The following is a 138,100-nucleotide window of genomic DNA, read 5'->3' on the forward strand; positions in this document are numbered from 1 at the left end:
AGAGCCCACCCGAAACCACTACTACCCTGTCTTAACTTGACCCCATCTCCAAATAGGTCACATTCACAGGCTCAAGGCAGACATGCTTTTGGGGGGGCGCTATTCAAGTCAGCGCAGGCGGGAGGCGGGGTGTGCCTGGAGGGTCCAGCGTGGAAAGCAGGCTGCTCCCCGCCCCCTGCCCCTCAGCGAGGACCTTTGCGTCCAGAGACTTTGCTGACTTTCTCCTTCTCCTGGTTGTCCCCTTTCTTCCTTCTGCTTCAGAGACCACCTAGTCCACATCTCCTATTAAAATGGGGAGGGGGTTCTCTTGTGGTGCAGTGGAAACGAGTCTGACTAGTATCCATGAGGACTCAGGTTCAATCCCTGGTCCTGCTCAGTGGGTTAAGGATCTGGCATTGCCGTGAGCTGTGGTGTAGGTCACAGATGCGGCTCGGATCCTGGGTTGTGGTGGCTGTGGAGTAGGCCAGCAGGTGCAGCTCTGATTCCACCCCTAGCCTGGAAACTTCCATATGCCATAGGTGTGGTCCTAATGAATAAAATAAAATAAAATAAAATAAAATAAAATAAAATAAAATAAAATAAAATAAAATAAAATAAAATAAAATAGGGAGGGAGTTCTCTTGAGGTGCAGTGGGTTGGGGATCTGGCGTTGACACGGCAGCAGCTCTGGTCACTGCTCTGGTGTGGGTTCGATCTCTGGCCTGGTAACTTCCACATGCCACAGCGAGGCCAAAAAAAAAAAAAAAGAGATGGGGAGACGGAGGTTCAGAAAGGGGCACAGCTGGCCCCTAGTCATTGGGCCAGTTAGGGGAGAGCTGGCACCAGACCCTGACCACTGACACCTGCCCCACCCCGTACCCCAGCTTTGCTTCTTTGGGAGGGACTGGAAAACCTTCTTGAGTGGTAAGCTCTTTGTCTATCAGGGAGAGGCTGAAGGAGAATTTGAATCCTGTGTGTCTGGTGATCCAGCTGTTACATGAAGCACTGAGCAGAGGGATTAGGCCTCCTGCCCCTGAGCCCCACTTTCTCTAAGGGAGAAGATTTCCCCCCCCCAGGGGGCATTTGGCCACATCTGGCTAAATTTTGGGTTGTCACAGCTTGGGGGGAGGGTGCAATTGGCATACAGTGGAAAGAGATCAGAGATGGCGCTCAACCTCCTACGACACACAGGACAGTCCCGCAACATGGGACTATCCAGCCCAAATGTCAGGGGCACCCAAGCCTGGAAACCCCAGCTCTGAGGCATCACAGGGTCTGACACGACATTATGCTCCACTCTCCTGGGTGAAGCATGGCTGTATATACACATATATTGCTTTTTAGAGCTGCACCCTCGGCCTATGGAGGTTCCCAGTTGAGGGGTTGAATCAGAACTACAGCTGCCGGCCCGCACCACAGCCACAGCAACTTGGGATCCGAGCTGCGTCTGTGACCTACACCACAGCCCATGACAATGCCAGATCCTTAACCCACTGAGCAAGGCCAGGGATCGAACCCGCAACCTCATGGTTCCTAGTCGGATTTGCTTCTGTTGGGCCACAACGGGAACTCTGTCTTGTTATATTTTTTTTATTTCATTATATATTTTTGGCCACATCCACAGCATGTGGACGTCCCCAGGCCAGGGATTGAACCTGCGCCAGAGCAGTGACCCGAGCCACAGCAGTGGCAATGCCAGATACCCAACTGCTGGGCCACCAAGGAACTCCCTAGGGCTGCTTTTTATTTTTTCTACATTTTTAAATTATGTATTCATTTCTTACTCCTCTTATTATTAATAATATTTTTCTTTTTTGGCCCCCCTGTGGCATATGGAGTTCCCGGGCCAGGGATCAGAACTGAGCCATAGTTTCCACCCGCGCCTCAGCCGCCTCAACGCCGGATCCCAGGCCAACCTTTTAAAAGACACCGCCTCCTGGAGAACCTGTGTTTGAACTGGCTGATCGCTTCCCTCTTGCTTCGTCATGGAAAGAGGTGCTGCCAGCAGAGGAATATCGATCCTGCCCCCACAGATACTGCCCTTGACTTTGGCAAAGCACCTCGGTCCCAGGAATTGGTTCAGGGCTTCCCAGGTGTGCTCCTTCCAAAAAAAAAAAAACAAACAGGGAAGAGAAACTGCACAGTGTAAGTGCATTCTCCCGTAAAGCTCTAAGTCTGCCTCCTGTGTGGCCCAACCTCACACCCTCCAGTTGTGGATGTGAAAATTGGTCATTTTCTTGGGCTTGGGGAATGAGCTTTGAAAACCCAGCTTCAAGAGCCTCCCTTTCAATCATCGTGAAGTTGTGGGCACTCCTGCTGTGTAGAACTTCAGGCGCTGCCGAGATCCTATGGAAAAATAGGAGGCAGAAGATTACTGTAAAAACAATAAGTCAGCATAATGACGACAGCGCCTCGATTTCCTTTTAGTCTGTGCCAAGCCTTATTCAGGGGCGCGCTCGTCCTCCCAACCAGCCCAAAGTGGGTACTGTTAACCTCAGGACACCCAACAGCATTAGTGGGCACTTGAAATAAATCAAATTAGCCCATTTAATAGATGTGGAAAATGAGGTTAGGAGAGGGACTTTTTTTTTTTTTTTTTTGGCTGCGCCCAAGGCACACGGAACTTCCCAGGCCAGGGATTGAACCTGCGCCACAAGAGCGACCTGAGCTGCAGCAGTAACAAGGGCAGGTCCTCAACCTGCTGAGCCACCAGGGAATTCCTAGAGGGACTTTGATGGACATGTTCAGACATGTAACTCATGGAGTTTTATGGATGCTCGGTTTGGGATGGGCCAGGACCTGTCTGAGCTACAGTCATTTTCTGTGCCTGGTGCGCTTCTGTTTGTGCAAGAACTAGGCACACCCTTGTTTGGGGGATCCTGCTGTGGACAGCGTGCCTCATCACATGAACACATTTGTGAACAGCGAGGTCAGCAATCACTCTACCCATTTCATAGATGGGCAGACTGAGGTTCCTCAGCTGGAATGTCTAGATCCAGCTGTTCTAGTCAGTCTGGGGTGGATGAGAGCGAAGGCGTATGGGCAAGAGGGGGCTCTGGGCTCTTTCCCTGCCCAGCTCAGTGCCCTCATGAGGGCAGAGGGAGGGTGAGGCCTGTGGCCGGGTGGGGATGGGGTGATGCTGGTGAGTGGGCTTCACTAGCAGCAGCGCACTGGGCGCATGTGTGACCAATTTGTATGGGATGTGATTTTTGCCGGATGTTTCTCTGTTGGCACAGGGGAAAGTTGAGATTATGAACATGGACATGAAGGTGGGGAAAACCCTGAAGATCAAGGGCAAGATCGATGATGACGCTGATGGGTGAGCCAGCGGGAGGGCAGGCGGGGCGGGAGGCCAGGAGGACTGCCCCCAGACCTGGGATGGGCTGGGAAGGTGGGGACGGCCAGGGCAGCCTTGCGAAATGGTCGGACCCTGAGAGCGACCTCAGGCCAGGGGGCCTTCTGGACATTCTTGCTCGCTTTCACGTCCCTCCCGCACCTCTGCTGGCCCCTCTCCTGTTAGGGCCTGTCTTCACATCGAGGCTGGGTTTGGGGAGCTTCAGCATTCATAAAGGACGCCGTATGCTCCATTCCCCGGCCCGACAGACACTGAAGCAGCAGGTGGATATGTCCAAGACATCGTGCCCAGTCCTCTGTGGATCAGGTGTCTCTACTGAAGGTCCAAACCCTCAGGGACACCCCTCTCATGACCCAGCTGAAGGGCCAGAGGCCAGCCTTTCACACACATTAAACCAGGGACAGCCACCAGGGGGCGCCAAGTGGTCTCGTCTGCTTCCTCTCCCTTTGAATCAGGTGCAGCTCTCCTCCCCAGCCTTGGACCCTCCTGTATGCAGAACAAAGTCAGCATTCCTGGGGAGGGATCTTCACCCACGTTTGGTGGGAGAGGGGCAGGAAGCTGCTTGGCTTCTCACGGCAGAAGCCAAGAGAAAAGTCACCCTTTTCTCCTACTTGGGTCCCTCAAGGTTGCAGAAATGTGGGATACCTCTGGTCTGAGACCTCCCAAGGAAGGCGCCCCATGATTCAGAATGTCCCACTAAGGGACTCTGAAGGGCTAACCCAGGCTCTGGTAGTGATCCTGCCAAGAGAGCACAAAACTCCTGATTGCATACTTCTAATGACAAGGGAGCTCACCACTTCAGGTGTATGACTTTTTTTGGGGTCTTTTTTGTCTTTTTAGAGCCACACCGGGCATATGGTGGTCCCCAGGCTAGGTGTCAAATTGGAGCTGTAGCCGCGGGCCTACACCACAGCCACAGCAACGCGGGATCTGAGCCGCATCTGCAACCTACACCACAGTTCAAGGCAGCGCTGGATCCTTAACCCACTGAGCAAGGCCAGGGATCGAACCTGCATCCTCATGGATACCAGTCGGGTTTGTTAACGGCTGAGCCACGATGGGAACTCCCGTATGACTTTTTTTTTTTTTTTTTTTTGGCTGCACCTGAAGCATGTGGAAGTTTCTGGGCCAGGAATCAAACCCGTGCAGCAACCGGAGCCACTATAGTGACAATGCCAGATCCCTTAGCCTGCCGCATTACAAGGGAAACCCCTGGTGTATGACCATTTATGGCCGGACTTAATAGGTCTTCAGATAGCTAAGCGATTCTTTCCTCCAGGATAGACACCTTCAGTTCCTGAATGTCACTATTACCCTCCTGTCCAAAGCCTCGGTCTGTGCTCTCCATGGAATGTGATCCTCCAGTGCCAAGTCTGATCAAGTTGTCGCCTCCCTTGTTTTAAGGCACAGACCTCAATTAACACAACCTTGGTGATTCTTCCAGCTTGTGGTCAACCAAGATCCTGTGACCCAAGTTGCTTTACCGAGGGCTGGCCCCTTAGTCTCACCTGTTCCTCCCTTCCCTGCAGCTTTGTCATCAACCTGGGCCAGGGGACAGACAAACTGGCCCTGCACTTCAACCCACGTTTCAGTGAATCCACCATCGTCTGCAACTCACGGGATGGCAACAGCTGGGGGGAGGAGCAACGAGACAGTCACATGTGCTTCAGCCCAGGGTCAGAGGTCAAGGTGAGGTCAAAGGGAAAGGGGCCAGAGGAAGATATCAAGGGGGAGGGAGCCCAGATGGTAGGGCACCCTAGCCTAGACATGTGCCAGGACAGTTTGAGCCACCAGGCACTGCCTGGGCCCCTTTTCAGGGCGTCCCCTGCTCTCCCTGATGCCCTCCCTCCCACCGCAGCTCATCGTGACCTTCGAGGAGGATGGATTCAAGGTGAAGCTGCCAGACGGGCACCAGCTGACCTTTCCCAATAGGCTGGGCCACAGCCACCTGAGCTACCTGAGCGTGCAGGGCGGGTTCAGCATTATCTCCTTCAAGCTAGACTGAGGGCCGTGCCGGGCCAGATTGCAAGTTCCCAGAGCGGATGCCTGAGCCCAAGCCGCCTCCAGCCACGGGGGCCCAGCCACCCTCGGTCCTGGGTTCCTTCCTGCTGTTCCTGAGCCTCCGCCTTCATTCCCCTCCCCCAAGGCCAAGAACCAAAAAAAGAACCCGCCTTTCGAGTCTTTCTGGTGATAGGAACTGTGATGTTTCCACTATTTTAATGCTCCCAGCATCCTTAGGAAACAGACAAGAAAACGGGGGCACCAGGTCCCAGGACTGCCACGTGGGGGTTGTGCACGTAAACACCTTGAAGCCACCACTCCTGGCTGCCTGTCCCCTTTTGTCACCAGGGCAAGTGCCAAGCTGCCCTGTGGGATTCTGGTTCCAGGCACCTGGGTCAGGGGCTGTTCCCGGAACTGCAGATAAGGGCTCCCACCTGGCCTCTTATCGCAGGGACATTCATTCCAGCCTGGTTACTCAATTACCCCCCGCCTCAGCCCCTCCTCTCATTGGGGGCCCTGTGTGTGGGGGTGGGAGGGGGTGTGGGTTGGGGGCGGTCCTTGGCTTTCCAATCCCTGGACTGAGGGTATTCGAGCAGGTGGAGCTGACACTATGCTCTGAGCTCCTCAAGCATCTTGAAGGACAACTTTTTATCAAAAAAGCCTTTTTTTTAATCGGGTCCCAGAGGCAGGTCTGGGTGCACACAGGAAGGTGGCGTTTCACCTGCTCTGAAGTCACACCTGATTTTCTTCTCTGAGGCTTCTGGGACAAGTAGGGGCGGCGGTGGGAATATTGGGGTGGCAGCCTGAGCGAGGGCTGCGGCTCTCAGGCAGGCGATGGCGACCCTGCTGGGGGCAACTCCAGGATGAGCTGGGGCACACGGTCCCTTTGGGAGAGGAGACAAAGGCTCTGTGTGGTGTGCTCCCCAGCCCCCAACCGTGGAGGGCAGCTTTCTCAGCACAAAGGCTGCCCTGTGAGGCTGGCCCTCCAGCTGGTGGGGGTGGCATGGGGTGGAGGTGGCCCCAGGGAATGGCTACTGGGTCCAGAGTGGCAGTGGGGCGAGGGTTGGGCGGGGGGGAGGAGGTGGGGAGGCAGGTCAGCCCAGCAGGACCCAGGGGAACACCGGGGGCCTGGAACGAGCTTGGTCTCCTCTGGCCTCCCTCCCATGTCTGGCCTGCAGAGGTGAGGAGGGATCTAGGACCCGCCTGGCAGGTGAGGGGCTGGCTCTGCCCCTGGGCTGTCCATAGGCAGTGCCCGGAGCCCGTGCCCAGCGGCTCACACCTTGACCTCGTCATCCTCCTCAGCATCAGCGAACTCGAAGGTGTTGGCTTGCACCGTGCTGGGCACGGGGGCCCTGCTGCCTGCCTGGGCTGCCCCCCACTCGTCGTCCAGGCTCTCCCAAGAGGACTGGGCCTGGGACAGCATCCCCGCTGGCTCCCGCCGAGCATCCACCTCAGGGTAGTGGCGGCTGCTTTGGCTGCCACCCCAGCCTGCTCCCCAGCGCCGGCCAGGGGCCATGTCAGCAGGTGCTGGGGGATGCTGTCCTACTGGACCGGCCCTGGCCTCAGCCACTGAGCCCAACCTAGCAGTTACCCCATTGGGGCAGTGTCCACGGGGTGGGGGGCTGGAGGCAGGGCCTGAGGGCTTTCCCAGAGGGGACAGGGGGGTTGCAGCTGGGGCTGGGGGATTTGCAGCTGGGGCTGGGGAATTTGCAGCAGGGGCTGGGGCTGGGGTCTCAGCCGCAGAGGCTTCTGAGAGGCTCATGACCCCCAGCATCTCACTGAGGAGAGAGGGGCCAAGGTCGAGGTCCAGGCGGAAGGACAGGAGGGAGTCAGAGCGGCGAAGCTCAGGCTCAGAGGGGAAGGAGTTCTCACGGTCTCGGTCACGAGGCTTTTCTGGACGAGGCAGGCGGGAGATGGTGCAGAATCCAGAGTCCAGGCCTGGAAGAGAAATAGGGACCAGGGTCACAGCTAGGGTCCCTAACCAGGAATTGGGAAGGGGAGAGCCAGGACCCACCCCAACTTGCTATGTGGCCTTTGGCAAACTACCCCCCCATCTGGCCTCCCATCTTTCCAAGACAGTGAAGCCGGAATTCCTCGTGTGGTCTTCCTGACAGTCTTGGAAATCTTCATTCTCATTTTGCATATGAAGAAAGTGAGGCTCAGTCTGGGACGAGGGGAAGGGCTTGCCCAGAGCCAGAGTCTGATGGGCTGGAACCAAACCTGGAGCTCAAATCTCCCGATTCTCAGCCCCCACCGTGAACTTGCATAACCCCTGGTCCCCTGCCATGACAATGGCCCACGGCTGCGGGTAAACCCACAGCACACGGGCTGGTTTGTGGGCACAGGGACGGAACCAGCAGCCAGAGTCTGACTGCATAGAGATCAAGACCCCAAGGGCAGGCAAATGGGCTCCAAAAGTTCTCTGTCCCAGCCCCAGGCTCCAGGATCATCAGGCCTGAGACACAGTGGGGGCGGGGACTGGGGACCAGCCCTCAGTGGGATTCCCTTGCCCTTGGTGCTGGGGAGACGTGCAGGGCAGGGAATGGCCACCAGGTGGCAGCAGGGGCCCCCGTTCCCAGGCGCGCTTTCCAGAGGCGCCAAGGGAGCCCTGCTACTCTCGACCTTGCAAAAGGGCCTCTCTCTGGCTTCTGTCCACGTGAGTGGTTTTCCAAATTTGTGGAGTTACAGGAACCTCTGTTCAAATAACAATACAGCAACTGCTCCCGTGTCCTGAGCACCCAAAATGCGCCAGGTTCTGGGCCATACCAGAGGTGTGTGTCATCTCACTGAGTCTTAGCAATGACCCCAAGGGACCCACTCATGCCACAGGCCAGGACTTGACTTTCCAGTGGTCAACCGGCTCCCTGGAAATCAGGCGGGACCGGCATCTGAATCTAGAGCCCTGGCTCTTGGTCTCCCCACTACATCATCTGACGCCAGGCGGCTGCTTGCACGGAAGGGGGCTGGAGGGGGTGGGCTGTCCTAGCTGAGGGACCCGGAGAGGGAGAGGCAAGTTAGGGACAGGAAGAGCTCAAACCCCATCTTCCCACGCCTCTGCCTCAGTGTGTTTAGGGGAGTGGGCTGGTCCCCATGCTGTGACCCCTTCCTCGCCATCCAGGATCTGGGGTTTGCACCTGACCTTCCTGAAGACCAAGCTACTGCAGAGAAAAGAGCCCACTTGGGGCTTGGCTGAACCCAAGAACCCCCGGGTTTCAGCCTTGAAAAAACGGGTGGATGGCGGCCCAGGCCCTCACCGTAACTGGAGTGGCCGTCCGTGGAGGTGGCGGGGCTGCGGTCAAAGCTGAGCTTGCCCACCACGAGGCTGTCGTAGGCGGCCTGGTTGAGCTGAGGCAGGGAGATGGCGTTCTTGATGATGGGGGAGACGGCGGGCGGAGCCGGCGACGGCGCGGGCGGGGAAGCCATTCGCCGCGGCGGTGCCCCCACCCTTCGCATCAGCTGCAGCTTCTTGGCCAGGAAGTTGCGGGGCGAGCGGTGGGTGCCCCGGGAGCTGCCACCGTGGTTGCTGAGGAAGGAGGTGTCGCCGAAGACGTCCCCGCCGCGGCCCACGTGCATGGTGTGGCGGAAGTCCCCGAGGGGAGGGCTGATCATGTCCGCTGTCAGCCGTCTCTTCCCCTGAGAGCTGGACACCCAGCCCACGGGCGAGAGCTTGCCCAGGCTCATGGCCGGGGTTCCTCCGGCCCCCTGGGGACCCGGCATCAGCTCTGGCAGTTCACCACTGCTGGTCCATGCCCTCCTGGGGCCTGGGGAGGGCAGTGGGCTGGGCTAAGGGTCCAGTTCTTGGCTCCCTCCTTCTAGGTGGAAGGGGGTGGATGGAGGTGGCCCCTCTGCTCTCCTAAGGCGCTGACCCCAAATGCTGAGGCTATGGGGGGTCCATGGCTCGTCTCTCCCTGAGGCTTGGCTCCCAGCCCCGTCGAAGCAGCTGTAGCTGTTCTGTCCAAGAACAGAGAAGGCGCCCAATGTGCCTCGAACTGGGACAGCCCCCCTCCTGCCCAGGGTGGAGACCTAAAAGAAAGAGAGAAAAGTGGTGGGAGGCCTGGAGACAGCCGGGGTCCAAATAAAAACAGCTAAAGAGACCAAATGATGGAGACAAAATGCTGCGCCGACCCACGAGGAGGACACTTGCTGCCTGGTTCCAGGTATAGGAAATTTCAGAGCAGGCGAAACAAAACAAGAGTGATCAAGGAGTTCCCGTTGTGGCTCCGTGGGTTAAGACCCTGACTAGGATCCATGAGGACGTGGGTTTGATCCATGACTGTGTTCAGTGGGTTAAGGATCCAGTGTTGCTGTGAGCTGTGGTGTAGGTCGCAGACGTGGCTCGGATCCCTCATTGCTGTGGCTGTGGTATAGGCCAGCGGCTACAGTTTGGATTAGATCTATAGCCTGGGAACCTCCATGTGCCGTGGGTGTGGCCCTAAAAAGACAGGAAAAAAAAAAAGGTGATGGAGATTGGAATTGTGGTTGCCTTTGAACAGGTATAGACTGGGAGAGGCCACGAATGAAGTGCCAATAGCTTATCATCATGCATTTAGCCCAGCCAACAGCCTCGGGGGCGGAGGGAGACCCCATAGAGGAGAAAGAGGCTCAAAGAAGCCAGGGGACTTGCCCAAGGCTACACAGCAGACAATGTGGAAGCAGAGCCCCTGACCTTGAGCCCTTAGCTACACTGCCTCCTGCTGGCGGGTTGAGTAGTATGTCACCTCCCTTCTCTGTGGGTTAAATTGTTTTCCACTCAAGAGAGATCCGGAGGGAGGAGGTGCCTGGCATAAGCTTTATGAACCGCTGTGTAAACAGCCAGTGCAGAGGTTCCTCAGACCCTTTGCCTCCAAGGTACTTCCTGGAAAAAGGATTCTGTGGTCAAAAGTGGTTTTTCCAGCTGCCTACTACATGCCTGAGCGTATTCAAGGCTCTGAAAAGGCCCGCAGGAAAGAACATGATTTTAGTTTTTCGAATTGATGTAAAGTCTTGTTACCAGCGACCGAGTTTGGGAAAGAGCTCGGCTGGTGCCAGATGCTCTTCCTTGCCTCCTGCGGCCCCCCCTCCCAATCCCTTCCCCTCCCTCCTCCCCAATCCCAGGCTTCGGCCTGCTCTCACCCCTTCTAGCATCATAGAAAGTATCTGCTGGAGGACACCTATGAGCCTGGAATCCCTCATCCTGTTTTTCTGTGTCCTCGGAGAGGCCAAGCTTGCTTAAGGTTACATCAAGAGAGCCAGGAGAGACATCAGCTCAGAGCTTCTGACTCATGTCGCCTTAACTGGCCCGTGGAGCCCCGTCTTGCCTCCCCGGATCAGCCACACACTCGGAAGATGGGGCCACTGCCTGAAGTTCCCAGCCTCCCTCCCTCTCAGCGCTCAGCAAGGGCCAGGTCCCGATCCGTTTAATCACAGGAGTTCTTTGTGATACCTTCATGCCGAAGGCGTGACCTCGCCACCTTCATGTGAAGGTGGATGGAGGATTCGGTGGCCTTCCAGTGTGACCTTGGGCAAGTCACTTACTGCCACAGACCTGAGACCTGAGCTGATAAAAGCTGATAAGGATCCTTAACAAGAACACCTTGTCAACTTCAAAAAAAAAATTTTTTTTTTTTTGCTTCCACCTCCAAGCCTAAAAATCGCTATACTGCCCTTCAAATGTGATTTGAAATTCAAAAGAGGTTAAATAACAAGATAAAAACAAAGAAGGCAATAAAACAAAGCTTGCTTTGTTTTCGGGTTACATTCCCTTCCCACCAGCTCCTCCCCCAACCCCGACTCCTCCCCCTGGGGGGGGGCTCTGAATCATCCCTCTCCCTGGCATCCTGGGCACCAAGCAGCCCCCACCAAGCAGCCCTCTTGGAATGTTTGCTGAAGTTACGAAGCGCTCTGCCGTCGGCCAACCACTACATGATGTCACCCGATTCCCCGACAGCCCCGAAAAGCTGGAGGGTTAGCCCATTTTATAGGAAGAGTCAAGGCCCGGAGAGAAGGAACTTGGCCAAGGTCACGTGGCAGTTACCTGGCACGGGCCAGGTTTCCTTGCTCTGCAGAGAAGAGGACTGAATCTCGGGGTGGGGGGGAGTTGAGAAGGGGGGAGGTATCCTGAAATGCCATGGGGTGGGGGGGACGGACATTGTGTCTGTTATGTGGCCATAGCTACCTCTCCCCGGCCCCCATCAGCTGTTTCTAGAAGCAGCCCCTCCTTCTGCAGAAGGGGCTCTGGCCCTCAACCAACCCCCGTGGCCACTGTGACTTGGACGACCAGTTTCTGCCCCAATGTTGCGATGATCTCAGATGCCTCTGGGCAGCTCCTAAAGACCCCCACCCCATCCACCCCTGAGACCTGCAGCGTTGTGGGGCCGAGGGCAGGGCACTGCTACTGGGGGTCTGTTTTTCCACGTGGAGAGCAAGAACAGCGTCAAAGGCAAGTCCTCTCCCAGGGGAACTGTAAGAGTGGGAGATGCCGGAATAAAACCCTCGGATCCCGAAGCGAGGCAGCCCTGTGTTCAAATCCAACATCTTACACTAGAACCTGGGGACCCCTGATGGCAGACTATTTGGCATGTGACCCTGATGGCAGAGTGCTGCTGGTGATCAGGTGTGCCGTACACAACACCCTCTCCCCAGGCCCTGGAGTAAAGCAGGGCTCTGGTTGTCCCAGAACATGGCCTATCTCCCCTACCCAGCCCAGGAATGCTACTTGCTAATGCTCACAAACACCTATTTCACAGATGTGAAAAACGAGGCACAGAAAGGGAACTGACTTGCTCCAGGTCAGAGCGCAAAGAAAGTGGCGTGGATGGGAACCTGGCCAGGGTTCCACCAGTGCGGGGTATGGGGGGTAGGGGTGAGAGGTGAAGGCCACAGGGGCTTGGGGAAGAGCTGTTGGAGGCAGTGGCAGACGCCCAACTGCCAAGCTCAGAAGGGCAGGTCTGGGAGGCGGGGCACTCAGCTCTGCAGAGTCCGTGTCTGTGACTTGAGCTCGAGTGGCCGCCGTGTGGCCTCAGGGTCCCAGGAGTCCTCATGTTTACCCTCCAGAGGATGGTCAGGCCTGGGTACTCGGTAGGAGCTTACTCAATAGCGCTGATGGCCCCAAGGACAAGGTTTGGGGCGGAAGCAGAGACCGCACTGCCAGAGGCCCATAGGGGTCGCTGTGGAGGCGCATGTGGTTGGAACAGGCCACAGCTGTCGGAGGGAGGAGGGGGAAGGGGGCAGAGGCTAGGCTGTGGCCGCGTGGGGGAGGCTGCACCCTAGCCCTCACCTAGGGGTCACCGATTAGCAGCACCAGCTCTCATCCTGGAGGCCACTCGCTGCCCAGAGCCCCGTTCCGCAAGCGTCCGGCTGGGTTTTAACACCACCCCTACCGCTGGACAGAGGGACCATGTCTCGGTTAGGACCGCTCTGGCCTCTTTTTAGGGGTTCACTCCCTGGGGGCTGCCTTCTCATGCCCTTCGAGTCCAGCCCCTTCGAGATGGGAACACGGAGGCCAGAAAGGGTAGCAAGCTGTCTGCAGTGGCAGCAGAGACCCGGTTCTCAGGACTTCAAGGGGGAGAGTGGGAGGGAGCGCCGCGGGCCACAGGGGAGAAACGGGGAGGCGGGGGGAGATGCTTTTTGCCTCAACACCTCGAGTTGGAGCCAAATCAAGCCTCTGACTCTGCGAGGCTGACTTGGCTTCGGCTGAGTCTCCCCCAGGCCTGGGTTCCAGTCCCTGCACCGCGTCCCTCCATGCCCCCTCCCCTCGCTGTGGTGTCCCGGCCAGTCCCTTGGCCCCTCTGAGCCTCAGTGTCCCGATCCAGAAAATGGGCTTAAACTTCTTGACTCTCTCGTGGCTCCGCAAGACGAGAACAAGCTCGAGGGCCGTCGGGACTGGAAATCCGAGAGACTAGCTCGGAAACACTCCCTCTGGGAGGTACGGGGTTAGAATGTGGAGGGTCGCTCCGCGGGGAAGGGGGCAGCCGGCTGCCTTGGCCGGAGGGGAACTGGACGGGATGACCTCATCCGCCGCTCCGGCCTGGAATGCTGCGGCTGGGGAGGGGGCTGGGTGCCTGGTCCATCTCCCCAGCGGTTTCCCCAACTTCCCGCTCTCCGCGCCGGCCTCGCCAAGGGGCCCGACATTCCGACGACACCGAGCCCCCTCCTCGTTCCTTCCCTTCCTTTCCCAGGGCAGGAAGGAGCGCAGACGGCCCTCGGCTCGCCCCCTCCTCCCGCGCTCCGCTTTACCTCCTAATTCTCTGCCCCCCTCCGCCCGCCTGGGACATTGCAAAACAACCCGAAAATTTGGAGCGTCCCCGCGCCGCTCCGGGCCGGCCTGTTGGCACCCCGGGCGCCTTTGGCAGGCTGGCCCCTCTTCCCTGCCCAGGCCCGGAGAGCCTAGAGGGGTGCCAAGTCCTGGCGGGCGTCCACGCCCACTTCGGGTTCGACGACCCGGGGGGCAGCTCGCGGTTACCTTCTCGAACCCCGGGAGCGGGGGCTGAAGGGCGGACGCGGCGGCGGCGGCGGCGGTGGCGGTGGCGGTGGCGCGTCCCGGCGCGCAGCCCTGGCGAGTGGCTGGGCCGGTCTGCGCCGCCCTGGCCGCGGGCTCCGCGGGCTGCCTCCCGGGGCGGGGGCGGGGTGTGGGCGCGCTCCCTCCTCCCGCCTCTCTCCTCCCGCCTGCGGGCGGGGCCGGGCCCCCGTCCCGGGCACCGATCACGCCGCCCGAGTGGCGGTGGCAAGAGCTGGAGGGGGAGCGGCGGGGGCGCCAGGTCCGGCTCTTGCCCGCTGCCCGGGGCAGGGGGAGCTAGAGAACGTGCGGGTCGCCAGGACGAGTTGACTCGGGTCCCCGTCTCCCAAGCCCTCTCCCTGCGTGGCCTTGCGGCGTCCTGACCTGCTAACCCTCGCTGCTGGGCACTCCAGGCGCTCCCTGCGGGACGTTGAGGAACCCGGAAGCCGGATCTCCGAGGCCGTGCATGGTAGAGACCGCCTTAGACCTTGAGTTCTACAAATTGGATGCCCACTCCGTTTCTCCCAACCCCCATTCCTTTCACTCCAGCACAGGTCCTTCGGGGGCCAGGACGCAGACTTAAGTCATACTGGGGCGCAAGCCACTGGTGGAGTGGTGTGGTGTCGTGCTCAGGGCTGTGGACCTTAGACCCTAACAGCCCTGCTTCCTATCCTGTCCCGATTGCTACTTATCCTTTCTGCACCTCTGTTTTCCCATCTGTACAATGGGATAATGACAGTAGGCATCGGATGCTATGTTGTTAAGTGTTCTCTGCTGTGTCAGCACCTAGGAGGCTTGTTGAGCTAGTCCATGAGGTCACAGCTCAGGTGGATGGGTTCCGAAAGCTTTGCTGAACACCCCTCAACCCCACCCATGAGGGGCAGGGAATCGGCCAGGCGCAGGACCCTGCACCATCCTCGTGGAGAGCAGATTGATCTCTCATCTCTGCCTCATGCTGTTCTGACCTCCTCTGATGCTCCCCTTGGACTTGGGGCCCCTGAAGGACAGGCAGGAAGACCAGTGGGGGGTTGGGGGGTGACCTTCAACAGAGAGACCCCTAACACAGCCTGCAGGGGAGGGATGGAGCTCAGCGAGATGTCCTAGAAGAGGCGAGTTGAGTTGTAAAGGTCACCTAGGCAAGGGGCGGGCAGTGGAAATGCACACACACCAGGCCAGAGAGAGCCCCAGCCGAGCCTTGGCGCTAAGGAGTGCAGGGAGGAGCCATATTTACACACACGTGGAAGAGGGAGGTTTTGCTGTTCACAGGGTGCTGCACCTCTTGCAGTGGCTCCCGGGGTCCTCATGTTGGCCACCGAGGGGGTTACTCCCCCAGATGGACAGATGGCGAAACTGAAGCATGAGGAATCCCAGCACTGGAGTTCCCGCTGCGGGATCAGCGGCGTCTCTGGAGCGCTGGGACACGGGTTCGATCCCCTGCCCGGCACAGTAGGTTAAGGATCCATAGGTGCCACAGCTTTGGCATAGGTCGTAACTGTGGCTCACATCCGCTCCCTGGCCCAGAAACTCCACGTGCTGCGGGGCAGCCAAGAAAGAATTCCAGCACCTGCCCAAGTGGCACAGCAGTAGCACCACGACTCCAGTCAAAACTCGAGTCAGTCAGAACTCTTTCCCTGGGGTCAGGCTTGGAAGGGCTTTGCCCCCGGGGCTGGCGGGGGCAGGGAGGGAGAATTAGGAACATGCTAGAGGCTTGCTGAAGAGCATGGGGAGAGGGGGGCTGCCCCTGAGAGGCCCAGATGGGGGGCACCGTCAAGGGCTGAGAGGGGGCTGGGCCAGGTGTCGGGGCTTAACCTTGAGCCACATGTCCCGCGTCACCAAGCCAGCAAGCAGTGTGATCAGGTGTGCTGTGAGCCAAGAACGGCTGGGAAGGAAGCGATGGAGGGGGGATTAGTACTGCATGGTTGTTATCATTAATAGCAGTAGTAATAACCAGCATTTATTGAGCGCCTAATGCACACCCAGTCCTGTAGCCCCGCACAGGCAGCATCAGAGTTAATCCTCCTGCTATCCCTGTAGGGACGGTACTGCCATCATGTCCATTTTGCAGAGAAGCAAAGTGATTTTCCCAAAGCCTCCAACTGTGGCAGGATGGCCAGACTTCCCAGTTTGCCCAGGATAGTCCCAAATGACGCCTACTGTCCCACCATAATTATTATTTTTTTCTTTTTAAGGCAGCAATGGAAGTTCCCAGGCTAGGGACCAAATAATAGCTGCAGCCACCGGCCTACACCACAGCCACAGCCACAGCCACGCTGGATCCTATGCCACAGCTCACGGCAACGCTGGATCCCTAATCCACTGAAGGAGGCCAGGGATTGAACCTGCAACCTCACGGACTTCTTCTTCTTTTTTTTTTTTTTTTGGCTTTTTACCATTTCTTGGGCCACTCTCACTGCACATGGAGGTTCCCAGGCTAGGGGTCGAATCAGAGCTGTAGCCACCGGCCTACGCCAGAGCCACGGCAACGCGGGATCCGAGCCGCGTCTGCAACCTACACCACAGCTCACGGCAACGCCGGATCGTTAACCCACTGAGCAAGGGCAGGGATCGAACCCGCAACCATCTGGTTCCTAGTCGGATTCGTTAACCACTGCGCCACGACGGGAACTCCTATGTTGGCTTCTTAACCTGCTGAGTCACAATGGGAACTCCTCCCACAGTAATTTTTATTTTTTGGCTTTTTGTCTTTTGAGGGCTGCCCCCAAGGCATATGGAGGTTCCCAGGCTAGGGATCTAATCGGAGCTGTAGCTGCCGGCCTACACCACAGCCGCGGCAACTCAGAATCTGAGCTGTGTCTGCGACCTACACCACAACTCAGGGCAATGCTGGATCCTTAACCCACTGAGCGAGGCTGGGGATTGAACCCGTATCCTCATGGATCCCAGTCAGGTTCGTTAACCTGCTATTATTATTATTTTTTTTAACTTTTTTTTTGTCTTTTTTTTTTGCCATTTCTTGGGCCGCTCCCACGGCATATGGAGGTTCCCAGGCTAGGGGTCTAATTGGAGCTGTAGCTGCCAGCCTGCACCACAGCCACAGCAACGAGGGATCCAAGCTGCGTCTGCGACCTACACCACAGCTCACAGCAACACGGGATCGTTAACCCACTGAGCAAGGGCAGGGATCGAACCCGCAGCCTCATGGTTCCTAGTCAGATTCATTAACCACTGCGCCACGACAGGAACTCCCTAACCTGCTATTATTAATAACACTTCCTTTTACTCTCAAAAGTTACCGGGTGAGACAATAAATTATACATCACTCTAGCCAGAGGGTCCCCAGAGTAGCTGGCTAAGGAAGGAGTTTGGTATGACCTCAGAGGCCCTGAACTGGAATCTTGACTCCTTGGCTTCCTGGCCTTTGTGTGACCACAGGCAAGGCACTTGGCCTCTTTGAGCCTCAGGTTTCTTGTCTGTAAAATGGATATATAATACCAGCGCAGGAATTTGCTGCTTTCAGGTACTTACTATTTGCTGCGAGCCCCAGAGAGAGGCCTGAGAAGGTTACAACCTGTCATACCTACCCTCCATCTTCTTCTTCTTCTTTTTTTTTTTTTTCTTTTTAAGGCCGCACCTGTGGCATATGGCGGTTCCCAGGCTAGGGGTTGAAATCGGAGCTACAGCTGCCGGCCTATGCCACAGCCACAGCAATGCCTTAACCTTAACCCACTGAGTGAGGCCAGGGATCGAACCCTGGGCTAGTCCTCATGGATACTAGTCGGGTTTGTTACTGCTGAGACACCACAGGAACTCCAGGAATCCTTTGCTTCAGTTCATAGATGGGTAAACGGAGGCTGAGAGGCACTCTGCCCTCATCTGAAGCCTCTCCAGAGAGAAGTTCTTCTTTAAGGGCTGCATTCCCATGCCTGGCTCCCCTCCCGATTTAAGGATCCAAGTCCGTTTTTTTTCCTTCTGGAAAATGGGAGCAAGGGAGGGTCTGGGCATCCTTGTGAAAGATGTAGGGATGGGCAGTCCCCATGTCCCATGGGTTTCTCCTCTCCTAGTTTCCTGTGTTCCCATTTCTTCCTTTGTCAAGAAGCTGTCGAGTTCCTGCTGTGACTCGGTGAAAATGAACCTGACTAGTATCCACGAGGATGCGGCTTCGATCCCTGGCCTCACTCAGTGGGTTAAGGATCCCGTGTTGCTGTGGCTGTGGTGCAGGCTAGCAGCTGCAGCTCCAATTCGACCCCTGGGAACTTCCATATGCCTCCGGGGTGGCCCTAAAAAAACATAAACCAAACCAAAACCAAAAGAAGCTGCGCCCAGGAGCGCAGGGGTTAACCCTGGCAGAGCTGTAATCACCGTGCAGAATGCAGAACAAATGCCTCCCAGCTGGGGACTAGGCTCTGCTAGGTGGGACTGGCTGCTTGGAGTTCAGGAGGCCCCCTCTCCTCTCCTGCTCTGAGGAACCCCGGCCCCCTGCGTCAAAATCGCAGCTCAGCTGCTCCTTCGACTCACCCTGCAGCCTAGGCAGGCCTGGGGCCTGTGGGAAGAGGCAGTTTCTGGACAGGGAGTCCTCTTCGGAGGTAGGGAGGAAGGGGCAGGGCGTGGCGAGAGGGGGACACTTCCCCGATGGGGATGCAGGAATGCCAGTGGCTGCCCACCAGTCTCCAGTGAGGTTTTGGAGTGGGATTCTTGAGCCCAGGGAGTTGGCTTGGTTGCATCTGTGGGCTCCCATCCCAGCTCCTCCCTTGGAAAGATCCATCCTTTCCATCCCAAAGTCTGGCTCAGCTTTTGGTCAGTGTGTGCATCTGCTCACTGACCCATTGACTGGTCTTCTCAGGCCTCTGTCTCTTGAGTGTCCGCTGGTCTATCCACCCTCCCACCACCCACACTCCTATCCCTCCATCTACCCTTCCCATTTTCTTTTTTTTTTTTGTCTTTTTGCCTTTTCTAGGGCCGCTTCTGCAGCATAGGGAAGTTCCCATGCTAGGGGTCTAATCAGAGTTACAGCTGCTGGCCTACACCACAACCATAGCAATGCCGGATCCGAGCCGCATCCACGACCTACACCATAGGATCCTTATCCCACTGAGCGAGGCCAGGGATCAAACCCACAACCTCATGGTTCCTAGTCAGATTCGTTTCCACTGAGCCGCGACGGGAACTCCATCTCTCCTTCCTTCCACCCCCCATTTATCCATCTGTTGACCTGCTGTGCACACTTATCCAATCACCTAACTGCTCACTCACCCTTCAGTCTGCTTATACCCCATCCATTATCCATCTACCCCCCCATTCATCCATCTACCCACCCAATGCCTGCCTCTTCCCATCTGTTCCATTTACCCACCCATGTATCTACCCCCACTCTATCCACCCAGCATCCCCTGACCCACCGCACACCTGCACCTGTCTACACTTCCACCTGCCCCTCCACGCACTCACCCAATCATTTTCCTGTCCATCCTGTGATGACCTTACATCAACCCACCCCTGGCCTCCGCTGACCAGTGTGAGTTCCTGAGCGTGTCCTCATCTTTCTCACAGGCACACAAAGGGTTGCTCTTGGGCAAAACATCTTTGAAGGCTTCTTTGCCATGCCACCCGCTCCTGGAGGCCCTCCTTCGGGGTGAACCTCTCCCCTGCCCCTGGCCCATGTTCCCTTTCGGCATCACCTCCACTGTGAGCCAGCTTGCTCTCCAATGAGATGGTGATGCCTGAGCTCCCAGCCCACTTGGGGAATGAATGGTCACGGCCAGTGTTGGAAAAGGAGTCTTGTCACCCCAACGGAACGGCGAGCACCGTGAGAGCAGGGACCTTCCTCCTGGGACCGGCTCCAGGAACACCCTCCATGGGGTGGAGCCCTGGCAAGAGCTCAGACACACCTAGGTATTGCAAAGAGGGGGGCAGCATTGGGTTTTTTTTGTTCTTTTTTTTAGCCATGCCCTCGGCATGTGGAATTTCCCTGGGCCAGAGAAGGAACTCAAGCCACAGCAGTGACCTGAGCTGCAGCAGTGACAATGCTGGATCCTTAACCTGCTGGGCCGCAAGGGAACTCCAGTGTTGGTTTGTGCTTCAGACTAGTTTCCCAGCTTTGGGAGACTGGCAGCGGGCTACCTCCATGTTCTCGCTTCTATGACCCAGCATGCATTTCCAAGTCAAACAAACCCAAGTTCAAATCCTGGCTTTGCCTCCCTCTAGCAGAGTGACCTCGGACAAGCCCTTTCCTCACCTGGGCCTCATTTGTGATAAGCTATAAAGTTCCCTACTTAGGAGTTCCCACTGTGGCTCAGTGGTAACAAATCCGACTAGTATCCATGAGGAGGCAGGTTCGATCCCTGGCCTTGCTCAGTGGGTTAAAGATCTGATGTTGCCGTGAGCTGTGGTGTAGGTCACAGACGAGGCTTGGATCCTGTGTTGCTGTGGCTGTGGTGTTGGCCAGCAGCTACAGTTCCAATTCAACCCCTAGCCTGGGAACCTCCGTATGCCATGGGCCCCCCAAAGCCAAAATAAATAAATAAATGAAGTTCACCACCTGACCCGTAGTTAATGGCCAGTGAAAAGGGGCTATGATTATTACTGTCATTAGAATTTTTCTTGTCCCAGGAGATGATTTCATCTAACACACATTAAGTAAGTGCCCGCTGTGGGCCAGGCCCTGGGCTGGGCACCTTGCGAGGGGGCAGTGGTAAGGAAGGCAGTCCCCGCTCTCAGAGACATGTCTGGTCTGGTGGGGAAGACAGAGGCTAGAAATTGGTGGGGCTAAAGGGCCAAGACAGTGGTTGATGGGGCCAGGGAAGCAGAGGACTGACAGAGGAAGTCCAGGAAGGCTTCCTGGAAGAGGCTGCATTTGAGCTGGCCCTCGTGTCTTGGGGTGAGATTGCCCATGGTTGGAGCTGGGGAGAGAGCTGGTCTCGAGAGGGTAGGGGATAAGCTGGGAGCATCTCCTGGGCTTGAGGCGTGGGAGGTCCCTCTGCGGCATGGCTGAGGCTGGGCCCCTGTCCCTTCCCCGGCAATGGCTGCCCTCCGGTGTCACAGCCCTTGGGGTGCCTAGGGATCTTGTTGGGGTTTCTCACTGGCAGAGACCTACAGTAACTTGGCCCTAAGTTTTTTTTTTTTTTCTTCTGGCTGAACTTGAGGACAGAAACGTGCTCTGAGAGGAGTCAGGGGCTGGAGACCCTTCTGGAAGGGACCTTTAGCCTTTCCTTCCTAGTTCCTGCCCCCTCCTCAGAGCCCCAAGAGCCAGTACTTGGTGGGGAGGTTCAGGGCCTCAGCAGGCTTCTGAGAACACTGAGGCCCAGAGAGGGTAAGACTTGCCGGGGCTGCAGAGCGAGTCAGCAGTGGAGCTGGAGTCCTCGGTGGCTGGAGTCCATGGCTGCCTTCTGTGTGGGTGAGCATCTGCTGAGTACCTTCTGTGTACCACTGCCAGCCTAACAGGACAAAGCAGACAGACTCACAGAGTTAAGGCTCAGGCAGAGCACAGACTTAGCCGGGCTTCCAGGAAGGCTTCCTGGAGGAGGTGGGATGAATTTCTGCAAAGGCATGTGAAGCTGCACAAACCAGTAAGTGCGAGAGCTGGCCTGGGTACGCTAAGTGTCTGTGTCTGTGTGGGTGGGGGTGGGTAGGTGGCATGGGTGTGTGTGGCATGGGGTGTCAGCTGGAGTGATGACGGTGTTGCCAGGGCATCAGGTCCCGGCCTGGGGCTGGCGAGTGGCTTGGGGGCTGGGTGATGACAGATTTGTCCCGGGCTGTCCCCGCTTGGTCATTTCTCGAGGTGATGCCGGGGTGTCAGTGGGTTCTTGGGTGCCGCAAGGTCAGGATGAGGGTTAATCCCAAGGGTATTTTAGAGGGCGTGACTGTGAGGCCCGTAGGGAGAGCACGGCTCCCAGAGGCCAGGCAGCTGTCAGGGCCGGAAACGCCTCTGGAATTCCAGGCTCTGGGAAAAGGGCCGGCCGCGTGGAAGAGTTTTCTCAGCCGGAGCCTTCCAGGCCAACTCAGCTCTGGTTCCTTGTTCATTGCTCCGCAGGGAAATGGGGGAGGGGAGGCTCCCTCCCCCCACTCCCCCCCCCCCAGCCCCCGCCCCCAGGCTCCCTTTCTCCTGGAGAACAGGACAAGAAGTTGGACGGGGGCTGAGGAAGGATGTGGGGTCAGTTCCTCCCCCACCCCTGAGGAAGACAGTCAGATGGATGGATGGAGGGGGGAGTGGGGGTCGGAGGTCCCCGTAGCTGCAGGGGGTGGGGAGGGCGGGCCAAAGGGTCAGGCGACCCTGTCATCCCAGAGGAGATGGGGCTGGCTTCTTCAGAGCTGGGCTAGGTGGCCAGGGACTGGGATGGAAGGGCCGTGCTGGGGAGGTGGTCCTTCAGGACATCTTTGTAAGGAGGGGTGGGTATGGAGAGAGGAGGGGCGGGGGGGGGGGACAGGAAAAGTGTTTGAGGAGAAACAATGGCCTATTCTCTGCTGTCCAGCCTGGCCTGGGAGATAGGCCGGTGGGCTGGAGGCCAGCCCTGCCTTGCCCTGGTCATCTCCAGCCTCCCCTCCTCCAGCAGAGCCCCGCCCTTGGGGCTTCGCGTGGCCCTGCCTGGGTGGGGTGGGGGCCCCTTCCTCACCCCCACAACCACGGGCGCACGCCTGGATGCATGGGTCTGTTTTCTTCGAACAAAAGCCACTTTGGTGGATGCAGGGCTTTTACGTACACCATCTCCTTTGTGCGGTGGACGCGGCAACGGTGGAGCCAAAAGCACTTCCCACAGCCCGCGGCCCTGGCCTCTGGTCTGTAGCGCTGGGCGTCGAACCCGGCGCTCCTGGCTCTGAGTCCTGGGTTCATCACATGGCCCCTCTTCCCTGCTTCTTAGCTCCTGGTTTCCTCCTCCCTTTCCTGAAGGATGATAAAAGGAGGATGCTCAGGAGTGAGGCGAGCCGTAATTAAGCGCCTCCTAAGGGCTAGACTCCGGCACTTGAACTTGAGCTCTGGGCTTGCTGCTTTACCGTCTCTAATCTTTTCTCTCTCTTTTTTTTTTTTTTTTGGTCTTTTTAGGGCCACACATGTGGCACATGGAAATCTGAGTTCGATTTTCTGCATGCTGTGGGCATGGCCAAAAAATAAACAAAATAATGATAATAATAATAATAATTTCTTCCCGAGATGGAGCAGAAATCAACTCCCTATAACCGCTGCTAAGGGCTCCTCCTTCCACCTCCTAGGACTGCCCCCAAGGTCCCTCTTCCAGATGTCTGCCCAGGAGTCAGAAGACCCGGCTTCACTGAGTCCCAGCTGTAGATGTTGGGTAAGGTCCTTAGCGTCCCTGTGCCTCAGTTTTCTCATCTGTAAAATGGGAGTAATAACGCCGGTGATCAAAGAAGATGGCTGGGAAAGAGGTTTTATAAACACAGGTTGGGGGTGTGAGTCATACTCATCGCAGATGTTTGGGCTCCTGGTACTTTTCTGAGCTGTTTCAGGAACTGAACCATCGCATCACAGCACACGCACGAAGCACCACCTTGCCACCTGGCAGCGGGGCACAGCCATTGCCTCTGGACCCAGGAATGCGTCCCCCAGCTTGCAGAGGGGAGTCCCAATGGCCTGCACAGTTTCTGTGCAGAGTAAGCTTTAGTAATTCATAGACCCTCCGATGACATCCTCATGGGTAGAGTGGAGGGTCTCACCCAGAGAGGTGAAGTCACCTACCTGAGACCCCACAGCACCTCTCTGCAGGGTGATTGACCAATTGATTGTCACCAGGCCATTCCCCGGTCAGGCCCTGCAGGGGTTAACTGGGCTGGGGGCCACTCAGACAAGCAGGAGGGAGGGGCTCATGGGGAGGCAGAGGTGGGGAGTGGGTGGCCCGCCCCCTCTAGGCCTCTGACTCCACCTCGGTGGGCAGCTTGAGCTCCCTCCAGCCTCTTGTTGACTCAGCGGGCCTCTCTCCTGCCAAGGCCTGCTGGCCGGAGCTCCCACGGGGAGGGTCAGGCTGCATTCTTCTCGGGCTGGAGCCTGAGGGGTGGCTGGCACCTCCTGGTGGAGTCTGTGTGCTGGTTTGCGGGTGCTGGGCCAGATGCTGGGGTGAGGCAGGGGGATGGAGCAAGCCTGGGTACCGGGCTACTTGGGCACGTGGCTCAGTTTGCCATGCCTGAGCTAGGTAATGATCTCAGCAGACTACTGCCACCATCCTGTGGCCACCCCTGCCTCAGTTTCCCCATCCATGGAATGGATGCCATGATAATAAGCCTGACCAGCCCTGTTTCCTAGCTGTTGGGAGGATCAAGAAGAAAACGAGTTTGGCCGGAGTGAACGCCCTTTGTAGTTCAAGGACCCAGGCACGTTGGCTGGCCAGCCAGCTGGGCATTCTTAGGTGGAGTAAGCTGCAGGCATACAGGGGCGGCTCTTAGCTGTGGCAGGAGTCTGCCTGACGTCTCTGTCCCCTCCCTGTGCCTGACTCTAGTAGCAATAACTCCTCCTTCCAAGTGCACAGCTCCAGAGAATTCACTAGGATCTCAGGCCACGCCCACTCCCCTGCCTCAGGGCCTTTGCATCACCATTGCTGCCATTGCTTCTGCCCAGGACACTCTTCCCCCAGGTGAGTGACAGGACGCTTCCTCAGAAGCCCACCAGACCACCCATCTAAATTAACTCGCCCCCAACCCCTCATCCCATCAGCAGCCTCCCTTCCCCTCTGTGTCCTTCAAGACTGACATGACCTTGTTCAGACTGAGGCCCGGGATCATCTTCCCCCAAGAGGTCGGGCTCCGTGAGGGCAGGGACCATGACTACCTCGTCCATCTCCTCGTCTGGAGATGGAGCACAGCTCTCCACAGCAGCTATTATTATTATATCATTATTATTATTTTGGCCACGCCCACAGCATGCAGAAATTCCCAGGCCAGGGAACCCAGATCACAGTAATGACCCGAGTGATAACACTGGATCCTTAACCTGCTGAGCCACTAGGGAACTCCCAGGGTAGTCATTATTGTCCCGACTTACAGGGGAGAAGCCTGGGGCTCAGAGAGGCCAAATGAATTGCCTAAGGTCACACAGCCTGGAAGGAGCCATTCGGGGGCTCTTTCCGGAACGGCCTGTATCCTCTGCAGGCCCCATTTCTCACCCCCATGAGCTCCAGCCCATGCCCCCTTCTTCTTCTTCTTTTTTTTTTTTAATGGAAGTTCCCAGGCTAGGGGTCGAATCAGAGCTGCAGCTGCTGGTCTACACCATAGCCACCGGATCCGCGCCTGCGACCCCAAGCAGGAACTCCCCAACACTCCTTCTTTGCATAGTAAGTGCTGTTCACCTATCCTTTCTGTGAGATGTAGGGAAAGAGTCTGAAGATTCTTTTGCAGAAAGACTTCACCTCGGAATTCCTGTTGTGGCACAGTGGAAATGAATCCGACTAGGAACCATGAGGTTGCGGATTCGATCCCTGGCTCCGCTCAGTGGGTTAAGGATCTGGTGTTGCCGTGAGCCGTGGTATAGTTCTCAGACATGGCTCGGATCCTGTGTTGCTGTGGCTGTGGTGTAGGCCGGCAGCTGTAGCTCTGATATTGCCCTTAGCCTGAGAACCTCCATATGCCGTGGGCGTGGCCCTAAAAAAAGAAAAGAAAGATTTCACCTTTGGAAAGATTTATTTTACAAAAGAAAATCCACGGGATTTGACATACAGATCCAGTTGCTGCCAAAGCTGGCCGCTGGGCTAAGACCTTGGGCCCAGTGTAGGGGCATAACTCACCCTGCTCAGGCAGGCCCGAAGGCAGAGACGCCCTCCCAGAATTGCATCTAGAAGCCCTCCCAGAATTGCATCGGCAGCTGTGGGGTGGCCGGATGCCCCACCCCCGGGGCCTCTGGGCCCGGCGCCCAGGCCGCAGGCGGATCTGTGGCTGGCACTGCTCTTTCGGTTTGGGGTGGGAACACCACAGGGATTTTAAAAATAAAGGGCCTTGAGACAGTGGCCTGGCCCGGGCGGCCGTGGGGCGGGATGGGGGCCAGACAGGGACAATAGGATGAGGATTCTTGGGGGCTGTCCACTCACAGGAAGCAGCCAGGCCAGGGGAGCCCCCTTTTCCCTGCCCCCCAACAGGGCTGCTCTCCCAGGAACGCTCCCTCCCTCAAATATTTACTGAGCACCTACTATGTGCTAGGCCTCGGTGACAGCGGGGTGGGACCTCCAGCCTCTCTTTCTTCTGACTAGGCTGCTCTCCCCAGAGCAGCCCCCTCCCCCTTGCTCGACCACAGGCAGGATTATGTACTGAGCACCTACTATGTGCCAAGCTTGTTCTGGCTTCTTTCCTTGCAGCCTCTCTGCGCTTCCCTGCGCTCACACTCCCTCGGGCCTCTCCCGCAGGTCGGGGCCATTTCTGTCCGCCTCCCTCTCCTCTGGCCCAGCTAACAGGAAGCAGCCGGAGAGGTCAAGGGACCCTGGGCCTCCAGAGTCCAGCGTCTGCATACACAGGGGCCCGTCTACAGGGAGGGGGGAGATTTCCTGTTTATGAGAAGCACAAGGACCCCCAGGGCGGTGCCTTGGACAGGCCTCCCGGGCAGCCCCTCTAGTCTGAACCTTAGTCCCGCCCTGGAGAGGCCCCCCAGCAGCCAGCTCCGACCCAGGCACTGCCCCCGCCCCAGGCAGGGGAGGGCCAGGAGGGAGGAGGAATGAGTCTTTGGAATGGCCTGGAATGTGGGAGTCCAGTGTCCGCAGGAAGCATCCCTGGCTCCAGAGCCCAGCCTCCCCCCCACCAACCGGGTCTGGGCGCCCCGCCCCCTTCTCCTCCCCTGACCCCGGAGCCCTCCCCAGCTTTGATGGTGGAGGGCCTGAGGGAACGGGGAGGAGGCAGCCAGATGCCATCCTGCCCTCCCCCCCCCCCGCCAGGGGCGGGGGGGGCGGCACAAGGATTCAGCTCTGGCTTGACCAGGCTCTGGCGGCCTCATCTCTCATCTCTGGGTGGCGGTAACTCTTGTCAGCCTCAGCTTGCACCCACTGGGTCTTCCCCTGAGGCCTCCATGGCAGGAGGATGGGGCAGGGCTGCCAGGAGGCTTGGGGTCAGCTGGAGAAAACTGGAAGCAGGGAGTCCCCACTGTGGCTCAGCAGAATCAAACCCAGCTAGTATCCATGAGGACGCAGGTTCCATCCCTGCCCTTGCGCAGTGGGTTAAGGATCTGGTATTGCCACGAGCTGTGGTGTAGGTCGCAGACGCGGCTCAGATCCAGCATAACTGTGGCTGTGGCGTAGGCTGGCAGCTGCAGCTCCAATTCAACCCCTAGCCTGGGAACGTCCACCTGCTGCACCTGCGGCCCTAAGAAGAAATAAAAGAAGAAAAAGAAAACTGGAACCAAGATGTCACTTTATACCTTGAAGATGTGTCCTTCAGGTCCCAGGAGCTTGGTGGGGGCTGGAAGGAGGGTGGAGCTGGTGCCTAGGGGGCCTGGGGAAGCAAACAGCCCTGCCCTTCTCACCTCCAGGCAGCCCCAGCCAATCCGGCCTGTAGTTGCCCAACAGGAGATACTGATCAAGGGCCCGAGGGTCATGGCCAGTGGAAGAGGCCGGGCAGAGGGAGACCTGTCCTTTTCCTCCTCCCCCACCTAACCCAGAAGGAGGTCAGCGACACCTGTCCCCAGCTCCCCTCCCCCACCCCACCTCCCAGCTCAGAGTACCTGGAGATTGGGCTGCAGGACACTATGTCATTAGTGCTTGAGGCAGTTGTCCCCTAGAGGGCAGTAGGGGCACCGAGGAGCCAGCTAACCCAGAGGAGGCTATCAAGGAGGGCTTCCTGGAGGAGGCCACTCTCAACATGGAAGCCTAAAATCAGAGATGGAGGGCCTGGCCTGGGAAATGTCTTCATCAAAGGCATTGTATTTCCAGAGAAATGCTAGCGACAGGATGAGCCTGGAAAAAGGTGCGGATGAAGGATGGAGGGGAGGTATGGGGGAATGGACGGGAGGGGTGGGATGGGGGTGGGGGTGGGATCTTTTGTCTGGGCTTCAAAGCCTGGGCTTTCCTTGGCTCTGGAGCGCCCTCTTTTGCCCCAGGCCAGGAGGCAGAGGGGAGTTGGATGAAGGATGCACTGAGGCTGAGATTCGGGGTCTCTCTGTGGACACGTGAGGGCAAGGGCCTCTCGCTCTGTGAAGCTGCCAGGAAAAGATTGCAGGCTTTCTGACTCCTGAGAGGCCTGGTCTGGGCGGGAGCCTCTAGGCACTTCCCCAAGGCGCTGGGATGGCTTACGGAGGCCCTCCTGGGTGGTGAGGACAGTCCTGGCTCTGCCAAGTTCCAGCTCTGTGACCTTGGGCTAGTCATTAACTCCCCTGGCCTCAGTTTCCACCTCTATGAAATGGGGTTAAGGAGAGGACCTGCCTCAGAGGGCTGTTGGTGGATGGAATTAAATCACTGGAGCATCTGGCACTAGTGAGCCTTTAACACCGGCTAAATATTATTACTAACTGGGAAAAAGAGAAAGTTGGCTTTCTTCCCAAGGACATGTTGACAAGTGGGTGGGTGGAAGGTGTTTTACCAGAAGAGGCTTCAAAACAGACATGATACTCAGCCTCTGGGAATGCCAGGCTTGCCTGATCCAAGAAACCCCCAGGGGCTCCCGGTAAAAATACCAGCTTCCCACCTCCAGACTCTGACCTGGCAGGTCTGGGGTGGGACAGGCCCTGGGATTTGTTAGGAGGCCCCAGGCTTGAACCTTCTACAAGGCAGGTGTGGGGACCATTCCTCTCGGATGACAACAAGGGTTCACTCCAAATGCTTTCTCCTCCGGGAAACAATTCCTTCAAAATACCCTTTAAAAAAAAAAATTGCTGTCGGAGTTCCCTGGTGACTCAGTGGGTTAAGGATCTGGCATTGCACTGCTGAGGCTCGGGTTGCTGCTGCGGCTCTGTTTTGATCCCTGGTCCGGGAACTTCTGCAGGCCGTGGGCGTGGCCCCCAAAATGGCTCTTTATTGGGTATTCGCTGCTGGTTCTAAATCCTTTCTGTATGGACTCAGACCATCTTCACAAAAATCCCGTGATGCTTAGGTACTCAGAGTTGCTCCCATCTTACTGACAGGGAAACTGAGACCTATGGGAGCTAAGAAACCTGTCCAAGGTCACAGGGAAGCCTGAGACTTATTAGGAGTCACCATGGGACGGGAACCTGGATGTGAACCCTTAACCATCGGGTGGGAGTTTTCCATCTGCCCTAAACCCCTGGACGCTTCTTAAGGTTCCTCTCGGTGTCTCCGGGCAGAGCTGGGTAGCTACACTTTTTGCTTCTTTGTCCTCTTAAGGGTGTGACTTGTTTTTCTTCTTTTTAGGGCCACACCTGTGGCATATGGAAGTTCCCAGGCAAAGGGTCGAATCAGAGCTGCAGCTGCCGGCCTATACCACAGCGAAAGCAATGCCAGATCCGAGCCACATCTGCAACCTACACCACAGCTCAGGGCAACACCAGACCTTTAACCCACTGAGCGGGGCGAGGGATCGAACCCACATACATACTCAAGAATACCAGTCTGGTTCATTACTGCTGTGCTACAATGGAAACTCCTAAGGGTGTGACTCTTGAATCAAGAGATGGCCAGGAGTTCCCGTCGTAGCACAATGGAAACGAATCCGACTAGAAACTATGAGGTTGCCGGTTGGATCCCTGGCCTCGCTTAGTGGGTTAAGGATCCAGCATTGCCGAGAGCTGTGGTGTAGGTCACAGATGTGGCCCGGATCTGGTGTTGCTGTGGCTGTGGCTGTGGCATAGGCTGGCAGCTACAGCTCCGATTCAACCCCTAGCCTGGGAGCCTCCGCATGCCACAGGTGCGACCCTAAAAAGCAAAAAAAAAAAAAAAAAAAAAAAAGGAGATGGCCAGTCCTTGGAGTTCCCACTGTGGTGCAGTGGGTTAAGAATCCGACTGTAGTGGCTGGGTTGGTTGTGGAGGCATGGGTTTGATCCCCGGCCCTGTGCGGTGGGTTGAAGGATCTGGTGTTGCCCCAACTGCAGCGTAGGTCACAGCTGAGGATCCGATTCGATCCCTGGCCTGGGAACTTCCATAAGCAGATGCAACCATTAAAAAAAAAGAAGGCTGGTCCTGCTTCAAACCCCCTTGGGAGGCATAAAACTGAGATTCAACTTCCTGTGCCCTGCTTATTTCCTGGGGGTGGTCTCTGGTAGTTCCATCTCCCAGAGCGGGTTTCCCTGACCTCTAAATGTGAATGCAGCACCTCCCTGGGTATCATCAATGAGTTGCCAGACTGAGGATGGGAAGGGAATTTGCCACCTGTTGGGGCTGTGGGTTCTTTGGGACCTGGGAGTGGCAGAGGTGGTGGTAGGCTTAGGAGTGCGGACAGCCTAGGAGTTGCGCAGACTCACCCGCACCCAGGGCTCATCCTTCTCCAGATAGCGCCACCCGGACTCCAGAGGCTGGGTGGCCGTACATGGATGGGAAGGAGATTAATGGGGAGCCTGGTTTCTCTTTTCCCGCCTGACACCCCAACATGCCTTGGCTGGCAGGGGCTCGTGATTCACCAGCTTTGAGCCCTAGTTTCATCAGTAATCAGGAAACACACCACTAGAGAGCCTGGGGCGTTTTCTGGAGAGACTGATGCCCTCCCAGAAACTGGGGTGGGGGGGGCTAGGAGGAGGGAGCGTGGGGTGGGGGGAGAGAAGGGAAAAGGCCCCAGAGAATTTGCATAATGTATTCTTTTCTTTGAAAAGGGTGAGAAATCCCCAGGACCTGACATCCTTGGAAACTATTCACTCATTCATTCCAGTTGATTGAACCCCTTACCCTGTGCCAGTCACCCTGGCCTTAGAGAAGTAGAGTGGATTCCTGGTGGGGACGCTCCTGTGTCATTAGCTGATTCCTGCCCAGTGCAGTGAGAGGCGGGTTTACAAATTCAGAACCCACGGAGCCATTAATTTGGGGTTTTGGCAACAATCCGGGAGGTTCTAGCAGTTCTGAGGCGCCTACAGGAGGAATGACAGTGTGGCCTGGGGTCAGGTCCTTCTGCTGCTTCTGAATGGTTCCACTCCCATCCGGGCCTCAGTTTTCTCTCCTGTGAACAGGGCACAGCAACAGAGCCTTTCTCCTGGGGTTGTTGGGAGAATTTAAAGGGTTCACACACGTAACACATACTGCATAACGCATTTAGATCAGCCCATTGGTAGGACAGGGCGTGCCTGGCAGATGGGGACAGGATTTGCAGGAGAAGGACAAGGCCTGTGCAAAGGCCCAGGGGTGTGCAGCATATGAGCGTGTGGGACACCAGTTCAGTAGGGCGACAGGAGGGGCGGGACATGTGAAGTACTGTCGTTCCCTGTGGACACTCTCCTTAGGGCAGTGGGGAGCTATGGAAGGCTTCTTTTCTTTTTTGGCACATGGAGTTCCTGGGCCAGGGATCAGATCTGAGCCACACTTGTGATCCAGGCCACAGCTGTGGCAACACTGGATCCTTTAACCCACTGCGCTGGGCGGCAGATCAAACCTGCGTCCTGGCGCTGCAGAGACACTGCAGATCCGCAGATCCCATAGCACCACAGTGGGAACTCTGCTATGGAAGGCTTTTAAAATTTTATTTTAATTAAAGTATAGATGATTTGCCATGGGAGACTTTTTTGGGGGGTCTTTTTTAGGGCTGCACCTGAGGCATATGGAAGTTCTCAGCCTAAGGGTCGAATCAGAGCTGTAGCTGCTGGCCTACATCACAGCAGCTTGGGATCTGAGCCACATCTGTAACTACACCCTCCCTCACAGTAATGCCAGATCCTTAACCCACAGAGCAATGCCAGGGATCGAACCTGAGTCCTCATGCTAGTCGGGTTCATTACAGTTGAGCCATGACGGGAACTCCCTACATTTGGGAAGGCTTCTGAGCAGAAGAGTGACGTGGTGGATCTGGGCACCAAGGCTAGAGTGGTGATGGGCTGGAGGGCCAGACCCGGGCAGGGGGACCAGCGAGGAGGTGGCCAAGGGTCTTGGTGAGACATGGGGAGGCCTGAATTAGGGCAGTAGCCATGGGGCAGTAGCCGTGGGGACGGAGAGTCCTGGGGATGAGGACCAGCTGGGCGGATACATGGCTGAACTGACGCTGATGACAGATGAGTGAGTAGGCACAGTGGGCTGAAGGGAATGGAGGAGTCCGGGGTGCTGGGGGCCACTGATTCTGAATCTACTAACCTACTTAGGAGTGGGTGTTTAAGGAGGGCCTTGAAGGGTGTATAGGAGTCATCCAGGGGACCCCTAGGGAAGGCTGCCCAGACAGAGGGCATCAAAGCAGAAGTGTGTAGAGGTGTGACAGCAGTGGGTTTGGTGAAGTTTGGGTTCACAGAGGAAACAGTGGGGTTAGGATTTGGGGGGTCTTGGTCCCACGCGTAAGTTATATGGGAGGAGGTGGAAAGTCAGCTGGCTGAGCAGCTGGAGAATTTAAACACCTCTTTCCTGGGGAGTTCCCCACAGGGCTCAGAGGTTAATGAACCCCACGAGTATCCATGAGGATGCGTGATCCATCCCTGGCCTCCCTCAGTGGGCTAAGGATGCGGCGTTGCCGTGAGCTGTGGTGTAGGTCACAGACTCGGCTCAGATCTGGCATTGCTGTGGGTGTGGTGCGGGCCGGTGGCCACAGCTCCGATTGGATCCCTAGCCTGAGAACCTCCATATGCTGCAGGGGTGGCCTTAAAAAGACTAAATAAATAAATAAATATCTCTATTGGTTTCCTGTGGCTACTGTAACAAATGACTACACACTGGGTGCCTTTTGGTGTGTGTGTGTGCGTGTGTGTAGCTGTGGGTCAACACATTACAAGATCCTAAACTGGAATCCCAGTGCACCGGCTCAGATGGAGAGACTTTCCCCTTTGCTCTTTCTGGGCTCCCAGACCCTCCAGGCCTGCCTCCTCCGGCAGGGATGGGGCTACGCAGTTCACAGTTCCACCCTTCCACGCCCAGAGCCCAGAAGTGTAAGTACACGTGTGCAAAAGAAGCTGCCTCCCTCCACTCCCTCCTTCCAGAAGCCAACGCCCTCAGAGGCGGGGACCTCGCTGGACCTGTGGAGGGTGAGCGCCACCTTGTGCCCGTTTGGGAGCAGCGCATGTGGAGGCTCCAGCCGGGTCCATGCGGTGCAGACGAGTGGTGTGAGGCGTCCACCTACGGAGCTGTCGGCCAGCCGCTCAGCACGCTCGGTTTTTTGCTGGTCTCAGTGTGAAATCGGGGTTATCGATCCCATTTTCCAGACCAGGAGACTCTGGCTCAGAGAGGCTCTGGCTCGCCAAGGTCACACAGACTTTCTTGCTCACCCTCTGACTCCAAAGCCACACTGCAAAAACCAGCCAGGTGCAGGAGGCTGGGGGCAGGACCTGTCCACGCGGGCGGCCGCGCGACTTTTCAGGGTCTTCGTTTGGGCAGCTGTAAGAGGGGCGGGGGCGCACGCGGCCCGCCGCCCCCCAGTCCTGGCCCCTTGCAGGGAAACCGAAGAACCCAGCCTTGCGTGGAGGGAGCCTTTGGACTTCGCTGCTTCTCCATGCTTTTCAAACACCGGTCTTTAAAAATAATGTAGGTTTTTATTGTTTTTCCCTAAACATTTTTTTTTTGGGTCTTTTTGCTATTTCTTGGGCCGCTCCCGCGGCATATGGAGTTTCCCAGGCTAGGGGTCTAATCGGAGCTGTAGCTGCCAGCCTATGCCAGAGCCACAGCAACTCGGGATCCGAGCCGCGTCTGCAACCTACACCACAGCTCACGGCAACGCCGGATCGTTAACCCACTGAGCAAGGGCAGGGATCGAACCCGCAACCTCACGGTTCCTAGTCGGATTCGTTAACCACTGCGCCAAGACGGGAACTCCCTCTAAACATTTTTATATGTGTGAACTATTTAATAGTTTTAAAAATATGCTTACTGGGGAGTTCCCCTTGTGGTCCAGTGGAAACGAAGGATGCCGGTTGGATCCCTGACTTTGCTCAGTGGGTTTAGGAGCCAGCATTGCAGTGAGCTGCAGTGTAGGTCGAAGATTCGGCTCTGATCCAGCGTTGCTGTGGCTGTGGCTGTGATGTAGGTGGGCAGCTGCAGCTCCCATTCGACCCCTAGCCTGGGAACCTTCATATGTCATGGGTGCGGCCCTAAAAAGCAAAAATCAATAAAATTAAAAAAAATGATTATTTGATAAAAATTTTTATGCAGGCTTCCCGTTCCCCCTGAAAGGCAGTAAGCTGATGTTAGTTTCTTCCGTTTGTATATTTTTTCTTTTCATTCCACCCGGTGGCATGCTGAAGTTCCCAGGGTAGGGATGGAACCAGTGCCACAGCAGCGATCCAAACTGCTGCAGTGACAACACTGGATCCTTAACCCCGCTGAGTCACAAGAGAACCCCTCAAGCAGAACTTTTTTGCTGTATGTATGTGTTGCAAATATCCCCTCCCACTTTGCGGGTTGTCTTTTCACTCTTCTAAATGTGGTTTTTCTTAAAAATAGTCTGAATTTTAATATAGTCCATTAAAAATGATTAGGTCTTTTATTTATGGTTTAAGAAAACTCTGCCTATTTCAAGATCATGAAGATGTTTTCTTATGCTTTCTTCTAAGTCTTTGCTTTTTTTTTTTTTTTTGGTCTTTTTACGGTTGCACCTGTGGCATGCAGCAATGCTGGATCCTTAACCCGCTGAGCGAGGCCAGGGATCAAACCTGCATCCTTATGGATACTAGTCAGGTTCTTTTTTTTTTTTTGTCTTTTGTCTTTTTTTAGGGCCGCGCCTGCGCCATATGGAGATTCCCAGGCTAGGGGTTTAATCAGAGATGTAGCCATGGGCCTATGCCACAGCCACAGCAATGCCAGATCTGAGCCGAGTCTGAGACCTACACCACAGCTCATGGCAACACCGGATCCTTAACCCACTGAGCGAGGCCGGGGATGGAACCCAAAACCTCATGGTTCCTAGTCAGATTTGTTAACCACTGAGCCACGAAGGGAACTCCACTAGTCAGGTTCTGAACCTGCTGAGCCACAGTGGGAACTCCCTAAGTCTTTACTCCTTTATTCTTTCACATTCAGGTCTGGGATTTACTTGTATTTATTGTGCGGGCTGGGGTTATGTTAGGCTGAGAAATGGGAGCGTACCGCTTACTCCCTGAAACCTCTTACTTTACATGGCAGAGTGTTTGCAAATGTGATTAAGTTGACGTCCTGAGATAGAAAGATTATCCTGGATTATCTATTTGGGCCCTAAATACAAGCACATAAGTCTTAAAAGAGGAAGGCAGAGGGAGATTACACACACACACACACACACACACACACACACACACACACGCCCTTATGAAGAAGGAACAAAGAGATTCTCCCCTCACACCCCCACCGAGAATATTTTATCTCGACCCAGCACGGTTTACTGAAAAGATCGCCGCCCTGCAGTGTCATATGTGTGGGATTGTTTCTGGACTCCATGCTGTTCCATGAGTCTGTTTGTCTATTCTTTTTTGGTTTTTGTTTTTGTCCTTTAGGGCCACACCTTTGGCATATGAAGGTTCCCAGGCTAGGGGTTTAATTGGAGCTGCAGCCGCAGGCCCCCGCCAGAGCCACAGCAACTTGGGATCCGAGCTGAGTCTGCAACCTACACCACAGCTCATGGCAACGCCAGATCCTCAACCTGCTGAGCAAGGCCAGGGTTTGAACCTGCAGCCTCATGGTTCCTAGTTGGATTCGTTAACCACTGAGCCATGACGGGAGCTGAGCCATTGTACCAATGCCACACAGTTTAAATTCCTGTCCTCCCAATAGTTCTTCATGTCTGGTATAGTAAGTTCTCTGGTTTTGTCCTTTATTGTGTTTTATAGAAATGGTGTTTCCTTTATATCTCCATATGTATTTTATTTTATTTTTTTGGCCACACTTGTGGCATGTGTAAGTTCCAGGGCCAGGGATTGAATCTGTGTGCCACAGCAGTGACAATGTCAGATCCTTAATTTGCTGAGCCACCAGGAAATTGCATATGCATTTTAGAATCAGCTTGTTGGAGTTCCCACCATGCACAGCTGGTTAAGGATCCGGTATTGCTGTGGCTGTGGCATAGGTCATAGCTACAGCTCAGATTCGATCCCTGGCACAGGAATTTCCATGTGCTGTGAATACAGCAAAAAAAAAAAAAAGAATAAGATTGTTAATTTCAGAGAAAAAAATCAGATTAAATCTCTTTGAGATTGCACTGAATATGTAATTTGAGAAGAGTCAATATGTTTATAATCTTGAGGCTTCTAGTCCATGAAAATGGCGTATCCTTAGTTTATTTAAATCTTATTAATTTCATGCTATGTTGTTATTTAAAAATTGAGATATAATTCACAAACCATAAAATTTGCCCATCTAAAATGTGCAATTTGGGAGTTCCCATTGTGGCTCAGTGGTAACGAACCTAACTAATATCCATGAGGATTTGGGTTCAGTCCCTGGCCCCACTCAGTGGGTTAAGGATTCAGCATTGGCATGAGCTGTGGTATAGGTTGCAGATGTAGCTTGGATCCTGAGTTACTGGGGCTGTGGCATAGGTCGGCAGCCCCAGTTTGACTCCTAGCCTGGTAACTCCCATATGCTGTGGGTTCAACCCTAAAAAGAAAAAAAAAAAGCACAATTTAGTGGGGGTTTTTGGTATACTTACAAAGTTGTACAATCGTCACCACTATCTAATTCCAGAATATTTTTATCACTCCCCAAAGAAACTCCATACCCATTAGCAGTCACACTCTATGAGCCCTCCCCCTAGACCTTGGCAACCACTAGTTACTTTTTGTCTCTATGGATTTACCTATTCTGGACTTTTAACATGAATAGGATCATAAAAAATGTGTTTCAATTCACTTAGCATCATGTTTTCAAAGTTCATCACATTGGAGGATGCATCAGCACTTCATTCCTTTTTTATAGCTGAATAATATTCCACTGTCTGGATATGCACCTTTTGCTCATCCACTCATCAATTGATGGGCACTTGGGTTGTTTTCCTTTTGAGGCTGTTGTGAATAATGCTGCTGGATTTCCTGTCATCGCTCAGAGAAAACGAATCTGACTAGTATCCGTGAGGACGCAGGTTCGATCCCTGACCTCACTCAGTGGGTTAAGGATCCGGTGTTACGGTGAGCTGTGGTGTAGGTCGAAGATGTGGCTCGGATCTGGCGTTGCGGCGACTGTGGTATAGGCCAGCGGCTGTAGCTCTGATTGGACTCCTAACCTGGGAATCTTCATAGGCTGCAAGCGTGGCTCTTAAAGAAAAAATAAGAAAGAAAGAAAGAAAGAAAAGAATTCATGTTTACAGATGCTGCTGTGACCATCATGTGTACGTTTTGTGTGGGCATATGTTTCCAGTTCTCATGGGTATTTTATACCTAGGAGTGAAATGGCTGGGTCATGTGCTAACTCTCATTTAACTATTTCAGGAACCGCTAAACTGTTTTCCACAGCAGCTGCCCCATTGTTACGTTCCTACCAGCCACGTGAAAGGGTTCTGATTTCTCCGCAGCCTGGCCAACACTTGTTATTTTTTGTCATTTTCATGACATCCAACCTAGTCGGTGTGAAATGGGCTCTCCCTGTGGCTCCTATTTCAGTTTCCTAATGACTAACGCACAATAATATTTTACAATTTTCAGTGACGAGGGCTTCCACCACTCTTGTTTGCTTTCTTCCTAGGAAGTTGTTTTTGACGCTCCTATAGATGGCTTCGTTTTTTATTTTATTTTGATTTTTAAATTTTTTATTACTCAATGAATTTATTACATTTATAGGTGTACAGTGACCATCCCAATCCAATTTTATAGGATTTCCATCCCACACCCTCAGCGCATCCCCGCACCCCCCGAACTGCCTCCTTCGGAAACCGTAAGTTTTTCAAAGTCCGTGAGTCAGTATCTGTTCTGCAAAGATGTTCATTGCGTCTTTTTTTCAGAGTCCACGTGTCAGTGAAAGCATTTGATGTTGCCGTCTCATTGTATGACTGACTTGACTTAGCACGATAATTTCTAGGTCCTTCCATGTTGCTAAAAATGCCATTATTCCGTTCCTTTTAATGGCCGAGTCATATTCCACTGTGTATATGTACCACATCTTCTTGATCCACTCCTCTGTCAATGGACATTTAGGTTGTTTCGATGTCTTGGCTATTGGAAATAGTGCTGCAATGAACAGTGGAGTACATGTGTCTTTTTGAGTCATGGTTTTCTCTGGATAGATGCCCAGGAGTGCGGATTGCTGGATGAAATCGTAGTTCTATTTTTAGTTTTCTGCGGAATCTCCATACTGTTTTCCACAGTGGTTGCACCAGTTTACAATCCCACCAACAGTGTCATAGGGCTTCATTTTTTAAAAAATAGATTTTATTTTTTTTCCAGCAGTTTTAAGGTCACAGCAAAATTGAGTGGAAGTACTGAGACTTCTCCCATATCCCCTGTCCTCACACGAACAGCTCACCCTATATCAGCACCCCACTGGGGCTGGCTTTTGTTTGGTTTTTGTCTTTTCTTTTTGCGCATCCCCGCAGCACCTGGGCGTTCCCAGGCCAGGGATCAAACCCCTGCCATAGAAGTGACTGGAACCGGAGTTCCCCATCATGGCTCGGTGGTTAACGAATCTGACTAGGAACCATGAGGTTGCAGGTTCGATCCCTGGCCTTGCTCAGCGGGTTAAGGATCTGGAGTTGCCGTGAGCTGCAGTGTATGTTGCAGACGCGGCTCAGATCCCGAGTTGCTGTGGCTCTGGTGTAGGCCAGCAGCTACAGCTCTGGGAACCTCCATATGCCACGGGAGTGATCCTAGAAAAGGCAAAAAGACAAAAAAAAAAAAACAAAGAAGTGACTGGAACCAAAGCAGGGACAACACCAGTTCCTTAACTTGCTGAACTACCAGGGAACTCCAACACCCCATTGTTTTAATCAGTGAAACTACAATGACATATTATCACTCTATGGGTTTTGACAAATGTCCAGTGACATAATCCAGCATTATTGTACTGCACAGAGTGATCTCATTGCCCTGAAAATCCTCTGTGCTCTGCCTGGCCATCCCTCCTCCCCTCCAACCATTGATCATTTTGCTTTCTCTATAGTGTTTTTTCATTTGTTTGTTTTGGGGTTTTTTTTGCCTTTTAGGGCTGAACTTGCAGCATATGGAAGTTCCCAGACTAGGGGTTGAATCAGAGCTGTAGCTGCCAACCTACGGCCCCAGCCACATGGATTCCAGATTCGAGATGAGTCTGTGACCTACACCACAGCTCATGGCCATGCCAGATTCTTAACCCACTGAGCGAGACCAGGGATGGAAGCCACATCCTCATGGATACTAGTTGGGTTCATTATGGCTGAGCTACAACGGGAACTCCCAGTCTCCGTAGTTTTGCCTTTTCCAGAATGTCACATAGTTAGAATCATACAGTGTGTAACCTTTCCAGATCATCTCCTTTCCCTTAGTGGGATGCATTTAAGTTCCTTCCTTGTCTTTCCATGACTCGATAGCTCATTTCTTTGGGGCGCCGAATAATATTCCATTGTCTGGAGGCACCACGGTTTATTTATCTGTTCGCCTACTGAAGGACATGGTGGGTGCTTCGAAGTGTTGGAAATTATAAATACAGCTACGTAAATATCCACGTGCCGGTGTTTGTGTGGACTTGAGTTTTCAACACCTTTGGATAAACATGAAGGAGTGAGTGGTTGCTGGATCATTAAGTAAGCTTAATTTGGTAAGAAACTGCCAAACTGGGAGTACCTGTCGTGGTGCAGCAGAAACGAGTCTGACTAGGAAAGGAACCATGAGGTTGGGGTTTGATCCCTGGCCTCGCTCGGTGGGTTAAGGATCCGGTGTGGCCATGGGCTGTGGTGTAGGTCGCAGATGCGGCTCTGCTCCAGCATTGCTGTGGCTGTGGCGTAGGCCGGCCGCTGCAGCTCCGATTGGACCCCTAGCCTGGGAACCTCCATGTGCCACAGGTGTGGCCCTAAAAGGACAAAAGACAAAAAAAAAAAAAAGAAGAGAGAAAGAAACTGCCAACCTGTCTCCCAGAGTGGCTGTACCCGTTTCATCCCCAAGGGCAATGAGTGACAGTTCCTGTGGCTTCATGTCCTCGGCAGCATTTGGTGTCATCAGTGTTTGGATTTTGGCCATTTTAATAGGTTCTTGGTAGCCTTTCATTGTTGTTTTAATTTGCAATTCCCTGTGACACAGGATGTTGGGCATCCTTTCATGTGCTTATTTACCACCTGTACATTTTCCTTAAAGGTGTGTTCAGATATTTTGCTCCTTTTTTAGTCAAGGTTGTTCTTTTTTCTTCTTTCTTTTATTTGTTTTTTTCTTTTTCAGGCTCGGGATCCGAGCCGTGTCTTCGAACTACACCACAACTCATGGCAACCCCGGATCCTTAACCCACTGAGAAAGGCCAGGGATCGAACCTGCAACCCCACGGATCCCAGTCAAATTCGTTAACCACCGCGCCACGATGGGAACGCCTATCAGATGTGACTTTTAAATATTTTCTCCCAGTCTCTGGTTATCTTCTCATGCTCTTGACAGTGTCTTTTGCAGAACACAAGTTTTTGTTGTTGTTGCTATCCTCTTTTTTGTCTGCCCCATGGGATATGGAGTTTCCCAGCCAGGAATCAGATCTTCGCCACAATTGCGACCTGTACTGCAGTTGTGGCAACACTGGATCCGCACTGTGCCAGGCTGGGGATTGAACCTGCTTCCTAGGATGGCAGAGAGGCTGCTGATCCTGTTGTGCCACAGCAGGAACACCACAAGTTTTTGATTTTAACCAACTCCAGCTTTTCAATTATTCTTTTGTGAATTGTGCCTTTGGTGTCGTATGGAAAAAGTCATCACCAAACCCAAGGTCGCCTACATTTTCTCTTATGTTATCTTCTATGACTTTAATGCTTTTGGTTTCAAAATGTTGTTTTAGGAGTTCCTGTCACGGCTCACGAACCCGACTAGTATCCACAAGGATGCTGGTTTGATCCCTGGCCTTGCCCGGTGGGTTAAGGATCCAGTGTTGCCATGAGCCGTGGTGTACGTCTCAGACACCACTCAGATCCCCCATTGCTGCGGCTGTGGTGTAGGCTGGCAGCTCCACCTCCGATTCGACCCCTGGCTTGGGAACATCCCTATGCTGCCAGTGCAGCCCTAAAAAGACAAAAAAAAAAAAAGTTGTTTTATAGGTGTAGCCAGTGGAGAGAAATAGAGCTAATTTTGTATAACGACACCAATTTCTAGTGACTTTGCCACCTCCTGGGTGTGAATCCAACAGAAATGCATACGCACGTTTATCAGGAGACGGGCATGTGAATATTTGCAGCAGCGGTATTTGCAACAGCACCCAAACAGGCACTACCCAGATGCCCATTAAACAGCATATTCACCCAACAAAATACTGTTCAGTAATGTGACTGGATGGTCTACACATACACAGCCATCTACAAAGACACGTACCTCTATGGAAGAATCTCACTGACGTGGTGCATGAAAGACTCCAGAGACAAGAGCAGGTGCTGGATGATTCCATTTCTGTGAAGAACAGAAATAGGCAAAACAGATGGTGACAGAGGGCAGAAGAGCCCTGGAAACGGTCTGTGTCTTGATCGGGGTGATGGCCACCTGTTTGGTCAAAATCCATTGAGCTCCCTCTTAAGATCTGGGCACCTTATTGTGCTTCATACCAAAGTAGGTTTTTTTTTTTTTCTTTTTCTTTTTAGGGCCACATTTGGGGCATATGGAGGTTCCCAGGCTAGGGGTCACATCGGAGCTGTAGCCTCCAGCCTACACCACAGCCACAGCAATGTGCGATTTGAGCCAAGTCTGTGACCTGCACCACAGCTCACGGCAACGCTGGATCCTCAACCCACTGAGCGAGGTCAGAGATCGAACCTCCGTCCTCATGGTTACTTGTTGGATTCGTTTCTGCTGAGCCAAGACGGGAACTCCCCGAAGTAAGTTTTTTTTTTTTTTTGGTCTTTTTGCCATTTCTTGGGCCACTGCCATTCCAGAGCCACAGCAACACGGGATCCGAGCTGCGTCTGCAACCTACACCACAGCTCACGGCAACGCTGGATCGTCAACCCACTGAGCAAGGGCAGGGACCGAACCCGCAACCTCATGATTCCTAGTCGGATTCATTAACCACTGTGCCACGACGGGAACTCCCCCTGAAGTAAGTTTTTAAAAAAGCTTTTTAAAAAGGTCCAGGCAGGGAGTGCCCATTGTGGCTCAGCAATAACAAACCTGACCAGTATCCATGAGGACGCAGGTTCAATCCCCGTCCTCACTCAGTGGGTTAAGGATCCAGTGTTGCCGTGAGCTGTGGTGTAGGTTGCAGACCTGACTCAGATCTGGCATTGCTGTGGCTGTGGCGTAGGCCAGCGGCTATACCTCTGATTCAACCCCTAGCCTGGGAATCTCCATATGCTGGGGGTGCGGACCTAATAAGACATTAAAAAAAAAAATCAAACATACTGTCACTCAAATCAGGACACCTTGGTCCAGCTGCAGTCACCGCTGTGACAGAATACATTTTTGAGAATGTCTGGCACAGTGTTTTTCACTCCACAATGCTCTTCCAAAACTTTGCCACCCCTCCATCGAGAGGGACAGTTCATTCTCCTCTGCCATCTCCAATCTGGGTGAGCCTGTGACTGCTTTGAGCAGTAGCGTGTGACAGAAGTGACTCTGGCTGACTTCCAAGGCCAGGTCATAAAGGGCCATAGATTCCTCTGGCTCTCTTTGAACGTGCCAGGTGGGATGCTGGCAGCCCCAATGCCATGATGCTTGGAGACCATGCAGGGAGAGCAAGGTGCCTGAGGAGCCCAGCTGCCCAGCCTCTAGCTGCCCTTTGATCCCAAGTGGTGCGGAGTGAGCAGAGATGAGCCACCCAACAGCAGTTTCATGAGCTACATACATAAATGGGGGTTGTCACTACATCCAATAGGTGACTGGAACATCTGGTGACTTTATTCCCCAGGGCTTTCTCCAGGCCCTCTCTCTGCTGCTCACCTAACTGCACCTGCATACCCTCAGTTCCCTACAGCAAGAGCAAGCTCCCGGTCTGTGACCCGGGCATTTGCTCCACTCTTCCAGACCCAGCTTCTGCCCTGCCTCTTCCAGGAAGCCTTCCTGTTTGCATATGTCGGGCAGCATTTGTAGGCCAGCTGACAGTGGGGGATGGTGACAATAAGGGACAATGACTGTGCAGGGGCAGAGGGGAAATGGGAAATGTCTGTACCTTCTGCTCAGTTTTGCCCTTCCTTCCTCCCTCCCTCCCTTCCTTCCTTCCTTCCTTCCTTCCTTCCTTCCTTCCTTCCTTCCCTCCTCCCTTCCTTCATTTTTGTTTTCAAGGCTGCACCCGAGGCATGTGGAGGTTCCCAGGCTAGGGGTCAAATCGGAGCCATAGCCGCCAGCCTGTGCCAGAGCCCCAGCAACCTCAGATGGGAGCAGCATGTGCAACCTACATGGCAGCTCACGGCAACACTGGATCCTTAACCCACTGATCAAATCCATGTCCTCATGGATACTAGTCGGATTCTTTTTTTTTTGTCTTTTTGTTGTTGTTGTTGTTTGTTGTTGCTATTTCTTGGGCCACTCCTGCGGCATATGGAAGTTCCCAGGCTAGGGGTCGAATCGGAGCTGTAGCCACCGGCCTACGCCAGAGCCACAGCAACGTGGGATCCGAGCCGCGTCTGCAACCTACACCACAGCTCACGGCAACGCCGGATCGTTAACCCACTGAGCAAGGGCAGGGACCGAACCCGCAACCTCATGGTTCCTAGTCGGATTCGTTAACCACTGTGCCACGACGGGAACTCCAACTAGTCGGATTCTTAACCCTCTGAGCCACAACAGGAACTCCTGGAAGTCCCCCTTTCTACAGGGTGGACAGAGAAACCTCGAAGAGGAGGGCAGGTGAGCAGGAATGGAAGGACATGGAGGAGTCAGTTACAAGAAAAAGGAAAGGGAGCTCCCGTTGTGGCTCAGAGGAAGTGAATCTGACCAGTACCCATGAGGACGCAGGTTTGATCCCTGGCCTCGCTCAGTGGGTTAAGGATCCAGCATTGCCGTGAGCTGTGGTGTTGGCCACAGATGTGGCTCAGATCCCAAGTTGCTGTGGCTGTGGTGTTGGCTGGAGGCCACAGCTCCGATTGGACCCCTAGCCCGGGAACCTCCATATGCTGTGGGTGTGGTCCTAAAAAGACAAGGAAAAAAAAGAAAGAAAGAAAGAAAAGGGAAAGGAAAAGCATTCCTGCTAGAGGGGGTGGGACCAGCGCAGAGGTTTCCATGGAGTCCAAATCTGGGAGCGGGGCAGGATGTTCTGGGGAGACAGAGCTCTTGTGAAAGGCAACAGCCATCACTGTGCTGAGCACCTACTAGAGGTGAAACTGACCAGGGTCCTGTGAGTTTCCTGGGCCCGCAAGCCTTTCAAAGTCCCCCATTTCTTGTTTTGGGGGAATAAACTTCAGCCTCCACGACCTTCCCTGAGTTCCAAAAGGCAGGTTCAAACAGTTGCTAATCAGGGAAGGGGGGTGGGGGTGGGGGGATGAGAGACCAGAGAGGAGCAGTCAAGAAACAATAGTGCAGGAGTTCCTGTCGTCGTCACCGTGGTGCAGCGGAAAACAAATCCGACTAGGAGCCATGAGATCGCGAGTTCGATCCCTGCCTCCCTCAGTGGAGTAAAAATCTGGTGTTGCCCTGAGTTGTGGTGTAGGTCGCAGAGGTGGCTTGGATCTGGCGTGGCTGTGGCCGGCAGCTACAGCTTGGATGGGACCCCTAGCCTGGGAACTTCCATACGCTGAGAGTGTGGACCAAAAAAAAAAAGAAAGAAAAGAAAAAAGAAACAATAGCGCAGCTTTGGGGCAGGGTCCTGGTGCCTCCTCAAGGAATGTAGAGACAATCACAATATCTTTGGGGTCTTTCACAGACGTAAACCCCCAACAAACGGAAGATGTTAATGAAGCATTCTTTATTCTGGAAAGAAGACCCCCAGACCACTGAACACCAGCTTCGAAAACAATGCAAGCTTGCCTCTACCCTGATCCTTATCTGGGGCCCTATTTTTTACTCCCAACACCGTAAAAGCATCTCCCAGTCTCTCCTAAGGGGGGGGCACAGTCTTTAAGGCATGAGCCTGCTGTGACCCCTCCTCCCCCCTTTGCCTGGCAAAGCAATAAAGCTATTTTTTTCTCCTTCCCCAAAACTCTGTCTCTGAGTTTCTATTTGGCCCCCGTGAGCAGAGGCCGAGTTCTGGCAACACAGGCAGGAGACTTTATGTGTATTAACTTATTTCATCCTCAGAATAGCCTGATTCCTTTGGTACTGTTCTTCTGTCCAACCCATTTTACAGATAAGGAGACTGAGGCACCGTGAGGGGGTTTGAATGGCTGCTGCGGGTCTGTTTCATCAGGCCACCCCTCCTGCACGGGTGGGGAAAGGGAGGCCACGAAAGGAGCTTCTGGCTCTCCAAGGTCCAGTAAAAAATGAGAGGCCGAGTTGGATTTAAACCTGGTTTTCTGGTCCACACCGAGGCTGTTCATTCTCCCAAGAGCGAGTGGAATTCAAAAGGTTCCTGGTTGGGCCAGTGGCCTTATCTGAGCCTTGGCTTCCTCACCAGGCCTGGGAGAGTCACAGGCCTCCCCCTCACCCCCTGGCTTGCGTGACTCGGAGGCATTTGGGGCCCTGCTTGGATCTGAGCTCTTTCTGTGATACACAGGTCTGAGCTTTCTCTGTGAACACTGAACGCCAGTGGGGTGATTATTCACCAGCCTTCCCGGCAGAACCACCCCCGCAACTCACCTCCTCCCTTGGGCTGGGGTCTGAGTCACAGGGACAACTACGGTGAGTGGTGAGCAGGACTGGTGGCACGGAACCATGCAAGTCCCAGCAGGTGAGGGGAATGAGGGGCCCTTTGGGAACAGAAGGTGAGATTTCCTGCCCCCGGACCTTGGCACTAGCTGTTCCTTCCGCCTGCACTACCCTTTCTTCTCTGGCGTCTTCCTCAGCTTTAGTTTTTGTTTTGGGTTTTTGTTTTTGGTGTTTTTTTTTTCTTTTTCAGACACCCCTGTAGCATATGGAAGTTCCAGGGCCAGGGATGGAATCCAAGCCGAAGCTGTGAACTACGCCACAGCTGCAGCAATGCTGGATCCTTAACCCACCGTGCCAGGACAGGGATTGAACTGGTGCCTCTACAGAGACAAGCCAGATCATTAACCCACTGTGCTACAGTGGGAACTCCTCGGCTTTTGTTTTTAGTGCCCCTGAGCAGAGGATGCCTCTCTTTCTGCTTCAAGCAACTTACCCAAAGTGACTGGCCCAGGGCTCCAAAGAGGACTGAGCACCAGACTGGGCAGATACCTGTGCTGGCAGGCTGGCCCAGGGGGCAGGGAAGGAGGGTCACGGGACATGGCAGACATCCCTCCCACCCCCCGGGCCCACTATGTTTCCACATGTTTGTTCAGACTTTTAAGGAGCTAATTTTGGAAAAACCTTCGTACAAAACATGTCCCCTACACAATAAGGGTTCAAACGTGTTTGCTATTGTTGTCATTGAGTACCAATTTTGTGCCAAGCTCATTACCTAAAGTCATTCTTTTCATGCCTACAACTGTTATTGTCTCCACTGCCTGGGGTCATGACCTCACTGAAGTGGCAGGGCTGGAATTTGAACCCGGGTCTGCAGGATCCTGCCTTTGGTCCAGGCAGGAGGCAGAGGAAGGCATGCTAGCCAGCGGGGCCCCAGTGACTCACAGCTGGCAGGTCCCCCGGCCCGCCCTTTCCTACTGACTCAGCCCAGGCGATTCCACAGGTCTTTCTCTGGAATTTGGGGCCCGAGGCAGCCAGTGAGTGATCTGAGCAGCTATCTCCTTGGGGATGCGCCCCCTGCTAAGTTGGCAGGCGGCTCCGGTTCCCACGGCAGCCCTCTGCCTTGTCCTGCAGCCCCCTCGGGGCCTCCACCTTCTCTCAGGAGGAGGGCCGGCAACTTGCCAGGATGGATCTCTCCCCTCTGGTTATCTTGTGGTGCAGGGGGGCAACTCGAGGCAGAGAGGATGGATGATGTGGCTGGTGGTACTGCCGCAAGGGGAGGAGGGCTGGGCTGGAGAAGCCAAGCTTCAATTTCTGGCTGCTTCCTCTGTCTTTTTCCAGTCCAGCCCTGGACCTCCTGAATGGGGCCCCTTTGCCGCCAGCCCGGCTCCCAACCCCAGGGACCCCAAGGTCAGGCAGGCACAAATCTCTCTGTAATTGCCCTGAGTTGGGATGAGGGTGAGTGGCCTTTCTCCTCGGCTGCTGCCAAGGCCTCTGAATGTAGTCATGGGGGGAAGAGAAGGTGGGGACCCAGCCACCCCTTCTCCCTCTGGCCCCTGTGGAGGCTCCAGCTCCATCACGTGGCTCTTGCTGGTCTCTGCCTTGGGGGGGCTCTGCCTTGGGGAATCTGGGGCTCACCCAGGCCACTGAAGCCTCAGGCTCAGTTCCTCCAGTTTCTGTAAAATGATCATCTTCCTCCAACCCCAGTTTTTTAAAGATGTAATTGACAGACAACATTGTATTTTTTTGTTGTTGTTGTTGTCTTTTTTTGCCATTTCTTGGGCCGCTCTCGCGGCATCTGGAGGTTCCCAGGCTAGGGGTCTAGTCAGAGCTGTAGCCACCGGCCTACACCACAGCCACAGCAACGCCAGGTCCGAGCCACGTCTGCAACCTACCCCACAGCTCACGGCAACGCCAGATCCTTAACTCCCTGAGTGAGGCCAGGGATCGAACCTGCAACCTTGTGGCTCCTCGGTAGGTTCATTAACCACTGAGCCACGACAGGAACTCCAGCCCCAGCACTTCTTTATCTTGTACCTGGAAGTTTGTACATTGACTTCCTTCGTCTGTTTCCCCATCCCCACCAGCCTCCCCCAACTCCTCCCCAGGCAGTCACCAATTTGTCCTGTTTTCCCTAAATTCTTTTTTTGGGGGGGGGGGGAGTCCGCATATAAGTGAGATCAGACAGTACTTGTCTTTTTCTGTCTGACTTATTTCTCTTAGTGTCATGTGCTCCAGGTTGCCATGTTGTTGCAAATGGCAGGATTTCCTTCTTCTTCTTTTCTTTTTTTTTTTTAATTTTAATTTTAATTTTTTTTTGTCTTTCTGCCTTTTCTAGGGCTGCTCCCTTGACATATGGATGTTCCCAGGCTAGGGGTCTAGCCAGAGCTGTAGATGCCGGCCTACGCCACAGCCACAGCAACGCTGGATCCGAGCCGTGTCTGTGACCTACACCACAGCTCATGGCAAGGCTGGATCCTTAACCCATTGAGCAAGGCCAGGGACCGAACCCGCAACCCCAAGGTTCCTAGTTGGATTCATTAACCACCGCGCCACGACGGACACTCCATCTTCTTTTCCTTTTAGGGCTGCACCTGCAGCGCATGGAAGTTCCCAGGCTAGGGGTCGAATCAGAGCTGTAGCTTCTGGCCTACACCACAGCCACAGCAATGCCAGACCTGAGCTGTGCCTACAGCCTATGACATAGCTTGTGGCAACACCAGACCCTTGACCACTGAGTGAGGCCAGGGGTCAAAGCCAAAACCTCATGAATTTTGGTTTTTTTTTTTTTGGTCTTTTTAGGGCCATCCCTGCAACACATGGAAGTTCCCAGGCTAGGGGTCAAGTCTGAGCTACAGCTGCCAGCCTATACCACAGCCATAGCAACATGGGATCCAAGCCATGTCTGTGATCTACAACACAGCTCACAGCAACACTTCATCCTTAACCCACTGAGCGAGGCCAGGGATCGAACCTGTGTTCATATGGATGCTAGTTGGTTTCGTTAACTGCCGAGCCACGATGGAACGCCTATGTTGGATTCCTAACCCACTGAGCCACAGCAGGAACTCCCCCTTCTTTTTTACAGCTCATGAAAGGTGAGAGTCTGAAAGATCCTTCTGGCCCAGACTCCTGTGATTGGCCACAAAAGACTCCCCAGCCTCCCATTCCTTCCCCTTCCCCACAGACTCAGTCCTGGGGAAATGGGTACCCCTGGCCTACAGCACAGAGCTGCCCTAGGGGCACGCTGGGCAGTGGGAGGGAAAGAGACAATTGAGCCTGTGCATTTAGCAGGACTCTGTACCCAGGCTGTGCTAGGCCCTCAGATGAAGGGTAGAGAAAAGTTAAATAGTGACTTGCCCAGGATGACAGGTGAGTGTTGTCTTGGGATTTGAACCCCGGGCAATCTGGCTCTGGTGTCATTCAGCCCACTAAAAAGGATTGTCCCCAGAGCCAGGTCCATTCACCAATCTCTTACTGAACACGGAGCTGCGAGCCAGGTCCTGTGCCGGGACCTGTGCTGGGTGCTGTCAGGTCCTGTGCCGGGATCGGTGCTGGGTGCTGTCAGGTCCTGTGCTGGGCACTGCAGCATACCCACCGATGTGACCCAGACCCTGCTCTTGGCCAAGAGATGGCCAGCCAAGGTGACATGGGTCTGGGGGCTGGGGTGGGGGAGCCCCCACATTCCCAGTCTAGTAGGAGAGAGCTCAAGGCTCCAGTTCCTGGGATGCAGAGGCTGCTGAAGAGGAACAGAGAAGGTGCCGGGGGCACAGGCCTCCCTGAAGGAGTGAAAGAGCAAGTGGATGCCTGCCTCTGAGGGTTCTGAGGCTGGTTTCAGGGAGACAATAATAATCCAGGACGGTTGACCCTTGAACGATGTGGAGGTGGGGGCGCTGAACCCCGGGCAGTTGAAAAAAATCTACTTAAAACTTTACAGTCGACCTTCTGTACCCCAAGTCCTGCATCTTTGGATTTGACCAATCAAGGATCATATGGCACATATTTATACGAAAAAAAATCTACATGTAAATGGACCATGCAGCTCAAACCCATGTTGTTCAAGGGCCCATTGTATTACTGCTGATGAAAGGGAAAGCCTTGACCGTGACCTGGATGCCTTCTGCTCTGATTCCTTCCCCTGCCCCCATGCCTTCTCCAGTCTCCTGTCCTCCTCCATTCTTCATCCGCCCTGTTCTGGAACATCCCCGCCCACTCCTGCTGACCAGGACATTTCTGTTTTGGAACCGGAGCAGGCGACAAACAGGGATTGGTTTGTGATTCGGGGACTTGCTTTGCTATGAAGCTGGAAGAGGCCTGACTGCCCAGTGACCACTTGACAAAGGACGGAACCGTAGCTCTGAGGCAGTCTCTGCCCAAGGGGATCATTACACCCATTTTACAGATGTAGAAATCCAGAGGGGAAGGAATGTGTCCAGAGACCCAAGTAAAGTCAAATGCAGGCCCTAAGGCACTTTCTCTGCTCCTAGACAGTCTTCCTCCAGGTGTGGCTGGAATGACTCACCCCCTGCCTTTTGCAGACAAGGCAATTGAAGCTTAGAAGAAGAGCATTCGTGCCAGTGAGCCTGGGTGAAGACCCGGGGCCCCTGAGGTCTAGCCCCTCTCTCCCTGCTGCAGTTCCTGCCTGGCATGACTGTAGAGAGAGGATGAATGTAGCAGAACCCGCAAAAGGACACTCATGCAGGTGATGCTTTATTGCCCATGTCTGCTCTGGGTGCCACGGATGCCCAGGGACAGGAGATGAACCAGGGGCTCTGCTTTGCGGGGAGGTGGGTGTATCCCCACTTGTCTCCCACCTGGCTGGACGCCCACTGTGGGTGAGTGTGTGTGTGTGTGTGTGTGTGTGTGTGTGTAACTGCATGTGACTAGGTGAGCCTGCCCCCCAGCGAGACTTCTCTGTCTACTTACTGCCGGCCGCTTGCTGTCTGCGCCTTATCTCCAGGCCCAGCTTTGGCTTCTCGATGAGAAAATAATTAACCATAGGAGCATTTTCTGTGGCCTTCATCTCATTCTCCTGGCCAAGTTCAAAGTATTCACAATGAATAGATCTGCTGGTGGGAGGAGCACAGGAGGCCAAGGGCAACCGGGGCTGTTGGGAGGTAGGCCTGCCATGTGCCTGGGCTCAGAGTCTGGGTGAGGAGAAAGACGGGCCAGGTGCTGGGCCCTGGCCTGGTCCCACTGCTTCCTCGTTGTGCAAATTAGGGCAAGTTCCTTGCCCTATTGGGCCTCTGGTTCCCCCTCTGTGAACTGAGGAATTTGCACCAGAATTCAGTACTTCCAAAGCATTTCCCCCGATGATCTCCAAAACAAAACAAACGCACAAGAAATGGTTAATTCAGTTTGGGAAAGGGCACTACGATATATAAAGTTAAACCAGCTTCTCTACTGCAGGGCTTTTCAGGGACTTCCTTGGTTGAAAACTTTTCTTTCTTTGGATACGTAACACGAATGCACATGGCATGTAATTCAGACAGTGCAGAAGGAGTTTGGGGAGCTCATACCTCCCTGTTTCCTGTGCCAGCTCTGCCCCTCTGCTCTTCACTTGCAGCAGGGCCCCACTGGCAGTTTCTACTGCATGGAGAGATGGTATCATATGTGCCAGCAGATATGTGTGTCCGCTTTATAGTGGTCAGTGACCACAAGTTTCCCAAGGCGGGAGGGTGGAGCATGGATGCAGCATTTCTCACACTTGGACCACAGAACCACTCCCAGGCATTTCTGGGTCCAGTGTTTAGAGGAACAACCTTTGGAACATGGATTCCTGGTCTTCATGTTCTAAAATGAGACTTTATACAGGAGGGGAGCTGGCGGTGGTGCCCTGAGAGATCAGACTCTCATCTCGGAGAAGGCAGCCATAACCTCTGTCTTTTTCTGCCCAGCCGGAGGCTGCTCTTTAGCTTTGGGAAAGGGGCCAGAGCTGGTAGCCCATTTGGGGACACTGAGGCAGAGAGGGCAAGCTTCCCCCCACCCCCCAGGTCTGGAGCAGGTCAGAGGCCCTCTGGGATCAGGATCTCCTGCTCCCAGGCAGTGCTCTCACATCAAGGGCCTCAATAGGCCCACAGCTTGGCTGGGCCCCCTAGAAGGGCTCTGGTCCCTGAGGATTGTTCTCGAAAGCGTGGGAGCCCTGTCCCACACTGCATGGTCACTTCCTGAGAGACCTAGCAGGTAGGATTGTGATCGGGTGTGCGGCACCTGCACAGGGTTGGTGTGCTGTGTAAGTTGTGTGGGACCTTTGAACAATGAGTACCGTGTGCTGGTGTGATGTGTGTGCCGGTGCGACGTGTGTGCTGCCTGGTGTGACACTGTGTGCCAGTGTGATCAGTGTGCCGCGCCCGTGCTGATGTTTTGTGTGCGTCTTGTGGCCGCCGGCCAGCTGCAGGCCAAGGTCGGCGCCAGGTGCCATGTGCCAGCAGCCGGCCAGGCACCGAGTGCGCGTTGGGGGCCCGGGGGCCAATGCCGCGTGCCCGGTGCGCGCGCGCGTGCGCGAGCGGGAAAAGGTGTGCGGCGGCGCGCGGGAGGCTGTGAGCGTGCGTGGCCCCGCAGCTCCGCCCCGTCCCGAGGCCGGGCAGGTGTGGGCGGGCCGCCTGGACCCCGCCGAGTCCCGGCAGGGAGAGCCGGCGGGAAACAGGAAGCAGGGGGAGGCGCGCGGCGGCCGGACGGCAGGGAGCCTGGCGTGCGGGCGGACGAGCGGGTGGCTGCGCGGCCGGACGCTGGCCCGGCCGGGGCGGCGATGTCCGGAGGCCCGGGCAGTCCCGGCGGCCACGGGGCCGGGGGCGGGGCCGGGGGCGCCGCGGACCCCGCCCTGCTGCGCCGGCGGAGCCGCCGCCCGAGCGCCGAGCCGGGAGTCCGAGGCGGCGGCGGAGTGCGGGGTGAGTCCCGGGGCTGCGGGGGGCCGGGCAGCCGCCCCGGCGGACGGGGCGCAGGAGGGGGGTTCCGGCGGCGCCGGGCAGCTCGTCCTGCAGGCGACGCCCGGAGCTGTGATCGGCCCGCGCACCCCGCCCCGGGCGCCGGCGCTGACCCCCGCGCGCCTCTGGCCCGCAGACCCCGAGGACGCGGCCATGCCAGGAGGGGCCGAGGCGGGGGAGGCCGAAGAGGAGGCCGGGGGCGGCTCAGGGTCCGAGGCGGAGGAGGACGCGCTGTGGGAGCGGATCGAGGGCGTCCGGCACCGGCTGACGCGCGCCCTCAACCCGGCCAAGCTCACGCCGTATCTGCGCCAGTGCCGGGTCATCGACGAGCAGGACGAGGAAGAGGTGCTGAGCACCTACCGCTTCCCGTGCCGCGTCAACCGCACCGGTGAGCCGTGCGGGGCGCGCGGGGTCGGGCCTGAGCGGGCGGGGCCCCACCTTCCCTGGGGCCTTGATCAGAGCGGACCGGCCGGGTGAGGAGTTTGGTGTGCCCACCATCCTAGCTCCAGAACCACCGTTATGACCCAGCGTGTCCGCGGTGCCCGCACCACGTCTGGAGTTTTCTGCCACTTCCTGGGCCCACCTTAGAGCAACGGATTGGCTGTAGTTGCCAGTGCAGGCTGGGCTTGGGTCCTCACGGTCACAGCTGGTGGACTTGGCATCTATCCTGTGTCCTTTGATCTCTTGTGTTCTCTCTGCGCCCCCCGCCCCCACCTTCTGTGTGCCAGACACTCCTTAGAGAGTTATTTTTCTTCAAGGGCTCAAAACTCATGTCAGCCTTTTGAGGGTGTCCTCTCCCAGAGGTTGTGCCTTTAAACCAGAGCTGGCAAAGGAATGAGGGTCTAATGGTGGAATTTCAGGCATTGGCCAGCGAGGGAAGTATTCGACTTTGTGTTTCTAGGAGGGGCTGCTGTTGAAGAGCTGGGCTCTTTGCTGGCTCTGTGTCTTTGTGTCCATGGGGGGGGGGGCAAGCGGGGGCTGCAGAAGTTGTTGAAGCACAGGTGCCACTGGGGCTGGGGTGGGTCCTGCCTGACTCTCCTGGCTGTGGCAGAGGGCTCTCCCCTGATGTGTTGAGACAGGCCCCTGTATGTGTCACTGGTTCAAAAATCTGGGGAACGTGGGCCCTGGAATATTGGGGGATGGAGAGGGAAGAAAGCTAGGCATTGGGGGGAGCCCTCATCTTAACCTTTGGGGACAACCCCCCCCCTACTCCCCAGGGCGCCTAATGGACATCTTGCGCTGCCGCGGGAAGAGGGGCTACGAGGCCTTCCTGGAAGCCCTGGAGTTCTACTACCCCGAGCACTTCACACTGCTCACGGGCCAAGAGCCTGCCCAGCGCTGCTCCATGATCCTTGGTAAGTGGGTCCCCAGTGGGTGCCAGAGTCTCGGACGCCCCTGCAGAGGTTCCTTACCCTGTCCCTGTCAGGGAGGCTCTCCCGTTATCCCCGATGAACAGATGGGGAGACTGAGGCACAGAGAGAACCGAAAGGGTTTGCTCAAGGCTGAATATGGGATTGGGAATCTAATGCAGCTATAGTTCGAATCCAGAGCCCACACGCTTAATGTGGCTCTTGCCCCCTGACATTGTTCTCAGACACGCACGCACGTGTCAGGCATATCCCAGTGAACAGTTTCGTCTGTGAAAAATTCAGACGCGCCAGGAGACCTTAGAATGAATAGGAAAGATATTTGCTTCTCCCTTCAGCCCTGCTCTGCTTGTAACAGTTCGGCAAGTCTCCTTTCTCTTTGTACTTAGGCGTGCGCACGCACACACCCCCACCCACACATACACACCCACAGGAGATCATCTTACATGTCTTGCACTGTATCTTGCTTTTTCTCAGAACAACTGATTTTTGTGATTCTTCCACACCTGTTAGACTGGTTTTCAATGACTTCTTGGTGTTCTTCAGTGATGCGCCACAGTCAGTTCACCTGGCTCCTGTTGATGGACGGCTAAGCTGGTTCTAGTTTGCACCATTACAGTGTCGGGACCGTCTTTCTGGGTGCATCTTTGTGCAAATGTGTGTCTCAGGAGGAGAGGTTCTGAGACGTCCGATTTCTTAGAGAACGTGTGTTTTAAAAGTTGAGTCACCGTGCGTTCCTCCAGCAGTGTAGGAGTGCCCATTTTACCTTGGGGACACTGAAAAAGCATTTTTGCCATCAGAATTGTCAAGAATAATATGCTGTTGTTTTAATTGTGTACTTTGTTGAGAGCTATTCATAGCTTACTAGTGAGTAAACCTTAGACAAATGGCTTGACATTTCTGTGCCTCAGTTTTTGTGTCTCTAAAATGGGTGCAATAGGAGTTCCCGTCGTGGCTCAGCGGTTAACGAATCCGACTAGGAACCATGAGGTTGCGGGTTCGATCCCTTGCCTTGCTCAGTGGGTTAAGGATCTGGTGTGCTGTGAGCTGTGGTGTAGGTTGCAGATGCGGCTCAGATCCCGCGTTGTTGTGGCTGTGGTGTAGGCTGGCAGCTACAGCTCCAATTAGACCCCTAACCTGGGAACCTCCATATGCCATGGAAGCGGCCCTAGAGATGGCAAAAAGACGAACATAAATAAATAAATAAATAAATAAATAAATAAATGGGTGCAATAAATAGTACCTTACCTGTTATTGTGAAGATAAAATGAATTAGCATATGTATCTAGACCAAAGAACAAAGTCAAATGTTAGTGTACTTTTATAGTTGTTGTTATTGCTAGTGAGTTGGAATGTATTTTCCTATGTTTATTTACCAGCCATTTTTGTTTTGGGATTTGCCTGTGGATGGTTTTTGCCCATATTTTCATTTGGTCATTTGCTTATTTATTTGTAGAATCTCTTTATATATTGTGGCTCTGCATCCTTTGTTGTATTTTCTTCCACTCTGTTGCTGGTTTTTTGTTGCTGTTGATTGTTTTTTGACTTTGTTACACCTCTAATCGTTCAGAAATCTCGTACAGCTCTTGCATTTTGTGCCTTGTTCAGGGAGGCCTTCCTCATCCCCAAATCATAAAAGTAAATTCCAGTATGTCCTTCTCGTGTTAATTCTGGTTTGGGATTTTCCGTGCAGTCTGCTGTCCCCTAGGGTTTCATCTGCCTGACCTGACTTTTCTCTCTCCCACCCCTGGCAGATGAGGAGGGGCCTGAGGGCCTGACCCAGTTCCTGATGACGGAGGTGCGGCGGCTGCGGGAGGCTCGCAAGAGCCAGCTGCAGCGGGAGCAGCAGCTGCAGGCCCGGGGCCGGGCGCTGGAGGAGGAGCGGGCAGGGCTGGAGCAGCGGTTGCGGGAGCAACAGCAGGCGCAGGAGCGCTGCCAGCGGCTGCGGGAGGACTGGGAGGCGGGGAGCCTGGAGCTGCTGCGGCTTAAGGACGAGAACTACATGATCGCTATGCGCCTGGCACAGCTCAGCGAGGAGAAGAACTCGGCCGTGCTGCGAAGCCGGGACTTGCAGTTGGCGGTAAGCTCTGGGGAGGCAGGCGGGTGCTGTGGGGAAAGGGCAGCTTTGCAAAACATGATGGTACCTGGTAGCCAGTGGGTGTTTCAGAGCCACCATCTGCCGGCTCTTGGACCATGGGCAAGTCCCTTCTCCACGCTGGGCCTCAGTTTTCTCATCTGTAACATGGGGATGTTGATGGCATTTTGTTGAGTGATGACTGCGCTGTCTCAACTGGGAGTGATTTTCCTCCCCCAGGACCGGAAACATATTTTTGGTTGTCACAACCAAGAGGGTACCATGACCGGAAACATATTTTTGGTTGTCACAACCAAGAGGGTACCATTGGCATCTAGTGGGTAGAGGCCAGGGATGCTGCTGCACATCCTAATTGCACAGGACAGCCCCACAACCAAGAATTGTCTTGTCCCAAATGTCAGCAAGTGCCGCGGCAGAGAAACCTGGGTTACGAGGATTCCTCGAGTTGATGATACAGAATTTGGAGGACCCTTTGTGGTTTAGCAGGTTGCAAACCTGACTAATATCCATGAGGATATTTGATCCCTGGCCTCGCCCAGTGGGTTAAGGATCTGGTGTAGTTGTGACATGTGGTGTAGGTCGCCAACACGGCTCGGATCTGATGTTGCTGTGGCTGTGGGGGAGGCCGGCAGCTGCAGCTCTCATATGACCCCTAGCCTGGGAACCTCCATATGTCGCAGGTGCAGCCCTAAAAAGAAAAGGAAAAAAAAAAACCAAAAAACAAAACAAAGAATTTAAGCCATGTCCAGTGCCTGGGATAGAGTTAGTGCTCAAAATCTGTATTGTCATTAGCCATCTTTGTGGGTATTATTATTATCAAGGGCTGCCCTGTGGCACACAGGTGACACACCTCATGCCATGTAATCTCACTAAGGCACCGTGCACCAGCTTCTCATTTTGAAATACAGACACAGGCTTCGAGCATAAAGGGAGTTGCTCAAGGTCGCAAGTGGGAAGTGGCACAGCCTGGATTCGAACCATGATGCTGTCCTGCTTGCTGCCGTCCAGGTGACATCTCACCCCATTCGTTCCATCCGCGAGTGAGGCTGGGCCTCTTACAGGCTGAGAAACGGAGCCTCTTTCTGTTGGTTTCTTACTGGGACTCACAGGGGGATCGGATAAAGCTGGCATTTCACTGCCACGGAGCCTTGTCCCAGGGCTTTCACAGGGACCCGGGCACACAGCAGCCTCTCCCCAGCAACACTGTGTGACGTTCCACAGGGGGATTCTGACTGTGGGATTTGAAGCCCCTGACCCCATAGCCTCAGCTGTGGCTGGGCCACTGTAAGGGGTGACAGATGCCTGTGGGCAGTGGGTGGGGGCTCACTGGTGGGCTGGAGTCTGTGACTGGCGTGCTAGGGGGTTGAGGTCTGGGGACGTAGGTCCTGATTGGGGGATGCTGAGGCCACAGGTTGATGGGCCCAGGCTGCCAGGTCTGCTCGGTTTCCTCAACCTTGAAGCAGGTGGTCATGGATGCAGATGACATCACAGCCTTACAGCACCTTCTGTGCCTCAGGCACGGTCCTCCCTCACTCCTTTAATTTCCCTGCAACTCCGCTGGGGTAGGGGTTGGGGGGCTGTTATTATCCCCATTTACGGATGAGGAAACTGAGGTGCAGAGAGGTTGGTTGGAGCACTTTCCAAGAGTTCTAAGATTGAGCATTTCTTTTTTTGGGCCTTCCTTCTTTTTTTTTTTTTTTTCCTATTTTTGGCTTTTTACGGCCACACCTGCGACATATGGAGGTTCCCAGGCCAGGGGTCCAATCAGAGCTACAGCTGCCGGCCACAGCCACAGCCACAGCCTCGCCAGATCTGAGCTGTATCTGCGACCTACACCACAGCTCACAGGAGCTCAACCCACTGAGCAAGGCCGGGGATCAAACCTGCATCCTCATGCATCCTAGTGAAATTTGTTTCTGCTGCACCACAACAGGAACTCTGTGCATTAAAAGAAAATTTTTTTTTTTATGAAATTGTAGTTGGTTTGCAATGTTCTGTCAATTTCTGCAGTACAGCATAGTGACCCAGTCATACATATATGTAGATCGAGCATTTCTGAGTTTGCTCTGGGCACTGTAGGGTGGGGTGGGTGGCTGGTGGGGAGAGCCTGCTCAGAGAGGACAGCGTAATGGCCCCTGCACCCTGGGTGTTGGCGGGGACTGTGGCTGGCACAGTTTGGCTCACCTTGGGGCTTGGTGTGATGGTGAGTTGGGTCCCCTGAAGTGGCAGATGCGTGCCTGTGACTGGGGGGACGTCCTGCGTGTGTGCAGCTGTCTGGGGTCTCCTGGGGCTGGTGAGGGGGACAAAGAAGAGGCAGAGGTGCCTCTGTGTGTCTGCACATCAGCTGAAGGTGCCCATACTATGCCTCTGTGGGTACCACAGCCTGCCAGTCAGCAGACAATGGCTGCTTTTTCCCACTTTAGAAGGTAGAGAGGAATTCCTGTCGTGGCTCAGTGGTTAACGAATCCGACTAGGAACCATGAGGTTGAGGGTTTGATCCCTGGCCTCACTTAGTGGGTTAAGGATCCGGCATTGCCGTGAGCTGTGGTGTAGGTCGCAGATGCGGCTCGGATCCTGCATTGCTGTGGCTCTGGCGTAGGCCGGTGGCTACAGCTCCGATTAGACCTCTAGCCTGGGAACCTCCATATGCTGCAGAAGCGGCCCTAGAAAAGGCAAAAAGACAAAAAAAAAAAAAAGAAGGTAGAGGGTAAGGGAGGACATGCAATTAATAGATAGGATTTTCTTTAAACGTAGCTACTGTAAACTTGCCTTAACTCATGGGAGTTTTTCTGCCACAAATTAACAAAGGCTTTGCAGATGGAAACGAACAGAGCCGCCGATGGCGCTTTTCTTGGCAGCTTGGGTCCCCGCCCCCCAGGGACAGGTGTGTGGTAGCTGTGATTTAATACTGTGTTTTATAAGGTGCAAATTTAATGAGCTGGTATTTCCAAGCAACATAAACTTAAAGGAACGAACGCTATAATTTTGCGCTAAGTGGGTTTGTACGCGAGGATTAAACGCATCTGTTTCCTGGCGTTTGGCGGAGACTCCCAGGTGCCCTGTTCCCCGAGCGCATCGTGGGGGGAGCCTGCTGGCCACGGGTCTGGCGGGAGGCCGTGGTCTGTGGCTGCGCTTTGCTGCAGAGGGTGCGACTGCATATGCCCTTGTGACAGGCTGTCTCTCTCTGACGGTTCACAAAGCATGTTTTGTGAGGGGAAAGGAATGCGAGACTCATGAATTTCTTGCTTCGTCCTTTGCGGAGGAGGAATGGGCTATTAATTCATGGAACTGCCCGTCCAGCCTCCAGACCCGTGTGTGTGTGTGTGTGTGTGTGGGGGGGCTGTGCCATGCTAGGCCCTGGGGAGATGGGGGGGCTGCAGGGCCTTTCTGTGGGAGTCCAGGGCACTCCCAGGGCACCAGACATCGGCCTGCCTGGATGTCGCTCCAGAGGTCACCGTGCCCTTTTTCCAACAATGACTTCATTTTGCTGCCTGTCACCTGCTGCCCCTCTTGTCACTGTCCACCAGCCATCTCAGACCCCGCATGAGTTTAGAAAATCACTCTGGCTGAGTATGCTCATAATCCAGCAAACCGGCTGTGCCGATCTGCTCTCTGCCAGGTGGCCCCCATCCAGCCGCCTACCCAAAACCCCTGGCCAGCTTCTGGCTGCCCACACTGAACCAGCAAGTGGTTGGGGTCCTGGGATTTTATGTAAAGCTGGAAAGATAGGAGTTCCTGGTGTGGCTCAGCGGGTTAAGAACCCAACACAGCAGCTCTGAGGATGCGGGTTTGATTCCTGGCTTTGCTCCGTGGGTTAAGGACCTGGCGTTGCCGCGAGCTGCGGCAGAGGGCACAGATGCGGCTTGGATCCCAAGTTGCCAGGGAACTTCCATACGCTGCAGCCCTAAAAAGAGGAAAAAAAAGGAAAAAAGAAAGAAAACAATAAAGCTGTAAAGACAGCCACTGTCACACCCCCAGCATCTCTGCCGTTTAAAGGCCTCTGCCCACCTGCTGTCTTGTTTGCCTCTTTCAATGATTTGGGGAGGCAGGTGGTGGAGCGGGGGGATTGAAGGAACCCATTTTACTGATGGGGACACTGAGGCCCGGAGGGTAGGTGACTCTGCTCAGGTCGACAGAGGGTGAAGTGGTATAATCTTCCCAAGTGGAGGCCCTGGCAGGAATATCTTTAAGAGAGGGTCGGACTCACATCTTACGTTGAGTGGGGAGGCTGGGTGTGAGGGGGGCCACACTGGCTCTTGGGTTGGGGGGGACCCTCAAAACCATCCACCTCCTTCTTCATCGGGAGGTGAGGAGTGGGGTGCCGACTTGCCCAAGGCCACCCTCAGTTAGAGGCAGTGCTGGGCCTGGCCCCTGGGGCCTCCCGTGCTTGGTGCAGCCTCGCCACCTCAGTGGTGCTGCTCCTGGGCTCGGCTGCCTGTGCTCGGTGTCAGAATTGCCGAACAGACGCGTGTGTTGTGACGCAGCCCATCCACCGCCGAGTCCCTGAGGCAGATTCCCCTGGGTGGCTGGCTTGGCTTTGCTGCCTCCCTTCTGCTTTGTAGTTGTCTTCACACATGTCCGGGGGTGTGGGTAGAGAGGATGCCTCCTCCGGCCCCTCTGGGAATCAGGGGGAGGCCCCCAGGGGTGAGGGAGCAGGGCCTCTCCCCTCTGGCCTGGCGGATGCTCCCTCCCGGGGCTGACCTCTGTCCTGGGCCCCAGGTGGATCAGCTCAAGCTCAAGGTGAGCCAGCTGGAGGAAGAGTGCCTGCTGCTGCGAAGGGCCAGGGGGCCACTCCCTGGGGCGGAGGAGAAGGAGAAGGAGCCCGATAGCACCGACCTCGTCTCCGAGCTGCGTGCCGAGAACCAGCGGCTGGCGGCGTCGCTGCAGGAGCTGCAGGAGGGCCTGCAGCAGGTATGGGGACAGTGCGGGGGTGGAGGCTGGGCATGGGGGAGTCAGACCTCCTTCTACTCACTCGTCCTCTGGAGGCCTGGAGAGTGAGGGGGCACATCCCGAATCTGAGATGGGGACGGAATCCTGGCTGGTTTCTGGTCTTAAGCTCTGAGCAGAGGGCCCTCTGTGCTCACTCAGCTCGCCTTGGGTGTTCCGTTTAGGGTCTGCAGGTGGCCCCAGGAAGCCTCTGAACTCCCTGAAACTGTGCATCCGATTTTTTATGTGAGCATTTTTCTGGGGAGAGGGCTCCCAGCTTTTCTTGGGTTTGTAGAGAAGTCTGACCCTGGAAAGGTTGAGACTTCTGAGGTCTGGGTGGCCCCAGGGCTGGCTTGGTGTCCTGTGGCAGGTCAGTGGCAGTGTGGGCCCGCCCCCTGGCCATTGTGCCTCCCAGGAGGTCAGGGAGGGAGCCAGGGCTCTGGAGGAGTTCATAGGCTTGGGGGTGCCTGGTTGGGGTGCAGGTCTGGGGGCCGGCTCTAGGGCTCATGGTCCACCTGCCTGGGCCAGGCTCAGCCCCTGCGAAGACCCTGTGTCAGGGTCGGGGGAAGTGGCCTTGGGAATGGAGCCCCTCTGCCATCCTGAGCAGCCGGTAGCGGCCAGAGCGAGAGAGAACAGGCCTGGTTCTTGCCGAGGAGTCAGATCCCGGTCCAGCTTGTCCGAGCACGTCCTCATCCCCTTACCTCATTTGTACCCCACATGCTCCCCGGAGGGTGGGCAGGGCTGCTGGGGCCACACCCAGTCTGCAGAAGGGGAAGTCACAGGCCAGAGAGGCCAAGGCCCTTGGCCGAGGTGGCAGAGCTGAGAGGGGTGGGGCTGAGGGTTGTGAATTCCCCTTACGCCCACCATCCTCAGGGTGGGTCCTGAGCCGGCGACCAAAGCAGCCCTGAACTCTGACCCCCCCTCCAGGAGGTGAGCCGGCCGGGGGCCCCCGGCTCAGAGCGCATCCTCCTGGACATCCTGGAGCACGACTGGCGGGAGGCGCAGGACAGCAGGCAGGAGCTGTGCCAGAAGCTCCACGCCGTGCAGGGGGAGCTGCAGTGGGCCGAGGAGCTGCGGGACAAGGTGATGGCTCTGTGTTCCCCCTCCCCCACAGTGTGCCTTCTCGCTGACAGCCTGGGGAGGATCTTGGGGACGGGACGGGGGTGGGCATCCCCCCCCCCGCCACAGCCAGCCTTAGCTGAGCATCTGCTGTGTGTCAGGTCCCGTTCTAAGGACGGCGCATCCGTTCGTTCTCAGATGTATTTTGAGATCCATGGGTGAGCAGAACAAGGGGAGGGTGACCCCTAGCAGGGGAGACAAACAGGACGCCGCACGCATAACCCTCAATCTGTTGCAGGGGGATAAGTGCTTTGTAAGAGGCAGAGCAGGGTAAGGGGGGAGATTGCAGCGCAGGTGGGGAGGCCAGGCTTGGCCGGGATGGGGTCATTATCCCCATTTCACAGATGGGGCAGCTGAGACCCAGTGAGGTGATGTCAGTCAGTGGCCCAAGCTGCCCAGCTGGGGAGGCAGACGCTCGTTACTGGGGCTCAGGCCTCTCTTCCTGGACCTGCTGGGCACCTGCTGGTTAGCTGCCTCTGGCCCCCAGCCCTGGCGTCTGACCCAGGCATGTCCCTCCCCTGGCCCCCCACCCCCGTGCCTCCCCACAGTACCTGCAGGAGATGGAAGACCTGGGGCTAAAGCACCGAACGCTGCAGAAGGACTGTGACCTGTATAAGCACCGCATGGCCACCGTCCTGGCCCAGCTGGAGGAGATCGAGAAGGAGCGGGACCAGGTGAGCCGGGCCTGCGGGGTACCCGGCCTTGGTTCTCATCCAGGGGACGATGCAGAGAGGCAGGCGGGACTGGAATTTTAGATACGAACAGTGCACTTGTCTTTTTAGGATGGGGTAAGAAGGCCAGAGTTCCTACAGTGGCTCAGCGGGTTTAGGTCTCAGTGTAGTCTCTGTGAGGGTGTGGGTTCGATCCCTGGCCTCGCTCTGGGTTAAGGATCCAGTGTTAAGGATCCGGCGTTGTGGTGTAGGTCGAAGAAGCGGCTTGGATCCAGTATTGCTGTGGCTGTGGTGTAGGCTGGCGGCTGCAGCTCCCATCAGCCCCCTGGCCCGGAAACTTCCATATGCTGCAAGTGCGGCCTGAGAAAGAAAAAAGAAACAGACATGGGACCTGAGCGCTCGAGATATGCCAGCCCTGTCCCCTGAGCACACCCACCTCGCTGGGCTCCTGGGACAGTTACAGAAGTTGGTCCTGGCGGCTTCATATCTGAATCCCTTGTTCTCCCCCATGTCAAGGGCAAGGCCTACGCAGGGGAGGTGCTTACAAATATTTGCTGATGAAATTCTCACAGGTTCTGGCTCCTTGGCCCTGGGTACCATGGTCCTTATCGCCTGAGGCCATGGAGTGGGCTGAGGACGCTGGGCCACTTCCTCCAGGCCCCCAACCTCTTTGTGTGAGTCTCCCCATGCAGTGCGGTGCGCAGGGGGTTTTGCCCTTGGACCGTGTTTGAATCCCACTAGAGGCCTTGAAATCTGCACATGAGAATGGGCCTCGTGCAAATGCAGATCTGAGGCTCCACCCCCAGCCATTCGGGGCGGGGGGGGGGGGGGGTTGTCTGGGGGGCAGGGGGGATGTGCACCTCACCCGGCTGCTCCCAGCCCGTGGGTCTCTGGCCCAAGCCCTCTCTGAGGCAATGGGTGGCAGGTCCCTGCCTTGGACCCAGCTCGCAGGGATCCTGGGTTCCCCTGTAGAGAAAAGTGCTTTGGTTGAAATGGACTGCGTTTGAACCCTGGAGGCCAGGAATAAAGCCCCCTGCATGCAGTAGGTCCCACGGAAAGGTTTTAAGTTGTTTTGGGGAAATGGGACGAGTCTGCAGCGCAGTCCCTGCTGGCTCGATGTCACCGTCTGTAAAGTGATGGTCACAAGAGAATCTCCAACTCGGAGTGTTAGTGCGAAGATTAAATGAGCTGCTGGTTAGCGCAGGGCCCAGCATGCAAGAAGTGCTTAATAAACACTGGCTGCTGTTCCTGTTGCTACCCCCTCATCTGAGAAGTCAGAGGCCAGGAGAGCCACATGGTTCCTTCGGCTGCCGGCCCCAGCACCCTCTCGGCCCGCTCTCACCAGGCCATCCAGAGCCGAGACCGGATCCAGCTGCAGTACTCCCAGAGCCTCATTGAGAAGGACCAGTACCGGAAGCAGGTCCGGGGCCTGGAGGCCGAGCGGGATGAGCTGTTGACCACGCTCACCAGCCTGGAGGGGGCCAAGGCCCTGCTGGAGGTGCAGCTGCAGCGGGTCCAGGGCGGCCCCTACCTCAAGGTGAGCAAGGTCAGGAGTACAAGCCGGAGCGCTTGGTCAGAGTTGGGAACATGGAAGACCTGGTAAGAGACCTCAGCAGGGGACGGGGACATGGGGGACCCCTTGGGAGTCCTCAGCTGGGCTTGGGAGGTGCAGGCTCTAGGAGGAAATAATATGTGGGTCCTGGTTGGAGCCCTTACCCTCAGTCAAGGTCATGCCGGTCTTGGAGGGACCACTGATACAGCTCGGGTGGGTGTGGCTTGGTGCATCGGGAAACAGGACAAGAACGTGGGCGTCTTTGAGTTTCTGGGGTGGCACCTGGGGCAGAAGAGTAGCTTGAATGAAGCCTGTCTTAGCATACACTCGGAGAAGCTTCTCAAGAGCCTGCAAGCATCTTAGAATGTGAAACATGGACCGTCGAAGTCCCTTAGAGACCGGCTAGCCCAGTTCTTTCATCACATAGGGCCCAGAGAGCATCGGAGGCCTGCCCAAGATCGCACAGCCGGCCAGCAGTGGAAATGAGCTCCCAGACCCCTTATAAACCAGACGCTAGCTCTTGGCCCTCTGCTGGGAGCCCTGCCTTTTCCTATCCTGGGTTTGCTTAAAGATGACCAATCAGGCAGGAGTTTAATGCCTGGAGAAAGAACAAAGGAAGGATGAATCTGTGCTTTCTGACTTTTTAAAACCCTCAGTGGCTTTCTGGATATAAGCCAAAGCCCCTTACCATGCCCTAGAAGCCCTTTGGGGTGATCCTCCCACCCCCCCCCCCACCTCCAGCCTGGGTTTGTTTAATCTCAGCCTTTTAATTCCAGGAATGCACCACAGTCCTGCCCCAGGGCCTTTGCGTGTACTGTTCCATCTGCGTAGACGATCCCCTGACCCCAACTTTATTTAACACCTACTTACCCTAGGGTTCTCAGTTCCAGCCACACTTTCTGTGGAAACTACTCTGATGCCCCTGGCTCGGTGGGGCCTTTGGGTGCCTTCCCCACCCTGGGTACCTTCCTTCCCGGCGCTGTTGGCAGCTGGGCCTTATTTCCTCCATCTGTCTGCTTGTTTACAGTTTGTCCCCTCCGCTAGGCTGTGAGCTGCATGAGGACAGGGCTCCAGCCCCCTCCTTCCCCTCTGCGTCCCTGGCATGCAGTGGGCGTTGGGAGAATGGCTGGGCCTGGCCCCGGCCCAGCGCTGCTGACCTCTCCCCGCCCTCTTCCTCTCGCAGGCCTGTGCCTCGTCCCATTCCCTGTGCTCCAACCTCAGCAGCACCTGGAGCCTGAGCGAGTTCCCCTCCCCTCTGGGAGGCCCAGAAGCAGCTGGGGAGGTGGCTGCCGTGGGGGGATCTGAGCCTCACGCCTCGGTAAGACACCTGCCCTAGCCCAGGTATGGGGGGTAGGAATGGCCGTGGTATCGTTCCTGATGTGTAGAGTGCTTTCCAGTTGGCTGATGGTTCTGTTTCACGTGAGAGGAAATCGAGGCCCATGAAGGCCAAATGCCCTATCTATTTTATTTATTTATTTATTTATTTTTAGGGCCGCACCCATGACATATGGAAGTTCCCAGGCTAGGGCTTGATGGGAGCTATAGCTGCCGGTCTACACCACAGCCACAGCAACTTGGGATCTGAGCTGAGTCTGCAACCTACACCATAGCACATGGCAACGCCAGATCTTAAACCCCCTGAGTGAGGCCAGGGATCGAACGCGTGTCCTCAACCCCCTGAGTGAGGCCAGGGATCGAACGCGTGTCCTCAAGACATAGTCAAATTCGTTTCTGCTGCACCATAGGGGTAACTCCCAAGGGCCCTATTTAAACTCAAGCAGAGTCAGCTCAGTGCTGGGCCTGGGCCTGGGCACTAGGAGACCCGGGCGGCGGGGGGGGGACCCACTCACACATCGTCGCCTCGCTGAGCGCACTCCCCCACCCTGGACCTGAGTTTCCATCTGTGTAATGGGCACAAACCAGGTACATCGGGTTGTGGCTCTGCACTGTGGGGGTGACCAGGTCCCGCTGTGGCCTTGCAGGAGGAGGCCACGGACAGCGAGAAGGAGATCAACCGGCTCTCCATCCTGCCCTTCCCCCCCAGCGCCGGCTCCATCCTCCGCCGGCAGCGAGAGGAGGACCCTGCACCCCCTAAGAGGTAACAGGCTGGGGACAGCGCAGCAGGGCCCAGGGAGGTGGCGCCATCTCCCCAAACAGCCCCCTCCCTCCCAGGATCCCGATGCCAGAGCCAGGTTCAGGTTGTCACCTCCCTTTACTGCCCTGACATGGCCGGAGCGCTGGACATTCAGGTCTCAGCAGTCATAGGCGTGACCAAGGTCAGGAGTTAAGGTCAAAGGGCAGAGTGGGCTCAGTCCCTGCTGGGCACCCCGATATGAGAGTCCCTGGAGGTCAAGCCTCAAAGATCCTCAATCCAGGGGGAATCCTCGGTGGCTCAGGACTAGGAGACACAGAGAAAGTTCCAGGGCCAAGGACCTCAGGCCAGAAAGTCAGGCTGCAGGTTGCAGCAGCAGAAAATGGGGGCTGAGAAATGGGGGTCACTGGTGGCAAGTCCAAGGGCAGGGGACCTCCCATCTCCTGGTGGGCGCCCCCTGGCACAGTCTTGATTGGATGAATGAGCCCCCCGGGACGGGTGTGCGATGGGGTGGCCACGGTCTAGTGTGGGAGGCAGATCGCAGAGCCATGAACAGCAGAGGTGGAAAGTGGGGCTGAGAGGAGGGGGTGAGACGTCAGGGCAGGCTTCTGGGAGGAGGTGGCATTAAAGGACAGGCCCAGGCATTCTAGGGGGAAGGACATGGGGCAGAGGTCAGGATGGTGGCTTCTTGTCCTGTAAGTTTCGGGGACTGGATGGTGCGAGTGCCCTGGGTCTAGCCTGCATGTGTTTGGGGGTCGAGGGCCTTTTGGTGGCCCCAGGGCGGTGGGCAGGAGCAGGGGTGGGGCCAAATGCCCACTGGGCTCAGCGCGGGCACCGCCTGCCCTCTCTCTGCCAGGTCCTTCAGCAGCATGTCTGACATCACAGGTAAAGGCGGGGACCCCGTGGGGAGGGCTTATCTGGGGGCGACCCGAGACCTGTGCGGCCTGCTCTGCTCTCGGCCTGTGTCCCCCTCCCTGAGGCTTTGCTGTCCCCTCGCCTGACAGGGGGGCTGTGCTCAGGAGGCCCCTGGGGGAGTTGGTTCACACTGAGCCTGCCCCAGTCCTTTCTCCCGGTCCTAGCTGGGCCATATGGGGCTCTTCAACTCCAGCCCACCCTCCACCCTCTTCCAGGAAACCCAAGGGTCATTCTTGGCCCCGGCCCAGCTCTGAGCCCAGTGGGTCTACTGTGTTCCTGGGGCCTCTGGGCCCTGGGCCTTCGCTGGGCTTGGGGGGCTCAACCCTTCCTTGTGGACCCCGGCTCCTCCCCACTGCTCAGCCTGGCACCCCTGAACCTTGCTGCTCTCCCCAGGGAGTGTGACGCTGAAGCCCTGGTCCCCAGGCCTCTCCTCTTCCTCATCCTCCGATAGCGTGTGGCCTTTGGGAAAGCCAGATGGCCTTCTGGCCCGAGGCTGCGGCCTGGATCTTCTCAACAGGTACCACAGCCCCCTGGGGCGGGTGGAGCCGGGGGTGCTGGTTCAGAAGGGCGAGCGGGGCGAGGTGGGGGAGGGGAGCTGCTAGCAGCAAAGCCTTTGCCTCACGCAGCTGTCAGACCCCGAAGGTCTTTGGACCGAGGCAGACGTGGGATTCCTATACTGTCCCCAGGGTTCATGTTCTTGGGCTGGTCACCTCACCTCCCTGGGCCTCAGTTTCCTCATCGGCCCAAGGGGCACAGGGATGGCTTCTGCAGGTGGCGTTTGGAGGTTTAGGACCTGTGGCAGTGAGGCGGGTGCCAGGCAGATGAGAGCTGTTACTGGTACTGGCGCTCTGCTTGCCTGGCCGCCTGGCTTGGAGCGCCCAGCAAGGCTGAGCCTCCTGGCAAAGCTTCCCCCTGAGGCTGGGCTGGGCCCCCCCCGGCAGCTGGGCTGGCCCCAGGCCCACAGCTGGAGTCACGAACCGCACTGGCTCAGAGCGCGCTGCAGGCCATGTGCTCTGTCCATTCTGGTGCCTGTGTGGCCTCCTTGGTCAAGCCCGTGAGTGATCTCAGGGGGGTGGGCGATGGAGGAGGCCAGTCTGCGAATGTGGCCTTTGAACTCGGCCAGGGAGAGAGCAAGCAGGGTGAGCCGCTGGGTGACGTGGAGAGAGCAGGGGCTGTCCCCGGAAGGGCCTGGAGTCTGGTGGTGACTGGATCGCGACGGTGGGGGAGGGGGAAAGCCGAACGTGGAGGTCAGGGCAGGCCTTGTGAGTCAGAGTGGGCAAGTGTGGACTTTGGCTGATGCACCCTGGGAAGCCTGGGTTGGGGGGGCAGTGGGCGGGGGCGCGGGGGCTTAGCTTTTGCTCTCTGCAAGGCCGGCTGCTGGCTGCCTATCGCATTCCCTCTGTCCTGGGAGGCAGGCGTTATTAGGATCACCTCTGTTTTATAGAGGAAGAAACCGAAGCTCAGAGAGGTTAAGTGACTTGCCCAGGGTCACACAGCTGTGATGTGCCAAGGCCCAGGTCCAGGGTGACCTGATCAGATTTGGGCTTTGGAGAGGGCATAGGAAGCCCGGCTGTCAGAGCCGGAATGTGGGGGTGCTGGTGACAGAGGCTAGCTCACACAAGAAATCAGGGCAGAGAAGAACCAGGGGCCGCCTGCCTTCTGGAAGCGGCTTGGCCAGGCCCCTGCCCCCACTCTCAACCTCCGGCACAGGGCCCAGTGCGACATTGTTTCTCGCTGTACAGGACGTGCTTCTGGGGGAAGGGGCGGAGGTGCCTCCCTTCCTGCCTGCCTCGGCCCTTCCTCCCTTCCTCCCCTCCGGCCTGCAGCAGGGGTCCTGGCCACTGTCCAGGGGGGCACCGGGATGCAGCAGAGGGAGCTGGAGGTTCTATGGCCCAGGCTCCACCTGGGCCCCAGGATCACATGGAGCCACCGCTGCTGCAGTTCCTGGGAGGAGGGAGAGGGGGAGAAAAACATGGATTGGGGTGGGGCAGGGGTGGAGAGAGAGCAGGGTGGAGCGATGGGAGGTCAGGGTCGTGAGGGACCCACTGGGCTGGGGAGCGCTGTTCGCGTGTGTGCTCAGAGCCCTGGTGGTGGGGGCAGGGTTACAGCTCAGAGCACGGCGGGGAAGAGCAGAGCCAGCTGAAGTCCCAGCTCTGTCACTGGCTACTCTGGGGCCTTGGGCAAGCCACTGAATTTCCCAGTGCCTCAGTTTCCTGCTCTGTAAAATGGGTCATAGTGGCACCTGTCCCCCGGGGCCCTTGCGGGCAGCTGGTGTTCTAATTAGAGGGCTTAGGACAGTGCCTGGCTTGCAGAGAGGGGGAAATTAGCTATCGTTACTGTTCCTGTTGTGGCTTAATCTTCACAGTAGGTCCTGCAAGCTTCCTATTTTTAGCCCCATTATACAGATGAGGAAACTGAGGCCCAGAGCATCAGGAATTTGTCCCATGGCCACTTGGCGGTAGAGCTGGGGACTTCATGGTCCCTTCCTCCCACCGAAGCTCCTTGAAGCTACTTTACCCTCTCTGTCATGTTGAGCGCTTGCTGCGTGCTGGGCATTTCAGCCCTATGCCTGGCCCTGCCCCTCTTGGCTTCCTGGGCCTTGGGGCAGGGCTGGGTGAGGGACATGGGCGTGCTGGGGCAGGCTGGAGGATAGACAGGAAGGTGGCAAAGCGCTGAGTGGTGGTGGGGGCCACTGGGAGAATATTAGGGTGCTGCCACCCGGGCAGCACTGGTCATATAGACTCAGGATCTCTGGCACAAGGGTCCCTGCACAGGGCGGGTCTGGATAGATCATTGCAGGTCTCTACCACCCACCAGCTGTGTAACCCTCGTCAAGTTATAACATCCCCGGGCCTCAGTTTTCTTCTCTAACATGCGAGGAGTAACAGATGGTTTCCATAGCATTGGGAAGATTCAGTGAGATAATCTGTATGAGGTGCTCAACTTGCAGCTTCATAGGTTCCTACCTGCCTAGGAATGTTCCCACAGTGCCCTGGGGTGGAGCAACATTCATCCAGGTCCTTGCAGCCTTGCCCACCCTGGGTTGGCAGCAGGGGGTGGTATGGCCGTGTGGCTGTCGCTCCCAGGGTGGGTTGGGAGGCGAGAGATTGCCCAGGTTCTGCCTCGGCCCCCTCTCCAGCCGGGGCACACCTGCTGACCTTGGCCTCTCCCCTTCCCCAGGACCACAGTCTCACTTGTCTCAGTCTCACTATTTCTTTTTTTTTCTTTCCTTTTCTTATCTTTCTGCCTTTTCTAGGGCCACTTGCGTGGCATATGGAGATCCCCAGGCTAGGGGTCGAATCGGAGCTGTGGCCATTGGCCCACACCAGAGCCACAGCAATGCGGGATCCGAGCCGTGTCTGCGACCGACACCACAGCTCATGGCAATGCTGGATCCTTAACCCACTGAGCAAGGGCAGGGATCGAACCCGCAACCTCATGGTTCCTTGTCGGTTTTGTTAACCACTGCACCACGACGGGAACTCCTCAGTCTCACTATTTCTCATCCAGGGGCAGGGAGAGCCCTGCCGTGATGGGGATGTGGTGACTCTGCCTTAACTGATTCTCACTGCCCACAAGAGGAAGGCAAGGCACAGGCTTCATTCTGTGCCTTCACATGCTGGCTCCATCTTACCGTTTCTGGGAGCTGTTTCCCAGGATGTCTAATTAGTTAGGGCAAAGAGCTTAGCATGGTATCGGGCACATAGGAAGCAGCCAGTAAGTATTTGTCGCTCTTTGTATTGCTGGTATTGCTATTGCTGTTGTTAAATTCTTCCACACTGTATCCTATATCCTGTCTTCCACTCTTTCCGCCATGCCAGCCCTTCAGACTGGACCCCTGTCCTCTCTGTCGATTCCCAAAGTGCTTCTATCCTTCACCGCGATGTCACCCCGCGGCTGCTTCCCCTGGGAAGCCCCTCCCCTTTGTGCTCCCTCTCTGATCCCCCCTCCCCAGACCGTGAGCATCACAAGTTTTTATTAGTCATCTGCTATGTGCCAGACGCTGTGTTTGGGGTAGGATCTGGAGCTGCACAGGATAGCTGGCTGATACTCTTTCTGAGGGAGGAAGCAAATGGGAAAATACAAAAGCCCTGAGCTCCGGCAGGAAGCTCTGCCTCACAGAGTGTGGGAGTCGGGGAGGGAGAGGTCGCTTTGGACCTGAGCGCTGTCACATGAGCAGAATTTGCCAGGCAGAGGAGGGGAAGCTCATTCCAGCAGGTGGTCTGGGTGGGATGCATGGCGTCCTCGGGGCAATCACTGTGGTTCTCCAAGAATGTTGAACTGAGTCAAAATACGGACTGAACACTCATTCCCATCTCCTTTCTCTCTTCTCAGATCTCTGGCTATTCGAGTGTCTGGCTGGAGCCCCCCGGGGGGACCCGAGCCCCAGGACAAGGGCCCAGATGGCCTGTCATTCCTCGGGGACAGCTGGTCTGGCGCCGTGGTGCGGAGGGTGCTCTCTGGGCCAGGGTCTGCGGGGGTGGAACCGAGAGAGGTGAGGTCCGCCTCTCTGAGCGGGGGGCGGAGTCAGTGCCTTCTCTGGGGCTGGACGCCGTTTGATTGGTGGATCTAGGTCACTGGGCGGAGTTTCTGGGCATGGGCCAAAACCGAGGGGCGGGCCCAATGACTGGGGGCTGGAAGCCCCGCCTTATCCAGTAAATGAAATCTGATTGGACAGGAGCTGGGCGATGGGGAGGGCTGCCTGCACCTGGACCGACCCTCATCCTTACACGTGGGAAAGACCTGGCTGAGCCAGGCTGGGTGGGCCGGCCTGTTGCTGGAGACAGGGTCTGACCGGGCACGCACCTTGTGAGGTGGGGGCATGTGAATTTTGAGACGTGGTCACCCCCACGCCCCGTGTTCTCCATTCCCCGGCTTTCTCGGGAAGTGGTGGGAAGCTCATTTCCCTCCCTGCCTGGTTTTCTCCAGACAAGGGCAGAGGCTGCTGGCCTGGAGGGGGCAGGCCTGGAGGGCGAGGCCCAGCAGAGAACCTTGCGGTGGAACCAGACGTCCACACCCCCGCTCCTGATGGACTTCAAGGGTAAGCCTGGCCTGGGACGAGGGACTGAGGACTCGGATGTCCTACAAGGTCAGAACTGAGGGCCCAAGAGGGGGCTCACCCAGCCTGTGGTGGGGGTGGGACCGTCGAGGCTCTAGAGGGCTCGCTCGGTCTCCTGACTGCTAGCAGTGCCCTTCACTCCTGCGCTGCTTCCTCCTGGCTGGTCATCTGTTCTTGTGCCCTTCTTCTGTCTTGTCCTCTGTAAACAGCTTACAGCGACAGGGAGCACTGGATAGGAGTCCAGAGACCTGGGTTCAGGTCCCGGTTCTGTCCCTAGTGAGCTTGGGGGTCCTCTCTGGATCTCATACTCTCATTTTAAGAAGGGGAAGGTGGGGGTCCTGGCTGCCAGGCCTCAAGAGGGTCTCTCTGAGGCTGATCCCTGACTTTTCCCTTCACTTGTCCTCCCTGCTCTGTCCATGCCCAGCCTGCCAGTCCTTCCATGAAGCCCTGGACACCTGGGTAAAGGGGCCAGGGGCCGAGCCCTTCTACATTCGAGCCAACCTCACCCTGCCCGAGCGGGCTGACCCACATGCCCTGTGCGTGAAAGCCCAGGAGATCCTGCGGCTAGTGGACCCGGCGTACAAGCGGCGGCAGGAGTGGTTCTGCACACGGGTGGATCCCCTCACTCTGCGGGACCTGGACCGGGGCACTGTGCCCAATTATCAGAGGTGACACGGCCGGCAGGTGTGGGAGCCGAACCTGGGATGGGAGACTCTTTCTCCTTCTGCAGTCCCTCACCATCTCTGGGACAGGGTGGGAGAGCTGGAGGAGAGGGGGTGAGGGGCTCCCCTTCTCCCTACAATCGCATGACATGACCCCCGCCCCACCCCCCACAGAGCCCAGCAGCTCCTAGAAGTTCAGGAAAAATGCCTCCCCTCCAGCAGACACCGGGGGCCCCGCAGTAATGTAAGCAGGGCTGGGGGGCAGGGCGAGGGTCCGGGGAGGGGGTGCCCAGGCGGGGTCCAGAGGCAGAAGACAGGGTTGATTCTCTGGCAGCAGCTGGTGGGTGCGGGGGGGCGGGGGGGGGCGCCCAGACTCGGCTGCTCCTCTTGGTGAACCCCTCCCCCAGATTTGGTTGACCCTCCTCCATGTGCCCCCAAAGCAGACAGAAGGGCTCCCCGTCCTGGGAGTTGAGAGGAGGAAGGGATAATGTGCCCAGTGCCCAGGAGCACACAGTGAGCCCCTAAGGGGACAACAGTCACACTCCCTTCCCTAATGCCTGGGCCATGGCTGGGCTGGGCGAGGGTCCCCGCTGTACACCTGGGCCGCGTGAGGCTCAGGGAGGTTCAGTATTTCAAGAGGCCATGACGCCAGCGAGATGGTGAAAAGCTTGGGCTCCAGAACCAGGCTGCCTGGATTTGCATCCCAGCTCTGCTCCTTCCCACCTGCCCCTCCCTCGAGGCTCTGTGTCCTCCTCTGCAAAATAGAGGGATTACGCTGCCCGTCGAGTGGGTTTGTGTACTTGGGGTCTAGTGAGTGTTTGTCGCATTGTGGGTCTTCAACACCTGTCAGCTGTTGGTATGCTTAGCGCTGTCATTATGGGTTTCATAGGTTTCCTACTCAAGGTTGCATTGCTAATTCATTGGAAGAGACTCCAAAGTTTGTCTTTTATGTTTTATTAAGTTCCTCTGGGCCTCGGTTTTCCCATCTGTAAAGGGGGCATAGACACAAGGCTCCTCTAGCTCTAACTGGCTCTGCCAGGCTTGCCTCCCTGGGTCCTTGGTGGCGGTCACCCTCCCTTGTCTTGGGGGCTGTGCCAGGCCTGGTGGGGACAGGGGAAGGCCTGGCAGGGAGGAGGGCTCTTGTGCTGAGCGTGGGATGGAGCTGAGTTCTCAGGTGCCCCTCTCTCCCTCCCCGCTCCTCAGCTGAAGAAGCGAGCCTTGGACCAACTGCGGCTGGTGAAGCCCAAGCATGCGGGGAGTCCTGCTGGGGACTCCCCGGAGCAACTGCTGCTGGAGCCCTGCTCAGGTGCGTGCTCAGGTGCGTGCACAGGTGTGAAGGTATGGCCTGTGCTGCTCACGGTGTTCAGGAGTGTGCACATCTGAGTGTCCTTTGGTCTGGGCGGTCCCTTTGGCCTGGAAGGGCCTGTTGGGAGGGTTCTGATGGGGGACAGGGCCCGCCCCAGGGGTCTAGTGGGAGATGGGTCCCCCAGGTTGAGGGTGCTGATCAGGGAGGCACGTGTCCAGTGTGACTGTGGGTCTGTGTGAGTTTGGGGCGAGTGCGAGCACAGGCCTGTTCTTGTCTGGCAAAGCATGCATAGCGGTGCCTCTTGCCTGTGTGTGGTGGCGGGACCATGGCAGCCACAGAGGCGGGATCACGGGATAGGGCCTGGGGGAGTCCAGGGGAGGGAATAACAATTCTTTTTGTGTGTGTGTGCCCTTTTTAGGGCCACACCCGCGGCATATGGAAGTTTCCATGCTAGGAGTCGAATCAGAGCTACAGTTGCCGGCCTGCACTGCAGCCACAGCAACGCGGGATCTGAGCCTTGCTGTGACCTATACCACAGCTCGTGGCAATGCTGGATCCTCGACCCACTGAGCGAGGTCGGGGATCGAACCCATATCCTCCTGGTTCCTAGTCAGGTTCGTTAACGCCTGAGCCACGAAGGGAGCTCCGGGAATAGCAATTCTGAGGGGAAGGAGGAGAGCGTGGTGAGGGAAGCCTTCCTGGAAGCGAGGTTGTTTGAACTGGGGCCTTCAGGGATGAAGAGGAGTTTGTGCCAGGCAGAGGGCACAGCTTGTGCCAAGGCTCAGAGGCGTGGCTGGCTGTGGTGTGTTTGGACACTGAGTACAGCGAACGTGTATCGGGTGCTAACTCTGTCACATGTTGTGGCACATGGGTGCCGTGGAGCACATGCCTGAGGCCCTGCCCATCTGGGGACCTGCGAAAGCGTGACCCGGCTCTGAAAAGGAGCGTTCACTGGGCCGCCCCAGGGCAGACAAAGGCCCTGAGATTCCAGCTGTTGAGCTGCGCGGCAGGAGCTGCGCAGAGTCTGTTGTTGGCGGGGGTGCACTGGCTCACCGCCTCTCCAGGCTCTGGCAGGGCTGGGTCACCCCTGTGGAGGATGTGGCCACCTTCCTGAGAGCTGGGGGAAGTCAGTGCTGCGTTGAAAGCAGGGGAGTTGACAGGATCCGACTTTTCAGTGTGCAAGCCCCTCTCCAGCTGCTGAGAGGAGAATGGCCTGTAGGGGGCAAGAGTGAGGCAGAGGATTGGGGAGGAGCGATGGTGTCAGCGAGGGAGGGGGAAGCCCCGAAGCAGGACGTAGGAAGGGGGGGAAGAGGGAGGGTGTTGAGAGGAGGCACTGGGGTTCTGAGTGTCGAGGGGCCCGGCCACCTCTGCCACGAGGAGCTGGGGCCCTGCCTGCGCCCTCATTTCATCCACACGCCCTCCCCTGCCCAGAGCCAGAGCGGAGCCTCAAGCCCTACAGCCTGGTGAGGCCCCTGCTGGTGTCTGCCCTGCGGCCTGTGGTGCTCTTGCCCGAGTGCCTGGCACCCCGGCTCATCCGCAACCTCCTAGACCTGCCCAGCTCCCGGCTGGACTTTCAAGTGTGCCCCGCAGGTGAGCCTGTGCCCCGGGAGAGGGAAGGGCCGGGTGGAAGCCTGGAACAGCCAGGCCCACTGGCCCTTCGTTCCCGCCTCTCCCTGCTCTGCAGAAAGCCTCTCTGGGGAGGAACAGTGCACACTGTCAGCTCCTGGAGCCCCCAAGGCCCGGCCTGCCACCCCTGGGCTGGGCAGCAGGATCCGCGCCATCCAGGAGTCTGTTGGGAAGGTAGGTGCTTGGGCGGGGGTGGGTGGTGGGGGGTGGGAGGGTGCGAGGCGGGGGAGGAGGGTCACCCTGGGGAGGGGGAAGGGCCGCCCTCTGGGCCCCAAGAGCAGAGTCTGAGTGCAGCCTGTGCCAATCACGTGCAGAGTGACCCTGGGCAAGTGCCTGTCTTTCCGTGGGCCTGTTTCCTTGCCATGAAGTGGGTGGGCTGGCCCAGTCGACCTCATGCGGGTGGGTGACCCGGGAGAGTCTGCCTGATGCATGGTTCGTCCTTGTCTTCAAACTTGTCGCTTGCCTGGGAGCTGGCCGGGGCTGCAGGGGGTGGGGTCAGCGCCATCCGTCCAAAGGGGAGGCTGAGATCCAGTGGACCTCTTTCTTCGGGTCTGGAACCCTCCCTTTCAGTTCTTGCCCTGTGGCCAAGGTCCCTCTGGCTAGGGAAGCCGGACCCTGTAGGGGGCTGTGCCCTGGGGCTGAGTCAGGGGACGGGGAGGTTAGGGTCTCCAGCCTGGGAGTAAAACGTAGCTTTGACTCCTGAGAAGAAGCACTGCCTGTTGGAGCTGGGTGCTCGGGGAGTGCGGGAGCTGGTCCAGAATGAGATCTACCCCATCGTCATCCATGTGGAGGTGACGGAGAAGAATGTTCGGGAAGTCAGGTGAGATGGGCCTGGAGGGTGGGGAAGACCCTACTGCCTCCTCTTTAGACGCCTCTTTCTGTCTCTTTCTCTTCTCCACCTCTTTGGTCGCCTTCTGTCTCTCACTCGCTCTGTCTCCCTTGGTCCATCCCCCGTCTCCGGCTCGCCCCGTCTCATCTGGCTTGTCTCTGTCTGTCTCAGTGTCTGTCTTTGTCTCCCACCCTGACCACCACCCACTCTCCTCTCTCAGCAGGGCTCTGCTGGGCCGGCCCGGCTGGCGGGACTCGGAGCTGCTGCGGCAGTGCCGGGGCTCGGAGCAGGTGCTCTGGGGGCTGCCCTGCTCCTGGGTGCAGGTGCCCGCCCATGAGTGGGGCCACTCGGAGGAGCTGGCCAAGGTGGTGCGCGGCCGCATCCTGCAGGAGCAGGCCCGCCTCGTGTGGGTGGAGCGCGGCAGAGGCTGCAGCAGCAACAGCAGCGAGGCCTGAGGGGCCCCTGCGGATGCCCGTGCCTTCCTCACGCCCTTCAGAAGCCACCAGCAGGGACCTTGGTGTCTGGGACCTAGACCCTGGGACACTCGACGTAGGGCCCCTGGCTCTGGGCTCTCTCTCCCTGCAGGAGCCCCTGGGGCAGGGCTTCCTCCCAGCCCTGCACCTGCTGCTGTGGGCCTTCCCATGGTCCCGTGTCTCCACGGACCCACTCCGCGGGTCTCACACACATAGCTGTGTTCTTTCGCTGCTCACCTCGGAGGTCTGTTCTAAGCCCTGTGCACTGGTTTGCACGTGAAAGTTCTCACGGGGCAGGCTCGTGTCTGCCCCGCCCCCAGCACACGCGGTCTCCCGGCTCCACGGCCCCATCGTGCGGGACGCCTCCCCGTCCAGCTCACGTTCCTTGTACATACCTCCATGGGGGCATCGTGGCTTCCCCAGGCCGCTGTCACCCTTCGTGTCTTCCTGGCACACGTGCGTCTGTGGTTCTCCCCTGTGTAAATGTCCTGCCCCCTCCCACCCCCGTGACACTGGGGCACTAACCCATGTGTGTTCTTGGTGAACACACCCAGCACCTGCGCCCCACCCCGCCCTGCCTCTAGGAGGGATGAGTGGGGGAGGGGGCCGGCCACTCCGATACCAGAATGTACAGCTCGTGAATTTTTAACGGGCCTTTTTCACTCAGAAGCTGCACATGATAGAACATTAAACAGTTTGTCATACAAGCTGGTGGGCTTTTGCTTGCTCGCATCCCTGGCCTGGGGCCCCCTTCTCCTCCCCCCACTTGTCGCCACCCCTAGTTTAGGCTGATACCACCTTTCGGGTCCCCACTCGCCCATGGGGAGGGTCAGATTTCGCTCCTGACTCATCCCAGAGCTGCCTGCCATCTGTGCTGGCATCACCTTACCTGCCCCTGAATGACCGGAGGAGGCCCCACAGATGGGCCACCCTGCACTTGCCCCTGCCTATGTTTGATCATCAAAGGGGTGTCCCCTGTAGCTGGGGGCACCGAGCCAGCAGGGTGTCATTGTAGGCTTGAGGGGCCCGGCTGCTGAATCCAGGGGACTAAGAACAAATGCTCGGTGTACTGTTAGGTCCCTGAGACTGCCTCACCAGAGAGGTTGGTCACCTTCAATGGGAGAAATCCCGGTGGGCTTCCTGCAGGAGGTGCTGATTGAGCTTGGGGTGTGGGATTCCTTTCTTCAGGAAGCACTTATTGGACTTATGTCCCTGTGTGTTGTTCTTGGTCAGCCCTTGACTCTCCTTAGTCACAGTAAGGAACTTGGGCAGGCCCCTGGGAGGTTTTGGGGGAGTGGGCGTATTAGGTAGAGGGAACCTCAGGAGCAAAGGCTCAGAGGCAAAAAATGAGTTGAGTTTGGCCACCCAGGTAGTGGTAGGAAAGGAAGCTGGGAAGTCCAAGTCTGGGGGGTGGATGCTGCTTAAATTTGAGATCTGGCTCAGACACCATCTCCATGAAGCCTGCCTGATTGTTCCAGTCCTTAGGAATTCTCCGGACCATGCCATGCTCTCCCTTGTGCCATGATGGTGGGTCTCCGTGGGTGGCTGTGGGCTCTCTGGCCATGGAGACTGGGTCGTGCTCATCTGGGTAAACAAACCTCCCCACTTCCTTGCTGTGTGCCTGACCCCGTGCTTGGTCTATGGACACACGAGTCTGAAGATGCAGGAATGAAGTGGCTGGTCCCATGTTAGGTGCCCTTTCCAGAGGGTGGAAAATCCTACCAACCCTCGAATCTTCACCAAGTCTTTTTATATCTCTTAAATTTTTATTTATTTTATGGCTGTACCTGTGGCATATGGAAGTTCCCAGGCCAGGGCTTGAATCTGAGCTGCAACTGTGACCTACGCCAAATCCTACTCCTGAATAGACCAGAGCTGCTGCAGTCAGATTCTTAACCTATTGAGCCACAGTGGGAACTCTTCACCAAGTTTTTTTTTTTTTTTTTTCTTTTGATCCCCATTTTACAAATGAAAGTAAAGTTCAGAGAGGTGAGGTAACCTGCCCGGAGTCGCAGAGCTAGGGAGTGGCCCAGTCAGGATTTGAACCCTGGTCTGTGTGTCATGAAGCATAGGATCATCCCTTGGTGATGCCATCCTGAGAAGATGGGCTGTGAAGGGGCCTGGCACAGGGCTGGCCCACGGAAGGGTGATTCCGAGGGTGGGTTTTCCTTCTCCCTCCACACTGAAATGCAGGGTTGGGCCGCACCATTCACCAGCCATCTGGTACTTTTTTGTGTGTAATTAACACATGTGGATTGAGCTCCTACCATGTGCACTGTTCTAGGCACTGGGGATTCAGTGACTAAAAAGAAATCCCTGTCCTGATATTCTGTGGGGAAGACAGACAGTAAATGAGTGAAAGCTACCGGGTATTGGAAGATTAAAAGCGCACGGAGGGAACACAGCAGAAAAGGGGACCTGGGAAGTAGAGGCTGTTGCTGGGAAGGAGAGAGGAGAAGGGATTGCAGTTTAAATAAAGTGGCCCGGAAAGGCCTCACCAAGAGGACATGTGTGTGGACTTGAAGGAGGCGAGGGGGTGAGATGTGTGGCTCTCTAGGGAGAGGCCTAGGCAGGAACAGCATGTGCAAAGGTCCTGAGGTGGGTGTGTCTCCGAACTGGCCAGAAGCCCACTGGGTCTGAAGGAAGGGAGCAAGGGGAGGATAGTAGGAGGTGGGGTTGGAGGTAACAGGCCCCCTCTGCCACGGGGCCTATAGGCTGGTGTCTGACTTTTTGGCTTGTGTTCTGAGGGAGATGCCAGGGCAGGGGTCTGGTGGACGGGGGAGGACAAGAGGTGAGTGACCTATGAAACAGGACAGAAGTGGTAGCTAGAGAAGATCCTCTGTCCACTGGCGGCTGAGAGAGAGGCAGCAATAAAGACTGCTGGGCGACAGGAGTGCCGGGGGCCACAGCAGGACAGTCGCCCTCAGGGGCCTCCTGTGCCCCTTGAGGGGCAGAGACCTGGGCTCCACCTGGTTCTGCGGCCGAGCTGCTGGATCATCTCAGATCATGCTGAGCCTTATGTGCTCAGCCACGAACTGGAAACAACCATTCTAGTGCTGTCCTGAAGACCCAAGGAACTGAGCTAACTGCTGTGGGAGCCCCAGAGCCTGGAAGGCTTCCTGGAGGAGGGAACCCTGGAGCGAAGCCTTAAAGTCCAAATAGAATTAAGCCTGGTGGAGGGAACGTGTGTGAGGATGCAGGGGGTGGGGGGAGAGCATCCTGGAAGAGGAGCAGCAGGAGCAAGAGCTGGGCCCCGGGCCGCCAGAAGAGGGTATTGAATGAGCTGAGCCAAACGTCTCTGGGGAGTGGGAAGGCCGGAGGGCCCCTCTCTTCCATCCGGGCTTGGAGGGGTGGTGGTTGTCGGTCCCGCCCCCGCCCCTGCAGCAGCTGGCAGAGCCAGGGCTGTCCCTTCAGCGGATGCCTCTTTTTCAGCCACCTCTGGGCTCCCCTGGGCCGGCCCCGCCCCCGGGGCTGCGTGGGAGGCGGGGGCGGGACCAGGCGCCCCGGAGCCGCCGCCGGCTGGGCGGCCGCGGAGCAGGTGGAGGCTGGCAGCGGCCCGGCTGCCATGGCTCGGCCTCCGGGTGGAGAGCACCAGGTCCCACCTCTCCCCTCCTGGCCTGCCCGCCATGCCTGCCAGACCTTTGCCTTTGCAGGGGCTCCCGCCTGACCAGCCTCTCCTCCTCGTTTGCTAGGGATCTGGGGGCTGAGCCGTCTGGGGTCCTGGGCCAATGCAGTGCCGGCCCCTCCGGGGCCTGGCGGGAGCCCTCCTCACCCTTCTGTGCATGGGGCTCCTGTCCCTACGGTACCATTCCAGCCTGTCCTCGCAGGGGGTGCGGGAGACCCCCAGGCTGAGCCCGCCAAGCCCTCGGCCCCCTTCTGAGCTGCAGCTGCACGATGTTTTCATCGCCGTCAAGACAACGCGGGCCTTCCACCGCTCCCGCCTGGAGCTGCTGCTCGACACGTGGGTCTCCAGGATCAGGGAACAGGTGACACGCGGGCAACTGTGGGCTCCAGGAGTGGCCCCGGGTGTGAGGGACTCACAGAGACCTTTCCACCGAGCTGGGGTCCCTGGCGGCCTGGAGGGAGAAGCTGCTTGGCCACCTGCCTTGCCTGGGCTGTCTTCCTGCTGCTCCCCTTCCTCCCAGGATGCGGGGCTGCTGCGGCCCTGACTGTGCCCCTCGCTGGCCCCGGAGCCAGATGCTCCTTGGGCCCACTGCTGTTTCTTTCTGGGTGGAGGCTGGGCTCCCTGGTTCCCACGTGTCCCTTCTTGGAGGGGTCCCTCTATTGGCTGGTGGTTCTGGCCCAGCCTGGCTTAGGGGCGATAGTGGGTGTCAGGCAGCTGTGGCAGAGGCTTCTGAGAGGTCCCGACTCTGACACGTGCCCGGGCCATGTTGCCTCCAGATGAGCCCTGGGTGCTGTGCTTCTGCCTTGGCCATGAGGGTGGAGCACAGGGGCTGAGCCACCGAGGAGGGGACAGTCTAGGTGCAGCCTGTTTGAGAAGAGAGGTGAGCAGGGCATCTTTTAGAATTCCTGAGTTCCCTGCCCCCACACCTCTGCTGCCCAGGATGTGCCCAGGCGGTGGCACCTCACCTCCTGTGCTCCATTTCCTGTGGGGCAGTTTCCGAGGGAGGGCGTGTGCTCCGATGCTGGTGGCGAGGCAGTGGTGGGCAAGAGGATGGAGCAGAGGCCTGCCCGGCAAGGGGGACTGCGTGTGTGTGTGTGTGTGTGTGTGTGTGTGTGCGCGCACACGCGCGCGCGTGCTCACATGCAGAGAGCCAGAGTATTAGTGTTGGACATACAATGACAAGGGGCGTGCATGTGACAGGAGTGCGTGGCTTATGTCTTTCTGGGGAGGCAGCTCTGTCAACCTGAGTCCCTTCTGGCTCTTCCCCTTCGCCCACCCAGTGTCCCCCTCAAGCAAAGCCAGTGATTTGGGGGTGCTGGGGAGCCATCTCTTGGGGAGGTGGAGGGGCAGAGTCACACAGATGCGCATGCGTGTACACACACACACATACACACACACACACACACACCCCCCGTGTCCCCACTTTGGCAGCTGGCTCAGAAGGAGGAAGTGACTGAGCCTTTGGAGGAGGCTGGGGGCTCCTGGAGACCAAGGAGGAGGGGGAGGTGGTGCCTGGAGGAGGCCAGGGCCCCCTGGGGAGGGAACAGCCCTGCTCTGATTTCCTGGCCCAAAGTCCTAGCACCCTGGATTAACCCTCTCCTTGCCGGGTCCCCAGCACCCCAGGCTCTTCCCTGGGGCTCCACGCCGCTTCTCCTCTTGGGGCGATTCTGGTTCCGCTTGCGGAAGCTGCTGAGCCCGGCCCTCCCCACAGACCTTCCTGTTTATGGTGCCGCGTTGTGTGTACCCGGGAGCATGGCCTCACGTGGTCTGAGGCCCTTTCCTGTCCTGTCGTGATCACCCTGGTGGTGCCCCGGCTCTGGATGGGGGAACCGAGGCTGAAAGGAGGAAGTGCTTTGCCGGCGTCACCTGAAGGCCTCCTGCTCTACCGAGACCCAGGGTCCCAGAGTTGCCTCATCACTTGTGCCTCCGGCCTGGGGGTCTGGGCCCAGCAGGATCAGGATGGCGGAGGAGCAGCAAGCTGCTCAATCCCAGATGCTACGCAGGCGGCCTCAGGGGAGTCCCTGCCAGCTGCTCAGCATCGAAGGGACAGCGTATCAGGTGCATCGTCTATTTAACCCTCACAACGACCCGAGTGCTGGGTACGGATATTCCCATTTTACGGATGAGGACACTAGCAAGGTTAAACAGAAGTGGATGAGCTCACTCAACTGCACACTCCCGCTCCCCGCCCCTGCCCCTGCCGCAAGGGGCAGAGTCTCGAGATCTTGTCTCTGAAGGCAGAGTTGAGAAAGGGAAGAGGAGTTCCCTTCATGGCTCACGAACGCGACTAGGATCCATGAGGGGGTGGGTTCGATCCCTGACCTCGCTCAGGGGGTTAAGGATCCAGCATTGCCATGAATTGTGGTGTAGGTCGCAGATGCGGCTTGGATCCCTCATGGCTGTGGCTGTGGTGTGGGTTGGCAGCTATAGTTCCGATTTGACTCCTAGCCTGGGAACTTCCATATGCCACGGATGCAGCCCTAAAAAGAAAAAAATAGATTAAATGTAAAAAAAAAGGGGGGGGGGAGATACTCAAACAGAGGAAAAGGAGAGGAGACAGGGGACCCCCTATCACCATGCATCTGGCCCCCCTTGGTCTCCACCCTTTGGCTCGTCTCTCCCTGTGACCTTGGCCAAGGCCTTTCCCCCTTCAGCCCTGTTGCCTCATCTGTAGGGAGGGTCTCGGAGCCTCTCTCAGCTCTGCCATCCGGAGCGGGGCCGAGCTGGTTAACTCCAGGGCTGGGCACCCGCCCCAGCTGGTTAAGGGCAGCCGGGTGGCAGGTGGGCCTTTGTGGCAATGGGCTGGGGCTCATGGGAGGCCTTTGTCCCAGGCAAAGGGGGTGGGCTTGGGGGAGGCACGTTTTGTGATCCAGGGGAGCCTTTCTCTTCTTCCCTGCAGTCCTCGAGGGCGGGGGGAGAGCAGCAAGGGCCCCTCCTCTCCCCTCCCCTGCAGCAGATGGCCCCCAGCCACCCCCTCCCCTGACCCCAGCAGGCTGTCTGTCTCTTTGTTTCCCTGCAAAGTTTTAACCATTGTCGGGGGGCCTCCTTAAACAAATCAAATGCAACCCTCCGCTCAGAGGAAACTCTGCCCATCGCTCTGTGCCAACCTCAGGATTCCGGGGGACCACCAGCCTCATGCGTCCTTCCCAGCCCCCAGGCCCTGCTGGGGGACCCCTCCTTGCCCCCTCCCCCCACCACTGATTCATTCACAGGCATTCCCTGGCCCATTTGGCCCAGGATCCCAACTTGAGAGAGTTCCACTATCTGGTGGCTCTTTGGTGGCAAAAGTTTGCCAGGGAGAAGGGCAAGAAAGGTCTGACTTAAGGCTCCCTCGGGGGGCTATGTTGAAAACAGACTTGGGGTGGGGCGGGCAGCACTCGGAGAGCAGGGCGAAGGTGACTGCAGCAAAGGGGCCGGGGGGGGGGATGAGGGTGGGCTGGACCAGGGCTGGCCGTGAGGGCTGGGAGAGGAGTTGCACTCCAGGTAGTTTGAAAGCTGCGTGGACAGAAGTTGCTGACAGACCGGATATGGGTGTGAGAGAAAGAGAGGAGGCACGGTGACTCCAAGGCGGGCATCCCAGCAAGATGGAGAAGAGTGCGTGGCACCCAGGTCCGGGGGCGCTTGGGTGATCAGTGTTCACATGCTGAGTCTGAGGCCCCCGGGGAAGAAGTCTGGCTGCTGTGGGAGCTGAACGCAGGGAGAGGTCCAGGTCCGTGGGTTCAAATCTTGCCAAGTGCACAGCCCTGGTCCATCGCTTAGCCACCATTTTGCCACTTGTGAAGGGGATGGATCATAACACCTGTGTGGTGGCTTATTGAAGTCTGGGGGGACCAGGCAGGCGACAGCTGTGGGTGGGGTGCCTCTCCAACCTGGGAGGTGCATAAGGGCCCCTGACACTTGCACAGGGAATTTGTGCGACTGTGAAAGTCGGGACCATCTCCCTAAGCGGTTCGCTGCCCTGGAGTGGGTCTGTCTCCTGACCAAGTGTTTGGGGTTGTGTATGTGTGATTGTGGGGGGGGGGGGCAAGTGGTACTATATAATGTGTGTGTTGGGGAGGCTTGTCTTTTTCGGTCCGCATCTGCGGCATATGGAGGTTCCCAGGCTAGGGGTCGAATCGGAGCTGCAGCTGCCAGCCACAGCCACAGCCACAGCCACAGCAATGCCAGACCCAAGCTGTGTCTGCAGCCTATGCCACAGCTCTCAGCAACACGGGATCCTTAACCCACTGAGCAAGGCCAGGGATCAAACCAGCATCCTCGTGGATACTAGTCGGGTTCATTACCACTGAGGCACAACGGAGCTCCAAGTGCGTGTGTGTATTTGAACAAAGTGTGATTCTGCCAAGGGTGTGTGAGTCTGGCTGGTCTGTTAAGCGGCTGAGTGTGAGACCCTGAAGGGGCTAGTGTACACGCTGAAGTTGTGTGTCTACAAAAACTGGGTTGTGTGTGTTGTATTGGGCCGGGTCGGGAAGCCGAGAAAGTCCTGTGGTCCTAAAGCAGTGTGTGACTCTGAGAGGGGTGTGTGTACGTATGGAGGACAGAAGTCAGCTGTGTATGTGTCGCACTGAACTTGGCTGTGATGGGCTGTAGGCTGGCCTGGGACACCCCTTGCCCGACCCCAGCCCTGACTCCTTTCTCCTTCCTAGACTTTCATCTTCACCGACAGCCTGGATAAAGGCCTCCGGGAAAGACTGGGTAACTCTGGGGGGGGGAGCCCGTGGTGGTTGTCAGGGAAAGCTGGGGTGGCTGTCCCCTGGCCTGGGGAGTCCCCAGGGAAACTTTGGCAGATGGGGATGCCCCCTTTGCCCAGGAGGGGAGCAGTCTTCTTCCCTGGAGAGGGGTATGGGTGTGTGGACGGGCTGTGCTGGACAAGGCTCTGAAGACCTGGGTCCCAGCCCGGCCTCCTGTCCATTAGCTCTGGGGTCCTGGACACCTCAGCCCTCCCTGACCTCAGTTTTCCTGTGTGTCAAATGGGAGTGGCCAGACCGCTCCAGGCTTTCTGAGGCCCTGCCTTGCTCTGCATTCTCGCCCGCGCAGGGCTGTGGGGAGGAGCTGGCCAGGGGCCCCTGACTTATCCTCGCTTCTCCAGGGTCCCACCTCGTGGTCACCAACTGCTCCGCAGAGCACAGCCACCCAGCCCTGTCCTGCAAGATGGCTGCTGAGTTTGATGCCTTCTTGGCCAGCGGGCTGAGGTGAGTTCACCTTGGTCTCTGGGGGCAGGTGTGAAATTTGCCTCAGGTCAGTTCCTAAACAGGGCTCTGGGTCAGAAAAGCCAAGTCCTCTGGGTTCTGTGAATGCAGTCCTGTAGGGCCTGCTGGGGTCTGTGCAGACCATCTGGGTTCAAATCCTGCCGTTCACTGCCTGTGCGACCTTGGACAGGTGTCTTCACCTTCCTGAGCCTTGGTCTCCACCTGTGAAGTGGGCACAGCTTCCTCTTGACCTGACACGAGATGCTGCCTGGCACAGAGCAGGTGCCTTAAATATTAGCCGCCCCCACTCCTTGACTGTTGACTGATTATGGGGTGCAGGGGAGTCTGGCTGGCAGCCCCTTGGGAACCTCTTGAAAGCTCACTGTCCCCATTCCATCCCCACAGGTGGTTCTGCCACGTGGACGACGACAACTACCTGAACCCGAAGGCGCTGCTGAAGCTGCTAAAAGCCTTCCCGCACACCAGGGATGTCTACGTGGGCCGGCCCAGCCTGAACCGGCCTATCCACGCCTCTGAGCCGCAGCCGCGCAACCGCACGGTGGGTGCCTCCCCTGCCGCCTCCTTCATGCACTGGCCGCTGGTCCAGGGAGGCGGGGCCTCGAGGGGGCGGGGCCTCGAGGGGCGGGGCCTCGAGGGGCGGGGCTGTGAAGGGGTCCAGCGGGTGTACTGGGTTTCTGATTTGTCCGCATCCCTGTGCGTTTAGGCAGGGGGCTTCGCCTCTGTCTTCAGTCTCCTACTTTATGGAATGGGGAGATTGAGATGATGCCGGTAAGGCACAGAGACTGGCGCTTAGTAGGACCTCAGCTCTTCTTCGTCCCCGTCCCCATCCCCAGTGAGCGTGGGGGTGAGCTGAGGCTTCCACTGCAGGGCTCCTAACCACCTGGTGTCACCATGCAGTTGTGCAGGTTGTTAAAATGCTGAATCTGCTGGGCCAGGTGGTAATTTGCCTGGGGCCCCTCCACCCTCCCCTCCCAGGCACCCCTTTTCTCTCCAGAAGTCACTAGCCAGCAACTGAGGAGTTGACACCTGGCATAACAGGGTCCCCGGCACCAGCTTCAGCTCCAGACGTGAATGAGCAGATTTAGGTCGCCAGATTTAGAAAACAAATAAGCAAAAGACCAGAATGCCCTTTTAGTTTGACTTTCAGAGAAATAATGAAAATGTTTTAGTCTAAATATGTTGCATGGTTTTCTCCTGCCCCCCAGAACCCACTAGGATTCTGGTGTTCGGGTAGCCTAGACCCCTCGGGCTCTGTTGGCTCCCCTGAACAGGCAAACCAGGGTCCCCCTCTCTAGAGGCAGGGCCTGGCGCAGGAGCTGGGCTCGCTGTGGGGCTGTCGCCTTCCTGGGGTCACCATCTGTTTCACTAGGGAAACCAAGAGCAGGAAACATAAAACCTTAATTATCTGCAGCTAATCAGCCTCTGAGCTCTAATTAAATCCTCCTGGGCCCTGGGGGTGTGTGTGTGAGCGAGCTGATTCCAGGTGAGGCTGGGGTGTGTGTGTGTGTGTCCCCGAGGTGTCCCCCCAGGCTCCCACACCACTTCACTCCCGGCCTAGGGGTTGACAGCTCTGCTCTGGAACCTAAAAAGAAAACAAAAAAGAAAGAAAGAAAGAAAAAGAGATATCAAGGGGCTTGCAGGCCCCAGGGATTCACTGGCCTGTCTGCCCTTCTCTCTTTACTCCGTGAGAGGGCTCATTCCCAGGAGGTGGGAGTGGTGAGGCCAGTGCATGTGGCCTGGTGTAAATGGCATCAGAATTATATTTACTGGTGACCCTGTAAAAGCATGTTTTCCTCACAGCATATAGACCTCAGGGAAGGACTCTGATTGGCTAGCCCAAGTCACGTGCCTGCAGCTGAGCCAATCACTGGGTTAAGAGGTGTGGTCTTGGGATCCATGATTCCTGGGGCACCTACTTGCCTCTGTGACCTGTGAGAGCAGGTGCCTCCTTGAACCATGGGGGGAGGTAGAGTCTTTTTTCTGGGGATGGGGTAAGGTGTACTGGGTGGCCAAACATGGTACACGTCCTCTTGAACTGAAATCCAGCCAGGTTGGGGTCTAATTGGTGTCTCCATCATTTTTTTTTTTTTTTTTCTGCTCTCAAGAACACTAGTACCCCACCTGGTACTGAGGGCTTCCACTCTTTCCACGACCTACACTGCAGCTTTTGGCAATGCCGGGGATCGAACCCGAATCCTCACGGATGTTAGTCCAGTTCTTAACGTGCTGAGCCACAATGGGAACTCTTCTCTATCTTTCTTTTTTTCTTTTTCTTTTTGTCTTTTTAGGGCTGTACCTGCGCCATATGGAAGTTCCCAGGCTATACCACAGCCACAGCAACATGGATCTGAGCCATGTTTTCAACCTACACCACATCTCACGGGCAATACCAGATACTTTACCCACTGATCGAGGCCCAGGATCAATCCTGCATCCTCATGGATACTAGTCAGGCTCATTACCGCTGGGCCATGATGGAAACTTCTCCATCATTCTTAATTAAAGGGATGGCCTGGCTGTTGACCTCACCCCCAGATTCACCCTGAACTTTGGCCCTCCCCACCTCTCTCCCCAGAGGCTGGTACAGTTCTGGTTCGCCACTGGAGGCGCCGGCTTCTGCATCAACCGCAAACTGGCTTTGAAGATGGCCCCGTGGGCCAGGTAAGCAGAGACCAATAGACAGGTGGGGAGGTTGGAGGATGCGGGATCAGGTGGTAGCTGGCGCGTGTATGCGAGGCCTTTGCAGCAGGAAAGGCTTGAGAGCAAGCTCAGGAGAAACTACCTCTTGTGGCAGCTGCATCAGAGTTACACAGTGGTGAGCAAGCCACCTGCCACCTTGCCCTTGGGGGTACACCACCTCGGGCACTCTGCCACACTCAGGCAACTGTGTCATCTTTAGGAGCCTCAGTACGCCCATCTGTAAAATGGACCTGATAACACAATGGCCAGTGGTTGTAAGGGTTAAATGAGAAGGACTTCCCAGCAGACATTTGTTCCTATTTTCAGCCCTTTTCTGACCAGTCACTGCCACTGGGGAGGTGAAGGCCAAGTGTCAGGGGCACTTGGGAGGGAATAGGACCTTCTGCTTGGGGGCTGGAGGGAAGGCTTCCTGGAAGGGGTGGCATTTGAGCTGGGGTGGTCCTAGAGGGCCCCAGACTTGGGGGGATCATGGAAAGCGTGGAAGCCCAGGTCGGGGGTACTATTATTCTAGAGGGGATGTGGCAAAGGTCTAGCCTCCCGAGGTCTGCCGGGCAAGCTATTACTTTTGTTAACAGCTGTCACTGTCACTACCTTGAATTGAAGGTTGACTCCGAGCCAGGCCTGTGCTTTGCTAAGAGTGTCACAGTCCCCAGGGAGGAAGGGGTGTTGACCTTATTTCTCCTTGGCCGAGGAAACTGAGGTTCCGAGGGGTTAAGCAAGGGATTGGTTCAAGGTCAGCCAGGTCTGAGGTCACTCAGGTCCAAGGGTTGCATGCTTTGCCACCACCCCCGCCTGCCCTACCCTGCCCTGGCTGAGAGGGGTCCTCTGGGGGCCAGATGGCCCCTGACTGAGAGCAGGAATGCTGTCCTCGGGCCTGTCGACAGCAGGTGTGCACACGTGACCAGGAGAGCTCTTGCTCACCTCTGTGCTCCATTCGTGCGAGTTAGGAAAAGGCCTCCTGCTCTGGACAGGTGCGGCGCCCGGGCATGGCCTGAGGCGGGGAGGGGAGGCTGGCTTTCTGCATCCACTTGGCCCCTTGGTCGGGGGTCCCAGCCTGGCCCCCCAGGGTGTTCAAGGGGTATGTTGTCAGGAGATGTGCCTGCCTGGAACTCCGCTCCTCCTTCCACCAGCCCTCTCACCCCACCCCTCATTTGGCACCTGGCTGGCTCCAGCTCATCCTATAAGACTCCGTGAAAAAAGTGCCACTGCCACGATTAAATAAAAAGCAAAACAAAAGACGGCCACCTCCTCTGGGACTTTGCCTTGCCCTCCCCAGGCCTCGTGCTTCCCTCTGACTTAGCTCCAGTCCGCCTCTGAAATGACCTGCTCCTCTGTCTCCCTCCAGAATGAGGGTGACTGCTGAGGGCAGGAAGCATTTCTTTCTCATCTCTGTGTCCTCAGCCTCTGTGTCATAGTAGCTGGCACAGGGGGTGCTCAAACTCAAGAGGGAATGAATGGGAGTTCCCAGTGTGGCTCATGGGTTAAGAGCCCGATTAGTATCCATTAGGATGAGGCTTTGATCCCTGGTCTCGCTCAGTGGGTTAAGGATCCAGCGTTGCTTTGAGCAGGCAATGTAGGTCGCAGATGCTGCTCAGATCCCGCGCTGCTGTGGCTGTGGTGTAGGCTGGCAGCTGCAATTCCAATTTGACCCCTGGCCTGGGAACTTCCATATGCCATGGCTGCAGCCCTAAAAAGACCAAAAAAAAAAAAAAAAAAGAATGAATGAATGAAAAGAGAGAGAGAAGGAAAGGATACCTTTAGAAAGGGCTTCGTCTCCATTCCTCCACTTAATCCTCACAACCAGCCCTGGGAGGGCAGGGCCATTATCACGCCCATTTTACAGAAGAGGAAACAGGCTTTCCGAAGGTTTGTGACTTGCACGAGGCCACGTGGGAGGCAGACGCTAGAGCCGAGCCCTGCTCTCCCCGCTGGCCCTGGGCAGCGGGGGAAGAGTCTTCTGGGAGGTGTGGAGGGCCTGGGCCGGTGCCCACAGCATGGTCTGTCCCTCAGTGGCCCCCGCTTCGTGGACACATCTGCCCTCATCCGGCTGCCTGACGACTGTACCGTGGGCTACATCGTCGAATGCAAGCTGGGGGGCCACCTGCAGCCCAGCCCCCTCTTCCACTCCCACCTGGAGACCCTGCAGCTGCTGGGGGCTGCCCAGCTCCCGGAGCAGGTGAGCACTGGGGGAGGTGTACGTGTGGGCTCTTCCCTATTGATGGGGAAACTGAAGTCCCGGGTGACAAAGGACCCCCCCCTTCAGGGCACACAGTGGCTCGGTGCTCTCCACCTCTAATCTTCAAGGGCTGGCATATGTGATGCTCAAATTCTTTGATCTGGTTCCCAAGCGCCAGCTGGAGGGACCTGCCCAGAGGAGATGAGACTCCTCTTGAGGTTCAGACCACACAGTTAGTTCCCTGCCTGCTCATGCCTTCTCTCCTCTCTTCACCCTTCCGTCCTCCCCACATCCCTCCAACAGCGCCACATCTGCCCTTTTCTTTTCTATGGCTGCCCCGTGGCATATAGAGTTCCTGAGCTAGGGATCAGATCCGAGCTGCAGTTGCAACCTATACCGCAGCTGGGGCAACACCGGATCCTTAACCCTCTGTGCCGGGCCAGGAATCGAACCTGCGTCCTGGTGCTGCAGAGATGTCACAGATCCCATTGCGCGGCAGCAGGAACTCTGACTCGCCCTTTACCACTTTGCTTATGGGCAGCCCCCTCCTTCAAAGCTCACCTGTCTGGAAGTTCCCGTTGTGGCTCAGCAGCAACTAGCCTGACTAGTATCCATGAGGATGTGGGTTCGATCCCTGGCCCTGCTCAGTAGGTTAAGGATTTGGCATTGCCATGAGCTGTGACGTAGGTCACAGACTGGCCTTGGATCCCGTGTAGCTATGGCTGTGGTGTAGGCCAGTAGCCGTAGCTCCGATTTGACTCCTAGATTGGCAACTTCCATATGCCGCAAGTGTGGCCCTAAAAAGCAAAGAAAACCCCCCAAACGAAAAACGCACTCACCTGTCCACTGCTCTATTGCTTTTCCTTCTCATCCGATGTTCCTGGGAAGACCTGGGTCTTCAGCAGGAACACTCAAGTGTAATGTCGGGTGGGGGTGGGGAGTGGGGGCCCGCCCCGTCGGGGCCCCTCCCCCACCTGGCAGGTAGTGACTGCTGAGGTCCAATTGGTGCTCCTGTCTCATGGGGAGGAGAGGGACTGCCAGGGTCCTACACTGGGTCTCAGGAAACCTCCGTCCAGCGTGCGACTTACGGGGAAGGCGCCTTCCTCTCTTGAGCCTCAGATTCCCGATCTGAAGATGACGGAATCGTTCCGGCCACCCAGACGAACTGGACTCTTGGGGCTCAAGTGGGATTCTGGGAAAATGGAGTGGGCGGGCTCCTGTGCGGGAACCCTCATTGCTAGTGGTGGAATTTCAGGTGCACAGGCAGCCTTTCTGTGCCCCTCAAAATGCCTGTGTGCCTTCTCTGTTTCTGCCAAGATGCTGCCCCCTTGTGGGGTCCCCAGTGGGATGCCCCCAACCTTCACTCTCTTCTCCGCTTCTCTTGGTGCAGGTCACCCTCAGCTATGGCGTCTTTGAGGGGAAACTCAACGTCATTAAGCTCCATGGCCCCTTCTCCCCTGAGGAGGACCCCTCCAGGTGGGTCAGGGAGCTGAAACGGGGGGATGGGAGGGGAGGGGCCTGAGTTTGGACATCCGAAGATGGGGGAGCTGGAAGTGGAGGAGTGGCGTTCAGTCCCCTCTTGGTCACTGGCTTGCTGTGTGACCTAGGGCAGGTACCTTGCCCTCTCTGCACCTTAGTTGTCCCATTTGTAACACAAGGAGGCTGGGCATCACAGCTCCGAAGGGCTTTCCCAGACCTAATTCTCTGGGATGCTTCAGGAGCCCCTGAGAGACTGAGCTGTCTTCCCTGATGAATGGAGATGCTTCCTGGAGGAAACTCAGGCACTCAGGGAATTAAAAAAAATCTTTCTGGAGATCCCATTGTGGCTCAGTGGCAACAAACCCAACTAGTATCCATGAGGACGCAGGTTTGAGCCTCAGCCCCACTCAGTGGGTTAGGGATCCGGCATTGCTGTGAGCTGGTGGTGTAGGTCACAGACCCAGCTCGGATCCCGCGTGGCTGTGGCTGTGGTGTAGGTTGCAGACGTGGCTTGGATCTGGTGTTGCTGTGGCTGTGGTGTAGGCTGGCAGCTGCAGCTCTGATTCCACCCCTAGCCTGGGAACTTCCATAGGCTGTGGGTGTGGCGCTAAAAAGACAGAGACAAAAAAACCAAAAAACTTTCTTAGGCTCTTTGTTCCTTTGGTGATGCTTTTTTTGGGTAGAGAGCTGGATGGGGGGCTAAAATGCCACCTGGGCACCTTGTAATTCTGCCCCCAAAACTGGCCCCCGGGGGATTAGGGCTATTCTGCTCGGCCCCCTCCGTCCCAACCCCTGCCCAGATTGCTTAGAGCCTGTGACACAGCCTGTGACTTACTGTGGCAGGGGAACAAGACCTGCTCAAGGAAGCAAAAGAAGCCAGTGGGGCTGGAATGTGGGAGAAGAAAGGCGAGTGGCCTCAAATTCACTTGGGGAGGTGGCAGAGGACACCCCCCCAACCACCTCCATGCCCCTTGTAGGCTCTGTCTGGACTTTGGATTTATCAGAAGTGTGTAACCCTTAGGGGAGCCAGCACTCCTGTCCCTCGAGCTCGGAAGAGCTGTCTGTCTGTCTATCCCAAGGCCACTGGGCCAGGGCTGTGTTGAACAAATTGGACATTACAAGGAGACAGAATTTGGCTTAATATAGGGGGGAAAACAGTTCAAATTTCCAAAAGGAAAGGAGCTGCCTTTTAATGGAGTGAGCTCCCCCTCAGTGGAGGTATGCAAGCTACAGCTGTACTGTTAAGAGCTTTAAGAATTGGTGCTAAATTCTCTCAAAGCCGGAAGATTCTAGAATGCAAAGGTTCCTGCCTAATGGAGCTGGAGCCCACTGGGAACTCAGATATGTGTGGTCAGATGGTGTGACCTCAGCTGAGGTCTCTTTGTGGTTTCTGTGGCTTTTTTTATTTGTTAATTTGGCCGCACCCGCGGCATGTGGAAGTTCCCGTGCCAGAGATTGAACCCATGTCACCGTTGCAAACTGTGTCGCAGCTGTGGCAATGCCAGATCCTTAACCCACTGTGCTCCATGGGAACTTCCTCTCTGGCTTCTAAAATCTGTATAAACTAGTGGTTCTCACCTCGGGGCCCTTTTGCACGGCCCGCCCAACCCTGGTCAAGGAACAATTGACAACACGTGGGGACATTTTTTTGGCTGCGCCCATGTCATGTGGAAGTTCCTGGGCCAGGGGCTGAACCCGAGTCATAGCAGCGACCTAAGCTGATGCAGTGGCAACACTGGATCCTTAACCCACTGTACCACCAGGGAACTCCATGTGGGGACATTTTTGATTGTTAAGACTTCGGGCGATGCTACTGGTGTCTAATGGGTAGAATTCAGAGATGTTGCTAAACTCCTTACAGTGCACAGGACAGCCCATGCCCCCAACAAAGAATTATCTGCCCTGGGTGGAAAAACCCTGCCCCAAACCATCTCGGCGACGCGGGCTTTCCTAGGTGCCCATGGAGGTGACCATCTTGTCTGTTTCTGGTCTCACCACAGGTTTCGCTCCCTCCACTGTCTCCTCTACCCGGAAACTCCCTGGTGCCCACAGCTGGTGGCCCGATGAACCCTGATCCGCTGGGTGAAGGTTGAGCAGAGGCATCTGGTTGTCCTTTGTCGCCCAGGCAGCCTGTCTGTGGCAGGTCCTTTGGGGTGGATGCTCCCTGGCAGGGCCCCTGAGTGGTGGGCAAGCCCAGGATTGGATGGTGGCTGGTGGGGAACGCGTCCCAAGCCCTCAGGAGGTGGCTCGGAACAGCCCAGGGCCAGGTGCACCGGGTGAGGGCCAGGGAGGCCTCAGGGGCTGGGCGGAATTCAACAAGGGTGGGGGTTCTTGAGCTGCTCAGGCTCAGGAGTCCTAACCTTCCAGAGAATTACATGGGCTTCTGGGTGTGGTCCTAGTCCCTGCCCTCAGCTCTGGTCTCTCGGGTTAAGCACTGGGCCCCCCACTCCTGGCTTCCTTGGCTGGATCCCATCCACTGAGGGATCCCACCGAGGGGTCAGTTGGAATAATGGCAGAATCCAGGGTCTGCGGCTGACCAGTCTCCAGTCCCTGCTCCCGGTCTGATTTTGTGGGGAGCATCAGCATGCCCAGTCCTAGATGATGGAGCAGAATGGGTCCCAGCCAATCACGATAGTCCTTTTGCTCACTTTCCCAGCTTCCCTTGCTCTCAGGGGCTACCACATGGCCCAGCTCTGGCCAGAGGCAGAGCTCTATCTGTTAGTGTGAACTAAGCAAAGCCAACAGAGAGGCTTCTTGGGAAGCTCTTGCAGCCCCACACCCTATCTTCCCTCTGTGTCTGGATCTAGGGCAGCCACCTTGCTCCCATGAAGTCAAGGTCAAGACAGTCATCCATGGCTGTCCTTTCCAACCTCTGGTTCTGTAAGAATATTAAACCCTTATTTGTTTAAGTCTCTCTCCATTTGGTTGTCTGTTACATGCAGCCAGAGTCGTTCCTGACCAGGGCAGGGTCTTTGATCGGTCTGTCTCTGTGGTGTTGAGTTGGGTTCCTGAGCTAGACAGCCCTGCTCTGCCCTTGCTGACTGTGGCCTTGGGGAATCCACTTGGTCTCTCTGCTCTGTTTGCCCATGTTATAGATGAGAAAAGGAATCTCTCCTTCACGGGTGGAAACGACGCGGGGTTTGTAAAGGGTACAGCACAGAGCCTGGCACGGAGAAATGAATGGTTTGATGGATGGGGGTGTTAGTAACGCGTGCTGTGTCATGGTGTGTAGGGCGTGTGTGAATGTGCATGGGTGTGTGTGTGCCATGCCCCTTTCTCTGCTTGTCTCTGCACAAGGACGTATGTGGAGTGTATGGCTGTGTTTGTGTCACGCTTCTGTGTGTATGATGCACACGAGTGTGAATATGTGCATGCCACGAGCTGCGGCTTGCTGGGGGTGATTCCTCCTTTTATCTGCCCTCGTGGCCTGGGGTCGGGTGGCCAGAACATCAGGCGAGGCAGACTGGAGCTCAGGGATTCAGCCTCTGGTCTCAGATAAAGGGGCACTTTGACGGCCCAGGGAGAGCTAATTAAATATAAGCACCCTGAGAATTTCACATCCCAAAGAGGTTGCGTGAATGGATGAAAGTGATTGCGGTAAAATTTCAGGCCTGGTGGTGCCTGGGGGGAGGGAGAGGGAGGGGAGGTGTCTTCTCTCTGCCCGCATCATGCCCAGTGATGCTGGAAAGTTGGGGTCACACTGGGGCTCGGGGCTGGAAGGAGGAGGGAGGAGAGGTCCCGAGGGGCTCTGACCCAGGCAGCCAGGGCTGGGGGCTCCTTTGGAGCAGGTGCTCCAGCCTTGGAGGATCTTGTCTCTGCGGCAACTGGGCCGATGGAACCTGAGCGCCGGAGCCTTAGTGCCTTCTTTTCCAAGGAGGAGCCTGAGCAGAGGGGCCACCCCGTGCTGGTCAGGTAGGGAGCTTCCTTTCTTTCCGGGCTGACCTCATGCTGGGTTTGTGGGATGGGAGCCCAGTGGGGCGGCCCCTGGGCCCGTAGCCCAGTGGGATGATGGCATGCTGGCTCCACAGCCCTGTCCTCTCCCCCGGCTGGCCTGCTTTTAGAAGCAGCAGCAGATTTGCGGGTTGTTCCCAGATCCAGAGGGTCGGGTGGAGGGAACAGGACTCAGGCCATCTGCTGCCTCCATTGTCCCAGAATAGCTATAGGGCGGGGCGGGGGTGGGAGCAGAGTCAGCAAGGATCAGAATAGGGACGGAGGATGGAGGGAGCCCGGCTTTAACCCTTTGTGGGTCTGTGTGGGAGGGTGCGAAGCTGCCTGTCGGCTGCGCTCAGATGACCCGGGTGGGCCCCACCAGCCGGGATTGGGAGCGTGGAGGGCAAGGTTAGACACCCTGTCTTGGCCTTGCTGTGCCCCTTGGGCAAGTGTTATTCCCATTTTACAGGTTAGGGACCTGAGGCACAGAGAGGGGGAAGACCCTTGGTCCAGGTCACAAGGCTTTTAGGTGCCATGGCCAAGGTTGGAGGCTCCACGTGGTCCTCTCAGTGTGGGTCAACCCTGGAGGGCTGGAGGGCCTCCTTAGGCCTGGGCTCTCCCCTCCTTGCCACTTCTGCCTCTATGCCCTTGAGCAGGGGACATCACCCTTCACTCACCTCACCTGTAAAGTAGGCACGATGCCTTCCACACTGCCTGCAGGTGCGGTTTGGGGCTGCTGCACAGAAAGCTTCTGGGGCAGGTAGTTGCTTAATCCATGCCCTCCCCGCCCTCCCTGAGCTCAGTGTTCTGGCTGTAAAAGGAATGGCCATCACCTCCGCTCTGCCGTCAGGTCTGGGCCTTGGTCAGTCTCTCCTGCGTTACCAGAGCAGCCTCCTTGCTGGCCTCCCTGCAGGCCCCGCAACCTTGCCTGCTGATGCTGGGCACTCTTGCCTCCTCGTTACTGCTGGGGGCAGCTTCTTTGCCTGCCTCAGTTCTTCCCCCATCCCTGGAATGCTCCCCCATCTCTGCACGGTGGAATTGCTCTTGTCAGGCTCCAGTGCCCCCGCTAGGGAGGCTCTCCTAGGTCACCCATCACAAAGTGGCTGCCTGACTGCCGTCATCACACTCTGGGCTACATCTCGACATGACTCTAAATCTCCCAGACACGTCTCGTGTTGGCGCCCCCTGCTTGCTCTGGTGGTTGTGGTTTGCCCCCATCTGATCATTGGCTCTGTGATCCCAGGGTTGGTGTGGGTTTTTGCTCCCTGCTGTCTATAGTAGATGCTTAACCAATATTTGTGGGATGAGTAGGAAAAAAATGGGTGAATGGGTTTCTCAGAGCTCTTCCAGCTCTGTCAGTTTTAAGATTCTACAATAGCTGCTAAAACCCCCTGGGGGTTGGAGGACAAGGTGACAGGGAATCTTTATGATTGAGGGATCAGGCTGGTCACACTGTTTATTTTTAGTATCACATAAAACAGGGGAAATCTGGTCTTAAGTGCTCCTGCTGTGATTCAGTAGGAAGGACACAGCTCCACCCAGGAAGTCTGCCTGCCAGAATAATTGGTCCTATGCAGATCGGCCCTCTGGATCTAAACGTGTTTCCAGTTATCAGGGGGGTGGCGACAGAGCCGTCTGTTACATGACACGATGAGGGCTCGACCCACCAAATCAACAGTGAAGGCAGTTGTACAGGACGAAGGACCTGGCTTCCTCGACAAGTAAAATGGCATAAAAAGGGAAGGGAGGAGGGAATATTAGAGATTAAATGAGATTGAAGAGGCATGGCAACAAAATGCAGTGCGGGGACCTTGTTTAGATCCTGGTTTGAATAAATGCACCCTAAGAAGACATTTTTGAAAAAAACAGGAGGACATTTGGGGAGTTCCCATTGTGCCGCAGTGGAAACGAATCCGACTAGGAACCATGAGGTTGCGGGTTCAACCCCTGGCTTTGCTCAGTGGGTTAAGGATCTGGCGTTGCCATGAGCGGTGGTGTAGGTTGCAGATGTGGCTCGGATCCTGAGCTGCTGTGGCTGTGGCTGTGGCGTAGGCCGGCGGCTGCAGCTCCATTTGGACCCCTAGCCTGGAACTTCCATATGCCTTGGGCGTGGCCCTAAAAAGCAAAAAAATTAAAAAAAAAATGAGGACATTTGAGTGTGGACTTTGTATGAGATGGTATTAAGAAATGGTTAATTTCTATTAGGTGTGGTGATGAGGTTACTTTTTCAGAAATGTCCTAGTATGTGAGAGAGACACTCTGGAATATATGTGGGTGCAGTGATACACTGCCTGGAATTTTCTTTAAAGAGCTTCTTAGGGGGGAGGAGTGAAAGAAGGATGTTAAAACGAGGGGTGGTGGAGGAAGCGGAGTGATGGGCACAGGAGGCTTTGTTGTGTCAGTCCCTTTACTTTGGTGTGTGTTTGAAAATTTCCATAATTACAAGTAAAATTAAATAAGAGGGCCTCTGGATATTCCATTTGGCTGGCTGTGGCCCTCCCCGTCCCCTTTCTGCCTCCCCTGTGCCCTCCTCCATGCCCCACATTCAGGCCCAGCTCACATCTGTTCTCATCAGACCCTGCTCTCCTCACTCTACTCCTGTTCTCCCCAAACACCCGGAGAAAGGAGAGGCAGACCTTGACCGGAAGCTGGCCTCTGCCTGATTTGCATGTTGCCTCTTTCCTGGTTTCCCCGAAGCCCATCCTGATTTCTCTAGGTTCTGAGCATGTGTCCCCCCTGCTTGGTAACCCAGCAGCACTTTGCTTGGGCACAGTCCCTGGGCAGATTCCTTTGCCCCCTTAACCCTGCTCCTAGTCATCCATCAAATAAGAGTTTACTGCTCAGCTCCTGCGGGGGGTGGTGGTGGTGGGGACGTGGGGATGTTGTTGTGTTAAAGGCTACACGGAGGAGTCAGGTGCAAGCCCTACCCTCCATAGGGAGCTCAAATTCCAGCTGGGGCAGTACTGAAAACATGGCATATCCTGTAATGGATGATGAAATGTGACCATGGGGCGGAAGAAGGGAGGACTGAATTCTAGGGGGTATGAGGGGCAGCAGGACTTGGGAAGGAAGATCTGGGTCTTGAGCCATGGGGAGGTCAGAAGGGACAGAGTGTATCCTCTACTGCCTTGCAGAGAGGTCTCGGGAGACTCTAAGGAAAGATAAATGCTGGTTATGGTTATATAACTAACATTTATCATGTGCCTACTTATCTCACCTTGCAGGATAAAGGGGAGGTATGTAGCTGGCACAGTGTCCACATAAAACAGAAGGGGTTGCCCCCCTCCTTTCTGCCCTACGCCTCTTCTTGAATGACTTTGTAGATTTTCCCCAGAGCAGAGACCCCGCTCGATGCTTCTCTGTGCCCCAAAGTATTTGGCGCAGTGCTGGGCACACAGCAGGCCCTTCATGAAGACCCGTGACTTTTGAGGTGAGTGAGTCCACCTCAGGCTAGTCCCAAGCTGGCTGTATTAGCATCACTTGGTATAAACAGATTCCAAGGCCCCATCTTAGATCCTCAGAACCCATGTCTCCAAAGAAGGGGCCAGGAAATCTCTATTTTTGGCAGGTTCCCGAGGGGATCTAAGTGGATGCTGGGTTAGAGAACGAGGTGGGATTGGAGATGAATTCAGCACCATGGACAGACCCCTCCCCCTCCCCCCCCCCCGCCCCCGCCGGTTCCTCTACTGTCCTTCCAGGGACTTGCTAGGGCAAGAACATTCTACATGTCCTCGGGTATGCAAGGAGAGTTCATGGTCTAACCCTGACAGAGGCTGTGAGACACCTGTGGCCTTGGCCCTCATGTGACACAGCCCTCGTCTGTGCTTCAGGAGCGAGTTTCAGGGTGGGCGCTGGTCCTGCTGGGAGACAGCTCTGACTGCACAGGGAGAGGCCTGATAATAAATATCCCTTCCATTGCCTTTATAAGTTATAAGTGACTCCCATACTGTGCAAGCAGCAAAGCATGAAGCCTGAGCCAGTGGGAACAAATTAATCCCCCAAACGTGGTTTGAGCACCTACTGTGTTCAAGAGCTGTGCTGGCAGCCAGGGGGTACCTGGGGATGAGTGAGATACAGCTGCCACCCCGGGGAGCCCAACAGCTTGTCAAATACGGTTCATTGATTGTTGGAAAGGAGTGCGACCTTGCAGATAACCAGACTCAGAGTCAGCGAGTGCGCTTACTGGGGAGGCAGCCAGAGGAGTGGAGAGAACAGACGTGCAGCAGAAGAGGCCTGGCCCTGGCACCGACTAGCTGTATGGCCTTGTGCCTGATGTTTAGCTTTCAGAACCCGTTTCCTAATCTGAGAAATGCCAGTGACCATATCCTCCCATCCCCTGGGGCATTTGTAAGCAAAGTGCCCACTCAGCCCGGTGCTAGGGATGTGGGCCCACACCATTCATTTATTCCGAGACTCCCCATTTATGCCAGGCCTGGTGGCAGTTAAGGTGAGCAAGGTGGGTGAGAGCTGGCATGCAGAGATCTTTTGGGGCCAGGGCAATCATTCTCTCTCTCTCTCTCTCTTTTTTTTTTTTTTGGCTTTTTAGGGCTGCACCCACGGCATATGGAAGTTCCCAGGCTAGAGGCTGAATTGGAGCTGCAGCCTCTGGCCTACGCCACAACCACAGCCGCCTCTGCGACCTACCCCACAGCTCTTGGCAACATCGGATCCTGAACCCACTGAGCGAGGCCGAGGATCAAACTCGCGTTCTCATGGATACTAGTCGGGTTCATTACTGCTGAGACACAATGGCAACTCCAAGGGCAGGCATCCTCCTGCCCACCAGCCTCCCTTGCAGCGAGAGGGTGGCCGTGTGGCTGAGTCCAGGCTGATGGATGTGCCCCACTTGCAGGCCTGGCCCATATAACCTGTCCCCATGAGATGATTGCTCTCTGTCCTCATTGCTGAGCTGGTTGGAAGAAACTTTGGGTTACAGGAGCCTAAGATGGGAGGAACCCCGGTCCCAGAATCTCTTTGTGGAAGTCTGTCCACTGAACAACTGCACTGAATTGGTAGAAGAACCGGAAACAAACTAGTGTTGAGCCCCTGGTTTGGGGGTGTTTGTTACAGCACTTAGCCAACGCTGACGCGTACAGGGAGATACAACCAACCAACAGGTAAACAAATAAGCAGGAGTTCTAGAAACTGATGGAGACAATAGGGAACTTTTGGAGCACATACAATGGATTTTTGTTCAATTCTTCTTCTTCTTCTTTTTTTTTTTTTTTTGTCTTTTTAGGGCTGCACCCTCGGCATATGGAGGTTCCCAGGCTAGGGGTTGAATCGGTGCTGTAGCCACCGGCCTACGCCACGGTCACAGCCACAGCAACACCAACACCAGATCTGAGCCATGTCAGCGACCTACACCACAGCTCACAGCAACGCCAGATCCTTAACCCACTGAGCGAGGCCAGGGATCGAACCTGTGTCTTCATGGATGCTAGTCAGATGCGTTGCCACTGAGCCACAATGGGACCTCCGTTAAATTCTTCTAAGCTTCACGAATAAACCTTTAGCTCCTCAATGGTCCTGATCTGAAATTCTCTAGCTTTGGCTGTCTAACTTGCTTCTCAAGGCTCCTGAAATCCCATCTTGCGTGATATATGCCACGCATAACTCCACCTTCTGGATTTTATTTCAAAGACCTGCTGACCAAGTTGGTCTTCAGTTTGGCCCTGCTGGGCCAGACACCTGTCCCTTCCTGCTACGTAGCTCCAGTGACTTTTTGCTTTCTTGCCCATACCTTGGCTTTCTGTGCAAAGAGCCTCCAGATGGACCCAGGTTCCCTTCTCTCAAGCTCCTTGACCCCCTCCCCCCAGCTTTGTTCAGTATTCAGGTGAAAAGTACATCTGCACCTTTAATGACTTTAGAGAGGCAGGGTACAGACCGTGAGAGTGAAAACATCCAATTTACCAGTTGGTTTGCAAGAGACATTTATGTAGTCCCAATCTGTTTCATTTGTATCTGATTATTCTAAAATGAAATTGAAATAAATTCTAATACATAAGTAATAGGTTTACTGTTCCATTTACCCATTGCTGCATAACAAACTATCCCAAAGCCTAGTGGCTTAAACCAGTGACACCACTTATTCTGCTCATGAATCTGTGATTTGGGCAGGGCTTGGTGGGACAGCTTGTCTCTGCTCCGTTTGATGTCAGCTGAGGCAGCTCTGGCCGGGGTCAGGATCATCTGAAGACTCCCACGAGTCGGTCGCCTGGGTGGGGAGAACTCAAATTGCTGCTGTCACTGTCTCTGTGCAGTCTCTCTCGTCCAGTGTTGCAGGGTGGCTGGATTTCTTCCGTGCTGGCTCAGGGCTCCCAGCCAAGAGAGCTAGGTTGCTTCTTAGGAGCTGGCTTAGGAAGTCAGGCAGCATCAACCAAGGCCATGTCAAAGAGAAGGGATTTAGACTCCCCACCCTTGCCTTATAAATTACATTATTAATTTTAAAAATTGCATTTATATATAACATAAAATTTGCCATTTTAACCATTTTAAGTGTACCTTGGTGGCACGAATCACATTCACAGTGTTGTGCAACTGCCACCAACACTTTTTCATAATGGTTGAGCATAAGGTTTTCAAGGCTTATCTATGTTGTAACATGTATCAGAACTCCACTCTTCTTCATGGCTGCATACTATTCCATTTATGTATCTGTCACATCTTGTTTATCCATTCATCCATCCATGGACACTTGGGTTGCTTCCATCTTTTGACTATTGTGAGTAATGTTGCTATGAGCATGAGTATACAAATATCTATATCCCTGCTTTCAATTCTTTTGGGAATATACCCAGGAGTGCAATTGCTGAATCACACAGTAATTCTTTTTCTTTCTCTTTAGGGCTACATCTGTGGCATATGGAAGTTCCCAGGCTGGGGGTGGAATTGGAGCTGCAGCTTCCAGCCTACACCACAGCCACAGCCACACCAGATCTGAGCAATGGTGGCAATGCCAGATTCTTAATCCACTGAATGAGGCGAGGGATCAAACCTGCATCCTCATGGATATTAGTTGGGTTCTTAACTTGCTGAGCCACAACGTGAACTCCTCATATGGTGGTGATTCTATGTAAGTTTTTTTTTTTTTTCTTGAGGGACCAGCATAGTATTTTCCACGGAAGCGGCACCATTTTGCATTCCCACCCTAATGCACAAGTGTCCGAATTTCTCCACATCCTCACCAGCACTTGTTTTCTGTTTTGTTTTGGTGATGGGTGTGAAGTGATACCTCACTGTGGTTTTGCTTTACATTTCCCTAAGAGGGATTTTGAGCATCTTTTCACGTGTTTTATTGGCCATCTTTATATCTTCTTTGGAGAAATGTCTTTTCAAGCCCTTTGCTCAGTTTTTAACTGAGTTGTTGTTTTGTTGTTGATGAGCCCTCATTCTTTTTTTTTTTTTTTACAGCCATGTAGTATTTGAAAGAAGAATTGTACAGTTCTTTTCCTAACCAGTCTTCTTCTTCTTCTTTTTTAAGGCTGCACCTACAACATATGGAGGTTCTGGGTCACGGCAATGCCAGATCCTTAACCCACTAATGGAGGCCAGGGATCGAACCTGCAACCTCATGGTTCCTAGTCGAATTCGTTTCCGCTGTGCCACAAAGGGAACTCCCTAACCAGTCTTCTATTGATGGATATTTAGGTTGTTTCAAATCATATGCTGTCCAAGCAATGCAACAACAAATTTTCTGGTACACATCTTATTATGCTCATGTATGAGTATATTGGAAAATAAATTCCTAGCAGTGGGATCAGTGAATTAAAGAGAAGGTGCATTTATCACTTAAGCAGATACTGTTCAATTGCCCTTGAGAGAGGATGTACTGATTTATATTCCTTGTAGCTGCGTAAGAGAGCAAGGCGCAGCTTTAAAACTAACACATATGTTTTCAGCATTGTGCCAAAGATTTCTTCTTCCTTAGGGATGCTAATCTGACGTTTCCTAATACCGATTAAAACGTTGGTCTAAGACTGCCCTCTATTAAGGGATTTGCAACTTAATTGCATTTGTTCATAAAATGGAATTACTATCGAATAACTTGCCATCAACAGAACTAAGTTTTGACCCCCTGCTATGACAAATCTATTCATGTTTTGTGTTTTAAAAATCCATGGAGGAGTTTCCTGGTGGGCTAACAGTTAAGGATTTGGTGTTTTCATTGCTGCGGCTTATGGTCGCTGCTGTGGCTCAGGTTCGATCCCTGGCCCGGGAACTTCTGCATGCCATGGATGTGGCCAAAAAAATCCATTCCAAGTGAAATGGATAGTAATCAAGTGCTACTTGAATACTATTAAAATGATTTAAAAAAAATCAGACTCAATCTCAATGTGTACGCCCATCTCTCCAAATAGGATAAAATTTATTTTCATCGATTTTTTCCCCCAGTGGTATAGCCACGAAAATTCATGACTGAAAACTCTTTCCTGTTATCAGTGACATCTAACAAGATAATGGGACCACTCACACATCAGCTGTTCACTCAGCGTGCACTTTCTAGACTCTGCGTGGATTTAGAAGCAAACAGCGTCTCTTTCCAAAGCCAACAGCAAACCCCTCACTTCTCCATCTTTTAATTAAGAAGGTAACTGAAAGTGGTTGTGAGCAAGCCAGGATCCAATTACAACAGATAAACAGATTGTAGCCACATTAACCACTTTATATTAATATATGTTCATAATTAATTAGACACTGTTTTCCAGAAGAAGGGTTTTTTTTTTTTTTTTTTTTTTTTTTTAGGAGAGAAAATATCCGAAAATGAAGAACTGTCTTGTCAGTCAGCTCAGGATAGCAAATTGTATATGCTCTGTATTGCAAATAATGTAATATTTATATTGACTGGTTAGAAAGACATATGCCAAATAAAACAGGATGTAAATAAATGAGAAATAATTCGTATGCTGAAGCCATAGTAAATACTACGGCTTTAACATATTAACACACGAACTTTTTACTACGTGTCCATGTAGAAGCTGGTTGACATAAATAATAGCTCAGTCCTCTTGCCTTGCGTGATAGTTTTGGGTTCATATCTCATCCAGCAAAGGCATCCCAGGTCACCTCCCCTAATGACAGTTTCACTATCTCAAATGGCATCGAAGCATGCTGCTCCTTGTAAGTCACCCAAATTGGTGCTTCGTGCCTTTCTGCCCCCCCCCCCCGGGAGCTGTCTAAGACACACTGGCTTCTTCCTCAGCCCCCTGAGATTCAGAACACATACCTGCCCAGAGATGTATATTTTTTAAAACTCCCCAGGTGATTTCAGCAGACAGCTAAGTTTGGGACTGTTTACCTTCTGCTCCCTAATAAAGATCATCAGAATCTCTTAGCTGTCTTTTCATTCATTTATTATACTAGCGTGTATTGAACACCTTCTATGCTGGGTTATTTACCTATGTTTTTCTTTTGTCCTTAAAGATATTTGTTTTTAAAGGAAAGTTTCTTTTTTCCCACTTTTTTTTGGGGGGAGGGGCACACCCATGGCATATGGAAGTTCCCAGGGTAGGGGCTGAATTGTAGCTACAACTGCAAAGCCAGATCCGAGCCGCATCTGCAACCTACATCACAGCTCACGGCAATGCCGGATCCTTAACCTGCTGAGTGGGGCCAGGGATCAAACCCGAGTTCTCATGGATGCTAGTCCGGTTCGTTAACTGCTAAGCCACAATGGGAACTCCACAGAAAATGTCTACAATGGATTTGTGGATCCACATCAAAATGAGTGCACGATTCTTACAATAAACAAGACTTATTGTCCAAAATGTACACTACTATCTAACAAGTAAAATATCATGTAAAATGTGCCTTGTATATTACTAGTGATACACTGCCTTTAGGAAACAATGATTTCAATTCTTCATTCATTAACTCCTTTTTTCTCACTCCTTCCTTTTTCTTGCTGTGCCTTTGGCATATGGAAGTTCCCTGGCCAGGGACTGAACCTGTGCCATAGCAGCAACCCCAGCTGCTGCAGGGACAACCCTGGATCCTTAACCCACTGTGCCACAAGAGTCCTCCTCGTTCATGCCTTCTTTAATTCATCCATTCCACATTTCCTGAGCAACTCTGATGGGCAATGCTTGATGCTGGCGTGCTGGGCATCCTCTCCTGCCTTCTTGCTTGACCACGCCTGGTGTCCACCTGCCACCCAGGAGCCTACTAGGCTCCCTGCTGCTGGAACAGGAGTGTAGCCGTCCCTGTTGTCGCCAGGCCCTAATGAAGCCCCTTCTCAGTGCTCCGTGCTCCTTCCACGGACGCCCATCCTGCCCTTCTAGGCTGACAGTCCTGGAGCTGTCAGGGTGTATGTATATAGGGTACCACTACCGAGACTCTGGGGTCGGAGTCCCAGTGGGTAGTGTAGGCTGTGACCACTAGAGGGCACTCCTGCCCTACTGCTGGCTTCTCACCCAGGCCAGGCCTGGGGCGGAGTGGACCTGGAGGGAAGGTTAGGATGCCTGGGGCACTGCTGCAAGGGACCAGGCTAGGCTTGGAAAGAGCCTTATGAGATAAGGGGGCATGAAAATGGCTCCCTGACCCGAGTTCCCGTTGTGGTGCAACGGAAACAAATCCGACCAGTATCCATGAGAGTGGGGGTTTGATTCCCGGCCTCGCTCAGTGGGTTAATGACCCAGTGTTGCTGTGGCTGTGGTGTAGGCCGGCAGCTACAGCTCCGATTTGACCCTTAGCCTGGGAACTTCTCTATATGCTGTAGGTGCGGCCCTAAAAAAAAAAAAAAAAGAAAAGAAAAAGAAATGGCCCCCTGCACTCGGATTCTAAGAGATTTCCCCTCCTCCCTGTCGGGAAAAGAGCACATAGTACATCTTTTTACACAGGAGCAGCTGGGGACAGCAGCCATCAATTAAATAATCCTGCCATTTGGTAAAGGGCAAGGCCACCCCACGTGCAGATGCTGCGTGCATCATGAGCACCAGATGAGCCCGTGGCCGACCCTGAACCTGCCCTCTACCTCAACTCTTTGCTGATTCTTTCCAGGGAGGGGAGAGGGCCCATGGGGATTAACGAGGACGTCTCCTGGGGACTGGGGCCACTCCGATCCCCACCTCCAGCCAGGAAGACCAGTCTGGGTGGACTGAGCCTTCTGCAACTGGTCTTCCCTCAGGCCTCAGTTTTCCTTTGTATAAAATGGGACTGAAATCATTTCTGCCCCTCTCGGGAGCACGGATGTGAAAGCTGCTGCAAACAGCAAAGAACAGGTTTAAACAGAAGCAAGAGACTCTAAAATGGAACTTGGCATTCACCCCCCTCCCCCCTTTCCGCTCTGGAATTTGTGCCAATTTGTAATCCGTGCGAGTGAGTCTGTGCCTCACCATGCCTAGCTGGAGCTGGTAATTAGGTGCGGTGGTGGCTCCTGCCTTTGCCCTCTGATGACTTTTCTCTAATTGCTCTAATCTGTGTTTTCACGCACTCGCTGGAAAATGAGAAGAGCCGCCAGCTCCACGGAGGAGGGGAGGTGAGGAGCGAGCCCTGGGCGGCGGCGAAGGGGTGGGGGGGTGGGGGTCAGCCACCAGGAACCTACTTACTGTCTGCGGAGGAAGCAATCGCGGGAGGGTGGAGTCCTGGGGACCCTGAGTATCTAGGAAAGGGGGTGGGGGAGGGTAGGAAACCCTGATGGGGAGAAGGCTGGCGGAGGGGGTTGCAGAACGCCTAACTAGGACTAGGAGTGGGGGCACAGAGCAGAGAGCCCCCAGGGGAGCAGGTCTGTGGGCGAGCGTGTTCCTGGGCACACGTCCCCGGGTTTCTAGGAGTGCACAGCTGCGGCTTTCTCTGAGACAGGATGCTTCCCTGTGGTCTCTCTGGATTTGTCTTGCCTTTGGGAGGACAGTTCAGTCTGTGTCTGGTGTTTTGTCTCTGACTGTGTGTCTGTGTGTGTGAGTGTGTGGCAGAGAGGATTGTGCGTTAGCACCGGTAGCTGTGGGATTCAGCCGCCAGCCCTGCAGGGTTTCCTTGCTGAACCCCTGGGAACCCCGCCTTGGGACAGAGGTGGGCTGGCACAGCTGGGGGTGGGGGGGGGGGGGCTAGCCTATAGAGCGGCTTAAGCCTCCACTGCTGGGGTAAAGCGATTATCCGCGTGTGTGTGTGCGCGTGTGCGCGCGCACGCGAGTGCACTTGCGTGGGTGGGTGAGCCTGAGCTCACAGCCTTTAGCGGCTGCAGAATCCGCAGCTACCCCTCAAATTTGTCCATGGTGTTTCCTTCCCTCCCTTACCTCGCCGCGATTCACTGACCCCCGGCCGACCCGGCTGCGTGCATATCTTCTAAGCTGCTCTGCTCCTACGTGGCTTCTCCTTGGAGGGGTTCTCTGGCTCTGATGGTAGAATTTCAGTCCATGTCAGAGGGGAGAGAGTTTGGGATGTAGGGCACTTCCTGATGCTGCCTTAGTGACACGGACAAATTGAGATTCTTGACCTTGGGTTTGACCATAATCACCGCTTAGGTGTCCGAGCATAGACCTAAACAAGAGGAAAGGCTTGGGGTTGCTCCTCCTGGTGCTGGGAGGCTCTTCACAGGGCTAATTAGGATCCTTGCAGCAAGTATGAAGTCAGAGGATGAAATTCCAAAACTGGTGAGTAATTTCAGTTTCCTATAACAAAGGTACAATAAAGAGAGCACGTTCTCAGCTCGAAGCCGTCAACGAGGCTGACACTTAAGAGTTCCTCCTGTGTATCAGACACCACGCTCTTCCCAGGTTAGCTCCTGAAACCCTCGAAGCCGTCTCATGGTGCCCATTTTACAGATGAAGAAACGAAGGCACGAAGAGGGTACAGAATTTGCCTGGGGAGCACACAGTTCAGGGAGCAGGGATTTGAAGCCAGGCTGTCCGGTACCCTTGCCCAGGACCCAGCCGCTATGCCATGCCTTGTAGGACAGCCTGGTCAGGTGATCTTAGTGTGGGTTGAATGGTGCCCCCACCGGCAGGAGATCCGCAGCCCTCCGTTTCACATGGCAGAGGCGGGGAGGACAAGTTTAAAGGAGACACTTGCCCCATCCGGCTAGTAGTCATTTTGTTTGTTTGCTCTCTGTGATTTGAAAATATTATCCAGCTTCTCCTTTATTTCTCGCACAGGCAGGATGTCCAGCGCTTTGCTGTCTCAACTACACTTGTGTCACCAGCTCCAGCCCAGCGTGGAGAACCACAGACCCTGGGTTGTGGGGCCCGTTGATTCGCAGTGTCTGGGGGCTGGGAGTTGAATGCTGGTGTTTCGGGCATCATGGATAGGGAGGCAGGCAGGCAGGCTGGGGGTGCGCCAGTAAAATGGGGGTGCAAGAGGCAGAGGTTGCACAGGAATATCAACCTCACAAGGCTTTTGTGTTTCGGTTAGGGATTGCTTCCCGCTGCTGATAAAAGAGGCTGGAAATAATAGAGGTTTAAACCAGATTGAGGCTTATCTCTCTCTTACATAAAGAGGTCAGGAGGCAGACGTCCAGGACCAGTCGGGGGATTGAGGGGGGGGGCATCGGGCTTGACAGTGTCATCAGGAACCTGGGATCTTTTAATCCCGCCAACCTTAGCCGTGTGGCTTCCATTCTCAAGTTCACCTCAGGGCTCCATAATGGCTGCTGGATTGCCATCATCATATGTACTATCTGGGTGGGGTGGGCACAGACTGTTCCCCTCTGTCCCGCCTAATAGGTCACCCTCCCCGCTCAGTGGCCTTCCCTAGCTGCAAGGGAGGCTGGGAAAAAGAATCTTTTGTCTGGGCCCAAGCGAGTGTGTGTAACTAAGGTAAACAGGAGGTAGGATATTATCCCTCTCTGTCCCAGGGTACGTGGAGTCCTGTGCACCCCAAGAGGATGCTCATCTCTTTTTCTGCGACTGTTTTAAACCCAACAGCCAGAGGGGTTGAGGGGAAGGCGCCCTAGCAGTGAGTGCCAAGACCCAGGCCCTCCAGGGGCCTGCCAGTTGGGCTTTTATTTCCCTTTAGAGTATTCTGTACAAGTTCCAGCCTTAGAGAAGGGGGTTTTGCTGGCCCACCATGGAGGGGGTGGGGGGAGAGAGGGAGGAAGCTACGGAGGATGGGAATCTGTGGCTTGCTGGTATGTTCCAGAAGGAATTGTGATGACAGCAGTGATTACGCAGCTTGGCTCTGAGTTGGGAGGTCTGGGTAGCTCACCTGGGAGGGCAGGATAGGGTAGCTGGGGGTCTTGAGGATGTGGGGGGCCAGCAGATGGTGGCCCGTGTGGGAAGACCTCCTGACACGCTCCAGCAGGCCCAGCCAGCCCCCCGCCCCCGCCCCCCAGGCCCAGGGACCGAGTCCGTGCTCCTCGCCCCGTTTCTGCTGGGCCCTGACCGTCCGAGGGAAGGTTGAACTGCTCCAGGCACACGCCTCCCTTTCCTCACTGATCATCTTCACGGACTCTTGAGGCTGGCAGAGATCATCACCCCCATTTTACAGATGAGGAAACTGAGGCTGGGAGAGGCTGAACGATGGGTTCAGAGTCACGCGGTGGTAGAGCTGGGCTGGGTCTCAGGTTCTTTGATTCCCAAGGGGGTGATAGATGGTCTGAGCATATGTTCCAAGTATGGCATCTTTTCATTTTTATTTTAAGAGAAAATCGAAGTATAATTTACACAGAGAGAGGAAAGAAAGTGCATGGATTTTAAATGTACAGTTTGATGGATTTACAGATGTTTATCAGATATTCCCAGAAGGTTCCTGCAAGGTCCCTCCCGGCCACTAACCACCCCCCCCCCACCCCCACCAAAGGCAGCAGCTACCCTGACCTCTGTCACTAGAGGTTGGCTTTGCCTGTTCTTGTCTTTCATTTAAACAGAGTCAGAGAGCATGCGCTTTTGCTTTTGGTACCTACTTCTCCTTCTTTTTGGGGCCATACCCACGGCATATGGAAGTTCCCAGGCTAGGGGTCAAATTAGAGCTGTCGCTGCTGGCCTATGCCACAGCCACAGCAACGCGGGATCCACGCCGCATCTGTGACCTACACCACAGCTCACGGCAACACTGGATCCTTAACCCACTGCGAGAAGCCAGGGATCAAACCCACATCCTCAGGGACTCTAGTCAGGTGCATTATCATTGAGCCACAGCAGGAACTCCCTGCGTTTGGCTTCTTGGACTTCGCATAATGCCGGCGAGAGTCATCCAGGTGGTGGCATGTGTATCCGTAGTAGAATCAATAAAAATTGCTGAGTAATATTCTATTGTGGAAATAGACCGTCGCTGGCTTATGCATTCACTTGTTGTGGGCCCTTGGACTGTTTTCTGTTCGGAGATACAGGGAATAAAGCTACAGTGAGAATTCACGTTCAAGTCTCTGTGAGGACATGTGTTTTCCCATCTCTTGGGTAAATCTCTGGGTGTGGAATGGCTGGGTCATAGAGTGGGTGTGACTTGGTAAGAAATTGCCAAACTGTTCTTCAGACACGTTGAGCCATTGACAGGGCTCCTGTCGAAGTAGGAGGGCTGGTCTTTGCCCTTCCAGTATTTGATAGCCTCAGTCTTTAACTTTTGGCCATTCTCACTGTGTGGGTGTGAATGGTACCTTATCAGTGCCTTCAATTTGCATATCTCTGCTCTTCAATTTGCATATCTCTGCTGTCACTAAGGTGGAGCATCTGTACATATGCATATTGGCCACTTTGATATTCCCTTCTGTGACCTGCCAGTTCACAGCCTTTGTCTATTTAAAAAAGCGTGGTGTTTGTTTTTTTCTTACTGATCTGTAGGAGTTCTTTACATATGGCGGTTACTAGTCCTTTGTTAGATAAATGTATTGAATAATCTCTACATCTGCGGATTGGCTTTTCGTTCTCTTAATGGGGTCTTTTGCTACATATAAGTTCTTGATGATACCGAAGCCCCATTTACAATTTTTTCCGCTATGATGAATGTTTTTGGCGTCCTGTTTAAGAAAGCCTTGCCTCCCCAAGGAGTCTTTTTGACACATGACTCCCCCTGGCCCCGCCCCCTCTGCTCTGGCTCCTCTTCCTGCCTCCCCATCCCCTCTTCGAAGTGCCTCCCCCAGGCAGGGGGTGAGGGAGGCAGAGATGGGATGGGAGTCTCTGGGGGAAGAGCAGGGTTAAAGCCTCCCCAGGACCCGAGATCTGTGTGCCTCACCCCCTTCCTTCCTCAATGCAGATTTGGGTTTTGTGCTGGGCTGCAAGATTAAAGCCAAAGAGATTAAAAGATTACCTCTGGGAGGGAAGCTAAATTCTGCCTCTTTGCTCCTAGAGCCATGGGGGGGAAGGGAGAGGGGAGAGGGATGGAGGGTCAGGGGTGGTAGTGACGGAGCCACCTCCACCTTCAGGCCCCTTCCCTTCCTGCTGGGAGCCCCTCCCCCTGGAAGCCTGGTTACTCTCTCATCGCGAGTGGCCCTGGGCACTAGGTCACCTCTCTGGGCCGCAGTTCCCAAGTTATAGAGGGGGTGGGGAGCTAAGCTGGATACCGAGCACCAAGGTGGGCTTTAGTGGGTTCTCAAAGTGTGGCCCCCAGACCAGCAGTCTCAGCATCAGCTGATCAAGTGTTAGAAATGCAGGAGTTCCCCCTCATGGCTCAGCAGAAACAAATCTGACTGGCATCCGTGAGGACTCAGGTTCGATCCCTGGCCTCATTCAGTGGGTTAAGGATCCAGTGTGGGCGAGAGCTGTGGTGTAGGTCACAGATGTTGCTCAGATCCTGTGTTGCTGTGGCTGTGGTGTAGGCCGGGGGCTACAGCTCCGATTTGACCCCTAGCCTGGGAACCTCCATATGCCAAGGTTGTGGCCCTAAAAAGACCAAAAAAAAAAAAAAAAGTTAGAAAGACAAAGCTCAGGCCCCTCCCCAGACCTATTGAGGCAGGAAACTTGGGGGATGGAGGGGGGCAGCAATCCGGGTTTTAAAAGCCCTCAGGGATTCCGATGGCAGGAATGTCTGAGCCCCAGTGCCTTTAATTACAGTAATAATTGCTAATTTTTAGAGCATTTAAGTGTGCTCACCAGTGACTCTTCTAGAGTATGTACCCACACGCTTATGGTGCTATTACTCACCCTGCTTTACACATAAGGAAACCAAGGCACAGAGAGGTGAAGCAGCCTGCCCGGGGTCACACAGCTACTGAATGGCTAAGTCAGGACTCTGGACTCCGGGAGGCTGGCTCCAGAGGCTGAGCCACTAACCACTGTTTTATATTGTTTAGAGTTCCCAGCGCTAGAGTTCCTGTTGTGGCTCAGTGGGTTTAAAAGCCCACGAGGTATTTTTGCGGTATCCATGAGAGTGTGGGTTCGATCCCTGGCCTCGCTCGGTGGGTTAAAGGATCTGGCGTTGCTGTGAGCTGCAGTTAGGTGGTAGATGCTGCTCGGATCCGGTGCTGCTGCGGCTGTGGTGTAGGCCGGCCACTGCAGCTCCAATTTGACCCCTAGCCTGGGAACTTCCATATGCTGTGGGTGCCGCCCTAAAAAGAAAAAAAAAAAAGAATTTCCAGTGCTGTTCATCCTAGCCTTTTCAGAAGCCCACAACTTTTGTCAGCTGCTTCAGGGAGTGGGGGCTCCAAAAGGCTGACACCCCCCCACACACACATACCCCGCAGTCCAGAGGCCCCTAGTCTCAGGGCCCTTTCCCAGCTTCCCCTAGAGCCCGTCGACCACACAGGGGACCTTTCTGCTTCCTCTTCCTGCCTCCCAAGGGCTGCTGGGAACCCCCTTGGCTGAGGCCCACGGAAGCGGATGCTAAGAGCTGACCTCAGCTGCACGGGAAGCCAGAACCACGACTGAGACCCACGGCTCCACATCTCAGAAATCCACTCATGTCTCTCTCTCTCTTTTTTTTTTCTTTGCCATTTCTTGGGCCGCTCCTGTGGCATATGGAGGTTCCCAGGCTAGGGGTCTAATTGGAGCTGTAGCTGCCGGCCTACGCCAGAGCCACAGCAACTCGGGATCCGAGCCGCATCTGCGACCCACACCACAGCTCACGGCAACGCCGGATCGTTAACCCACTGAGCAAGGGCAGGGATCGAACCCGAAACCTCATGGTTCCCAGTCGGATTCGTTAACCACTGCACCACGACGGGAACTCCACTCATGTCTCTCGTTAGTCCTCATTCGGTGTTTAGCGATCCCGACCAGAATGAAGTAGAGGCCGGCAGCAAGCCGGAGGCAAAGAGAAAGCAGAGGGGGAGAGGAAACCTGTCCGTTAATTTTGCAATTCTCCCTGCGAGCCCCTCCTGCCGTAAGGGGTGGTGAAAACCCCCAGCGACCACTCCACCCCACCTCGCCTGGTGCTGGAAAGTGATGAGGCTGATTTATGGGGGCAGCACTGGGGAGCAGGAGTGAGTGCACCAACTTCGGGAGAGAGCAATTCATCACAGCTCCCCAGGAGAGCAGAGAGGGCCAGTGCCTACTGCCTGGATCCCCACTGGCCTGGCCCCCCACCCCCACTCCCGGGCTGCCTGGCTTGCTCTGCTCTTTGCCGGGTCATCAAGAGCAGAGGGACCTCTGGTATCTGCCGCTTGTCTTGATTAGTTCTCTTGGGTGTGCAGCTTCTTTGAACCTTTGAGCGGGGGTTAGGGTGGGAAGGAAAGACCTTTGGATGCGACCTGGGGCAAGTCCCCTCTCGGAGCCTCAGTTCCCCATCGGTAGAACCAGGGCATTAGCCCAGCCTGCCAGCCTCAGGGGGCAGTGTAGAGGTGAAAGGCCATGGCCACGGGCTGCAAAGCTCTGTCCTGCCCCTCCCCCGACCCGCAGGTGACAGGTGTGAGGTGAGAATGAAGAACATGCCTTGGTTCCTGGGCACTGGCTGGGCTCTCCCTGGAGAGATGTGTGCTGGGCACACGCCGCCTGCTGCAGCTGAGGGTCTGCGTGTGCAGGTGTGTCCACCTGTGCATATAGGCTGGTGTCTCCAAAGCTGCAGCTGCATGTACGGAGCGTGCGCGAGTTTGGATGTGCACGAATGTTCGGCTGCACTGACAGCCCTGAGCTGCGACTCTTCTGTAATCCCTCCACCCCCGCCAGCCTGGGAGGACCCCGGTGGGTGTGGGTGTGGGGGTGGGGTGTGGCTGGGTGCTTAGTCACAGGCCCCATCCAGCTGGTTATTTATTGATTAATTCTGCTGCCAGCTGATAGATGCCAAGCCTGTGCCAGACACAGGCCCTGGGCTGATTTACATAATTAAAAACCATCAGTAATGGAGCCGGGCCTCACCCGCCAACTGCTTCCTCTAGCGTGACAAAAGCTGAGCCTCCCTCCTCCTCCCCCACCCTGGCCTCTGCACCCTCAAGCCTCCCTCACCCCCCCCATCCCCCACCCCCTTCGCTCTCCTGGTCTGCTCTGTGTCAGCCTGCTGGCCTGGGCCGCTCTGTGACATCAGCCACCGCCCCGGTCTGATGGAGAGATTGTAGCATTCCGGGATCCTCCAGGCAGTGACTCCAAGATTCTATTAGTCGATGGCTCTGAGGTTCTTTGATGGAGAGTCTCAGATTATAAGATTCCGCTGTGATCCTCTGAGTATGTGATTTTTCAAGAGTCTATTACTCTATGTGACAAAGGGAAAAATGTTTGCTCTTGGCAGCCTGGCCTGCTCTCGGGGAGGTGGGGCTGCGGTCTGGCGGGCCCAGCTCCCTGGGGAGGCCGCCTTGGTGGGTGTGGGTGTCAGTCCCCGCTTTATAGAAGGTGCCCTGCTGGGCCGGGGGCAGGGTTAGGCATGGCAGGGGTCTGGCAGAAGGAAGGAAGGTGCAAGGACACCCCAGGAGGGCTGGAGGGAGAAATGCTTGGTGGCCTCCTAGCCTCCAAGAGGACTTTGGAAAACAGCGGATCCTGGAGAGTGTGTGATGCCGGCTCTCTTGCTGGTGCCCCCTTCACTGTCTCAGAGAAGCCTCTTGCTTTGAGAGAAGCAGTTTGGGATGATGAGCTGGGGGGGGGGGGGGTGTGGCTATTCGATTTTCCAGCTGTGTGATTGTGAGGAAGCTGCACAGACTCTCTGAGCTGCAGTTACCGTCTCACCTGTGAAATGAGGCTTGTCGTGAGGATTAAATATTAATTTGCGACAAGTGCTTAGAAGGCGGCTGGCATCTGGTGAACCCCTAATGACTGGTTGCTATTATGTGTATGGGTCTTCTGGGGGTGAACTGCGTTTTCCCGTCTCTGGAGACCCAGCTCCTGGTGGGGCCGGTGCTCGGAGGATGTTGGTTGAATGAATGAGGGATCCTCTCTTCTCTCAGTGCTTCCCAGACACGATGCCAGCCCCAGCCAGCCCTCAGCCAGCTTAGGCAGGGTACCAGGGATGCATGGCTTCTCTCAGGTGGGTCCCTAGGACGAGTCCTTCCCTCCTCCATCTGTCTCATCTCTGCCCCTTCCTCTCTGTTGGCACAGCCCAGCTCCCATGCGTAGCAGGCATTTCTGCCCCTCCCCCAACCACTTCAAAGATTTGTTGTAATTTAAAAAATCGAAATAAAGTGTGTTTAAAATTAATGATAAAATGTGAGATGGTGCAGCCGCTGTGGAATACAGTTTGGCAGTTCCTCAGAAAGTTAAACAGAGAATTACCATATGATCCAACAATTCCACTCCTGGGTAAATACCCAAAGGAGTTTGAAAGTGCATCCTCTGAAAAAAAGCAGACACTCAAACAGCTTGTACCCTGGTGTCCACAGCAGCATGCTTCACAACAGCCAAAATGTAGAAACAAGCCAAATGCTCATCTGCAGATGAACGGATTAACAGAATACAAAATGTATATAAAGATATTAAAAATACAATGCAAATCTATACAATGGAATATTATTTAGCCGTGAAAAAGGAATGCAATTCTGATACCTGCCACCACATGTATGAACCTTGAAGACATGCTGGTAAGTGAAGGAAACCAGACGCAAAAGGACACATTTGATTTCTGTATTTTTTCCAATCAAATTTCCAAATTTGACTCCAATCAATCTCAATTTTCCATATCATATACCCAGGGAAATGTATGATTCCATTTATATGAGGTACCTAGAATAGTCAAATTCATAGAGACAGAAAGGAGAATAGAGGTTGTCAGGGGCTGGTGGAGGGAGGAATGGGAGGTAGTGGGTTTTTTTGTCTTTTTTAAGGCCGCTCCCGTCGCATGTGGAGGTTCCTGGGCTAGGGATCCAATTGGAGCTGTGGCTGCCAGCCTATACCACAGCCACAGCCACGCAGGATCTGAGCTGCATCTGTGACCTACCCCACAGCTCACGGCCATGCGAGATCCGTAACCCACTGAGCGAGTCCAGTGATTGAACCCGCAACCTCATAGTTCCTAGTCAGATTCTGAGAAAGTTCTGGAGATGGAAGGTGGCGATGGTGCTACAACAGCGTGAATTTACTTAATGTCGTGGAACTGTACATTTAAAAACAGTAAATTTTGTTATGTCTATTTTAGCACAATAAAAGAAAAGGCTTCATTTCATTGATAGAGATGATTTTGGGTTTTTTTTTTTAGGGCTACAGGTGCGGCATATGGAAGTTCCCAGGCTAGAGGTTGAATAGGAGCTGCAGCTGCCTGCCTATACCACAGCCACAGCAGTGCCAGATCAGAGTTGAATCAGTGACCTACACTGCAGCTCTGGGCAATGCCAGATCCTTAACCCACTGAGTGAGGCCAGGGGTTGAACCCACATCCTCGGGTTCGTTACCACTGAGCCACAATGGGAATCCCTGTCTTTCTTATTTTTATTTATTTATTTATTTATTTATTTTCTTTTTAGGGCTGCACCCTTGGCATCTGGAAGTTCCCAGGCTAGGGGTCGAATCAGAGCTGCAGCTGCTGGCACAGACCATAGCCACAGGAATGTGGGATCCAAGACACAGCTGTGACCTACACCACAGCAGGATGCAACGTGGGATACTTAACCCACCCATCGAGGCCAAGGATTGAACCTGCATCCTCGTGGATAGTAGTCAGGTTTGTTGCTGCTGAGCCACAAAGGGAACTCCCTTATTTTTATTTTTTAATGTCCACTCTTGAGCCTCCAGACCCCGGTGTTCCCAGCCCATAACAAGGCCCTTGGCCATTCCTGGCTCCAAGGGGAGCCAGCTTGACCAGCAGCTCAGGGTTCCCAGCTAGGCTTCGGCTTCTCTTTCTCTCTTTTTCGCCAAACCCAACAACCCCTTTGGCAGCCACAGGTTGTCAGGGATGGGAACAAGTGCCTGGAGATGATTAGGTGGTTCTGGGCTTTGAGGATTAGACATGGCCCCGAGGAGATGAAGAAGCGATTTCTCGCGGGAGCCTCTCTTTAGTGCGCATCAGAAGAGAAGGCGCTGGAAAGCGTGGGGACCATCGGCCCCGCCCCGGCTTTGGTTGCATTTCACACTGGAGAGGATTCCTTCTTGTTCAGCAGCAGCTCTTGGAGGTGGCTTTTAGTACGTTCGTTGCTGTGTCATCGATTTCTCCCCCTGAGCAAGTGCAGAAAATCGCCAAGTGCTGGACAGAGTCAGCTCCTTGGGCATCAAGAAATGTGTCCCACATTCGGGCTTACAAATCCCTGGTATCTTTTTATCAAATGTGAAAATTGTAATGTGTCCCCCCCACCGATTATTCTGGGTGCTGACTGTATAGCCAAGTCATGCTTGTTTTTGCTGCTGCTGTTGTTGTTTAATCAAAGGAATGGTGTTTGGAGTTCCCGCTGTGACTCAGCAGGTTATGAACCCAGCTGGTATCCATGAGGATGGGGGTTCGATCCCTGGCCTTGGTCAGTGGGTTAAGGATCCGGCGTTGCTGTGAGCTGTGGTGTAGGTCGAAGATGTGGCTTGGATCCTGCACTGCTGTGGCGGCGGCATAGGCTGGCAGCTGCAGCTCCGATTTGACCCCCTAGCCTGGGAAACTCCATATGCCACAGGAGTGGCCCTTAAAAGACAACACAAAAAAGAAAGAAAGAAAAAAAGGGCGTGGTTTTGACTGACATCATTGTGCTGTAGGGAAAGACAGTCCAGCTTGCCCCTCATTTCAAAAAACTCATCGTGCATATTTGTTCAACCTCGAGCCTTGCTCTGGTTTGAAAAGCAGATTTTTGCTCAGCCCATTTCTTCCGACAGTTGCTGAAAAGACATCCACTCAGTGGCCTTGGCTCGATGGTACTTGCTTATTTTCTCCATTTCTCTTGGGGCTGAATGAAGATCGGAAAGCCCTTTGTTGCCTGCCAACTGCTCAGAGACCAATGGGTGCTGGCATTCCTGAGCTGGTGCCTCCATCCACAGCGCTGTGCCTTTCCTTGCAGCCCTCAGAGTGGCTGAGTCAGTCCTGATGGCCGAGTCCCTCTCCAGTCCATGTCAGGGCTCACAAATTGCCATCAACTTAACAAAAAAGTTCTCTCCGGTAACATCAGTGTTAAGTGATGAATGGTACCCCAAAAAATCACGGGGCACATTTCCCTCATATATGCCCAAATCAGTCTCCAGGTGATGGGGAAAACCCAACTAGAAGTACTTCGATAAATAAAAGTGCATTCCTGGGAGTTCCCATTGTGGTGCAGTGGAAACAAATCCAGTGAGCATTCATGAGGATGTGGGTTCGCTCAGTGGGTTAAGAATCCAGCATCGCTGTGAGCTGTGGTGTAGGTCGCAGATGTGGTTTGGATCCTGCATTGCTGTGGCAAAGGCTGGCAGCTGCAGCTTTGATTCGATCCCTAGCCTGGGAACCTCCATAAAAACCAATAGACTAGAATAAAATAAAATAAAAGAAGCATTCCTGAGAAGATAGGTCTGTCTGCTAAAATAAAAGCCCAAATAACAGTGATTTAAATAAGATAGAATTTTACTTCTCTTTTGTATAACAGCTGAGCATAATGTGACCAGTGATGATCGGCTACAGCTTTTTATTTTTAATGACCTTCCTTCCTCAACCTGCTCCACCGTCAGGGTTAAGATGGCTGCTCCAGCTCCTGCCACTGCATCTGCATTCCAGCTTACGGGAAGTGCAGAAGAACCAAAGAGAGATGTGTATCTTTCCTTTGGAGGAGTAGCAAATTGCACAACTCATTTCTGCTTTTATTTCACTGGCCCGAATCCAGTCACAAGGCCACATTTATCTGCATGGTAAACTGGGAAATGTAGTCTTTTATCTGGGCAGCAAACTTCTATTTGAATGAATCCAGCAAACTTTGATTAGTACTGCAGAAAGAGGAGAGAGTGGATATTAGGAGACACCTAGAAGTTTCTCCATTAATTCAAAGATTAGAGTTGACCCTCTATGAGGGTGAGGATGGAGCAGCAAACAGAACAATAAACATTCCGCTTTTCATGGAGCTCACCCTTGTGTGGGAGCAGAGAAGGAGGAGAAGGTTTCAAGGAGGGAGTGGCCAGCTCTATCCAAGGTGGCCGACAAATCAGAGGTGAGGTGATAGCCTGGTGACCTTGACAAAGAGTAGAGGGGAGGGGCAAAGACTGACAGCTTGGGCCTCCGAGAGAGGAATTGGGGTGAGTGAATAGAGGCAGTGCTTTGGGTGCTTTTTCTTTCCGTACAAGAGAGGAGAGAAATGGAAGTATGAGGGCAAGGTTTTTTTTTTTTTTTAAGATGGAGAAATATAGTCTGTGTTGATGAGGATGATCTCAGAGAGGGAAAAATGAGCATGAAGATGAAAGAGAAAGAGGGAGAGATGCTGGAGGAGCATCCTTGAGATGAGAGGGGTCGGGTTTAGGGCACCATGGACCCTTGGTCTTAGAAAGAGGCATGTGGGGGAGTTCCCTGGTGGCTCAGCAGGTTAAGGATCTGGCGTTGTCACTGCTGTGGCTTTGGTTACTGCTGTGGTGCAGTTTAGATCCCTGGCCTGGGAACTTCTGCATGCCATGAAAAGAGGAAGAAGAAAGAAGGGAGGGAGGAAAAGAAAGAAAGAAAGAAAGAGGGGCATGTGAGCATTGATGGAGTCTCTTCCGATTACTTCCACTTCCTCAGTGAAATAGGAAACGGTAGCTTGAAGATGAGGAGGAGGGATGGGAAGGTTGGGGACGTAGGAGAAACTATGTATCTGCTGATGAATGGCTGTTTCCCTTATGTGACCAGTAGCTTCCAGGAGGGACAGGATGGCTGTCATCATTGGCTCCAGCATCATGCCAGCACTCCAGGCCCGAGGAAGGGGGAAGAAAGGTGGGGTCCTACTAGTTGTGTCTGACCTAAAAGAAAAGAGAAAGCTTTCCTAGAAACCCACCTGCTGCTTTCTGTTTGGATCTCATGGGTCAGAACTGAGTCACATGGCTAACCCTAGCTGCAAGGGATGCTGGAAAACCAGGAACAGGCTTCTCAGGATTGGCTGAGAGCAGGGCACACAGCCCCATCAAGTGCAGCCAGAGTTCAGCTAAGAGGAAGACGGGGGCTTGCCTGCCAGGCCTTCCCGTGCATATGCCAAGGCCACATATGCACGTTTTTTTTTTTTTTTTGTCTTTTTGTCTTTTGTTGTTGTTGTTGTTGTTGCTATTTCTTGGGCCGCTCCCTCGGCATATGGAGGTTCCCAGGCTAGGAGTTGAATCGGAGCTGTAGCCACCGGCCTACGCCAGAGCCACAGCAACGCGGGATCCGAGCCGCGTCTGCGACCTACACCACAGCTCATGGCAACGCTGGATCGTTAACCCACTGAGCAAGGGCAGGGACCGAACCCGCAACCTCATGGTTCCTAGTCGGACTCGTTAACCACTGCGCCACGACGGGAACTCCCATTATGCACGGTTTTGAGCATCCGTAAAGGGAAGTATCAGCTGCCACGCATGTGCGATCATTGCCACACTTACGTATTGTAGGTCTTTCATTTTGTTGTGCCCCCAACCTCAATAGTGTCATTTGATAAATGATAAAATGATTTTGCCAATGGCTTAACCTATTTGCTCTGACTTATCACTTACTATGGCTGGCCTTATATGGGTCCTGGTAATAGAATGGTTTGTGCCTGGCTCTTCTGCGGGGCCTGCCACCTTGAATAATGCCTCTGTGCTTCTGGTCTCTTCTCTGCCATTAGTGACAGAAGTCATCAATTTTGTACTGGAAAGCTTTATTTTGTGCTTGTTCTAGAAACACTCCAGTGGTTTCCCAGAGCGATGCCTTGATTGTTTTCTGGGGAAACAGATGTGAAAACTTCAAAGGCCCCTACCTAGCACCGGCCAACCTGACCTGAGAGACCCAGCACTGGTCACAGGTATGACGCAGATCCTCTGGCAGGTATGTAGGGCTGTAGTTTCTATTTTTACTGTTCTTTTCCGGTGCAAACTCATAGCTCTCCGAGCCAGTGCTTTCCATGGGCATATCAAAATCCTAGACACTATTTAGGTTATGCCTTATTCTGAATTACAGAATTTGTGTTAATGTATTCAACCCATCTTTAATATTTCAACAAACCATTTTGCATTATCAGTTCATTTTGTTATTCGAGGCTGAAATACAACAGCAAACATGTTTGAGGGCTTACTGTGTGCCAAGCCCTATTCTAAGTGCTTTATATAGACTATGGCAATTTTAGAAGATGCCCCCAACCTTTGTGACACTCCTCCCTTGAAGAGTTGGAATCTACACCCCTTCCCTTTTAATCTGGGCTGGACTGATGTGATTCGCTTATCATCAACGGAAGGCAATGGCAGTGATGTTTTGTGATTTGCAAGTTCAAGTACAAAAATACCATGTAGTTTCTGCCTCGTGCTCCTGGGACGCTCATTCTGGAGGAAGCCAACCACCATGTAAAAAGCCCAACTCCCCTGATTATGCCGTGCTGGATGCAGGCCCTTCGGGCACCAGCTCCAGCAGGGCTGCCAAAGTACAGCAGGCACCAGATGCCAGCCGTGGGAGGGAGCCATCTTGGAGGTCCAGTGCAGCCCGGATGACGTATCAGAGATGGTATTTGCAGCCAGGGTCTGACTGCACCCGATCAAGAACCCCAAGTGAGAACTGCCCAGCTGAGCCCTTCCAGAATTCCTGACTCACAAAACTGTGAGCACGATAAAATGGTTGGGTATGGGCTTTTTTTTTTTTTTTTTTGTACCGCCAGAATTTTTAAGCCGCAATAGTAACCAGAAGACCTAGAACTCACCTTGTCTCAGGAGTCCCCGTCGTGGCTCAGTGGTTATCAAACCCAGCTAGCATACACGAGGATGTGGGTTCGACCCCTGGCCTTGTTCAGTGGGTTAAGGATCCGGCGTGGCCGTGAGCTGTGGTGTAGGTCGCAGACATGGCTCAGATCCTGCATTGCTGTGGCTGTGGCGTAGGTCAGCAGCTGCAGCTCCCTCCTATTCGACTCCTAGCCTGGGAACTTCCATATGCTGCGAGTGCAGCCCTAAAAACACCAAAAAAAAAAAAAAAGGAAAAGAAAAAGAAAAAAAGAACTCACCTTGTCTCCGTTTTTCAGATAAAGAAATTGATCCCCAGAGAGATTAAACAACTTGCACATGTTTTCACAGCAGAGATAAGAGATGAATGCAGGCAGCCTGATTCTAATATTCTGCCTCTTGACAATAAGGGGAGGGGGGGGGAAGCAAAGTTAACAAACAAGCAAGAATGCACACAATATAAAAATGTGCCAGCCAGGCTATAGCACCTGCAGAAATCACAATTAACATGACATTTCAATTTTGCAAAATGTAACTGAGTGAAATTCTTCCAATCTTTCCTCTTTCATCCAAAACCTCTAAACTGGAAATTCCCACTGTGGCTCAGTGGGTTACAAGCCTGACTAGTATCCAGTGAAAATGCTGGTTCTATCCCTGGCCTCGATCAGTGGGTTAAGGATCTGGTATTGCTATGTGTTGTGGTATAGGTTGCAGACTCTGCTGGGATCTGGTGTTGCTGTGGTGTAGGCTGGCAGCTGCACCTCTGATTCGACCGCTAGCCCAGGAACTTCCATATGCTCCAAGTGTGGCCCTAAAAAAAACAAAATAAACCACAAACAAACCTCCAAACTACCCAGGGAGGTCAGGGTTTTGAGATCACACAGGGGAACCCAGACCTCTTGACTTGTAGTATCTTAGACACAGAAGCACTGAAGCTCCTGGCAAAAAAAAAAAAAAAAAAAAAAAAATTAGGGAGTTCTCTTCTGATGAAATGGGTTAAGGATCCTGCATTGTCACTGCCGTGGCTGGGGTCGCTGTTGTGGTGCAGGTTTGATCCGTAGCCCAGGAGCAGCACCTTCTCCCCTACCGCCCGAAATGTTAGAGCCATGAAATTAAAGGACATCACATTTAACCACTGGAAGGATCTTGGAATTCATTTCACCCAACCTTCCACCAAGGGCAGGACAGGGAATAAACCATGGGAGAGCAAAGCAACCGCTCGATACTGTGTCCTGAGCGAGCGTCGCTAGGCAGCTTGTGATTATTAATGGCTAAAGAACCGTGGAGAAAATATAGCAGGGTCAGATAACGGGGTCAGGATGGTCCCTGAGGGCTGGGGACCTGGTCGGCTTCATGGACGTGTAACCTGTGCTGTCAGCCTGGGCCCCCTGCCTTGAAAGACCCCACACTTCAATCAGTGCCCTGCCTTGCTGTCTTGAAATTCTTAATAATTTTTGAACAAGGAGGTAGTACCTTTTCATTTTTTATGGGGTCTCACAAATTATGGAACTGGTCCAGGCTGGGGAGGTCTGAGAGCTGGCTCAGGAAGGAACATTTCAGCAGGGGGGAGCAGGACAGGCAAAGCCTGGGGGCCAGAAAGCCCTAAGTCAGCATGGGAAACAGTCACTCGCCCAAAGCCACCTGGTCAAGAAGAGGTAGCGCAAGGAATCGAGCCTAGTCTTGTCAGCCTCCAAGGCTTGTGATCATAAACATCTTGCTCTCCAGTCTCCTGGGACAGACCTTTCATCTCACACCTCTTGACCATTCCTACAAGGGCAGCCTCCTCTTCCAGGAAGCCTTCCTGGATTGCTCTGGCCCAACCGTGCTTGCCATCCTCTCCTTCCTTCCTACTTCCTACCTGGCTGATCCTTGTGCCAGTGCGTTTCCTTTTCCCGCCTCTCCCAGCTGAAATCCACTGTGGCTTCTGGACCCCCAGGCCAACCTGACAGGGCCTTGTCCCCCAAGAAGTGGCCTTGGGCTCCGTCGTCTTGCTGCAAAGCTCGTGCAGGTCCCATGGTGCGGCCTTTCCCATCTTCCCCGAAGCACTGATGATGGGAGTCAGGCCTGGTTCACCTTCCTCCCGCCACGGACTCTGGCACGAGTGGCTCAGCCTCTCCAAGCCTCAGTTTCCCGATTTGTTAAGTGGGCGTAGACCTCATATTCACCAAGGCATCCACATCACCAGTCACGTGGCCCCTGACCTGCAGCTATGACGGGGACACCATGGCACCTCTGTGTCCTGCTCCCCCGCCCATGACCCAGACCCATCACGAGAAAACTTCGGACACACCCGAAATGGGGCACCTGCTACAAAATACCTGATTGGTACCCTCTGACCCTGTCAAGGTCAAGAAGAGCAAGGAAAGAATGAGGTACCGTCACAGAGCAGAGGAGGCTAAGGAGCACCATGACGAAGCGCAGTGTGGAATCCTGGAACAGAAAAAAAGCACTAGTGGAAAATGGAGAAGAGCGAATGACATGGAGAGATTCGTCCATTGTGCTAGACCTGTGCTCATGCCTTAATTTGGACGAATGGATTGTAGCTGTGCGAGATGCAAACATCAAGGTGAGCTGGGCGAAGGGTGTCCGGCAACTCCCTGTGCTCTATTTGCACGTGTTTCTAGAAATCTAAAATGATTCCACAATAATAATCTAAAATTATTTCCAAAACAAAACGAAAAAACAGTCCACAAACCAGCACGGCTGCTATTGCTGTGCCCCTGGCCCGCTCTCCTGCTGACAGGCCCTCCTCTGGCTACAGGGTGGGGTTCCCTGCCCCAGCCTGGGCTGTTAATCTGCCCTCGTCCCCCTGGCCACAGCGATTGGTTCTAGGCTAAAGCATGTGACCCACCCTGGGCCAATGAGAGTCCTTCCCTAGAATTAGTCAGATTGGGATTGGATGAAAATCTCTTCCCAGGCTCCCCATGAATCCGTGCGTAGGGCTGTAAGCCTGGGGCGCTCCTGGTTGCACTGAGGGGGGACAGTCGCCCTAAAGAACTAAGCCGCTGAGAGAGAGAGAGAGGGAGAGAGAGAGAGAATGACAATGCTGATGGCGTTCAATATGGCTTCCTTCTTCTCAGTCTTCCTCGGGCTGACCCTTCCTGCCCTGCCTGGTATGAGAGCTAAAATATCCTCTTTTGAGTTTTAAGCCAGTTCAAGCCAGTTTTTGGAGTTCCCGCTGTGCCTCCGTGGGTTAAGAACCCAACATTATCTCTATGAGGACTTGGGTTCAATCCCTGGTCTCACTCAGTGGGTTAAGGATCTGGCATGGGTCGCAGATGCAGCGCAAATCTGGTGTGGCTGTGGCTGTGGCATAGGCCTCAGCTACAGCTCTGGTTCAACGCCTGGCCCAGGAGCTTCTATATGCTGCAGATGTGACTGGAAAAAAAAAAAAGGATTTCTGTCACTTGCAACCAACAAGTCCTAACATAATGTCCTCTCCAGTCGTTGTGGTAATTTGATGGCATTTATATAACCTGGCACATGGCAGTCACCCTGTAAATAGGGAGGGCTGTTGTGTTCTTCTTCCGGGGGTCTGGGGCCTGCTGTGAACTCCAGCCTGCTGGGCCGTGGTCCTGATGCCTGCTCTGCTCCCCTCCTGGATCTCATGTACGCTCTTGGCCGTCCTCCTTCAGACTCACCTGGCTTCACACTCCCTCCCCACTCCGGGCTCTGCTCCCCGGCCTCCTCCTCTGGGTGCTGGGAGCTCAGTTTGCAGCCTCGATTGGGCCCTGCTCTGGGAAAGGCAGGAGGGAGGAGGAACCGGAACTCAGCCTCTGGCAGAAAATTTCCTTCTCAGAAGTGAGGGGGTGGAATATTCCAACACGGGCCCAGCCAGACCCAGGGAAATCAAGAGGTAGTGGAGTGTTTGAATGCCAGGGTTAGTCTAGTGCTTGTTCTGAGCATGAAATGGAGGAACTGTGGAGACTGGAGTTCCACGGGCCCCAAGTGTGAGGCGGGCGGGGAGCAGGAGTTGTGAGCGGAGGTTTCAGAGAAACCGCAGGCAGAGCAATCAGAAGGCTGTGAGTGAGAAAGGGCAGAAGGCGCTCTTTTATCTCAGGTCTGGGCTGTGGGCCAGGAAGGCAGAGACACCACCAGGGAAATCCAGGGTGAGTACCGAGGGCAGGCGGCCACCTTGCCCTGGAGCTGGGCTGGGAAGGACCTTGCTCGGCCCGAGGAGGGATGAGGCAGGTTGCCTTCCTGAGCCTTGTTGCCCTGTGCCATGCTGGCCATTTCATGCCTCTGTGCCTTGTCCCTTCCAGGTGCCCTGCCTGTGTGCCCCTCTGCACCTGTCGACCTGACAGGTAGCTGGAGCATCCCTCTCTCTTTATTTCTTGCAGTAATTTCATTTTTAAAATTTCAATACAATTTTAAAGATTGCTTTCCATTTACAGTTATTACAAAACATTGGCTGCCTTCCCCGCGTTGTAAATACATCCTTGAGCCTGTCTCAGACCCAATGGTTTGTACCCCCATCCCCCACCTCTGCATAGCCCCTTCCCCCTCCCCACCGGTAACCACTAGTTTATTCTCTATGCCTGTGGGCATGCTGCTTTTTTTGTTATATTCACTCGTTTGTTGTATTTTAAAATTTATTTTATTTTTATTCTTTCTTTTTTGGCTGCCCCTCAGCCTATGGAGCTCCTGGGCCAGGGATCAGATCCGAGCCGCAGTTGTGATCTATGTTGCAGCTGTGGCAATGCTGGATCTGTAACCCACTGTCCCCGGCCGGGGATTGAACCTGTGTCCTGGAGCTGCAGACATGCCGCTGATCCCATTGCTACAGCGAAAACTCCTGTTATATCTTTTTAGATTGGAGCATCTCTTCATGTGTAAAGTTTCCCCTTCTGCCCAGTGCCACCGCCCCCTGCCCCTGCCGCTGCCGCTGCCCCCTCTCCAGGGCAGAACTGAGTTCACTTGCCTTTCTGCCCCCATGCATTTTCTTTTCTCCATTGCCTCCTCTTCCTTCATTCTTGGGCATGACCTTGATCATTTTCTTCAAAAAATATTTTTGGAGTGCCTGCTTCGTGCCAGATCCTGAGCACACCAAGGTGAATGGTGAATGGAAGGGACCTCGCCCTTGCCTTGTGCTGGTGAAGGGGTGAGAAGGGACTGGGTTTAGGGCACCTTTTGGAGGCAGAGCTGATAGGAGTGGTTGCTGGGTCAGCTCTGCGGGGAGCCCAGGAGGCATCAGGTGACCTCTGGGTTCGGGATCTGAGTCACTTGGAAGCAGCCCCACACCCGCCATCCCCCAAGAGCCTGGAGGACACACGGCTACTCGCTCACTCACCCACCCTCACGCCTGGATTCTAGACTGCAAGGTCATTGGGCATGATGCCAGTGTGCTTGGAACGGTGAGCTAGATGGGGGCTAAGAATGGGGCTACTGGCCTAAAACATCCCAAGAATCCTGTGGCCACAGCACGGTCCCCTCAGCAGGAAAAACTGGGTGAGCTGCAGTGTCACCTCTTCCTGGCTGTGTGATCTTGGTCAAATTGCTTAGCGTCTCTGAGCCTCACCAGTAAAGCGGGAATAACAACAATTCGTAGCTCGTAAGATTGCTGTCATTATTCACCCAGACTTTAATTCATGGGAAACATTTGGCATCAAGCCTGAAAGAGATAGTAAACGCCTCCGAGTCAAGCTATTCTTATGATTCTAGGTAGAATGTGGCCAGGTTGCAGAAAACTCCAGATGCCGGTGTAAGGAGTTGGCGCTTTACCCTGTGGAGTCAGAGCCTGGATGTTTTTTTGAGCAAAGGAGGAACACAAGGAAAGCAGCCAGTCAGCGCCTCGCCAGTCCCTGCAGCATTGGAGCCGGCGCAGGTCAGCGGTGACAAGCACGGCCGCGAGGCCAGTGACCTCCAGCTCCCAGGGCCCTCCCGCTGCCCCAGTTCCAGACCCAGGCAGTAGAAGCGAGTCTGCCCCCACCCCCACCCCCAAGCATCCCTCCAGGCAGAGCCAGATAGATGGTTTAATAATGCGGCTGCCTGGCTGACCTCGTGGCCGCTGAGCCAGCTGAGACTTACCCCTCCCCTTTCCCCTCCCCACCAGCTCTGGCTGCAGGCCCCAGGCGTGAGGCTCCAGCAGAATCCCTGGATGATAGAATCCTGGAGCCCCACGTAAGGGTGCTTAGACCCCAACGGCAGACACCCCCACAGTGCAGGGCTCTGCGGCCTCTGGCTAGTGGGCAGCAGACATCAGGTAGCTGCAGGAGTTCCCACTGTGGCTCAGTGGTAATGAACCCAACTAGGATCCATGAGGATGAGGGTTTGATCCCTGGCCTCGCTCAGTGGGTTAAGGATCCGGCATTGCCGTGAGCTGTGGTGTAAGTTGCAGACGCGTCTCGGATCTGGTGTTGCTGTGGCTCTGGTGTAGGCCAGCAGCTGCAGCTCTGATTCGACTCCTAGCCTGGGAACTTCCATGTGCTGCGGGTGCGGCCTTAAAAATGAAAAATAAATAAGTAAATAAATAAGGAGTCAGGCAGGTGCAGAGCCTGGAGCCCCTGGCCATCCCCATCAGCCCTCTCGGGAGACCTCTGGCTCAGAAGGCTGGGGGGAGGTGGTCTGTCACAGGGCTGTCATGCCTGCAGCCCCCACCTGTGTTGGAGGAGGCTTCTTGGTTTGACCCTTTCACGCATGCCTTTTGTGCCGGGTGAGGGGCTGGGCACCCAGGGCACAGACCCAGTGAGACATGGCTGGGTCTGGGAGTGGCTCATATTCTAGTGGAGGCCCCAGGTGTACCAGCAGGGGAACTCACCTCCCTTCCCCATCCCAGCGCACATTCAGCCTGATCCACCAAGACAAGACAGGGAGGCAGGCTGGCCAATATTACCACCCAGGGATTTCGGCACCAGGCCAGGCCAGGCCAGGCCAGCAGGGTGCCATCGGCATCCCTAATGCGGTTCCCTGGGGCCCCTCTCATAACTGGGTCTCTGAACCAAAGGGACCCACCTGAACATTTCAAAATATCCCCCAGGGTGTGGCCTTGGCCTCTGGCCCACCTAGACACCCCCTCTTGGGGGCCGCACACTCAACCAACCACCCCTGACTCTTGTCTAACTTCATCAGGAATTTTATGTACATTCTTCAAGCCCCATTGGCCTTGAGCTGCCCTTGATTCATGGAGGATGAGAGACTCTCAGAATCAGAGAATCCCGTGGAATTCCATCCTCCAGCTCCCGTATTCACACCCCTCGTTCTGATTTCCCCTGTGCTGGTCTGGATGCAGAACACAGAACTTCCTCAACTTTCCCATAGAACTGATTGACCTCAAGCCCACTGGTCCCCAGGTTGGCTCGAGATGATACCTTCCTCCTGGAATTCACACCCTGTGTCGTCCCCTCTCACCATGGAGAGGACAGGCCTGTGTGACCAATAAGAAATAACCTGAATGACAGGGGGTACCTTCTGAGGATTGGTCTTGGGAAAATTGTGGCTTCCTCCCTGTTCTCGCTCTGGGGGGGAGAGGCAGCCGCCATGCTGTGAGGCCACTCAAGCAGTCCTGCTGGGAGGATCATGTGACAAGGAGCTGAGGCCTCCCGCCAACAGCTGGCACCCGGCTTGCCAGCCCAACGAATGAACCATCTGGAAAGCAAATCCTCCAGTGCAGCCTTGGGGTGAGCGCAGCCCCAGCCAAACACCTGACTGCAATCTTATGAGAGATCTCTGGCCAGAACCTCCCGCTCCCCCATCCCTGAAAACAGGAGTTGCCCAGTAATAGCTATTCTTTGGCTGTTTGAAGCCACCGAGCTTTGAATTCATCTGTTACACAGCAATAGATGACTAGTACGATAAGCACGAAGATTTTTTGAAGGGAGTGGGTGGTGGGGAAAGCGGTGCGGGGTGTGGGGGGAGGCTGAAGTTGGGGGAGGGCTTATCTTGCCCACGTTTCCTCAACAGCCAGCTCCACACCCTTTCATCTTTCTTTCTTTATTATTTTATTTTTCAGGGCCGCACCTGCAGCGTATAGAAGTTCCCAGGCTAGGGGTCCAACTGGAGCTGCAGCTGCTGGTCTACACCACAGCCATGGCCACAGGGGATCCGAGCCACACCTGTGACCTACACCACAGCTCACGGCAAAGCTGGATCCTTAACCCACCGAGAGAGACCAACCCAGATCCTCATGGATGCTACTTGGGTTCACAGCCTGTTGAGCCACAGTGGGAACTCTACATTCTGTCATCCTTTTTTTTTTGTCTTTTTTTGCCATTTCTTGGGCCGCTCCCATGGCATATGGAGGTTCCCAGGCTAGGGGTCCAATTGGAGCTGTAGATGCCAGCCTACGCCAGAGCCACAGCAACGCGGGATCCGAGCCGCGTCTGCGACCTACACCACAGCTCACAGCAACGCTGGATCCTTAACCCACTGAGCAAGGCCAGGGATCGAACCCGCAACCTCACGGTTCCTAGTCAGATTCGTTAACAACTGAGCCACGACGGGAACTCCTCTGTCATCCTTATTACACTCAGCAGTTATCTGCTGCCTCACCCCTCCTTTTAACCTGGCACACCCTGACCTGTCAAAATGCCCAGCAAAACAAAATGCCCCCAGCTAAGAGACCCCACTTTCCCAAGAAGGCAGCTGGAACCTCTCTCTTCATATTCAATTTGGGATGATTCCATGGTGGGCAAGGTTTGGGGGGTTTGGTGGGGAATTTTCATAATTTTTCCTTCTAGGTTTCATGTCCTCTGTGATTGCAGCCCTCGGCTCCAGCATTGGAAGCACAGCAGAAAATCTGATTTTTGGTCTGGATCCAAAACAGAAATATGACACCCCATATACGGTCAGTGTGTATGTGTTTCTCTAAAAGAATCACTTAACCTAATTTTCTGAGCATCAACTCCAAATGCCATGTAGACCAAGTGGAAAAAAAAAAAATTCACCCAAGTACAAAGGGGAGCTCTTGCTCTTCACCTTAAACAGCCCATGAAGCTTTTTAGCAATTTACGGGCTCCTCTCCCTCTCGCTGGTCTGTTCTCTAAGCTTGCAGGAAGGAAGATCTCCTGGAAAAATGTCCTTGTGGTGTTAGGACGAGGACAGTGGGGTCATGGGGATGTGCGCCACGGCTGACAACTCAGGAAAAAGGGACACTTGTCGGTGGGCTCTGAGGACCGCTCCCAGGCACTGCTGAAGATCACAGGGTCTGGGACAGGGTAGGGGTCCAGGCAGCTGCAAATGCCTGCACATCATCTGGTGCTGAGGCTCCCGGGATGCTTCTGCTCCTGCTGTTCTCCCCATCCTCACACCACTCCACTCAATTATCCCAGCAGGGGGCTGGGGGGGGCACCTTGACTCAAATTTCACCGAGACTATTCATGGTGGCGAGGAGAGAGGAAATTAGGGGGCTGGTGGGAAGGAGGGAGAGATGCTGGGTTCCCAGACACCCCTCTAATATTCACTTTAGTGACTTATAAATAAGAACAATGCATGTTAAGGGGCATCTCGTCTCCTCCTCACCCCACCATGGGACCCAGCCCCCTCTGGGCTGGGACAGGGAAAGGGGAGTGAGGGGGGGCATGGCCCAGAAGTGTGGGTGCATCGGAGGGCACCCCCTGTGTAGGGGGTGGTGGTCTGTGGCTGCCCAGTCGGTTGCGGCCCTTGAGCACCTTCCTCTCCAGGGTGGAGGTCGACCAGCTGTCTCTGTGGACTTGGTCTTGGGCCAAGTGAACCCCATACACGCTGACTCCTATGAGAGAGGGGATGAGGTGGGAAGTAATCTGCGGGAGGATGCATGTGAGAATGAATAATACTCTGATGTGACAGGTGCTGTCACTAAGGTCTGCACAGACCGGGGAGCCAGTGGAGGAAGAAGTAACCTGGCCAGCTCAGCTTAGGATGGGTCAGGGAAGGCGTCACTGAGGAGGTGGCCTTTGAGCCGTATCTGATGACAAACTGGAAGTAGACAGGTAGGGAAGGAACATGAAAGGAGGAAAGTCTTCTAGGTTGAGGGAACAGCATGAGTGAAAGCACAAAAGAATGGAGATGATGGGGCGAGAGATGCATGGCATGTTCTGGAAAGGGCAGCTATTGGGATCTGGGACTCAGAGTAGGTGTGGGGAGATTATGCTAGAGGAGTAAGGGCTTGACCGCAAAGGGCCTTATTTGGGGAAGGGAAGGAGTTTGGGTTTTATTCCTGAGCAGAGAGGGCATACCATTCATCTCTGTCTACACCCAAGGCAGACATCACCAATCGATCACTACACTTTCTGCAGCAGGAGCACCCAGGCAGCTGCTGCCAATCACTTGGCATTGTCACAAAAAAATGAAACACTGCGTTCCTGCACGGGCTCTGGGAGTTACTAGAGGGTTTAAATAGGCAGGTGATGAGGGAGGTTGTTGCAGGTATCCAGGTGAAAGATGGCAAGGCCTGGCCTAGGAAAATGGTAATGGGATGGACTTGTCATGGCCCACGTTTGTCTCAACCTTACCCGCCCACCTAGAGATTCCAAGCAGTCTCATCATCTCCACCCCACTCCCAGGCCTCGCCAGGGTGCTCAGGGTCCCGAGTGTGTGGATGTGTCTTTTAGTTCTGTGTGGGCTCTCCTGTAATGAGAAAGTTGCTAAATATATTTCTGGTCCCATGCTAGGCAACATGGGTACCACTAGCCACACATGGCTATTTAAATCTAAATTAATAAAATCAAAATTAAAAATTCAGTTCCTCAGTTCTGCTAGCCAGGATTCCAAGCACTCAATAGCCACATGTGGTTAGAGGTTACTGCATCGGACAGTGGAGTTATATAACACATCCCCCAGCGTGGAAAGTTCTATTGGATGGCACCGGTCTAGAGAAAGCCCAGGTGGGTATCCAGGTGGTGTGACCATGACATCCCGTAAGCCCAGGTCAACTCCACCTTCTGTGTGGAGGTTGGAATCTAAGTCAAGAGTCTGAAAGTCTTGCCAGTTTATGCCTGCTCATTACGGACAGTCTCTGAGGAGACTCTTAGAATGTTTCAGAGCTTAAAACCACCTCGGAGCTCAACCACCAGACCTAGAGGTTCCAGGGGAAGGGAGTACCCTTGTGGGGACCCCCAGCATCGTGCTGGGAACAGGGCTGCTTCTGTCATTCACATTTCACAAAGGAGGAAACTGAGGCTCAGAGAGGGGTGCGCCTTGCCCTTTGGCAGATGATGGGGAAAGTCACGCAAACAGAAACAAAAGAAACTGTTTTGCTGCCCGCTGCTTGGTGCTCTTGGGCTCACTGCTCAGTTTCTTGAGCCGGAGCAGATTAAGTGGGCCTCCTCGCTGGCCTGTCTTGGCAGGTCTCTGCACGGGAACAGGAGAGCCTCAGCCTCAGGGGTGGATAAGGGAGCTTTCGGCAGTTGCGTCCTAGATCCGCCAGAGGGCGCAGAGGCCGTTGTGTCTCTGCCTGAGGTGTGCGGGGCGGCGGGGCGGCGGGGCGGCGGGGCGGAGGGGGGGGGGGTGAAGGGCGGTGTGGAGGCTCTTCCAGAGAGGACTTTGGGCTGGGACCCTGCTTTTTGATGAGCCCTGTGCAGGGGACGCACAATGTGTTCCACAGCCCTCTAGGAGAGCTCAGTTTAGAGAGCAGAGACCATATAATGGCTTATCTGGGTGTACAGCTAGGGGCCTTGAAGGGTGCATAGGAGTGTGCCGGGCAGCCTACCGTGCAGTTATGGATGGCAGAGATGGAACGCCCAATAGTCTGTCTCCTACTTGAGGAAACAGTGGCATCGGTGGCCTGTGTCCCAGCACTTGTCTATCCTCCCAGACTGATCCTGGACCTGCTTTCCTGTTCTCTGTTGACAGGAGGGAGGAATTTCTGAGTAGACGTTCTTTCTGCTCTAGTAATGTCTACCTCCGTGGAGTTCCCTGCACACGTACACCAGGTGGTGTCATGCCTCTGTGCCTTTGCACATGCTGTTCCTGCAGCCTGGGACATCCTTCTCCTCCTCCTTCAGTTGACCGACTCCTACTCATCCATTAAGATTCAGCTCAGCAATGGCTTTTTCCAGGGAGTCTCTCTCTCCCATCCCTGGCCTGGATGAGATGCTGCTGCTGGGAGTTCTGCAGCTGGTTCTGCTGTGCGCTACCCGAGGACAGGCCCGGTAAAAGTGATTGAGACGCATGGGGCCTGCCCCAGGCAGGGCTTCAGGGGGTAGGTTTGCAGGTCCCAGGGGCCAAGGAGGCACCTATTTCTTCCTGCAAGTGACAGGGGCCAAGCCTCCTCATCAGGTATCTGTGTGCCCAAGGGCGAGGGGTACAGACCTCAAATGCCAGAGCTTCTTCCCGCATCTCTTACCTCCCTAAGTGGTGCAGGTGCGTGTTTAAGTGGAGAACAGTGAACAGAGGGGGGCAACGGTTCAAAGGCCTCAGGAAGCCTCTCCGGGCTACGACAGAGTCTAGTGTACCCTAGGCCATACTCCCCGAAGGGTGGGGAAAGGTAGTGAGTGTCAGCCCAAAGCCCCGGCCTCAGAGGAGAGAGAGTCTTGGCGTCTAACACCGTCTCTGCTTTCAAGCTCGCTGTGTGACCTTGGGGGAGTCACCGCGTTTCCCAAGCCTCAGTTGTCTCGCCTGTAAAATGGGATGCAACAGCCACACTTCTCTCCGCTCCCAGCGCTTGAGCACGGACCGGCGAGCTGGACGCGGGCTGCGGGGGTCGGGGTGGGGGCGGTACACCCCCGACGACAGGGAGCCCCGGGGGGTACGGGCGTCCTCGGGCGGGCGCTGGGGGGCGCTGCGCATCCCGGGCGGCCCGCCCCCGCCGTAAGTTTGCCTCCAGCTGTTGAATGCGCCGGCGGCAGGACCGGGTCCCCGCCGGGTGAGCAGGGCCGGGGGCCGGGGCGTGCCCGGGGCTCAGCCGTCCGCGGGGCCGCGGCTGCAGCGGCGGAGCCAGGCGCGGCCCCCGCCCGGCGGGCGTGTGTCTGCGAGCGTGCGTGTGTCCGCGGCAGCATCGAGCCGGGAGAGGGGGCGGGAGGGGTCTCGCTGCGGCGAGGCCTGCGGAGGGCGCGGGCGCGGGCGGCGAGGGCGGCGGACAGACCGCGGCCGCGGCCCCTGACGCACGCTGCGCTCCGGCCCCCTCCCGGGCGCGGGCCCCGGCGAGGCAGAGGCGCGGCGGCGGGCGGCGGGGTCTGCGCGCACCCGCCGGCTCACAGACACACACCGGCCACGCCACAGACACACGCCACGCACCGAGCCACGGCCGGCGCGCCAAGCCCGCCGGGCGCCGCGCGCATCGCTCCGCGCTCACACTCGCACTCACCCTCGCGCGCAGGCCCCGCAGTCGCCGCGGCCGGAGGCGGCGCTCGGCCCGGAGCCCGGCTGGGGCTGGAGGTGAGTGAATTCCTCCGGATCCGAGCGCCCGCGGCCGGCGAAGACCGTGGGAGTGGGCGCTGGGACCCGAGGACACCCCCTCCGCCAGTGGGGGGTGGGGCTTGGAGGGGGACACAGCGAGGGGAGGATGAGACGGGGAAAGCCGCCCTCAGCGCCTTCTGGGTCTGGGGATGCCCGTGAGACCCCCGGAGGACCACCCTTGCGGGGGTGGTGGGCGGAGGCGGGGTGGGAGGACGAGGAGGACGGCCGGTGAGGTGAGCAGTTTTGGGGAGTGGTGCAGAGGCTTGATGGTGGACGCTTGTGCCAGCCTGTGCCACCGCGCATCTCTCTGTCCCCATCTTTGGCGAAGAAGGCGCCCTCGCTCCCCTCTTCCCGGAGTGCTGCCCGGGGGTCAAGGAAATTCATCTTCGTAGCTGGTAAGGGGGGTTTGATGGGTGCTGGATGGCAGCTCCAGGGAGAGGGGCCCGGGGCGGGGCTTTATCCCCCTCTCCTGCAGGAAGGCGATGGGTTTGGGAAGAGGACCAGAAGTGGGGAGTAGGTGCCCCCCCCCGGGGGGGGGCGGGGGGGTACCCTTGCAAAGGCTTTGGCCCTTTCTCCGCTGCGCTGGTGTCGGGCAAGCAGGAGGCAGCAGAAATCGGCAGACTGCAGCTCTGGCAGGGCCAGGGCCACAGCCGGGCTGTGTGTGTGAGTGTGTGTGTGCATGTGTGTGTGTGTTATTTGCATGTGTGGGCTCCAACAACTGGCAGAAGCGGGGGCCCGGGGGTGGGTGTGTTGGTTGAGTGTGCACGTGGGGAGGGATGTGTGTGCTGTGTGTGCACACAGGGCTGTGTGCAGGGGTGGACCCCACTCTATCTGTACACACACACACACACACACACACTCTCTCTCTCTCTCTCTCTCTTCGTGGCCCATCAGGGTTTCCTCCGAATGTTTGGAGGGGAGAGGGCTGGTGCGTTTGTACGTGTGCGCGCTGGGGAGCTGGTGTCCAGGACAGAGGCAGCCGGGCCATGGTGTGTCAGGCGTGCCCAAGGAGGGAGAAGACAAGGGGACTGTGGCGACGCTGACCCTGGCTGGGCTCAGCTCGGGAGAAGAGTGGTACCGGAAGGCACTTTGCTGCCGTTCTGGGCTCCCTGCTGTGCCCCTTCCATCTGGACCCCTCCCACCCCAGTGGCCGCCCCTGGAGGGCACTTGAGTCCCCTTGCCTAGACACAGGTGTTGGAGCGGGGCGTGTGTGTGTGTGTGTGTGTGTGTGTGTGTGTCCGGGCTGCGGCTGTTGCTGTCAGCAGGCCAGGCTGTCGGAGGAGAGCGGCGGGGGGGAGGAGGGGGTGCTGGCAGCACCTGGAGGAATGTGGTGGAAGCTGCAGGCCCCAGGCGGCCAGATTTAGTTACTGGGGGACGTTTTCGTTTGGGGAGCTGCATCACGGGGTGGGGGAGGACCTGCGCGTGGATACGTGTGTGGGTCTGGCTCACACACCTGTTCTCAGGGCCTGTGGGCACCTGTGGGACGTGTCACGTCTAGACCCTCAGCAGGGCATGTGGGCCTGCACATGTGTGTGA

At 55.3% G+C, this 138,100-nt stretch overlaps 4 protein-coding genes across 11 annotated transcripts; 3 read left to right on the forward strand and 1 right to left on the reverse strand.

Annotated features, from left to right (window-relative positions):
* Positions 1–3,221: 3,221 nt before the first annotated feature.
* LGALS2 (galectin 2) lies at positions 3,222–5,517 on the forward strand. Its single transcript, XM_047786334.1, has 3 exons — positions 3,222–3,298; positions 4,864–5,023; positions 5,193–5,517. Exons 1-3 carry the CDS (start codon positions 3,231–3,233, stop codon positions 5,337–5,339), a joined length of 375 nt encoding a protein of 124 aa, XP_047642290.1. The 5' UTR covers positions 3,222–3,230; the 3' UTR covers positions 5,340–5,517.
* A 463-nt stretch (positions 5,518–5,980) lies between these two features.
* On the reverse strand, positions 5,981–14,241 carry CDC42EP1 (CDC42 effector protein 1). Of its 2 annotated transcripts, none has more exons than XM_047786333.1 (3): positions 14,193–14,241; positions 8,590–9,358; positions 5,981–7,273 (listed from the first exon to the last, which is right to left on the reverse strand). In XM_047786333.1, the coding sequence occupies exons 2-3, from the start codon at positions 9,050–9,052 to the stop codon at positions 6,609–6,611; spliced, it is 1,128 nt and encodes a 375-aa protein (XP_047642289.1). In that variant the 5' UTR covers positions 9,053–9,358; positions 14,193–14,241; the 3' UTR covers positions 5,981–6,608. The 2 variants fall into 2 exon arrangements, with proteins under 2 accessions (XP_047642289.1, XP_047642288.1); XM_047786332.1 differs by lacking the exon at positions 14,193–14,241 and adding an exon at positions 13,776–13,907.
* A 38,017-nt stretch (positions 14,242–52,258) lies between these two features.
* CARD10 (caspase recruitment domain family member 10) lies at positions 52,259–77,847 on the forward strand. Of its 7 annotated transcripts, none has more exons than XM_047786336.1 (21): positions 52,259–52,412; positions 52,585–52,836; positions 53,666–53,803; positions 55,570–55,895; positions 60,630–60,821; positions 61,764–61,919; positions 62,504–62,629; positions 63,972–64,163; positions 65,362–65,496; positions 66,161–66,276; positions 67,127–67,155; positions 67,579–67,702; positions 71,521–71,680; positions 72,115–72,226; positions 72,669–72,912; positions 73,081–73,150; positions 74,110–74,224; positions 75,644–75,802; positions 75,897–76,012; positions 76,543–76,658; positions 76,888–77,847. In XM_047786336.1, the coding sequence occupies exons 1-21, from the start codon at positions 52,274–52,276 to the stop codon at positions 77,120–77,122; spliced, it is 3,252 nt and encodes a 1,083-aa protein (XP_047642292.1). In that variant the 5' UTR covers positions 52,259–52,273; the 3' UTR covers positions 77,123–77,847. The 7 variants fall into 7 exon arrangements, with proteins under 7 accessions (XP_047642292.1, XP_047642293.1, XP_047642294.1 ...); XM_047786337.1 differs by having other exon boundaries at positions 52,260–52,412; positions 76,891–77,847; XM_047786338.1 differs by having other exon boundaries at positions 52,260–52,412; positions 76,546–76,658.
* A 2,785-nt stretch (positions 77,848–80,632) lies between these two features.
* On the forward strand, positions 80,633–95,239 carry MFNG (MFNG O-fucosylpeptide 3-beta-N-acetylglucosaminyltransferase). The gene is made up of 8 exons (XM_047786343.1): positions 80,633–81,126; positions 85,412–85,460; positions 85,855–85,957; positions 86,360–86,513; positions 88,551–88,636; positions 90,686–90,851; positions 92,242–92,327; positions 94,331–95,239. The coding sequence occupies exons 1-8, from the start codon at positions 80,869–80,871 to the stop codon at positions 94,395–94,397; spliced, it is 969 nt and encodes a 322-aa protein (XP_047642299.1). The 5' UTR covers positions 80,633–80,868; the 3' UTR covers positions 94,398–95,239.
* Positions 95,240–138,100: the final 42,861 nt, after the last annotated feature.

Source organism: Phacochoerus africanus, chromosome 7, assembly GCF_016906955.1.
Source record: "Phacochoerus africanus isolate WHEZ1 chromosome 7, ROS_Pafr_v1, whole genome shotgun sequence".
Classification (NCBI taxonomy): Eukaryota; Metazoa; Chordata; class Mammalia; order Artiodactyla; family Suidae; genus Phacochoerus; species Phacochoerus africanus.

Coding starts and splice junctions, on each gene's coding strand:
- CDC42EP1 (XM_047786333.1), bottom strand. CDS start 9,052: ATGCCGGGTCCCCAGGGGGCCGGAGGAACCCCGGCCATGAGCCTGGGC. Junction 7,274..8,589: donor GGACGGCCACTCCAGTTACG/GTGAGGGCCTGG, acceptor TTTCTCTTCCAG/GCCTGGACTCTGGATTCTGC.
- MFNG (XM_047786343.1), top strand. CDS start 80,869: ATGCAGTGCCGGCCCCTCCGGGGCCTGGCGGGAGCCCTCCTCACCCTT. Junction 85,461..85,854: donor AGGCCTCCGGGAAAGACTGG/GTAACTCTGGGG, acceptor TCGCTTCTCCAG/GGTCCCACCTCGTGGTCACC. Junction 90,852..92,241: donor CTGCCCAGCTCCCGGAGCAG/GTGAGCACTGGG, acceptor CTCTTGGTGCAG/GTCACCCTCAGCTATGGCGT.
- LGALS2 (XM_047786334.1), top strand. CDS start 3,231: ATGAACATGGACATGAAGGTGGGGAAAACCCTGAAGATCAAGGGCAAG. Junction 3,299..4,863: donor ATCGATGATGACGCTGATGG/GTGAGCCAGCGG, acceptor CCTTCCCTGCAG/CTTTGTCATCAACCTGGGCC. Junction 5,024..5,192: donor GCCCAGGGTCAGAGGTCAAG/GTGAGGTCAAAG, acceptor CTCCCACCGCAG/CTCATCGTGACCTTCGAGGA.
- CARD10 (XM_047786336.1), top strand. CDS start 52,274: ATGTCCGGAGGCCCGGGCAGTCCCGGCGGCCACGGGGCCGGGGGCGGG. Junction 67,703..71,520: donor GGCCTGGATCTTCTCAACAG/GTACCACAGCCC, acceptor CTCTCTTCTCAG/ATCTCTGGCTATTCGAGTGT. Junction 76,659..76,887: donor AAGAATGTTCGGGAAGTCAG/GTGAGATGGGCC, acceptor CTCCTCTCTCAG/CAGGGCTCTGCTGGGCCGGC.